The 115,637-nt window shown below is 51.2% G+C and overlaps 1 protein-coding gene across 4 annotated transcripts; it reads right to left on the bottom strand.

Moving 5' to 3' along the window:
* Window positions 1-11,748: 11,748 nt before the first annotated feature.
* LOC119957108 (cytochrome P450 4F22) lies at window positions 11,749-85,856 on the bottom strand. 4 transcript variants are annotated; one of them, XM_038784805.1, is made up of 13 exons: window positions 85,773-85,856; window positions 69,255-69,465; window positions 67,704-67,848; window positions 46,007-46,060; window positions 40,255-40,382; window positions 36,808-36,929; window positions 35,138-35,405; window positions 31,936-32,002; window positions 28,508-28,637; window positions 25,960-26,093; window positions 19,945-20,009; window positions 18,165-18,247; window positions 11,749-12,324 (listed from the first exon to the last, which is right to left on the bottom strand). In XM_038784805.1, exons 2-13 carry the CDS (start codon window positions 69,462-69,464, stop codon window positions 12,129-12,131), a joined length of 1,602 nt encoding a protein of 533 aa, XP_038640733.1. In that variant the 5' UTR covers window position 69,465; window positions 85,773-85,856; the 3' UTR covers window positions 11,749-12,128. The 4 variants fall into 4 exon arrangements, with proteins under 4 accessions (XP_038640733.1, XP_038640735.1, XP_038640736.1 ...); XM_038784807.1 differs by lacking the exon at window positions 67,704-67,848 and adding an exon at window positions 53,857-54,001; XM_038784808.1 differs by having other exon boundaries at window positions 85,777-85,853.
* Window positions 85,857-115,637: the final 29,781 nt, after the last annotated feature.

The following is a 115,637-nucleotide window of genomic DNA, read 5'->3' as shown; positions in this document are numbered from 1 at the left end:
TCATCTCCTCCCTCACCTCTCTTCCCCTCTCCTCTCTCCCCTCTTTCTTCTCCCCTCTTTCTTCTCCCTTCCGTCTTTCCACCCACCCCTCTTTCTCGCCTCCCCTTTCTCCTCCCTCCCCCTCCTTCCTCCCTCTTTTTCTGCCCTCTCCTCTTTCCCCTCCCTCTCCTCTTTCCCCTCCCCTCTTTCTTTCCTCTCTTCCCTCCCCTCCCCCTCTCTTCCCTACCCCTCCCCCCCCCCCCCCGCAGAGTTCCCAGGTTACTTCTGATCCTGATTGCTGTCAGTTTGTGACGCTCGTTCCAGGCTCTGTGATTGGCCGGTGAACGTGTCCCAAGGGGGGGGGGGTGAACCTGTTGGCTTGTCCCCCACTTACCCCTTCCTCACAACCGTGGCTTTGACACAGCTCTGGGGCGTCTGTCAGCTTGTTCGAAGCCCTGGACAGGGAGCAGTGCACAGCGCAGACCACCCCGGGGGGGGGGGGGGGGGGGGGGGGAACGCATCTGTGGTCCAAGCACCGACGAGCCAGTAGTTTAAAGAGAAAGTGTTGTAACGGCCCAGGAAAGACTGCCACATAAACTCTGCTGCTGCTGGTGATTTAAATGCTGGAAACTAGCGGGATGTTCAGTGAATCCTGGGGTTTGGGTGGCCCTGAATTCTGAGCTCTTCCTGTGATGGGATTGGAACCCCACAAGGCAATGAGACTTTGCGGAATGAGATCCACATCCCTTCTGGCACTGTTTATGTTTAATTTTGATAATTTATTGCTTTGTAGCTCTTTAATCACCTGCACTGCCGTTAACCTGTGACTTTAAGCGGTCTCCGTTGACTTTTCCGAGGTTCTGCTTTCTTTGGTTTGAGGAGCGAGTGATGTCCCGTTTATCGGATTGAGAGTGAAGTGTTTTTACTGGATTTTATTTGGCGAGGCAGGTTCCTGGTGCAGGGTTCACGTGGTTTGCGATCTGGTTGCCTGCCCTCCGGTCCACACCGCTCACACGCTGACGGGGCTGAACTGGTTAGATTCTCCCGTCTAACTGGCAGGTAGTGCCAACCTTGCCACCTCCAGCAGCTCCGCTCAAACGCCAGCAGGATAAAGGAGATAACCCATGGCTGGCCCGCTGTGCGCCAACCTGAACCGATCGGGGAGGGGGAGCAGTGGGCAACGTCCAACAAAAACTGACTTGTGTGTTGGAGCAAGTGGCAGCTGCCAGCCTCCATCTGTCAGATCAGCTATCACCACATACACTGAGTCCTTTTTGTATGGCTTGGAACTGTAATGAACAATACAAGGTGCCCCTTAACATCAAGAAATTCATGTCTGAGGTTGGTAAAGCTGCCAGTGTGAATCTCTGAAAAGGGCCTGATTCAGGGCTGGGGTGAAAGCATGTTGTTGGAACAGAGTGAGGAAAGTTAATTCTGTATGTCGCGTGTGTTCGAGGGCTAGATACTGTTAGAGGGGCTCAAAAAGGGTAGGACGGTCCTTCACAGTAAGGGAATTCACCCCGAGCATCAACCAGTTGAAATCTTTAGGGCAGGAGTGGGCGTGGAGGCGAGGGGAGTGGGCAGGGAAGAAGGGGTGAAGCGAGTGGATGGGGCGGGGGGGTGAGGTGAGGGGGCGGGGAGGAGGGGGGCGAGGGGAGTGGGCAGAGAGGAGGGGAGTGGGCGGGATGGGGCGAGGGGAGTGGGCGGGATGGGGCGAGGGGAGTGGGTGGAGAGGAGGGGAGTGGGCGGAGAGGAGGAGTGGGCGGGATGGGGCGAGGGGAGTGGGCGGAGAGGAGGGGAGTGGGCGGAGGGGAGTGGGTAGTGGGTGGGCAGGAAGGGGCATGATGGAGGGTTAACAGGAATGGGTAATGGGGAGGAGGGGGTGGGGCGGGGGGCTGAGGTGAGTGGGCGGGGAGGAGGGGGGCGAGGGGAGTGGGCAGAGAGGAGGGGAGTGGGCGGGATGGGGCGAGGGGAGTGGGCGGAGAGGAGGAGTGGGCGGGATGGGGCGAGGGGAGTGGGCAGAGGAGAGGGGAGTGGGCGGAGGGGAGTGGGTAGTGGGTGGGCAGGAAGGGGCGTGATGGAGGGTTAACAGGAATGGGTAATGGGGAGGAGGGGGTGGCTAGTGGGATGGGGAGGAGGGGCATGAATGGGATCAGGCAGGAGTGGTAATGGGACAGGGCAGGAATGGGGAAGGGAAGAGTGATATTGGTGATGCGGGAATGGTCAGGGCTATAACTCCCCACTCTGCCTGATTTCAGCCGCACTGCAGATGTTGTTTGATTAAATTTCCTCTCCAGCTCCTGCCAGCCATCTACCTTTAACCTTCCTACCTGACTCTTAGCCCAGAACAACGCGTGGCTTTTCTGCCATTGAGAGATGTCCAAGTAGCAAAGTCTTGGTCCTGCGCTGACACATTTATCATCCTCCCCAGCTCACCTGCCCCAAGATGTCGACCTGTATTCTGGCCGTAACTAGAACACATTCCCAGCTACCGGGACCTCGGATTGTCACGCTGCCTGACTGTGAATTGCGTCGACCGCACAGCTCAGACATAGGCGGGTAGCTGACACACTACTGTTCCAAATCACTCCAGGTCACCGCATCGCAGTGACCAGCCACTGCTGAATTACTCCAAGCCTGTCAGGCAGTGGCCACTGACGGTGGGGGGGGGGGGGGGGGGGGGGTGCTAAATTCTACTGAGCGACTGCTGCTTTCACTCTGAAGACTTAGCCAGAGCTTCAGCGAGGGTCAGATGTACAGAAACTGCTCTCGGATTTGTGGAGTCAGGTTTATAATTATGGCTGGCCGTCCCCAGTCAACACACTACCGTTTGAATGTTCAATCATTTCAATGGGTCGCTCCACGAGTAGGTTCCTGTTAGATTATTGTTCATACGCTTGGTGAAGTGTCTCTGAAGTGAGGACGTTGCAGACCCCCTGCGCACAAAAAAACAACCGTCAACTCCAAGTATTGGGGCATTCCTTACAGGGCCCCAGGCTCATCCTTACGGCTGGCACTGCCACGGTGGGAGGGTAGGGCTACCTGAGGCCTGTGCCATAGTCACGCTGGGGAGGGGTCCAGTGGCATGTGACACCCATGAGTGCTCCTCCCAATTCACTGGGTGGTTAGTGCAGGCTGCTGGCTGCCCCAGTCAGAGGCTGCTAGATTATACAGGGAGCACACGTGGATCGGAGGAGGGGGGGGGGGGGGGTGTTGGGCGATGGCTGGAGCCCGGATATAACCAATTAAATGGAAGTTCTCAGCAACATTGCACAGACATTTTTCAAAACCAGCCGGCCTGTTGAGCTTGTTGCACCTCCAACACTAGTGAACTAACAATGCAACTTCCCGTTGAACTTTGCTATTTGCACTCGTCAATCATGGATGTTAAATCGTTCTGTGCATTTTTGTAGATTTTTCATTTGCAACGATTAACATGAGATTTATTTCCAAAGTTAGTCGGCGGTTGTAACGAATCACTGACAAACAGGAGATGTCATGATATCATGTGAAGGTGTGAATATTTAAAGGAAGTAATTGTATTAAAATACTATGAATCTATTTACTGCAACCCCGCTCTGTCCTGTCCTCTGTGTGTGTGTGCGTGTGTCATTTTGCTGATGGTGTCTTTAACCCAAACCATGTTTCCGCCATCTCGCTGCCGTTTCAACAGCGTCGAACTCTCTCCCTCGCTGCCGGCGTTGTTGTCTATAACACAATGGGATGCATCCACCATTGAAAGCCCTCCTCCAGCCACTGCAACTTTTTGTATTTCTTTCTTGTCGCAAAGAGAAAAGATGTAGAGGTGCCCACATTCTGGGTTCATATAAAGCCCAAAGCCAGCGCGCACACTCTGCTGACGTTACTACACATCACGTGACGCTAAACCAGCGGATTGTATTGGCAGATACATATCATCCCTCCTCATCAAACACATCCATGGCGCCTGTATTTCCTGCCATTTTTTTGTACCGCGGCTCCTAGGGTCTACACATCTTCCCTTCTGACTGTTTTGGAATCAATCCCTGAACAAGCAACTAGGAAATCTTTCCCTTTTAGGCCCGAGTGTTTTGACTTTTCTACTGATTAGTGGCCCGTACAGGGTTGGGCACACGTGCAACTTCGCCACGTGCAGCCCACGCTCCACTCACTTCGACGCAAGTCTTCCTCGACTGTCGGGTTGTCTCACAATTTCTGTCAAGTCTTTGTTAAACTTTCACAGCGGAGACAGTGTGTCATCCAATGTCGGTGCGCACATGCGGGTCTGGTCCCGAGGATCTTCCATTGCTCCCGATACCGTCCCACAATTAGTCGCCAAAAATCTGATTTCTGGTGATTTTTCTGCCTCCATCCTCATCGCCTGTTTCGCTAACGTTGCAGCTCACTGTTGCTGCAAAGAGAAAAGGTATGGAGGTGCCCAAACTCTGGATTCTTGTAAAACACGGTGACAGCTTTACACATGAATAGGGATGGGACTAAAGGGATACGGACCCCGGAAGTGTAGAAGGTTTTAGGTCAGACGGGCAGCATGGCCGGCGCGGGCTTGGAGGGCTGAAGGGCCTGTTCCTGTGCTGTACTTTCCTTTGATCTGCTGAAAGCCCATATAAACACTCTGCTGATGTCACTGGACATCACGATGCATAACCAACAAGAATTGATTGCCCCGATACATAACAGGACTGTTCTCCTTGGAGAGGAGAAGACTAGGAGGAGATTTGATAGAGATGTTCAAATTCATGAGGGGACTGGGGAGAGTAGATGGGGGGGGGGGGGGGGGGGGGGGGACTGCTCCCGCTCATAATAGGATCAAGAACGAGACGGCGCAGATTTAAAGTGATTTGCAAAAGAAGCAAATGTGATTTGAGAAAAAGTGTTCTGCACAACAAGTGGTTGGGATGTGCTGCCGGTTGGAGGCAGGTTCAATCGAAGCGTGCAGGAGGGTATTGGGTGAATATTGTAGCCATCTGGGATGACCACCTGCAAAGGACCATGGGAATTATGGCCAACCCAGGACTCGGACAGATACAAAGCCTATGTGTATCTGAAACATAGGTAACCAGGCCTGATCGAAACCCCCGCTCGTTTGCATTTCAATGGCCCATTTTCTCAGGACAATAGAACTCCAATCAAGCAACCGGTACAGCCACAGACTGATCGGCGCCACTCCCCTTACTCAGAAAGCCCAATTGCTAAGGTCAAGGACCCACCAAGGCACCCGTCCCTTTATTGGCCGAAATCAAAGACAGTGATCAGAGCCCTTTTGAGCTATTGGGTCCAAGGTTAAGGACCGTCCCAAAGAGTGCGAAATTCAAGAGGGATAAAAGAGGACACAGCCATGTGTTCTGTCTCTTTTGGATCCAGCCTGTGTCAAACCAATTGCAGCAGGAACAGCCAGCCAAGTTCAAGATCGACGATCGCTACCTGACGGATGAGCCCAGTAGAGACACAGCCACTTTCTTCGAACCAGCCAATAGAAATCCAGATAAATGCCTTATCCATTTGCACAGTGCCAGTCGCCCTGAAGTTAAGTATGGGTTATTGTAGCTGATAGGTGTAGTTTGACTAGTAGTAGATATTGTGTTTGCATGTCGAGATATGCATGGGCAGCACGGGTAGCATTGTGGATAGCATAATTGCTTCACAGCTCCAGGGTCCCAGTTTCGATTCCGGCTTGGGTCACTGTGCGGAATCTGCACATCCTCCCCGTGTGTGCGTGGGTTTCCTCCGGGTGCTCCGGTTTCCTCCCACAATCCAAAGATGTGCAGGTTAGGTGGATTGGCCATGATAAATTGCCCTTAGTGTCCAAAATTGCCCTTAGTGTTGGGTGGGGGGTTACTGGGTTATGGGGACAGGGTGGAGGTGTTGACCTTGGGTAGGGTGCTCTTTCCAAGAGCTGGTGCAGACTCAATGGGCTGAATGGCCTCCTTCTGCGCTGTAAATTCTATGATAATCTATGATAACCATCTTTTGAACCAACTAACTGGCTGTGTGGCCATTTGATCAATATAAGGGAAGGCTCGTGGTTCACCAACATTATCATTAATATTAGGAACAGTATTGGCGACGCTGTTGGGATTGAAAATGGACAACAATATGCAGGGCTGTGGGGAAGAGGGAGGGGACTGGAGTAAGTCGCAATGCTCATTTGCAGAGTCAATGCCGAATGGCCACCTGTTGCTCCATAACAATTCTGTGAACAACTTTGTGAAGCAACCTGGTTGCGATACGTGAAGCGTCTCCCATCTGTAGTTCCCATTACTGCCTGTGATGCAATCCTGGCACAGGGGCCAGACCTTACCCCCACTGGAGGGGAAGAGTTGTTGGTGTAGGGGTAGCATTCCTACCTCCAGGGCAGATGTTATAGGGTCTGGCAGCCACTCCAAGCAGCCCCAATGAATGGGAGACGAAAGCCCCAGGTCGCTAGTCCGGGATGGCGGCCAGTGGGTCAGCCGGAGATATGAAAGCAGTGAAAATACAACCCTGTCAGTGTGCACTGCCTGTGAATCCCGCTCTGTGTGTACTGCCTGTGAATCCCGCCCTGTCAGTGTGTACTGCCTGTGAATCCCACCCCTCAGTGTGCACTGCCTGTGAATCCCGCCCTGTCAGTGTGCACTGCCTGTGAATCCCGCCCTGTCAGTGTGTACTGCCTGTGAATCGCACCCCTCAGTGTGCACTGCCTGTGAATCCCGCCCTGTCAGTGTGCACTGCCTGTGAATCCCGCCCTGTCAGTGTGTACTGCCTGTGAATCCCGCCCTGTCAGTGTGAACTGCCTGTGAATCCCGCCCTGTCAGTGTGCACTGCCTGTGAATCCCGCCCCGTCAGTGTGCACTGCCTGTGAATCCCGCCCTGTCAGTGTGCACTGCCTGTGAATCCCGCCCTGTCAGTGTGCACTGCCTGTGAATCCCGCTCTGTCAGTGTGCACTGCCTGTGAATCCCGCTCTGTCAGTGTGCACTGCCTGTGAATCCCGCCCTGTCAGTGTGCACTGCCTGTGAATCCCGCCCCGTCAGTGTGCACTGCCTGTGAATCCCGCTCTCAGTGTGCACTGCCTGTGAATCCCGTCCTGTCAGTGTGCACTGCCTGTGAATCCCGCCCTGTCAGTGTGTACTGCCTGTGAATCCCGCTCTCAGTGTGTACTGCCTGTGAATCCCACCCTGTCAGTGTGCACTGCCTGTGAATCCCGCCCCGTCAGTGTGCACTGCCTGTGAATCCCGCCCCGTCAGTGTGCACTGCCTGTGAATCCCGCCCTGTCAGTGTGATCTGCCTGTGAATCCCGCCCTGTCAGTGTGTACTGCCTGTGAATCCCGCTCTGTCAGTGTGCACTGCCTGTGAATCCCGCCCTGTCAGTGTGTACTGCCTGTGAATCCCGCCCTGTCAGTGTGCACTGCCTGTGAATCCTGCCCCGTCAGTGTGTACTGCCTGTGAATCCCGCTCTCAGTGTGCACTGCCTGTGAATCCCGCCCTGTCAGTGTGCACTGCCTGTGAATCCCGCCCTGTCAGTGTGCACTGCCTGTGAATCCCGCTCTCAGTGTGCACTGCCTGTGAATCCCGCCCTGTCAGTGTGCACTGCCTGTGAATCCCGCTCTCAGTGTGCACTGCCTGTGAATCCCGCCCTGTCAGTGTGCACTGCCTGTGAATCCCGCTCTCAGTGTGCACTGCCTGTGAATCCCATCCTGTCAGTGTGTACTGCCTGTGAATCCCATCCTGTCAGTGTGTACTGCCTGTGAATCCCGCCCCGTCAGTGTGCACTGCCTGTGAATCCCGTCCTGTCAGTGTGCACTGCCTGTGAATCCCGCCCTGTCAGTGTGCACTGCCTGTGAATCCCGCCCCGTCAGTGTGTACTGCCTGTGAATCCCACCCTGTCAGTGTGCACTGCCTGTGAATCCCGCCCTGTCAGTGTGTACTGCCTGTGAATCCCGCCCTGTCAGTGTACTGCCTGTGAATCCCGCCCCGTCAGTGTGTACTGCCTGTGAATCCCACCCTGTCAGTGTGCACTGCCTGTGAATCCCGCCCTGTCAGTGTGTACTGCCTGTGAATCCCGCCCTGTCAGTGTGCACTGCCTGTGAATCCCGCCCTGTCAGTGTGTACTGCCTGTGAATCCCGCCCCGTCAGTGTGCACTGCCTGTGAATCCCGCCCTGTCAGTGTGCACTGCCTGTGAATCCCGCCCTGTCAGTGTGTACTGCCTGTGAATCCCACCCCGTCAGTGTGCACTGCCTGTGAATCCCGCCCCGTCAGTGTGCACTGCCTGTGAATCCCACCCCGTCAGTGTGCACTGCCTGTGAATCCCGCCCTGTCAGTGTGTACTGCCTGTGAATCCTGCCCTGTCAGTGTGTACTGCCTGTGAATCCCGCCCTGTCAGTGTGCACTGCCTGTGAATCCCACCCCGTCAGTGTGAACTGCCTGTGAATCCCGCCCGTCAGTGTGCACTGCCTGTGAATCCCACCCCGTCAGTGTGCACTGCCTGTGAATCCCGCCCTGTCAGTGTGTACTGCCTGTGAATCCCGCCCTGTCAGTGTGTACTGCCTGTGAATCCCGCCCTGTCAGTGTGCACTGCCTGTGAATCCCGCCCTGTCAGTGTGCACTGCCTGTGAATCCCGCCCTGTCAGTGTGTACTGCCTGTGAATCCCGCCCTGTCAGTGTGTACTGCCTGTGAATCCCGCCCTGTCAGTGTGCACTGCCTGTGAATCCCGCCCCGTCAGTGTACACTGCCTGTGAATCCCGCCCTGTCAGTGTACTGCCTGTGAATCCCGCCCTGTCAGTGTACTGCCTGTGAATCCCGCGCTGTCAGTGTGCACTGCCTGTGAATCCCGCCCTGTCAGTGTGTACTGCCTGTGAATCCTCCCACTGCTTCTCAAGGGGAAAAACGTGGATGCCATAAAATTAAGGCAACCGGTTAGAGGAGTTAACTCTCGACCTAGCCCCTTCCCATAGCGCTTGGCTCTATTGTAGAGCAAATAGCTGTACTCTCTGCAGCCCTGTGGGATTTCCGCAGGATATCATGGATTGGTTGCGATGGCATTGCCCCTCGAGCAGATGCGGTGCCCGTTTACCGCTATGAACATCAGTTCGAGGGGGACTGTGCCTTGACCCCCCCCCCGTCGGATCTGCGTGTCAGAAGTTGCAGGGTTTGGAAAGATTGGCAGGAAAGGTGGAAGTATTCAAAGTTCTTGATCCAATAGCTGAGTTTATACTGCCTGATAAAAGAACAAGGAACAATTACAGCGCAGGAACAGGCCCTTCGGCCCTCCAAGCCTGCGCCGATCCAGATCCTCTATCTAAACCTGTTGCCTATTTTCTACGGGTAAACCTGGGGATGACTGGCCGTTTAATCACGGTATCTCTTAGTTTTGAGTGCGTTTTGCTTTCAAATTTAAACCACCCGGCAATAAATGAGTGTTGTAATCTGCGAGGCTGCAATTACTGTCCAACTGCTGACTCGTCACTCCGCAGCCCGTGTTATTGATGAGGGAATAAAATGCTCTCCGGATTCCATCCAGTGTTTTGCAGAAATGTGAGACTGCGGTTGGCCACAATATCCCGGGCCCTCGAGCTTCTGCAAGCCATTTGCGAATGCATCTGAGTCCCACAGTGCAGTGTCTTTCAAACCTTTTTTCGCCCAGGACCCACTTTTGACAACTGGCTGACCTTCGGGAGCCACGTCAGTCGACCTTTGCGCCCCCACCTCGGTCGACGTTCGTGACACACGCCACGTTTGCTGACCTTTAATGTAAATGGGAAGCCTGATTGGGTCCTCATGATCTCACTCCAATCGGGTTCACAGGAGGAGAGGGAAATGCAGATATCACGTGCAGACGTCAACCAGTTTGTACCATCTTCTAATTGGTGAGAGTGGAAACCTCGCACATAAAGGTCGCCATGAAGAACAATAATAACAAACTACTCATTTTACTCAGCACTGGGGAGATAGTACTCCCAGAACGCTAACAGCCTTTTGCCATGTTTTTAATGTGCTGTCACAGGTTGGGTACAGCAGCGTAGCCTTTTCATTGGGAGTCAGCTCTAAGTTAATAACTGACTCTGGAGTCTCAACCTCCAATTAGCAAATGTGACACCACTGTTTAAAAAAGGAGGTAGGCAGAGAGCAGGAAATTATAGGCCAGTGAGCTTAACTTCGGTAGTAGGGAAGATGCTGGAATCTATCATCAAGGAAGAAATAGCGAGGCATCTGGATAGAAATTGTCCCATTGGGCAGACGCAGCATGGGTTCATAAAGGGCAGGTCGTGCCTAACTAATTTAGTGGAATCTTTTGAGGACATTACCAGTGTAGTGGATAACGGGGAGCTAATGGATGTGGTATATCTGGATTTCCAGAAAGCTTTTGACAAGGTGCCACACAAAAGGTTGCTGCATAAGATAAAGATGCATGGCATTAAGGGTAAAGTAATAGCATGGATAGAGGATTGGTTAATTAATAGAAAGCAAAGAGTGGGGATTAATGGGTGCTTCTCTGGTTGGCGATCAGTAGATAGTGGTGTCCCTCAGGGATCCGTGTTGGGCCCACAATTGTTCACAATCTACATAGATGATTTGGAGTTGGGGACCAAGGGCAATGTGTCCAAGTTTGCAGATGACACTAAGATGAGTGGTAAAGCGAAAAGTGCAGAGGATACTGAAAGTCTGCAGAGGGATTTGGATAGGTTAAGTGAATGGGCTAGGGTCTGGCAAATGGAATACAATGTTGACAAATGTGAGGTTATCCATTTTGGTAGGAATAACAGCAAACGGGATTATTTAAACGATAAAATATTAAAGCATGCTGCTGTTCAGAGAGATTTGGGTGTGCTAGTGCATGAGTCACAGAAGGTTGGTTTACAAGTGCAACAGGTGATTAAGAAGGCAAATGGAATTTTGGCCTTCATTGCTAGAGGGATGGAGTTTAAGACTAGGGAGGTTATGCTGCAATTGTATAAGGTGTTAGTGAGGCCACACCTGGAGTATTGTGTTCAGTTTTGGTCTCCTTACTTGAGAAAGGACGTACTGGCGCTGGAGGGTGTGCAGAGGAGATTCACGAGGTTAATCCCAGAGTTGAAGGGGTTGGATTACGAGGAGAGGTTGAGTAGACTGGGACTGTACTTGTTGGAATTTAAAAGGATGAGGGGGGATCTTATAGAAACATTTAAAATTATGAAGGGAATAGATAGGATAGATGCGGGCAGGTTGTTTCCACTGGCGGGTGACAGCAGATCTAGGGGGCATAGCCTCAAAATAAGGGGAAGTAGATTTAGGACTGAGTTTAGGAGGAACTTCTTCACCCAAAAGGTTGTGAATCTATGGAATTCCTTGCCCAGTGAAGCAGTTGAGGCTCTTTCATTAAATGTTTTTAAGGTATAGATATTTCTTTGAAGAATAAAGGTATTAAGGGTTATGGTGTTCGGGCCGGAAAGTGGAGCTGAGTCCACAAAAGATCAGCCATGATCTCATTGAATGGTGGAGCAGGCTCGAGGGGCCAGATGGCCGACTCCTGCTCCTAGTTCTTATGTTCTTCACCCACCTTTCAAAATCTGAAACTTCAATCCATTTGCCAGCTCTTCCCTGCATATAACACACATGGACTTTGTATTGATGCACAAACTACACCTCAAGAAATGACCTTCACACAGCTTTGTTTCTTTTTTGTGGGTTGTTAACCAGAGGCCCTGGAGCTTTGCACAGAACTAATCCTACGCACAGCCTAATTTCCTTCTCATTTCAAAGTTAGCAGCTAAAGATGTAAATGAGAAAACTGGATAAATAATCGACGCAGGGGAGAGCATTTCATCATTTCCTATATTCAATGATATCCACATCATATTCAATTCGACAGGGTTTACAATTGGCAATTCGTATTAATTGTATTTAGTCCAATTACTGCACTTGAGGAGTAAGCTTTTGAAACAAGTGGCCGCACCGTTTAACCGGTTGCAGAAAGAGCTCCTGTGCTTTTAGCAAGTGTTTCAGTCCAAAGCTGCAAACACATCCTGGAAATCTGAGCATAAAACAAAAGCTCCCTCTGCTTCAGAATGCAGGCGATACCATTTCACAGCTGCACTGGTTGAGAGTTGGGTTTTTAAATAAAAACTATTTAATTCCCCACCCTCTCTCTCTCTCTCTCTCTCTCTCTCGGGTTTTCTCTCCTACTTTCCCTTCATCTACGGCGACCTTGGGCAGACCTGCCGCCCTGGCAGCGGCTCCAGCTTCAGCCAGATACCCTTCTCGGTCCGGAGTATCAGCTCGGGTTTCCGGCGCACCTCCTGCGACGTATCGAGCGATAACCTGTAGCGGTGCAGAGTTAGCGCCACTGTCACCTTCATCTCAGACAAGGCAAAGTTCTGTCCAATGCAATTCCTGAACAAAAGAGAGGGGAAGAAGAGTTGGTGACCATTCCAATCAACAGACATTCCGACGCCCACCCCCTTCCCATTTCCTCGTGTCATGACAATGTCACTTTACCATCCAAATTATACCAAACCATTCAAAGTAGTGGTTGATGCGAGTGATGTGGGTGTAGATGCGGTGCTTCTACAAGACGACGACGAAGGGCTAGAGCGGCCGATTGGTTATTTTTCAAAGCAATTGAATTCCCACCAGAGAAAGTATTCAACAATTGAGAAGGAGAGTTTGGTGCTGGCTTTGCAATATTTTCACATTTGTGACCAGCAATCCGCCTGACACCATTATATATACTGATCATAATCCGTTGACGTTCTTGGAGTGATTCCGGAATAACAATGCGATGCTGTTTCGCTGGAGTTTATTGTTACAGCCATTTCATTTAAAAATAGTACATGTGGCACGACGGGAGAACGTGATAGCCGACGCTTTGTCACGAATGTGATGAACAGAAGCAGGTTCAGTTGGAGGAAGAAAAATGGACTATATTATTATACCTGTTTGCGTGTGTTTTTTGAAACAAAAAAGTATATTTGCTGTGTGCATTTCTTTCAAAGGAAGGTGAAAAATGAAACCATCTTGAAGTTGATGGTTTATTTTTTTGTGGGGGGGAGGCGTCATGAGAATGTGACTTTAAGAAATGTTTGGCTGCTCATGTTACTGCAGTGATGTCAGAGTGTGGGCGGGGCTGAGCTCTGGCTCTGCTTTTTAGTTTCATTTTGAGAAAAGGTTGGAGCTGCAATCAGCCGCAGGAGGTCTAATGTTGTTCTCTCTGCCATGTAAAGACTATCTCTTGATCATCTGGGGAATTCAGAGGGCTAACTGTTCTCGGTAGTGAATTTAAACCTGATGTGCTTCTGTTAAAAGTTTTTTTTCTAATTCTTCTGGATGTTGTTTGGGAAGTTATTAAGGATTACTTAGTGTATTCTTTGGGGTTTGTATTTGAATTAATGGTTGCTAAGATGTTCACTGTATGTTTTAAAAAGGTTAACTTGAGTTCATAGAATAAACATTGTTTTGCTTTAACAAATACTGTTATATTTCTGCTGTAGAGTGGGCCGTGTGCTTCCCATACCTCAATCTATTAAAAGTTGTGGGTCAGGTGAACTCCCATAATACACTCTGGGGTTCTCTAAACCCTGGCCCATAACACTCGTACTTACCAATTGTAACTCGATCCACATTAAGAAACTAGATTAAATTAAGGGGGAAGGTGGCTTGTGGCAAAGATTACGCAGTGATCGGCCTGCGGCATTTTGTTCTTTATTCATTCATGGGATGTGGGCATTTCCCTCATTGCCCTTGAACTGAGTAGATTGTTTCAGAGGGGCAGTGAAGAGCCGACCTATTTTGCTGTGGAGCCTGGTAAGGACGGCAGACTTCCTTCCGTAAAGGCAGGCCGTTGCTGAACCAGATGGGTTTTTACGCCAGTCTAATGATGATCAGATCAGACTGTTAATTCCAGATTTTTATTGAATTCAAATTTCACCATTTTCTGAGGTAGGATTCAAAAACGGTGGCGCAGTGGTTAGCACTGTTGCTTCACAGCGCCAGGGTCCCAGGCTCGATTCCCGGCTTGGGTCACTGCCTGTGCGGAGTCTGCACGTTCTCCCCGTGTCTGCGTGGGTTTCCTCCCACAAGTCCCGAAAGACGTGCTCGTTGGGTGAATCGGACATTCTGAATTCTCCCTCTCTGTACCTGAACAGGCGCCGGAATGTGGCGACTAGGGGCTTTTCGCAGTAACTTCATTTCAAGCCCACTTGTGACGAGAAGCAATTTTCATTTCATTTCAGTGTTAATGTGAGCCGTTTTGTGACAATAATAAAGATTATTATTTTAAAAGACCAGGTCCCCAAAGCATTACCTGGATCACTAATCCAGTGACAATACCCCTATACCACCCCCTCCCCATTTTAAGATGTTTAAAATGGTTGACAAGTGTGGATAGAGAGATTATATTTTCTCTAGTGGGAGGGTCTGGGATGAATGGGAATAACCTAGAAAATTAGAGCTGGATTGTTCAAGGGTGATTTTTTTTTAAAAAATGAATTGATGCAACGTGGACATCGATGGCTCGACCAGCATTCATTGTCGAACCCCAATTGCCCTCGAGAAGGTGGTGGTGAGCTGTCGCCAATGTTATGAAGCACTACCTCACAAACGGGTGTTGGCTGCAGCACTCGACCCCCTGAAGGAAGCGGAGCACCCGCCGGGCAAGTGGGAGTTTTAAAAGTTGGAATTGAGAGATTATCGTCGGGTAAAGGTGGGTTAAGGATGCACGGCCGCCAGATGGATTTAAGTCGCAGATCGGCCGTGTGCAATTGGTGGGAGAGGCTCGAGGGGCTGAATGGCTACAGGGCTGCTGGAATTCGGTCTCACACTCCAGTACGTTCCCTCCCTGCGGTAGACTAGCCACTCCACCCGCGCCAGATTAAATTCAACCACATTTTAATCCTGAGTTCAGTGTGTGTTAATGTCAAGCTGTAATCTGCACGTCTCAGCAAGGTTGCTAGGACTAACCTAGCATCAGAGTACTACGTAGAGCTAAAGGAAGCCAGGGGCTGTTGGCAGCAAGAGTACCTCTCCTCCCCCCCACATTCTATAGAATGCACTGCAGCAACTGACCGAGGCTCCTTCGTCAGCACCTTCCAAACCCATGATCTCTACCTCCTAGAGCGACAAACACCTTGGGACACGCCCACCTGGAAGTCCCCCTCCAAGTCACTCACCGTCCTGATTTCCTTCACTCTCGCTGAGGCTCCCTCCCTAAATACATGGTGGGTGTACCTACACTCTTATGCAGTGCAACAAGGCATCTCACCACCACCTTCTCAAGGGGCAATTAGGCTTGGGCAATACATGCTGGGCCTGGCTAGTGAGGCCCACATCCGGTGCACGAATAAAAAGAAAGATTTTGCATTCTTCCCGTAATGTTCACCACCTCAAAACATTGCAAAGCGCTCCGTGGCCAATCGAGTACTTTTTTAAAAAATGCTGGTCACTGTTATAAGGTAGGAAATGCGACAATGGACGTGTCAGCTTGTGCTGACGTGGGACTTGAACCCGTACACGTCTGTCGCCGAGATAGGAGTGAGGAACAGCCAGAATTGAGGTCTGTGGAACCTCACCAGTTCCGTGTTTGTGTCCTGCACAGTGACTGGTTTGTGTCGTGTGGTTTACACATTTACTGGAAGTATTTGGTACAGGACTGTATGAAGGGTTCTCTCCTTCCCCCTACTGCGGTGGTACCAGGGCGGGTTACAGGGGAATGCTGGGCTCAGGCTGTGCCTATCGTGTTTACATCGCTCAAGCTCTGTTCCATGTTCTTGTTTACGTTGCAATAAATGCCAGAGAGCTCCAGCTGAACTTGTCTTCCATTCAGTCACCAGGCCCCACCCCAGCACAGCTGTTATTAGTCAGACTGAACAACACTTGGGCGTTGGGCTGCTTGTGCTGCTGTTACGTCATCTCTCTCACAAACAGGTCCGATTAGATGATCTTTTATTAGCGTCACAAGTGGGCTTACATTAACACTGCAATGAAGTCTGCACGGGGCTGGTTTAGCACACTGGGCTAAATCGCCGGCTTTGAAAGCAGACCAAGGCAGGCCAGCAGCACGGGTTCAATTCCCGTACCAGCCGCCCCGAACAGGCGCCGGAATGTGGCGACTAGGGGCTTTTCACAGTAACTTCATTTGAAGCCTACTCGTGATAATCAATTTTCATTTCATTTCATTTCAAGTCACTGAAAAGCCCCTAGTCGCCACACTCCGGCATCCTGTGGATTGCAATGTGTGTGCCAAACTAGACCAGCGGTTCCCAACAAGTGTGCAGTGAAGGCTCCGCAAGTGTGCCGCAAAACAAGATTCAAAATGATGAAACGTTAATGAAAGGAAAGTCAATCTAACCTTGGTTTGCAGCTCTGTAATTGGAATCTGCCGGGCTGCCCATGCATGCTCCGGCTGGGAATAGGCCACGGAATGATCAACGTTGATTACGCGCAGGGGCCTAACCGATGTAAATAATCAGAACTGCGCCTGCTTGGCCCATTCCCGGCCAGCGCATGCACACAGTTCAGATTGCCAACCATAAAACATTCCGAACCGTGCTCACGCATCCCCCTCCTGGCTGACACAGGAGATGACACAGGGCAGCACGGTAGCATTGTGGATAGCATAATTGCTTCACAGCTCCAGGGTCCCAGGTTCGATTCCGGCTTGGGTCACTGTCTGTGCGGAGTCTGCACATCCTCCCCGTGTGCGCGTGGGTTTCCTCCGGGTGCTCCGGTTTCCTCCCACAGTCCAAAGACGTGCAGGTTAGGTGGATTAGCCATGCTAAATTGCCCTTAATGTCCAAAATTGCCCTTAGTATTGGGTGGAGTTATGGGGATAGGATGGAGGTGTTGACCTTGGGTAGGGTGCTCTTTCCAAGAGCCGGTGCAGACTTGATGGGCCAAATGGCCTCCTTCTGCACTGTTAATTCTATGATAATCCCGGGATCTTTGGGAACTGGAGATGCCGACCACGGAGATGAAGACAAAAGGCCCAGCGCGATGCGGAAAAACGGCAAAAGGGCGGAAAAGCCCAGGAGAAGCGGAGAGGTTGACAAACAAATAGGAGGGAGGACAGGGAGGAATAAAAAAATACCCAAGTTCCCAGCAAGGGAAGAAGACAGAGAGGTAAGAAACGGGAAACAATAAAGCTCAGTAAAAAGGAGAAACTGGCTCCAATATTGTGTTTGACGTGGGTGTTTCATTGTAATCTTTACTGAAAGCTGCATTCAATGGTGGGCTGACATGTTTTTAGGAGGTTTTAGAGATAAAGGGTTTTTGCAAGAGGGCAGTGGAGAAAATGGGAGGCGTGTCTCGACATTTTTCTAGTATAAAGGTGTTCCTTGACGTAAAGAACATTAGGAACCAGTGAACCGCAGCCCTCTGCGTCCACATTAAACAGAAGGTCCGCAATCAGGAATCCAGGTCGGATGGCAGGTTGTGAGGAAAGGAACCTCCAATGTCACTGATCGTCGCGCGGCTAGGTGTTGCACTGGCTTGGCTCTGTGGGACTGGTGCTGATTCCTCTGTTCCCCACCCCCTGTCTTGTGTCAGTTCCCAGGGTGTCGGGGCGCAGGACTGAACACGCTGTCACTGACCGAACACCAGAAGCAGCTCCTGGCCAATGTTCAGGCAAGTGCCGCCATGTACGCGCCATGCTGGTCAGGGTATGTTCTGGACGGGGTGATTTCTTGCTGCTGTGGTGTGTTGTGGGTGGGGTGCAATTCCAGTCAAACCTTCAACTGCATCCCTTCAACAAGGGCGGCACGGTGGCACAGCGGTTAGCACTGCTGCCTCACAGGACCAGGGATCCGGGTTCGATTCCGACCTCGGGCGACTGTCTGTGCGGAGTCTGCACGTTCTCCCCGTGTGTGCGTGGGTTTCCTCCGGGTGCTCCGCTTTCCTCCCACAGTCCAGTTGGGTGGGGTTACGGGGATAGGGCGGGGGAGTGGGCCTGGGTGGGGTGCTCTTGCAGAGGATCAGTGCAGATGCGGTGGGCTGAATGGCCTCCTTCTGCACGGTAGAGATTCCAACAGAAGGCAAATCGGTTTCAATCTGTCTCCGGTGGGAAATGTAACCCAACACGGCGGGCCCCGTGTGAAACAGATTGTGAGATTCCGCTGTCGGGGGGGCGAGGGGGGGGAGGGAGGGGGGGGGGGGGGTGTTCAGGAAAGCCAATTATTCTCTGCTATAAAAGTTTTCCTGGAACAGAGGAGGAGAAAATCTCTCTCGAGAACTGAGCTCACCTTGGGCCAGCTGAGAACGGGATGTAGGCGTGCGATGCTCTCTTCTCTGTGCCTGCCGAATCGAAGCGATACGGGTTGTACACCTGCAAAAGAGAACGGTGGGGACGGTGAGCAGGGGCAAACGTGTCCTTCATTTCGCCAACAGGAAGCTCCACAGGAGACCAATCACAGGCAGCCCCCACCCCCCCCCCCCCCCCCCGGGCCAACCCGAGTGAAGCTGGGAGGTTCACTGGAGAATGGGAATGATGCCCAGCCACCACAGCACAGAGCTATTTACCAGCCTCGGCCACCACTCGGAAAGTGGTGGGTTCAACTCTCACTCCAGACACATGCTGGCAGCCTCTTTAACATTGTTAGGGTTCCCGAGGGTGTAACGAGGGTCGGGGGATCGGCAGCATGGTTAGATGTGGGAACGGGAAGATCAAACCTGCTCATCCCAGCTCTGCAGTCCAGCAAAGGTACTTCCCTTCCTCGACTATGATTTCGGATAGTTCCTCAGGTAACTTCTCACTGTGCAACTCTCTCTCTCCCCTAGAACACCCCTGTGGTAGTATGACTAGGGGTATTACGGTACCTGGGAGTGTGAGCTGCCATTGGTGCAGAGGGCTCGCTGCCCATTGGCCCAAGTATGGTGTTCTCTGTATTCTCATTGGTTGAGAGGAAGGTAGCTCCGCCTATGAGGCGGGGTATAAGAACCCGTGTTCCCCAGCAGCCAGGTCATTTCTGTACTCCTGCTGCTGGGCACACTTCTTGCTGATTAAAGCCTTCGATTCGGACTATTCCTTCGTTTTCGTGTCCATTGATTGCGCATCAACCCCTTCTCTGACAGTCTCCTTCCTACCTTTTATTCTTTGAGTTTCCCAGCTCTTACAATCGAGTGAACATTTGCCTAACTCCATTAACTGCGATGTTAAACTCCCCAATGCCAATATCCCATTGGTGGGGGAGGGTGATGGTTTTAGTGGTTAATTCAGGGCAGGAGAGGGTACTAAGAAGTTTAATGTTGGGGGGGGGGGGAAGGGGGTGGCGGCAGCTGCAGGGTTTCTACAAAAGGATCTGAATGCCGACCTTCTCGCAGGACTTTTATTTTTTTGGAAGCAGCGGTCAGGCCTCAGAGAGAGGTCCATCAGACTAGGCCCAACACTGGAAGAACACGCAAGGATTTAAAGGACTCTCACCGCTGGTCAGAAATCAGCCCGCGCTCGGATCGGTCACCCGGAATCTCATCTCCTCACCCCAATGGGGGTGGAGACCCACAGTTTGGGAAACCCGGTTTTGAAGTAACTTTAATCCTGCTTTTAGCCCTCCCCCCCCCACACGCCGAACTGCTGCACCTGGGCGGAGCCGGGGGAGGGCCGCAGCCTCACTCCCCTGGTCTGAAGGAAATTCCTCCACAGCTTCTGGGCAATCTGCTGACCTCCAACTCCCTTACTGGTTTTCTACCCCCCCATTGCGATCTTCATTCTCACAGAAGGACCTCTGTCAGTGCCCGCTCCCATGAGACCCACATCCTGCTGCATTCCCGGCGGCTATTCGAAGACCTTAGTCGTCTGTGTGGTGCCTGAAAAACGCTTGCAATTTCTAGGCCACAGATTCCGACACTCCCTCAACTCCCCCCTCGGTAGTTCCGCTGAATCAGTTGAGCGGCAGCCAGTTCAACTCTATGAGGGGTGGGCACAGTAAGAAGTCCCACAGCACCAGGTTAAAGTCCAACATGTCTGTTTCAAACACTAGCTTTCGGAGCGCAGCTCCTTCCTCAGGTGAGGGGTGGGGTCCGTACCTCAGGATCTGGCCAGACTGCAGGGTTGTGGTGAGTTCCGTATATACTGATCAGACAGGTATTCCCTGCAAAACAAACAAATGCTCACAATTACTGCCTGAGCCACGCGTTGGAGGGAGAAGGAAAATAACCGTTGATGCGGATTAGCCCAACGTTTGTCCCGCGGGAGAGGGAGAGGATGTGCGATTAAGGGGAGAAGGCAGGACGTTCGCAGCCCATCAGGGAGGGAGAGAGGGCCGGGGCGGGATTCTCCCGGTCCCCCCAGCTCGGTTTCCTCGGCACCGCGCCGTCCGCTGGCGGCAGGCTTCTCTACTCCCCGCCCCTGGCCAATGGGGTTCCCCATTGAAGCCACCCCCCACGGCGCTGGGAAAGCCACTGGCGAGGGCCCACTGTCGGCGGGGCCAGGAATCCTGGCGGCTGGAGAATTCCGGCCTAGGCTTCCGAACTGCGCTTCAATCCTGGGTTTAGATTGAAGGTTCTGTCTCCTCCCGCGCCATTCCCTCGCCTCAGAATTGTTCCAGCGCAGAAGCAGACCATTCAGCCCCTCCTGTCGTGCTGGCTCTCTGATTGAACAATTCACCCAAGTGTCAAATTGCCCACCTTCTCCCCCTAACCCTGCACATTCTTCCTTTTCAGACACCAGTCTAATTGCCTTTCCGAATGCGGTGATTGAACCTCCGGGCAGCAGGCTCCAGATTCTCACCACTCGCTGCGTCAAAAGGTTTCTCCTCCTGTCATCTTTGCCTCGATCCTTTCACGCATGGGAACAGTTCAGAACCACAGAAAAATTAAGGCACACAAAGAGGCCATTCAGCCCATCGTGCTGGCGCTGACCGAAGGAGAAATACATTTTTTGAACGAGCCGCCCTGTTCTAAACCTATCTCCCAGCCTGGCAGGTTAGAGCACCTTCAGACTGCTGGAACCAACAATTCTACGGACACGTGCTTGTAGGATTAGAATAGCGGTTTTAATATACTCACAACAGAGCCAGCCTGTTAGCCATTGAACTTTCGGTGAACTGGCCGGCTGACCATGTGGCACTGATCTTTATACAGCAGCTTCCGGAGGAGGAGTCCTGGGCAGAGCCAAGGGAGAAGCCCCGTACAACACGAGCATTCCCAGAGCTACTCCCCCTGGAGGACAGGTAGTGCAACTGCACTTACAATATAGACACATGTATATACAGATTATAATCCGGTGTGAATCACATTCACCACACAGACACATGTCCAGGTCACTTTTAAATGAGTTGAGAGTTTCTGCCCTCAACCACCAAACCCTGCAGCGATTCCAAACGCCCATCGCCCTCTGGGCGAAGAACATTTTCTTTATGTCCCTCTAATCCTTCCGCCAATCAGCCAACGCCCCCTGGGTAACTGACCCCTCAGCTCGGGGGTAGAACAGGTGTTTCCTGTCTCCCTTGTCTAGGCCCCTCATAATTCTGTGCACCTCAGTTAGGTCATCCCTTAGCCTCCTCTGTTCAAAGGAAAACAACTTCAGCCCCTTCGATCTCTCCTCGTAGCTGCAATTTATAGAGAAATACAGCACAGAACAGGCCCTTCGGCCCACGATGTTGCGCCGAACATTTGTCCTAGGTTAATCATAGAATTTTGGACAATTTTCCATGGCCAATCCACCCAACCTGCACATCTTTGGACTGTGGGAGGAAACCGGAGTACCCGGAGGAAACCCACGCAGTCACGGGGAGGATGTGCAGACTCCACACAGACAGTGACCCAAGTCGAAATCGAACTTGGGACCCTGGAGCTGTGAAGCAATTGTGCTATCCACAATGCTACCGTGCTGCCCTTAAGAAGTTAACCTACACTCCCTTATTCTACCCTAATCCAAGTACCTATCCAATAGCCGCTTGAAGGTCCCTAACTTTTCTGACTCAACTACTACCACAGGCAGTGCATTCCATGCCCCCACTACTCTCTGGGTAAAGAACCTACCTCTGACATCCCCTCTATATCGTCCACCATTTATCTTAAATTTATGTCCCCTTGTAATGGTGTGTTCCACCCGGGGAAAAAGTCTCTGACTGTCTACTCTATCTATTCCCCTGATCATCTTATAAACCTCTATCAAGTCGCCCCTCATCCTTCTCCGTTCTAATGAGAAAAGGCCTAGCACCCTCAACCTTTCCTCGTATGACCTACTCTCCATTCCAGGCAACATCCTGGTAAATCTCCTTTACACCTTTTCCAAAGCTTCCACATCCTTCCTAAAATGAGGTGACCAGAACTGTACACAGTACTCCAAATGTGGCCTGACCAAGGTTTTGTACAGCTGCATCATCACCTCACGGCTCTTAAATTCAATCCCTCTGCTAATGAACGCTAGCACACCATAGGCCTTCTTCACAGCTCTATCCACTTGAGTGGCAACTTTCAAAGAACTATGAACATAGACCCCAAGATCTCTCTGCTCCTCCACATTGCCAAGAACCCTACCATTAACCCTGTATTCCGCATTCAGATTTGTCCTTCCAAAATGGACAACCTCACACTTGTCAGGGTTAAACTCCATCTGCCACTTCTCAGCCCAGCTCTGCATTCTATCTATGTCTCTTTGAAGCCGACAACAGCCCTCCTCACTATCCACAACTCCACCAATTTTCGTATCATCTGCAAATTTACTGACCCACCCTTCAACTCCCTCATCCAAGTCGTTAATGAAAATCACAAACAGCAGAGGACCCAGAACTGATCCCTGCGGTACGCCACTGATAACTGGGCTCCAGGCTGAATATTTGCCATCCACCACCACTCTCTGTCTTCTATCGGTTAGCCAGTTTGTTATCCAACTGGCCAAATTTCCCACTATCCCATGCCTCCTTACTTTCTGCATAAGCCTACCATGGGGAACCTTATCAAATGCCTTACTAAAATCCATGTACACTACATCCACTGCTTTACCTTCATCCACATGCTTGGTCACCTCCTCAAAGAATTCAATAAGACTTGTAAGGCAAGACCTACCCCTCACAAATCCGTGCTGACTATCCCTAATCAATCAATGCCTTTCCAGATGCTCAGAAATCCTATCCCTCAGTACCCTTTCCATTACTTTGCCTACCACCGAAGTAAGACTAACTGGCCTGTAATTCCCAGGGTTATCCCTATTCCCTTTTTTGAACAGGGGCACGACATTCGCCACTCTCCAATCCTCTGGTACCACCCCTGTTGACAGCGAGGACGAAAAGATCATTGCCAACGGCTCTGCAATTTCATTTCTTGCTTCCCATAGAATCCTTGGATATATCCCGTCAGGCCCGGGGGACTTGTCTATCCTCAAGTTTTTCAAAACGCGCAACACATCTTCCTTCCTGACAAGTATCTCCTCAAGCTTATCAGTCTGCTTCACACTGTCCTCTCCAACAATATGGCCCCTCTCGTTTGTAAATACTGAAGAAAAATACTTGTTCAAGACCTCTCCTATCTCTTCAGACTCAATACACAATCTCCCGCTACTGTCCTTAATCGGACCTACCCTCGCTCTAGTCATTCTCATATTTCTCACATATGTGTAAAAGGCCTTGGGGTTTTCCTTGATCCTACCCGCCAAAGATTTTTCATGCCCTCTCTTAGCTCTCCTAATCCCTTTCTTCAGTTCCCTCCTGGCTATCTTGTATCCCTCCAGCGCCCTGTCTGAACCTTGTTTCTTCAGCCTTACATAAGTCTCCTTCTTCCTCTTAACAAGACATTCAACCTCTCTTGTCAACCATGGTTCCCTCACTCGACCATCTCTTCCCTGCCTGACAGGGACATACATATCAAAGAAACGCAGTACCTGTTCCTTGAACAAGTTCCACATTTCACTTGTGTCATAGAACATAGAACAGTACAGCACAGAACAGGCCCTTCGGCCCTCAATGTCCTTCCCTGACAGCCTATGTTCCCAACTTCTGCACTTCAATTCTTGTCTGACAGCATTGTATTTACCCTTCCCCCAATTATAAACCTTGCCCTGTTGCATGCACCTATCCCTCTCCATTACTAAAGTGAAAGTCACAGAATTGTGGTCACTACCTCCAAAATGCTCCCCCACTAACAAATCTATCACCTGCCCTGGTTCATTACCAAGTACTAAATCCAATATGGCCTCCCCTCTGGTCGGACAATCTACATACGGTGTTAGAAAAGCTTCCTGGACACACTGCACAAACACTACCCCATCCAAACTATTTGATCTAAAGAGTTTCCACTCAGTGTTTGGGAAGTTGAAGTCGCCCATGACTACTACCCTGTGACTTCTGCACCTTTCCAAAATCTGTTTCCCAATCTGTTCCTCCACATCTCTGCTGCTATTGGGGGGCCTATAGAAAACTCCCAACAAGGTGACTGCTCCTTTCCTATTTCTAACTTCAACCCATATTACCTCAGTAGGCAGATCCCCCTCGAACTGCCTTTCTGCAGCTGTTATACTATCTCTAATTAACAATGCCACCCCCCCCCCACCTCTTTTACCATCCTCCCTAATCTTGTTGAAACATCTATAACCAGGGACCTCCAACAACCATTTCTGCCCCTCTTCTATCCAAGTTTCCGTGATGGCCACCACATCGTAGTCCCAAGTACAGATCCATGCCTTAAGTTCACCCACCTTATTCCTGATGCTTCTTGCATTAAAGTATACACACTTCAACCCATCTCCTTGCCTGCAAGTACTCTCCTTTGTCAGTGTTACCTTCCCCACTGCATCACTACGTGCTTTGGCGTCCTGACTATCGTCTACCTTAGTTGCTGGACTACAGATCCGGTTCCCATACCCCTGCCAAATTAGTTTAAACCCTCCCGAAGAGTACTAGAAAACCTCCCCCCCAGGATATTGGTGCCCCTCTGGTTCAGATGCAACCCGTCCTGCTTGTACAGGTCCCACCTTCCCCAGAATGCGCTCCAATTATCCAAATGCAGCCCTGGCAATATTCTTGTGAATCTCCTCTGCCCTCCCTCCAGGGCAATGATGTCTGATCGGCAATGTGGGAATCAGAACTGTACACAACTCCAGTTGTGGGCTCAGCAGCATTTTATAACAGTTCCATCATTACATCCCTGCTTTTATATTCAACATCTCGCTCAGTGAAGGAAAGCATTCCATCTGCTTTCTTGACCACCTCATCTCCCTGTTCTGCCGCTTTCAGAGACATGTGCACATTCACCCCAAGGTCTCGGACTTCCTCTACCCCCTCTCAATATCTTCCCGTTTTATTGAGCATTCCCTTGCTTCGATTTTCCTTCCCAAATGAATTGCCCCACACACTGCTTTGCATTGAATTCCATTTGCCACTTCTCCGCCCACATAACAAAACCACTGATAACATTCTGGATCGCCAGTTATCCTCTTCACTGTCAGCTTCACGGCCAATTGTTTGCATCACCCGCAAATGTCCCAAACTGCCTCCCACATTTAAGTCCAAGTCATTTATGGCACGGTGGCACAGTGGTTAGCCCTGCTGCCTCACAGCGCCTGGGACCTGGGTTCAATTCCGACCTCGGGTGACTGTGCGGAGCCTGCACGCTCTCCCCGTGTCTGCGTGGGTTTCCTCCGGGTGCTCCGGTTTCCTCCCACGGTCCAAAGACGTGCGGGTTAGGTGGATTGGCCGTGATCCATTGCCCCTCTTAAGTGTCCAAAAGGTTAGCGGGGTGACTGGGAAAGAACCTGGGTGGGTTGCTCTTTCAGAGGGTCGGTGCGGACCCGATGGGCCGAATGGCCCCCCTTCTGCACTGTAGGGATTCAAGGATATACGTCAAACTACAACAGCCCAACACGCCCTGTGGATCACCACTGGAAACCCCTTTCCATTCAAGTTTCTCCCCAATCCCCTCTGTCCAGACTCCTCAGGAGTTTGAATACCTCACTCAAACGCCTCGCTTCCTGAGGCAATGGCTTCTCTAAACCCTACCGAGTGCCTTTATCACCTCAGTTACATCACCCCCCAACCTTCAGGCACAAGGGATCGCAAGCCTGACCTGGCTTTTTTTTTTAAACTCTCCGAGCCCCCGTCTGACCTTTCGGAATGACTCTGCCATCAGGGAGCTTGATGTCCTCCGTACAGCACCGAGCGATGGTGGTAACTGCTGGGTGCAGCCGCAGGCTCTCCTTGATACACATGGTGGTGAAGGGCATCTGGGAGAGATCGTCCCTGTGGGGGGGGGGAAAGGACACACACACAGTAACTGAGTCTAGGGGTCACAAGGTGGTTAGCACTGCTGCCTCACAGCTCTAGGGTCCCGGGTTCGATTCCGGCCTCGGGTGACTGTGCGGAGTCTGCCGTGACTGCGTGGGTTTCCTCCGGGTGCTCCGGTTTCCTCCCACAGTCCACAGATGTGCAGGTTAGGTGGTGTTACGGGGATAAGGGGCCCCCCCTTATCCCCTTGATGGGCCTGGGTAACGGTGCTCTTTCGGAGGGTGGGCGCAAACCCGATGGGCTGAATGGCCTCGTTCTGCACTGTCGGGATTCAATGGAATAGCAATCCGACTCGCCCCCAAAGGGCTCGGAAACAAAGGGAAAATCATACCGGTCACAAAAGAGGTTTCAAACTCCGCGGTTTGGACAACTTGGGGCCAAGGCACATTAGTCAAGATGTTTTTGAAAAAGCCTTCTGCAGCTTCCAGCAGGGTTTTCCCAGTCCACCAGAATTGCCCCGGGGGTCTCCAGGAATTGACTGGTTCCTGCGACGAAGGGATTACTTTATGAGGAAAAGTTGAACAGGTTGGGCCTTAGCAGGATGAGAGGAGATCTTATTGAAACTTGGGAAGATTCTGAGGGGACATTTACAGGGTGGAATGCGGGAGAACGTTTCCACTTGTAGGAGACTCTACCACAATTTCAAAATGAAGGGGCTCCCTTTTAAGATGGAGATGAGAATATCTCCCCAAGGAGCAGTAGTCTGTGCAAATCACTTCCTCAGGGAGCAGTGGAGGCTGGGTCATTGAATATTAAGACGATGATTGGGACAGATTTTTTTGATCGACAAGGGATGCAAAGGTTACGGGAGGGCAGTTAGGAAGGTGGAGTCGAGACAAAAATCGGAACAGCCATGATTTCTTTGTGATGAAAATGTTATTGGTTTAATATTTTGTCGATATTGTGTTGGTCGGTGGAAAAGCTGTCTTTGTGTGACGCATTTAATTAAACTGAAGACTGTAGGGTTACAAGGTTGAGAAAACATCAAAGGAGATTGGCGTAAAAGCAGGAGGTTGAAGAGAAGATGACATGGGTAGAAATTTGCATGAGGAGATACGGATGGTTTGTTTGTGTTTCAACTTTCAATGGGAATTTAAAAAGGTTTTACATCCAACGAAAAGGTCATAAGTAAACTTGGGGAAGGTTACTGAGCTTTATTTGGCCCAAGAGTGGGGCAATAGAGAACACCAAAGATCTTTATATTAAGATGATTACCCAAACAATGGTTTTAAAGACGAAAGAGGGAAAAACATCTTTAAAGAATGGTTGGAGTCAATGCTGAGCGTGGCCAGGTAAGATCCTGAAGAGAGTTCTGAGCTGGCTCAGAACTGTGAAAGAAGAAAAGTGAAGTAGCCTTCAGCCACCCTGGATAGGTGTTTGTTCGAGAAAGCAGAGATTTTCACCGTTGTGAGATAGAGAGAGAAGCCCTGAATTACCCCCCCCCCACCCCCCCCCCCTCCCCCCACCCCCCCCTCCCCCACCCCACCCCCCCCCCCTCCCCCACCCCACCCCCCCCCCCCCTCCCCCACCCCCCCCCCAGCAACAATGGGCTGTGGCCTGTGGTAAGATTATTAGAATTTTATAGATTAAATATCTAGGAGGACAGTTTGTAAATGTAATCTTGTGTGCTCAAGTTTAACCTGTTTAATCTGCGGCCTCAGTCCCTCTGCTCTCAGTCCCTCTGCTCTCAGTCCCTCTGCCCTCAGTCCCTCTGCCCTCAGTCCCTCTGCCCTCAGTCCCTCTGCCCTCAGTCCCTCTGCCCTCAGTCCCTCTGCCCTCAGTCCCTCTGCTCTCAGTCCCTCTGCTCTCAGTCCCTCTGCCTCAAACTACTTAGCCTCAGTTCCTTATCTCACTGCCTCAGTCCCTCTGCCTCAGTCCCTCTGCTCTCAGTCCCTCTGCTCTCAGTCCCTCTGCTCTCAGTCCCTCTGCCCTCAGTCCCTCTGCCCTCAGTCCCTCTGCCTCAAACTACTTAGCCTCAGTTCCTTATCTCACTGCCTCAGTCCCTCAGCACTACTGCCACAACCCTTCTACCTCAATCCCTATGCCTCAGCCGCAGTCCCTCGGGCTCAGCCCCTCGGCCTGTGCCAGTCTCAGCACCGAAGCCTCACTCAAACGATTGGGAATCTTTGGAATTCTCCACCCCGGAGGATTGTGGGTGCTCCATCGTTGAATATATTTAAGGCTGGATTGGGGAATTCAGCGATACCGGGAAAGGGCGGCAAAACGGAGTTGAAGTCCAAACTCAACCATGATCGTATTGAATGGCGGAGCAGGCTCGATGGGCTGAATGGCCTCCTCCTGTTCCTTGTCTTTAGCCTCTAAAGTAAGACAACTTGAAGACATTTGAACAAAGGGATTCAGTCACTCACCACTCCAGTTCAGCTTCATCTTTCATCTTCATTAACCCCTCGATCTCCTCTCTGCACTTGGTCTGGTATTCTGGGTGCCTGGCAAGATTATACAACACCCACGAGATCCCACTGGCTGTGGTGTCGTGACCTGAGGGCGAAACAGGAGGAATTCATGAAAGCCGCAGCAATTTCCAAACACCGTATGGCAAACATCAGTTTTCCAGATATCCCATCCGGATATTCCAGGCCTTAGGGAAAAGCCCAGGAAGGGTTTAATGATTCTTTAGTGGGCAGAGAGAGATGGGGGTAATCCTGGACACCCCCCACCCCCCAACTCTGTTGTCAGCGAGTCCAAACCTCGCCCTCCCCCGCACCATTGCCCCGGCCCTCAACATTCAATCCGGGTTAGGGGGAGGGTCGAACCATTTTCCCACCGCCACAGTAGGTGGGACAATGGGGAGTTCCATTCTTCCCTGGTGCTGCTGGGTCCGACTTGTCCGAGCCCATTCGCAGCGCAGAAGGAGGCCATTCGGCCCATCTGGCCTGTGTCAGCTCGTGCCATCACCCCCCCCCCCCCCCCCAACCCCGGTCTAACCCCGCACATTCATTTCCTTCAGGAATCCATCCAATATCCGATCATTGATCAACTCTGCTTCGTTGGAGGGCAATGAATTTCAGGACATTGGCACCCGTGGGGTTCTTTTGTCACATTGGCGCCCACTTCTCTGATCCAAAAGCTCTAATCAGTGTCCCCTAATCCTTTAGCACTGTTAGTGTGTTTCCCTGTCTACCATACCATCGACGGCACACTACGTCATTCTGCTCACTTGTGCCTTTACAGCCACAAATTCCACCTTCTTAAGTGAATAGGGACTCCCAATTTCCCTTAGCTCCGAGGGAGAATGTGGGGGGGGTTTGAATCTTGACCCGAAAAGTTAACTCCGTTTCTCTCCCTTCACAGACACCGCCAGTCCGGCTGAGTATTTTTTGCCGCTTTGGTGTCACCAAAGCCGATCGCTGGGTGTGGCACCTTGCGGTGCGGAATTGGCCACAGCAGTTCCCCCCTTACACCGCTGGTTTAGTATTCCGGAGTCCCAGGCTCGCGCTCTGGGGGCGCGGGTTCAAATCCCACCACGGCAGCTGGTGGAATTTAAATTCAATTCATAAACTCTGGAATTGAGAAAACTAACCTCCCGTGTTGGCGACCCAATAAAACCTTCATCGATTGTTGTAAAAAACCCATCTGGTTCGCTAATGACCTTCGGGGAAGGAAACCTGCCGTCCTTACCTGGTCTGACCTATATGTGACTCCAGACCCACTTCAATCATAGAATTTACAGTGCAGAAGGAGGCCATTCGGCCCATTGAGCCTGCACCGACCCACTTAAGCCCTCACTTCCACCCTATCCCCATAATCCAATTACCCATCCGTACCTTTTTGGTCACAAAGGGCAATTTATCATGGCCAATCCACCAAGGCTGCACATCTTTGGACTGTGGGAGGAAACCGGAGCACCCGGAGGAAACCCACGCAGACACGGGGAGAACATGCAGACTCCGCACAGACAGTGACACAGCGGGGAATTGAACCTGGGACCCTGGCGCTGTGAAGCCACAGTCCTATCCACTTGTGCTACCGTGCTGCCCTGCAGTCTCCACTCTATCCCCATAACCCCACTCAACTTTTTTCTTTGGACACGAAGGGCAATTTAACACAGCTAATCTACCTAACCTGCACATCTTTGGACTGTGGGAGGAAACCGGAGCACCTGGAGGAAACCCACGGGGAGAACGTGCAGACTGCGCACAAACTGTGGCCCAAGCCAGGAATCAAACCTGGAACCGTGAAGCAACTGTGCTAACCACTGTGCGACCGTGCTGTTAATGTGGTTGACTCTTTAATGCCTCTCTGAAATGTTCTGAAATTTCCCTTCCCCTGTCACGAAGGCAGACCGGCGTGGGTCCTGAATGTCAGCCAGTTGGCAAAGGTGGGTTCTGGGAAAAGAACGTTTACTGCATTTGGACATAGTATTATATTGTCTCCTTGTTTGAGATGTAAACGCACTGGAAGTAGTTTACTAGACTAAACAAGGAATGGCCAGGTTGTCTGATGAGGAAAGGTCGGGGAGGTTGGGTTTGTATCCACTGGAGTTTGGAAGAGTAAGAGGCAACTTGATCGAAACCTTTAAGATCCTGAATCTGGCCTAAATGTGAATCCAATGTGGTTGACTTTGACTTGCCTTTGCGTCAGATTTGAGATGGGCCTTGCCAGCGAGGCTCACACACCGAGTAATCTTTCTTTTTAAAGTGAGCAAGAAGTCTTACAACACCAGGTTAAAGTCCAAGTTTGTTTCAAACACTAGCTTTCAGAGCACTGCTCCTTCCTCAGGTGAATGAAGAGGTGGGTTCCACAAACATTTATATAGACAAAGTCAAAGATGCCAGACAATGCTTTGAATGAGAGTCTTTGCAGGTAATTAAGTCTTTACAGGTCCAGGAGCAATGGAGGGAGGAATAATCACAGGTTAAAGAGGTGTGAATTGTCTCAAGCCAGGACAGTTGGTTGGATTTTGCAAGCCCAGGCCAGATGGTGGGGGGTGAATGTAATGCGACATGAATCCCAGGTCCCGGTTGAGGCCGCCCTCATGTGTGCTGAACCTGGCTATAAGTTTCTGCTTGGCGATTCTGCGTTGTAACGCGTCCTGAAGGCTGCCTTGGAGAAGGCTTACGTTGTCTACCTCATACGCTGCAGGAAAGGATATCCCGAAGCGTGGTACATTGGAGAGACCATGCAGACGCTGCGACAACAGATGAACAGACATCGCGCGACAATCGCCAGGCAGGAATGTTCCCTTCCAGTTGGGGAACACTTCAGCAGTCGAGGGCATTCAGCCTCTGATCTTCGGGTAAGCGTTCTCCAAGGCGGCCTTCAGGACACGCGACAATGCAGAATCGGCGAGCAGAAACTTATAGCCAAGTTCCGCACACATGAGTACGGCCTCAACCGGGACCTTGGATTCATGTCGCATTACATTCACCCCCCCACCATCTGGCCTGGGCTTGCGAAATCCTACCAACTGTCCTGGCTTGAGACAATTCACACCTCTTTAACCTGGGATTACCTCTCTCCAGTTATTCCGTCTGGACCTGTAAAGACTTAATTACCTGCAAAGACTCACATTGAAAGTATCGTCTTGCATCTTTGACTCTATACGTGTTTCTGGAACCCACCTCTCCACTCACCTGAGGAAGGAGCACTGCTCCAAAAGCTAGTGATTCAAAACAAACCTGTTAGACTTCAACCTTGTGTTGCAAGACTTCTTACTGTGCCCACCCCAGCTCAACGCCGGCATCTCCACATTGTGGCTTTTCAAAGTAGCGCATCAGGACAAAACAAGCGTGCCAGATATGCTCACAACCAATAGGAATTCCAATGCCACACTTACCCTCAAACATGAAGGTGTCAGCTTCTGACTGGACCGCTTCATCTGACAGGCCGTTGCCATCTTCATCCTGGGGACAAGAGAGCAACAGATGCATATCCCATCAGCCTTTCCACTTGGTTAGCGGTGTGTATATATGGACGAATAGCAATCCGCCATCTGAACCCTTCTCACCGTGACCCCCCACTCACTGCTTGATCTCACCCATCCACTTAACGACCAACAGCTGTGTCGGGGAGTCAGCAGTCTCGGGTCACTGAGGTATAAACGGAAAACACTGGATAAACTCAGCAGGTCTGGCAGCATCCGAGGAGTTCTGTCGCAGGATTATACGGACTCGAGACGTTAACTCTGGTCTTCTCTCCAACTGATGCTGCCAGACCTGCTGAGCGTTTCCAGCATTTTCTGTTTTTATTTCGGATTTCCAGCATCTGCAGTATTTTGCTTTTGTTCCAGATAACCCGGAGGCCCCAGGCCATAAAGCCAAGGGAGACAAGGGTTCAAATCCCACAACAGAAGCTGGCGGAATTTCAACTCAAATCAATCAAATTTGGAATTAAAAGGGAGTCTCATTCATGGCTGGTTACCGTGACAACCATCATCGATTGTCGTAAAAAAAAACCCATCTGGTTCACTCGCAAATGCCCCTTTAGGAAAGGAAATCGGCCACCCTTACCCGGTCTGGCCTACATAGAATCATACAGTGCAGGAACAGGCCATTCGGCCCATCGAGTCTTCATCTGGCCTAGCAAGCTCCTCAGCTCAAGGGCAAGATGAAAGAACTTTCAAAAGTGCGAACACTGGCATGGCATAACGGAAACGGGGCTGCTAATGTTCAACAATTTGTTTACAAAATAAAACTCCATGTTTCCTGCGACTGTGATAGGGGACTTGGAGCATCCCTTCCCCCAACACTTCGGGAAAACGAGACTGTTTCCAGGATTCACGGGCGGGATTCTGCGGGGGGGGGGGGCAACTCCAGCGCCGAGGAGAGGCGTGAACCACTCGGGCGTCGGGCCGCCCCAAAGGTGCGGAATCCTCCACACGTTCGGGGGCTAGGCCGGCGCCGGAGTGGTTTGCCCCGCGCCGGCCGGCGGGGAAGGGGCTTGACGCCACGCCAAAGGGCCTCCGCCAGCCGGCGCGAGTTGGCGCAGATGCAGGGGGGGGGGGGAATCATCTCTGCGTCGGCCATCGCTGAGGACCACAGCAACCGGCGCAGAGGAATAGAGTGCCCCCACGGCACAGGGTGGGCCCCGATCGCGGGCCAGGTCACCGTGGGGGCACCTCCCGGGCCCGATCCCCCCCCCCCCCCCCCGGACCCCGGAGGCCGTCCGCGCAGCCAGGTCCCGCCGGCATATACCTGGTGTAAATTACGCCGACGGGACTGGCCGAAAACAGGCGGCCACTCGGCCCATCGCGGACCGGGGAATCGCAGGGGGATGGGGGGGGGGGGGGGGGGGGGCTGCCAGCTGCTGCCGTCCGGCGCGGCGTGATTCCCGCCCCTGCCAAATCCCCGGCGCCGGAGAATTCGGCAGCCGGCGGGGGCGGGATTGACGCCGCCCCCTCAGCCATTCCCTGACCCGATGGGGGGGGGGGGGGGGGGGGGGGGGGGGGGGGGGGGGGGTCGGAGAATCCCGCCCCACTGTTAATTCCAGCCTCGGCTATTCCATCTCTTTCCCACCTCCGACTGAAGCTCATCCAAAACCCCGCTGACGGCCTTGAAATCAGACCAAATGCCTCCCGCCCGCCTCTGCTGTGTTCAGTGAGCTATACTCAACCTCGGTTCAGCAAAGCCTCCCTTTTTCAAAATTCCCAGCCTTCCGAATGTATTCCTTAGCGGCATGGGAGTGCCGCTGGGAACACCATTCGCTGCGCATTCCTAGTTGCCCTTGAACCAGGTTAAAAACCTGGCATCGCAGCAATTTCCGATTATTTTACCATATGGACTCTTTCTGTTCATGCCACAGGGACAGAAATTGGTGCCGGCCCGAGATCATTCAGGGGAAGATAGAAAGAAGTTAGGGCAGTGAGCCCCACCCACACAGGAAGCACACCTCAGCTGTCAATGTCCCCTTTCGTGACTAATCTCTCTGTTACTGGATTAATAATTGACGAATTGCCATTTGGTAGATGAGTCACGCCGAACCTGATCATCTTGTGCTCACCGGGTCAGATTGGCAAGAAATGCCAAACCTCCTCTCCTGGAGGACCTCGAGACGAGAAACAACCCGCGGCATCGCAAATTAAAACACCCTTTTCCTGCGTCCGCTTGCAGACTCACTGTGCTGGTACAAGTACGTCTGTTAACTCGAAGTGAGCAAAAGGTCCACATTGCAATTTCACAACACGACAACACCGCCTCCTCCTCTCCGGACGGCGCTAACTCCCCCCTGGGGCAGTCTTTCGGATAGTTCAGCTACCAGCTCAGGGTTTAGATAGTAAGTTAGGTGGCAGAGCGACTCGTTTAGATGGGGGCAGGAAGTTGCAAAGAGACTGGGGAAAAACGGACGTAATCCAACGTATGAAACTGTGAGACCACCCAGTTTGGACCTTGGAATGATAGATCAGAATTTTGTTACATGGCAAAAAGACGAGGAGCTACGAATGAGCCGTGACATTTAAGGTGGGACCCAGTTCTTGATACAAATCCAAGAAACAGGAGCAGGAGGCAGCAATTCAGGCCCTGTTCCACCATTCGATACAGTCATGACTGATCTTCCAGCTCCACCTCCCCGCACAATCCTATCCTCCACTTGCCCCCCGCCCGCCCGTGCTTTAAGGGTCCTGTTGAGCGTTTCCCAGGATGTTCTATATTTCTCTCCCACATCCAAAAAAAACCCCCAACATGTTATCCGGTCATTATCACATTGCTGTGTTTGTGGGATCTTGCTGTGCATAAGCTGGCTGCCGCGCTTCCCGCATCGCAACAGCGACCACCCCTCGATTAGTGGCGGCGAAGAGCTCCGGGGTGGTCGGAGGTTGCGAACGGCGCTAGCGGAATGCAGGTCTTTGTTACAATACCCGGTGTTATAACGGGCGGGAGGCTCGGGGTCGATGCACCGACTTCAACCCCAGCCCAGGAGAAACCCGGGGAGAGTCCGAAAGTAATAGGGAGAACGTGGGGAGATGCCGCTCGCTGTGTGGAAGCAGCGGGGCTCTGCCGGCGCCGGATCACAGATGGCGTCTGCGGTGATGAAAGCCTGACCTTTGACAGCAGCAGGATGTCCAGGAAGTCCATGACTTTGCCCCGTTTGGACTGGAGCCAGGTCTCTGTCCCCTGCTCCTTCAGGACCTCCCGTCGATGCTGCACCACGTCCAGCGAGTAGGCGTGCACCAGGTGACATGCCCTCTCGAATCGCTTCCCGTTGTTTGAGAGCTTGTAAATTAAGTCAAAGTGATGAGGCAAATATCGTTCCCTCTTCACCACCAGTGTGCTCAACTCATATATCGCAGCGATATAGTCACTGGACTTCCTATAGAGAGACAGAGAGACAAGAGGTGATGTGGCTGTGTTAGTGTTGGAACATGTCGAAAGGTGGAGCAGACAGATAGAATCCATCTCCCACCAGAGAACAGACACGGTAGCATGGTGGTTAGCATAAATGCTTCACAGCTCCAGGGTCCCAGGTTCGGTTCCCGGCTGGGTCACTGTCTGTGCGGAGTCTGCACGTCCTCCCCGTGTGTGCGTGGGTTTCCTCCGGGTGCTCCGGTTTCCTCCCACAGTCCAAAGATGTGCGGGTTAGGTGGGTTGGCCATGCTAAATTGCCCGTAGTGTCCTAAAAAGTAAGGTTAAGGGGGGGTTGTTGGATTACGGGTACAGGGTGGATACGTGGGTTTGAGTAGGGTGATCATGGCTCGGCACAACATCGAGGGCCGAAGGGCCTGTTCTGTGCTGTACTGTTCTATGTTCTACTAGAAACATGGAGTCCCTATAGTGCAGAAGGAGGCCATTCGGCCCACAGTCTGAAGGAGCACCCAACCTAGGCCCACTCCCCCCCACCCCCCACACCCCCCCCCCCCCCCCCCCCCCCCCCCCCCCGCCTTTCCCTCAACACCACCTAACCTGCACATCTTTGGACACCAAGGGGCAATTTTAGCACGGCCAATCCACCTAACCTGCACGTCCCACCAGACGGTGAGTTCCCCATCAATGCTGCTGGGAGAGGGGTCCTTGAGCAGTTGCTGGGAGGGAGTTTTCAGGATGCTGGACTGCACTGGATTCAACATGGAGGGTGTGAGACTTTTTTTTAAAAAAAGAATCGTGTGACAAAGGCACCTTGGAGATTCTCAAAGCGAGCTGGATTTCCCGTCAGCTGGGCTCAGGCGGCAACACACTTCCCCTCGGGAGTCAGAAAGTTCGTGGGTTCAAACCCCGCCACCCAAGGCTTGAGCACTGCATCCGGGCGACAATCCAGTGTGTCACTGAGGGAGCGCCGGGCTGAGGGAGTGCGGCACTGAGGGAGCGCCGGGCTGAGGGAGTGCGGCACTGAGGGAGCGCCGCACGGATGAAGCGCTACACGGAGGGAGCGCCGCACGGAGGGGGTGCCATGCCGAGGGGGTGCCGCATGGAGGGGGTGCCATGCCGAGGGGGTGCCGCATGGAGGGGGTGCCATGCCGAGGGGGTGCCGCATGGAGGGGGTGCCGCGCTGAAGGAGCGCCGGGCCGAGGGAGTTTGTGGGATCACGCTGTGCACACATTTCGTATTTGCAGCGGACTTCGAAACAAAACTATTTCATTGACCATAAAGCACTTTGTCACATCTTGGGGTTGTGAAAGGCGCCAGATGAATGCAAATCTCCCTTGTTTCTATCAGTCGAGCCCCCCACTGAACCACCCAATCCCCCCACCTCCCCGCCCCAAGCCCGGGTTACTCACAGCTGACAGTTGCTGTCGTGGCTGAAGGTGCATTTCAACAGACTGTCCAGGGTCATCAGACTGATGTGTTCAAACATCTCCAGAGAGGCCGTTCCCTCTGTAACCAGCCTGCACCACTTTCCCTGCGAGGAAACACACACAAAACATTCTCAGTTGGCGACGGTGCAGAGCGGAGGCTGGACCGGAGAACGCCGGCCCACCGGATCCTCCCAATATTTAACTGGCGGGATCTCCTGCTCATCCGGTGCCGGGTGGCGGATAGCAGTCGGAGAATTCGGAGCAGTCGGAACTTGTGGATGGGCGGCTCTGTAGCACAGTGGTTAGCACTGTTGCTTCACAGCTCTAGGGTCCCGGGTTCAGTTCCTGGCTTGGGTCACTCTCTGTGCGGAGTCTGCACGCTCTCCCCGTGTCTGCGTGGGTTTCCTCCGGGCGCTCCGGTTTCCTCCCACAAGTCCCGAAAGACGTGCCTGTTAGGTGAATTGGACATTCTGAATTCTCCCTCTGTGTACCCGAACAGGCGCCGGAATGTGGCGACTAGGGGCTTTTCACAGTAACTACATTGCAGTGTTAATGTAAGCCTCCTTGTGACAATAAAGATTATTTCTATTATAAGGAGGCTTTGTTTCCAGATTATGTCATTGACGGGCAATGTGCAGATGAGAAACACGAGTCGGTCGGTTGGGGGGGGGGGTGTTATTGAGCCTTGGGAGACACCAGACGGAACGGTATGGGGTCAGCAAGATTGTAGTACGAGGGTCTAGTAAGGGTTAGTTAGCATTGGACAGAGCCGTGTGTAGAAATAAGCACGGAGACAACTCCTAGCTTGGACCCTTTACTGTACCAATGTATAGACTTCAGGAATTAACAAATACTTACTGTCAAACTATTTAAGACTACGTATACCTGAATTTGGCTGACTGAACTATACCCAACACCTTGCAACGTAGACAAGTTGTTGCTGGGAGAATGGGGAGCAGTCATACCCAGATGGATGGATGGCAGTGGACAGGGGTTTGGTGGGCAGTTTACTTTGGGCAACATAGAGGCTGACAAAAGGTGGAGGAATATTCTGTCGCCATTGTGCAGGGTCTGTTAATCAAAGAGGTAACCATCCCGAGCAGTGTGAGCTCACACTCACTCACACCCTGACACTTTCCCGAGCAGTGTGAGCTCACACTCACTCACACCCTGACACTATCCCGAGATGTGCCAGCTCACACTCACTCACACCCTGACACCATCCCAAGCAGCGCCAGCACACACTCACTCACACCCTGACACTATCCCGAGCAGTGAGCTCACACTCACTCACACCCTGACACTATCCCGAGCAGCACCAGCTCACACTCACTCACACCCTGACACTATCCCGAGCAGTGCCAGCTCGCACTCACTCACACCCTGACACTATCCCGAGCAGTGTGAGCTCACACTCACTCACACCCTGACACTAGCCAAACAGTGCCAGCTCACACTCACTCACACCCTGACACTATCCCGAGCAGTGCCAGCTCACACTCATTCACACCCTGACACTATCCCGAGCAGTGCCAGCTCACACTCACTCACACCCTGACACTATCCCGAGATGTGCCAGCTCACACTCACTCACACCCTGACACTATCCCGAGCAGTGCCAGCTCACACTCACACAGTGACACTATACCGAGCAGCGCCAGCTCACACTCACTCACACCCTGACACTATCCCGAGCAGTCTCAGCTCACACTCACTCACACCCTGACACTATCCCGAGCAGCACAAGCTCACACTCACCCCCTGACACTGTCCCGAGCAGTGTCAGCTCACACTCACTCGCACGGTGACACTATCCAAGCAGTGTCAGCTCACACTCACTCACACCCTGACACTATCCTGAGTGGTGCCAGCTCACACTCACTCACACCCTGGCACTATCCCGAGCAGTATCAGCTCACACTCACTCACACCCTGACACTATCCCGAGCAGTGTAAGCTCACACTCACTCACACCCTGACACTATCCCGAGCAGTGCCAGCTCACACTCACTCACACCCTGACACTATCCCGAGATGTGCCAGCTCACACTCACTCACAGTGACACTACCCCGAGCAGCGCCTGCTCACACTCACTCACGCCCTGATACTATCCCGAGATGTGCCAGCTCACACTCACTCACACCCTGACACTATCCGAGCAGTGCCGGCTCACACTCACTCACACCCTGACACTATCCCGAGCAGTGCCAACTCACACTCACTCACACCCTGACACTATCCCGAGCAGTGTGAGCTCACACTCACTCACACCGTGACACTATCCCGAGATGTGCCAACTCACACTCACACACACCCTGACACTATCCTGAGCGGTGCCAGCTCACACTCACTCACACCCTGACACTATCCCGAGCAGTCGGAGCTCACACTCACACAGTGACACTATACCGAGCAGTGCCAGCTCACACTCACTCACACCCTGACACTATCCCGAGATGTGCCAGCTCACACTCACTCACAGTGACACTACCCCGAGCAGCGCCTGCTCACACTCACTTACACCCTGACACTATCCCGAGATGTGCCAGCTCACACTCACTCACACCCTGACACTATCCGAGCAGTGCCAGCTCACACTCACTCACACCCTGACACTATCCGAGCAGTGCCAGCTCACACTCACTCACACCCTGACACTATCCCGAGCAGTGTGAGCCCATACTCACTCACACCCTGACACTATCCCGAGCAGTGTGAGCTCACACTCACTCACACCCTGACACTATCCCGAGGTGTGCCAGCTCACACTCACTCACACCCTGACACTATCCCGAGATGTGCCAGCTCACACTCACTCACACCCTGACGCTATCCCGAGATGTGCCAGCACACACTCACTGACACCCTGACACTATCCCGAGCAGTGTGAGCTCACACTCACTCACACCCTGACACTATCCCGAGATGTTCCAGCTCACACTCGCTCACACCCTGACACTATCCCGAGATGTGCCAGCTCACACTCACTCACACCCTGACACTATCCCGAGATGTGCCAGTTCACACTCACTCACACCCTGACACTATCCCGAGAAGTGCCAGCTCACACTCACTCACACCCTGACGCTATCCCGAGATTTGCCAGCTCACACTCACTCACACCCTGACGCTATCCCGAGCAGTGCCAGCTCACTCACTCACACCCTGACACTATCCCGAGATTTGCCAGCTCACACTCACTCACACCCTGACACTATCCCGAGATGTGCCAGCTCACACTCACTCACACCCTGACACTATCCCGAGATGTGCCAGCTCACACTCACTCACACCCTGACACTATCCCGAGCAGTGCCAGCTCACACTCACTCACAGCCTGACGCTATCCCGAGATGTGCCAGCTCACACTCACTCACACCCTTACACTATCCCGAGATTTGCCAGCTCACACTCACTCTGCTACTCACATGAAGGATGTTGGTGGACTGATTGAAGATTTTCACGTACGGTTTTAAAATGTCAAAGTGGAAGGCGGGGGTCAGGAGTCGTCGGTGGCGAGCCCACCGCTCCCCTTTACTGATCAGCAGACCATCGCCTGATAGGAGGAAGAGGAAAGGTCAGGGGTCAGGTAAGCCAATGGCAGGAGTTCAAAGTGAACCGCGGGGCATTGTGGGTGGGGCCAACAGTGCGCATTCAGAACTCGGGGCGTTGGGGGCGGGGCGCTGTAACTCACTGGGTAGCCCGCTCGCCTCGGGGCATTCTGAAAGCTGTGGGTTCAAGTCTCACTCACGGTGCAGAACTGCCAACGTCACGACATAAATATCCCGACACGCCCTGACAAAAACGATCTTAAATCCTCCACAAAATATCGGAGGGCCATATCGAGCTTTCAGTGGGCGAGTAACAATAAATTAATGTCGGTAACGCAAGGGCAGGATGGCTAGAGTCCTGACGGAGGCCATTTGGCCCATCGTACCGGTGCTGGCTGAAGGAGTAATGACCCTGGTCGCATTCCCCCGCCTGCTCCCCGTAACCCTAAACATTCTCCCTTTGCAGTTCATGATCCAATTCCTTTTTGAAGGTCTTGATTGACCTTCCCTCCCCCATACTCTTAGACGGAACATTCCAGACCCTAACCACTCGCTGTGTGACCCTCCCTCCCTCACACTCTCAGACGGAACATTCCAGACCCTAACCACTCGCTGTGTGACCCTCCCTCCCTCACACTCTCAGACCCTAACCACTCGCTGTGTGACCCTCCCTCCCCCACACTCTCAGACCCTAACCACTCGCTGTGTGACCCTCCCTCCCTCACACTCTCAGACGGAACATTCCAGACCCTAACCACTCGCTGTGTGACCCTCCCTCCCTCACACTCTCAGACGGAACATTCCAGACCCTAACTGATGTGTTGGGCTGGCTCGGTCGCTGTGGACTGCACTTGATGCAGTGTAGCTAGAGACAGACTTCCAACACTTGATGAGATGCAACACGATTTCATATACCCAATACCGACCTGGCTCGCATCTGTGGATATTTTGGTCTCCTTGGTCGGATCGAAGAACGCCAGAACCGGGGCTGTGGTGAGTTTTGCCCTCGGCTCACGCCATTGTTTCTCATGAGCGGGCAGCCATTGGAATTCCGTCGACTTTCTGACGAGGTGGCGGAGGGCTGTGGTGTGGGACGCCATGTTGGGAATGAACTTCCCGAGGAAGTTGACCATCCCTAGAAAGCGGAGGACCGCCTTCTTGTCCTCTGGGGTCTTCATGGCGTTGATCGCCGAAATCTTGTCAGCACCTGGCCGCACGCCTTGGCCCTGTTGAGTCGGAGGCCATGCTCGTAGATTCTGTGGAATACCTGCTTGAGGCGATCGATGTGTTCTTGAGGAGTTGTGGACCAGATTATGACATCGTCAACATACACACGCACCCCCTCCATCATCTGTTCCATGATGCGGTGAAATACCTCTGAGACAGAGATGATGCCAAAAGGCATCCGGTTGTAGCAGTAGCGACTAAACGGGGTGTTGAACTGCACAGCTTGCGACTGGATGGGTCCAGCTGTATTTGCCAGAACCCCTTGGAGGCGTCCAGCTTCGTAAAGAATTTGGCATGAGCCATCTCGCTGGTCAACTCTTCTCGTTTTGGTATCGGGTAATGTTCCCTCATGATGTTGCGGTTTAGATCTTTGGGGTCGATGCAGATTCGAAGCTCCCCTGACGGTTTCTTGACGCAGACCATGGAGCTTACCCAGTCCGTGGGTTCCGTGACCTTTGACATGATGCCCTGGTCCTGGAGGTCCTGTTTGAGGCGGTCCTTGAGGGGTGCTGGCACCCGACACGGTGCGTGAACCACAGGGGTGGCGTTTGGTTTGAGCAGGATTTTGTATCGGTATGGGAGTGTGCCCATTCCGTCGAACACGTTGTGATACTGTGCGAAGATGTCATTAATTTCAGCCTGGAAGTTTTCATCAGGTGAGGCAGTTGCCTGTGAGGATGACCTGGTGTGGACTCGCTGATCCAGGTTCAGGAGTTGTCAGGCCCGAGCACCGAGTAGGGATGCTCTGTCAGGCCCGAGCACCGAGCAGGGATGGTCTGTCAGGCCCGAGCAGGGAAGCTCTGTCAGGCCCGAGCACCGAGTAGGGAAGCTCTGTCAGGCCCGAGCATCGAGCAGGGAAGCTCTGTCAGGCCCGAGCACCGAGCAGGGAAGCTCTGTCAGGCCCGAGCACCGAGTAGGGAAGCTCTGTCAGGGTCGAGCACCGAGCAGGGAAGCTCTGTCAGGCCCGAGCACCGAGTAGGGAAGCTCTGTCAGGGTCGAGCACCGAGCAGGGAAGCTCTGTCAGGTCCGACAAACTCAAATCGCAGCGTCGCTTTAAATGATTTATTGGAAACTACGAGTTGGCATGAGCCACTGGCAGCTATGGCATTGCCATTGTATTCAAGGAGCTGGCAGGCTGGTGGAAGAATGCTTGGTCTGACGCGGATGGTGTCAAGATCGGATTTCGAGGTGAGGTTCACCAATGCGCCGGTGTCCAGTTTGAACCGGATGTGAGCCTTGTTAACTGTGAGGACAGCACATCACTCGTCGTCGGGATCCACGCTGAGGATCGGAAGGTGCTTTACTATCTTGGAGAGAGGCAGCACATGCTTCGTAATGATGCCCACCCGGAATGGGGATTTGAGGCACTCAGCATCAGGGTCTGTTGGGGTCAGAGTCTCGCATGGCCTTGCTGTATGGAACGGCCGCTTCTGCGCCGTGGCTGGGATCGCTGGATGCTGGGCAGTGGAGCAGATCTGCAAAGGGCTGCGTAGTGGCCAAGCTTGCCACACTGTAGACACCGCCGTGATTTTGCCGGACATTGCCGCTTTAAATGGGCGGAGCCACAATTGGGACACATCATGACGCCAACGTCAGCGCGTTCTGTGCGCCAACGCGCATGCGCAGTGCGGTCCAATGACGTGCACACCTGCGCAGGCTGATCTTCTGCCTCGCCGTCCCCTCGGTCGTGGCGCGCATGCGCAGGGGCCCGGGAAAAGCGCGCAAAATGGCCACGCTCATCGATCTGTAGGCCCTGCATTTGTGCAATAGCCTGCACCCGTTCTGCCTCGTGGGGGTTTAGCTTTGCCGTTTCTGCCGCCCTGATGTGGGAGTACCGGTTGTTAGCGTGCTCGTGGAGAACGCACGTTTCGATGGAGATGGTGAGGGTGAGCTGCTTGATTTTCAGGAGCTGCTGGTGAAGGGAATCGGAGTGGACCCCGAAAACGATCTGATCCCGGATGATGGAATTAGTTGCCGAGTCATAGTTACATGGCTGCGCGAGGATGCGGAGATGGGTCAACAAGGACTGAAAAGGTTCATCCTTACCCTGAAGCCTCTGCTGGAAAATGTATCGTTCAAAGCTCTCATTCACCTCAATGTCGCAGTGGCTGTCGAACTTCAGCAAGACTGTTTTAAATTTCGTCTTGTCTTCGCCTTCAGTGAATGTGAGGGAGTTGTAGATGTGGATGGCGTGGTCCCCGGCTGTAGAAAGGAAGAGTGCGATCTTCCTGGCATCCGATTCGGCCTCGAGGTCGGTGGCTTCGAGATAGAGTTGGAACTTCTGTTTGAAAACCTTCCAATTCGCACCGAGTTTGCCGGCGATGCAGAGCTGCGGAGGGCGGACGTTTCCATGTCACCGGATGGCTGTTTGCTGGTCAACGCTGATTCACTCAAGGTAGGTCCATCAATTTACAGCATCCAAACCTGGTACCATGATGTGTTGGGCAGGCTGGGTCGATGTGGACTGCGTTTGATGCAGTGTAGCCAGAGACAGACCTCCAACACTTGATGAGGTGCAACACGATTTTATTTAACATCTAAACTATTATACATGTTTAACTGTGGGTTGACACTATGCTGACTTGACTGGAGACCTGATACTAGCCTAACCAGACTTACTACCTACCACATGGTGTTTGCACTGGCCAGCTCACGGGCTCTGACTGCCTCAGAGGCTGGATCCCGAGAGAGCGGGAAACCTGGTGCCCTCTGGCTTTATAGTGGTCGTGTCCTGTCTGGTGATTGGCTGCTGTGTTCTGTGTGCTCACTGGTCATCCTGTGTGTCAATCACTGCCTGTCTGCACTCCATCATATACATGGATGGATATTATGACACTAACCACTCACTGTGTGACCCTCCCTCCCCCACACTCTCAGACCCTAACTACTCACTGTTTGCCCTCATATCTCCATTGCTTCTTTCACCAATCTGCTCTCTGGTTCCCAATCCATCCACCATTAGAAACAGTTTATTCACCTGTGCAGGCCCTCCCGTGATTTTGTACACCCCTAGCAAGGATGCTCGGAGAGTTAAGAGTCTAAATGGGGTGCAGGAATCTGTGGATACAGACGCAGATTATGACCGTCACAACGTACAAACCGAGCATTCACTTTTGGAGGGATAGAATTGAAAAGTGGAGATCTTCAATTTATCTCGAGACCTATTTAGAACAGAGCCCATAGGGGCTGGTTTAGCACACTGGGCTAAATCGCTGGCTTTTAAAGCAGACCAAGCAGGCCGGCAGCACGGTTCGATTCCCGTACCAGCCTCCCCGAACAGGCGCCGGAATGTGGCGACTAGGGGCTTTGCACAGTAACTTCATCGAAGCCTACTCGTGGCAATAAGGGATTTTCATTTCATTTCATTTTCATGAGGGATTTGCTGGTGGGCTTCGGTGAAGGGGCGGGGGGGGAGGATGGGAGGGAACTCGGGTGTGAAGCACCAGTTGGGCCGAATGGTCGGGACCGGTCTAAATTCTATGTACAGGTCAAGCATTCTTTGTCCCAAACACTTAGGGCCGACCGACTGGATTTCAGATTTTGGATAACTTTTCAGATACCACGTTCAACTTATAGTACAATTAGGCTAACTATTCCAATCCCAATTCTCTTCCCTCACATAGTGGTCACTAAGGCAGACGTTCATAGTGAGTAATTCCTGGAACAGGCCACTAGGGGCTGGTAGCTTGAGGGGGGCGCCGCTCCACATCAAACAGGGCTGAGCAGGAGTCGCGCCCGCTCTTACCGCCAGCCATTCGTGTGTTGGGACCGACGTTGCAGGTTGGCATCTACAACCTGTCTGGCCGCGTTACGGACGCGCACCTTCTTCGGCCGTCAAGTCCTGGGGCGGGACTCGAACCTGGAGCGCCCGGCTCAGAGGCAGGGACACTGCCCCACAGGACCTCCAGGGGCGAGTCTAAATAAAATGGCCGGAGAAGGAAGATCCGTCACTGAACGGCAAATACAGGGTTTATTTTTTCCCCCCCCAAGTTCACAAAAATCACAAGGTAAACAATGCAGACAAACAACCAGACTTGGGGGCGCTAAAAGGACAACGAGGTTCAGAAAACAGAAGGGACAGTTTTTAAATATGTTCGATTTTGGGATTTACGAATACTCGACCGGTCAGCGGGTGAAGTACTTCAGAGGATTTGTTGTGAGGAAGGCTCTGGGTGGTGACATCAGGATGTCTTGACAGGAAATCGAGGCTTTTTTTTTGAGGAATTTTTCTCCCAACCACACAAAAAACAACCAGTGATCCCCCCCCCACCCTCACAAAGCTCCCTTCTTGCACCATCTGAATCGCTGCCCACGTTACCCACGGGCACTGGCGCCATCGCGGATGGGCGCCACCTGCTGGAGGAAGACAAAAGAGACGAGATACAAAATGGCCGCTGCTTACCCAACCAAGGCTTGAGGAAGCCGTAGAATAGATTGTCCTTCGGGGCAATAGGAGCTGGAACAGAGGGGGGTTGAAACCAAGTTTTAGGAGCTCGAACTGCAAAATAACTCAAATAAAGGAAGAACGCTGCACGGCCAAGGAAATTAGAGCGATACAATTAGAAACAGTAAATGCTATTCATCTCGGCTGGGGTTAGTTTGAATCAGCGCGGAGGTAAATTGCACGCCCGGAAGTCCCTGCTGTTAATATGTCGCCCAGTTTTACCGTGGTCGCCACTGGTCCTGTCCCCCACTGCGGAGTCAGTCGCTGACCTGGTGTCTGCAGCATGCAGAGGGGAACTCAATAAAACATTTTGGGAATGAAGAACACTGGGAATGGTGGCCCGAGGGGGGGGGGGGGGGGGGGCGGCAGCACTCCAGCGTCTCCCGCCTTCACGCCAACGCGGTCACCCCGCGTGCTCCCTCAAAGGACCCCCTTGTCGTCTCTGTTACCCCATGAATAATTAGGCAGCGCTCAGTGAGGCAAGGTCAGCTTATACAGGCGAAGGAAAACGGGGCCTGGAGACCTGCCGGGCGTCCTGTTTGGCGTCACGATAGAATTCGCCCGTCACGGCAAAGGGCTGGACCCGGTGAAAGTCCGTCCACCGAGACGGGAGAGGCGATCCCACGAGAGCGCAGGCAGCCCCCTTGGGGGATCCCAGCAAATGGGGTCTTTTTCAGGATGGCAGCCGGTGACTAGCGGTGTGCCTCAGGGGTCTCTGCTGGGACCACAACTTTTCACCATATACATTAATGATCTGGAGGAAGGAACTGAAGGCACTGTTGCTAAGTTTGCAGATGATACAAAGATCTGTACAGGGACAGGTAGTATTGAGGGACAGGTAGCATTGAGGGACAGGGAGCATTGAGGGACAGGGAGCATTGAGGGACAGGTAGCATTGAGTGACAGGTAGCATTGAGTGACAGGTAGCATTGAGTGACAGGTAGCATTGAGGGACAGGTAGCATTGAGGGACAGGTAGCATTGAGGGACAGGTAGCATTGAGGGACAGGTAGCATTGAGTGACAGGTAGCATTGAGGGACAGGTAGCATTGAGGGACAGGTAGCATTGAGGGACAGGTAGCATTGAGGGACAGGTAGCATTGAGGGACAGGTAGCATTGAGGGAGCAAGGGGGCTGCAGAAAGACTTGGCCAGATTAGAAGATTGGCAAAGAAGTGGCAGATGGAATACAATGTGAAAAGTGTGAGGTTATGCACTTTGGAAGGAGGAATGGAGGCACAGACTGTTTTCTAAATGGGAAGATGCTTAGGAAATCAGAAGCACAAAGGGCCTTGGGAGTCCTTGTTCAAGATTCTCTTCAGGTTAACGCGCAGGCTCAGGCGGCAGTTAGGAAGGCAAATGCAATGTTAGCATTCATGTCGAGAGGGCTAGAATCCAAGAGCAGGGATGTACTTCTGAGGCTGTATAAGGCTCTGGTCAGACCGCATTTGGAGTATTGTGAGCCGTTTTGGGCCCCGTAAGGATGTGCTGGGGCCTTGGAAAAGGTCCAGAGGAGGTTCACAAAAATGATCCCTGGAATGAAGAGCTTGTTGTATGAGGAACGGTTGAGAACTCTGGGTCCGTACTCATTGGAGTTTAGAAGGATGAGGGGGGATCTTATTGAAACTTACAGGATACTGCGAGGCCTGGATATAGTGGACGTGGAGAGGGTGTTTCCACTTGGAGGAAAAACTAGAACCAGAGGACACAATCTCACACTAAAGGGACGATCCTTTAAAACGGAGATGAGGAGGAATTTCCTCAGCCAGAGGGTGGTGAATCTGTGGAACTCTTTGCCGCAGAAGGCTGTGGAGGCCAAATCACTGAGTGTCTTTAAGACAGCGATAGATAGGTCTTGATTTTGTTTTATAAATATAGTGTACCCAATTAATTTTTTCCAATTAAGGGGCAATTTGGCGTGGCCAATCCACCTACCCTGCACATCTTTGGGTTGTGGGGGCGAAACCCATGCAGACACGGGGAGAATGTGCAAACTCCACACGGACAGTGACCCAGAGCCGGGATCAAACCTGGGACCTCGGCGCCGTGGGGCAGCAGTGCTAACCACTGCGCCATCGTGCTGCCCCCCCAGATAGGTTCTTGATTAATGAGGGGATCGGGGGTTATGGGGAGAAGGCAGAAGAATCGGCATGATTGAATGGCAGGGCAGACTCGATGGGCCGAGTGGCCTAATTCTGCTCCTATGTCTTATGGTCTATGGTGGGGGGGGGGGGGGGGGGGGGGGGAGGTGAGAGCCCATCTGGGGGAGCCTTCCACCCTCAAACAGGCTACAGGAGAAATGTTATTGCCTGGTAGGTGGCTGGGTTGGAGGTTCCTACGCTCTCCATCCACCACCATCTTTCTTTAATCAGTTGCCGTCTCCGAAGGTCAAATCTCACTGCCTTATTCTGCTTCTAGGCATTAAAAACATTTTTTATGAATGTCCCGGGCTCACCCAGCTTTTGTTGCCCACCCCTAATTTCCCCCCGAGAAGGTGGTGGTGAGCTGCCTTCTTTCTGGTGGTGTAAGTACATCCACAGCGCTGTTAGGGAGGGAGCTCCAGGGTTTTGACCCACCAACAGTGAATCGAATCGCCCAAAAGGTAACCCCTTCATTCTGATGGCCTCCAACCTTCGAAGTACGGCTTTTCCTGTGGAACTGAAGGTTCTTGTGGTTTCTGATTCCTTATGACTCACAGGGAGAGGTAGCTGCCTGATCAGGTTGTTGGGAGCGCAACTTGTGTTCACAGAATCCAAGCTAGTTGGTAAAGCGAAAACCAAGGCTTTTCTTTGTTGGGTGAGTTTATTGACTTGTTCAGTTTCACAACTCTCCTCCCACTCAATCCAGTGTCTCACCCGTCCCCTATTCATATGCACTCAAAGACAATTCACATCAATCACCAGTTTCTCGTCACCATAATGCAATTGACAGAAACAAGCCTTGACAATTTAATTAACAACTACAAGATTGGGAGGCACGGTAGCACAGTGGTTAGCTCTGTTGCTTTACAGCACCAGGGTCCCAAGTTCGATTCCCGGCTTGGGTCACTGTCTGTGCGGAGTCTGCACGTTATCCCCGTGTCTGCGTAGAGAGTGTCCCACCACCTCACAGCGTGTATACAATATAGAGAGTGTCCCACCACCTCACAGCGTGTACACAATGTAGAGAGTGTCCCACCACCTCACAGCGTGTACACAATATAGAGAGTGTCCCACCACCTCACAGCGTGTACACAATATAGAGAGTGTCCCACCACCACCTCACAGCGTGTACACAATATAGAGAGTGTCCCACCACCTCACAGTGTGTACACAATATAGAGAGTGTCCCACCACCTCACAGTGTGTACACAATATAGAGAGTGTCCCACCACCTCACAGTGTGTACACAATGTAGAGAGTGTCCCACCACCTCACAGCGTGTACACAATATAGAGAGTGTCCCACCACCTCACAGCGTGTACACAATATAGAGAGTGTCTCACCACCTCACAGCGTGTACACAATGTAGAGAATGTCCCACCACCTCACAGCGTGTACACAATGTAGAGAATGTCCCACCACCTCACAGCGTGTACACAATGTAGAGAGTGTCCCACCACCTCACAGTGTGTACACAATATAGAGAGTGTCCCACCACCTCACAGCGTGTACACAATGTAGAGAGTGTCCCTCACCACCTCACAGCGTGTACACAATGTAGACAGTGTCTCACCACCTCACAGCGTGTACACAATATAGAGAGTGTCCCACCACCTCACAGCGTGTACACAATGTACAGTATCTCACCACCTCACAGTGTGTACACAATATAGAGAGTGTCCCACCACCTCACAGCGTGTACACAGTATAGAGAGTGTCCCACCACCTCACAGCGTGTACACAATGTAGAGAGTGTCCCACCACCTCACAGCGTGTACACAGTATAGAGAGTGTCCCACCACCTCACAGCGTGTACACAATGTAGAGAGTGTCTCACCACCTCACAGTGTGTACACAATATAGAGAGAGTGTCCGACCACCTCACAGCGTGTACACAATGTACAGTATCTCACCACCTCACAGTGTGTACACAATGTACAGTGTCCCACCACCTCACAGCGTGTACACAATATAGAGAGTGTCTCACCACCTCACAGCGTGTACACAATATAGAGAGTGTCTCACCACCTCACAGCGTGTACACAATGTAGAGAGTGTCTCACCACCTCAGTGTGTACACAATATAGAGAATGTCCCACCACCTCACAGCGTGTACACAATGTAGAGAGTGTCTCACCACCTCAGTGTGTACACAATGTAGAGAGTGTCCCACCACCTCACAGCGTGTACACAATATAGAGAGTGTCCCACCACCTCAGTGTGTACACAATGTAGAGAGTGTCCCACCACCTCACAGCGTGTACACAATGTAGAGAGTGTCTCACCACCTCACAGCGTGTACACAATATAGAGAGTGTCCCACCACCTCACAGTGTGTACACAATATAGAGTGTGTCCCACCACCTCACAGCGTGTACACAATATAGAGAGTGTCCCACCACCTCACAGCGTGTACACAATGTAGAGAGTGTCTCACCACCTCAGCGTGTACACAATATAGTGTCCCACCACCTCACAGCGTGTACACAATATAGTGTCCCACCACCTCACAGCGTGTATACAATGTAGATGAAGCCGGAACACCCGGAGGAAACCCACGCAGACACGGGGAGAAAGTGTAAACTCCACACAGACAGACAGTCGCCCAAGGCTGGAATCGAACCCGGGTCCCTGGCGCTGTGAGACAATAGTGCTAACCACTATGCCACCGTGCCGCCCCCCCCCCCCCCCCCCCCAACGAGCTTCAGAGTCTGCATTTGAATTAGGAAATGCTCCTCGAACACTTTCGCTTGCACTCAGCCAGTGAACCAAAGTGCACATGCGTTAAACATTAAACCATGTGTGTCAACAAAGGTCAGTTCATCATTGATCATTAACCTCCCCTCCGTAAGACAAAAACATTCTACCAACTTGTCCAAGTAGCTGTGGGAGGGAAATTATTGGACGCTCCAACCTGTGCCATTTATTGCCGGGCTTCATCCAACCCCAGTTGAGGATTTGGTGAACTTTGACCCAGGGGCTTGGAGGTGCGCTGGGCACCAACACTGGGAACCGACAGGCGAAGAGTTCCTCATCCGACGGTGGGCAGGGGTAGTTGCCCAGAGGTTGTGAGGGGGCGGCTGGGGCCAGGGGCTGGAATCCAGATGAATATTCCCTCACACCTCCAAGTGGTCATCTCAGGACTGGCATTGCGGGGGGGGGGGGGGGGGGGGGGGGGGGGGAAGAGGGTGGTCACGTAATCGCAGCGGTAATTGAGAGGCCCGGGCTAAAGCTCCGAGGGATGGGAATTCAATTTGCAATTGAAAGTTAGTCTCAGTAACGGTGACCAATGATCTGGTTCACTAATGCCCCTTTCGGGAAGGGAATCTGCCATCCTTACCCGGTCTGGCCTACGAATGGCTCCAGACCCACAGCCAATGTGGCTGCCTCTCAAGTCCCCTCTGAAATGGCCAAGGAAGTCCCTCTGTTGCACCAAACTGCAGCAAAAGTCAAAAAGGAGCTGAATGAGGATCAGGAGCGGGCAGCACGGTAGCATTGTGGATAGCACAATCGCTTCACAGCTCCAGGGTCCCAGGTTCGATTCCGGCTTGGGTCACTGTCTGTGCGGAGTCTGCACATCCTCCCCGTGTGTGCGTGGGTTTCCTCCGGGTGCTCCGGTTTCCTCCCACAGTCCAAAGATCTGCAGGTTAGGAGGATTGGCCATGCTAAATTGCCCTTAGTGTCCAAATTGCCCTTCATGTTGGGTGGGGTTACTGGGTTATGGGGCTAGGGTGGAGATAGGGTGGACCTTGGGTAGGGTGCGCTTTCCACGAGCCGGTGCAGACTCGATGGGCCAAATGGCCTCCTTCTGCACTGTAAATTCTATAAGGAGGAGGCCACTCGGTCCCTTGAACCTACTACCCCAGTCAAATAAGATCATGGCTGATCGGACTGTACCCGGAACCCCACATTCTTGCTGACCCCCAATAACTTTTTTTCTTAGGATTGGGTTTTACGTTGGCCTTGAAAGGGGCAGGGCTTGCATTCGCTGAAACGTCCCACCCTTCAGAGGTCGCCCTGATCCCATAATAATTTTTCAGCGCCCCCCCCCCTCCCCCCAAGTAGAATTGCTGGCAAGGCCCCCCCGATCCCCCCCACCTCCTGAATCGCTGGCAAAGGCACCACCTCCTCCCAAGTGAGCAACAGCCTGTTATGAGCTCGCCAAATGCCCCTCCACTTCAGACGCAGCCTCCTTGGCAGTGCCAAGTTGGCCTCTAGAGGAGGGGGCAAGGGGGTGAGTACTCTTCCTACACTTGCCTCCAGGGTGCCGAGGGGGATCCTTCAAGGGAGGTGGGGGTGGTTGGTGCTTGGGCTGGGATGGGGAGGGGGGCACTCAGGTGCGGGGTTTTACCAAGGAGTCTTCCATTTAACTTGGTGGAAACCTTTAACATGCTTTTTTCATAGTCAATGTCATTGCCCTTCATCTTTTGCAAGCCGCTGTGCATGCTTAGAAGGTTAAAAGCTTTGAACTGCATGGTTTACATTCAATTTTACAGTCCATTGCCTTTTGTAACCTCTAGATTAGATCGTCAGGTCCAGGATACTTCGATGGAAGGATTACTGCTTGTTTATATAATTCTACAGGGTCCATTAACTCTGAAGTACTTAATCGTTTGAGCACATATTCTTTCCAAGCACAATTTTTGTTTAAAAAGAGGCGGTGTCTTTGCTGTGAAGATCCTTCGTAGAAAGACCAGGCACGGAGACAGCACTCAGACACCCGGAATCATTCCCGTTTTTGTCCTCGCGTCCGATTCAACAGGCCGTCGCGATTCCTGCACAGGGCTAGTGGTCGTGGAGAACCCCCCCCCCCCCCCCCGCCCCCACCCCCCCCCCCCTGAGCCACGTGGTCTCACCAGTGCTCTTTGTACCTGAACGCCCGCCTTTTGTGAATCATGCACTAGGACACCCAGATCCCTCTGAGCTCTGCCACCTCGCACCATTCAGATAATATGTAGCAACACCGAGAGGGACTGCAGCAGTTCAAGGGGGCGGCTCACCACCACCTTCCTCAAGAGCAATTAGGGAAGGACAATGAACGATGGCCTAGTCAGCGATGCCAACATCCTGTGAACGGATTCTTTTCTTTTTTTTTTACAGAAGAGACCAGAAGGTAGATTGTCAATGCTCTCGGGCTGAGAATATAGTGGGCGCGGAGCAGGAGGAATTGGAAACAAAGCAGGCTAAACAAAGGGCTGGTCTGAAGCAGCTACTGGAATCAGGAGGAAGGCTCGAGCCCACCTTTTTCTCAAGGTGCCCACAGGGGGACTCGGGTCACATCGTGACTCCTTACTCCCTGGGAAGCTGTGGCTTAATTCCGTGAATCTCCCGAAAGAATCGTTCGCTTCCTTTCGTGAAGTCTCAGAGAAATCGGAGGTCAGTGAGGGTAGGTGGCATGGAGGTTATCCCCTGGTGCTATGCAGAGGAAGCTGTTCGGCCCATCAACCGCCGCGCTGGCTCTTCCCGAGCGTTGTCCGATTAGTCCCGCTCTTTCCCCATTGCCCGGCGAGTTTCACCCTTCCCCTATTCACCCGACGCCCGTTTGAACGCGAACTCCCTCGATCCCAAACAGAGGAAACACTCGAGCTCAGGTGACGCAGAAGATGTTGCTAAATGGAACCCCACCCCTGAACCAGCTCGACAGTTCTTCAGGGTTGTCGCTCCTCTACCTGATGCCAAGAGCACACATTTGATGTATGCTGGATGGAAGAGCCTCACTATTGGGTAGATGGGTCCGAACCATGTGAGACAGCAGTGTACATAGCGTGTGACGATTCCATTAACCACGATTAGCCCCTCCTCTGTACTGCGAATCTGAGGAGCAAAGACCAAGTCGGAAGCAAGAGACAAGGACAATTAACCAGAGAATCACGGGAGGTGCTCAATCAATCCACAATCACAGTTTGACCCCCAAACACGACCGATTGGAGCGGAGTTAAAAGGGGCAGAAAGGGAACTTGGGGTCACGGCAGTCAGTCAATCTTCACAGGCAAGGTACGACACAAAGGGGTGTCACAGCGTTACATGGCATTTGGTAGAGGTGTTCAGGATGGGGGGGGGAAAGGAGAGATTGGGACCGGATCAATAATACAGTAAGCCACAGGTTTCAGGATGAACATTCTTCCAGGAAACTTTGGAATAATCAGTGGGAAAACTGGATTCAGAATATATTCCAGCCCAGCGCACGCTGAAAGGGTCGATCACCACGGGGAAAAAAGTATCCAAGACTGGAATAAATTGAGGAAGCTTTAGAGAAAGGAGTATTGACGGTGTTTGTGAAGGTTCCAATTAAGGAAAATTGATCAAAAACTCATTTTGAGCCCGGCAGAATATTCCCAAATGGTGCAATCTCACAACGTCACTTCCCACCTTCAAAGTGAACTATCTTCCTCATACAGTCACAGTGCTAATTTCATCCCCATCTCGCCTCAACCCCTGAAAGTAGCAAGTATTTGGGAGAGAGAGAGGGAGCGAGAGAGATAGAGAGAGAGATTGCTGGAACGTGGGATGGAAAGAGAGCGAGAGAGAGAGGGCGAGTTGCACATATATGGGAGGGAATGTATGCTAATTGTACTTAACTATAGGCAGGTGTGGGTATTAACATGAATCCCCATTAAATAGTGCTAGTAAGGTTAGGACTAGGTTTCCAATGTATAACAATGAATGGGATTAGATTGGGATCGATACAGGGCTACGGGGAGAGAGCAGGGCAGTGGGATGAGTTTGGGATCGATACAGGGCTATGGGGAGAGAGCGGGGCAATGGGATGAGTTTGGGATCGAAACAGGGCTATGGGGAGAGAGCGGGGCAGTGGGATTAGTTTGAGATTGATACAGGGATATGGGGAGAGAGCGGGGCAGTGGGATTAGGTTGGGATCGAAACAGGGCTATGGGGAGAGAGCGGGGCAGTGGGATTAGTTTGTGATTGATACAGGGCTATAGGGAGACAGCGGGGCAGTGGGATTAGTTTGGGGATTGATACAGGGCTATGGGGAGAAAGTGGGGCAGTGGGATTAGATTGGGATTGATACAGGGCTATGGGGAGAGAGCGGGGCAGTGGGATTAGTTTGGAATTGATACAGGGCTATGGGGAGAGAGCAGGGCAGTGGGATTAGTTTGGGATTGATACAGGGCTATGGGGAGAGAGCGGGGCAGTGGGATTGATACAGGGCTGTGGGGAGAGAGCGGGGCAGTGGGATTAGTTTGGGATTGATACAGAGCTATGGGGAGAGAGCGGGGCAGTGGGATTGATACAGGTCTATGGAGAGAGAGAGCGGGGCAGTGGGATTAGTTTGGGATTGATACAGGGCTATGGGGAGAGAGCGGGGCAGTGGGATCGATACAGGGCTATAGGGAGAGAGCGGGGCAGTGGGATTAGATTGGGATTGATACAGGGCTATGGGGAGAGAGCGGGGCAGTGGCATTAGTTTGGGATTGATACAGAGCTATGGGGAGAGAGCGGGGCAGTGGGATTGATACAGGGCTATGGAGAGAGAGAGCGGGGCAGTGGGATTAGTTTGGGATTGATACAGGGCTATGGGGAGAGAGCGGGGCAGTGGGATCGATACAGGGCTATGGGGAGAGAGCAGGGCAGTGGGATTAGTTTGGGATTGATACAGGGCTATGGGGAGAGAGCGGGGCAGTGGGATTGATACAGGGCTGTGGAGAGAGAGCGGGGCAGTGGGATTGATACAGGGCTATGGGGAGAGAGCGGGGCAGTAGGATGAGTTTGGGATCGATACAGGGCTATGGGGAGAGAGCGGGGCAGTGGGATCGATACAGGGCTATGGGGAGAGAGCCGGGCAGTGGGATCAATACAGGGCTATGGGGAGAGAGCAGGGCAGTGGGATCGATACAGGGCTATGGGGAGAGAGCGGGGCAGTGGGATCGATACAGGGCTATGGGGAGAGAGCGGGTCAGTGAGATTGATACAGGGCTATGGGGAGAGAGCAGGGCAGTGGGATCGATACAGGGCTATGGGGAGAGAGCAGGGCAGTGGGATCGATACAGGGCTATGGGGAGAGAGCGGACCAGTGGGATCGATACAGGGCTATGGGGAGAGAGCGGGGCAGTGGGATCGATACAGGGCTATGGGGAGAGAGCGGGGCAGTGGGATCGATACAGGGCTATGGGGAGAGAGCGGGTCAGTGAGATTGATACAGGGCTATGGGGGGAGAGCGGGGCAGTGGGATCAATACAGGGCTATGGGGAGAGAGCGCGGCAGTGGGATCGATACAGGGCTATGGGGAGAGAGCGCGGCAGTGGGATCGATACAGGGCTATGGGGAGAGAGTGGGGCAGTGAGATCGATACAGGGCTATGGGGAGAGAGCGGGGCAGTGGGATCGATACAGGGCTATGGGGAGAGAGTGGGGCAGTGGGATCGATACAGGGCTATGGGGAGAGAGCGGGACAGTGGGATCGATACGGGGCTATGGGGAGAGAGCGGGGCAGTGGGATCGATACAGGGCTATGGGGAGAGAGCAGGGCAGTGAGATTTCGTAACTCACAAAGGGGTGACACAGACATGTTGGGCAAAGTGCCCTCCTGTGTTTTAAATTTACATGGTTTAAAAACAAGTAGGGGTTTTGCAAGTTCCTCAAACATTGGCTATTAATAGAGTGTCAACACCTACATCGTGCACAGTGTAAATGGTAAACATGAGAGATCCTGTGTCAACTGATATTTTGTTCAGCTATTGCATCTCGAGGTGTAAATCTTAGATCTCGGTTGGGTTTGTGCCAACTACCTTACATACATTTTCGAAAAATGGAAATTGAACAAGTGCTCCAGGCGAGGGAAAATAGAACAACCAGTCCCTCCCCGCCCAGGACCTTTCCTTCCATTTCCATTTCAGCAGAGACCTCCAGCAACGGTCTCAGTCAGCTAGTTAGGTTGGGGGCGGGGGGTTGCTCATAAAGCCTGCGCTGTAGGCCCAAGCGGGAGTGAGGTAAGTCAATGTTACTCATATAAAAGGAAAAGTTGTTTAAAAGCACCAAGCACATCCAATAACAAAATATCATGGAAGGTATTTCCAACACCAATAGGGCAGCCCGGTAGCATTGTGGATAGCACAATTGCTTCACAGCTCCAGGGTCCCAGGTTCGATTCCCGGATTGGGTCACCGTCTGTGCGGAATCTGCACATCCTCCCCGTGTGTGCGTGGGTTTCCTCCGGGTGCTCCGGTTTCCTCCCACAGTCCAAAGATGTGCAGTTTGGGTGGATTAGACCATAAGACATAGGAGTGGAAGTAAGGCCATTCGGCCCATCGAGTCCACTCCGCCATTCAATCATGGCTGATGGGCATTTCAACTCCACCTACCAGCATTCTCCCCGTAGCCCTTAATTGGCCATGATAAATTGCCCTTAGTGTCCAAAATTGCCCTGAGTGTTGGGTGGGGGTATTGGGTTATGGGGATAGGGTGGAGGTGTTGACCTTGGGTAGGGTGCTCTTTCCAAGAGCCGGTGCAGACTCGATGGGCCGAATGGCCTCCTTCTGCCCTGTATATTCTATGATTTCCCTTCCCTCAAAATATGTTTGGAACTTTGGCTCCATTTTGAAAACAAACTCATTTATTCACCTCTCGGCATGTGAATAGGCTTGGGGGGGGGGGGGGGGGGGGGGGTCTACCCTTGAGGTGCTCAGTTTAAGCTTTTATTCTGAAGCTCCATCTCTTTTAAGCATTGGACCGGGATGGAGAGAGCGCAGAATATTCCAAATACAGAAAAAAAGGCAGTTAAAATAAATTAAAGAGAATTTGGTGGACTTCTTTTAAAAAAAAAGGGAAACAACTTGTATTTAAAATGAATCTACAGCCGGTGAACACGGGCTGTGGGAAGCTTCCTGCGGCACGTGGGGGAAACTCATTCGACAATCTAGCACTGCGATCAGGTGTTAGGATCTGTGGTAAATCAGCCTCTAAATAAATATCTTAACTCAGCAGGGAGAGAGACCGAGCAAGTGTCCCTGCAGAATGGGATTACGGTGTGGTTCAAAGTTGACTAGTAAGAGATACATGCAGCAGTGTTGATGAGGTGGTGATGTGAGGGACCGGGGGGGGGGGGGGGGGAATAGGGTTCAGAGTAACTTCACCCATTCCCCCCCCCCCCCCCCCCCCCCCCCCCCAGAGTGCAGAGGGGGAGAGAAAATTAAGGAGAGAGAGAGGGAAAGAGAAAGAGGGGAAAGAAAGAGAGAGGGAGAGGCAGAGAAAATGGAGGGGACAAAAGAAGACGAAATAAAAAGGATGTTCGTGATTCAGAAAGAGGCGATGGAGAGAGGCAGAGAGAAAAGACGAAGAGAGAAAGTGGAGGAGAAAAAAAAAGGAGAACAAAAGACACAAAATAAAGTGAGTCAATTAAAAAAAGAGACAGCAAGAGGAGAGAAAGATATGATGATAATAATAACAACAACAACAACTTATTGTCACAAGTAGGCTTCAATGAAGTTACTGTGAAAAGTCCCGAGTCGCCACATTCCGGCGCGGGGAGGCTGGTACGGGAATTGAACCCGCGTTGCTGGCCTTGTTCTGCATTACAAACCAGCTGTTTAGCCCACTTGCGAAACCAGCCTCTGGACAGGCAGAGAGGAAAGGGGGGGGGGGTGAGAGGCAGAGAGAAAAAGAGAAAGAGACACAGAGAGAGAGCGAGGCAGAAAGATAGTGAGGACAGAGAGGGGGAGAGGGAACAGAGACGGGGGGGGGGGGGGGGTTGGGGGTGGGGGTAAACAGAGAGAGAGAGAGAGAGGGGGAGAGGGGCATGCACTGACAGCAATCAGGAACCGAGAGCCAAGGTACAGAGTAGTGCGACTCGATGTGCTCCTGGGTTCAACCATGTTGAATCGAGAACTGCGCCAAAGATCAAAGTTCCAAGGTCAACACCAGCTAAAGGCCCCGACATCAAACTACTGCAACACACTCAGGAGAGGCCATTAGCGGCTGACCATTCACAAGATATTTTGTCACAAGAAGCCAGAGCAGGGGAAACATTTAACAGCGAACCAAGGCAGCAGGTGTAACAAGAACACTCATTAACACAGAGGCAAAGGATCTGTGGCCACAACACGAGGAAGTTTAGCATCACTGGAGTGACTGCAGCATCTGAGCTTTTCTCGTGCTACATGATGTACGCTGGATGGAAGAGCCTCACTATTGGGTAGATGGGTCCGAACCATGCGAGACAGCAGTGTACAAAGCGTGTGACGATTCCATTAACCACGATTAGCCCCTCCTCTGTACTGTGACTCTAAGGAGCAAAGACCAAGTCGGAAGCAAGAGTAGGAGAGGGTCTCTTGGCCTCTCGAGCCCATTCAATAAGATCACGGCTGATCTGTCTAGTGTCGAGTTCCGCATTCCCACCTACCCCCGACAACCTGTGACCGCCCTTGCCTGACAAGAATGTGTCTACCTTTGTCTTAAAGATATTGAATGAACATCCTGCCCACCCCCTTCTGAGGTAGAGTTCCGAAGACATACCACTTGTGAGGAATGGGGGGGGGGGGGAGGCGGGTATATGTCCATGGTAATGGTGGGGTGGGGGGGGGGGGGGGGGGGAGGGAGAGAGCAGCCGGCAGTGTCAATTTCAGCGGCCGGCTCACTTTGATCCGGAGAGGGAAGCTGCTCTCTCACTGAAACAATCAGCCGGCCGCTGAAATTGACACTGCCGGCTGCTCTCTCCCTCCAATCCAACTTTTAAGTTGTTAAAAATGCAGCAGTGCTTGTTTTAATTAGATCCACGATGGGGGTTTTAAATTTATTTAAAAATCTATGCATGCGCTTCCCATTGTGAGTCTACGGGGGTCTGACCTCCCCCCCGCCCCCCCGTAGACTCACAATGGGAAGCGCATGCATAGATTTAAAAATAAATTTAAAACCCCCATCGTGGATATCCACGGCTCGGATGCAACGGTGGCTGTCTTGGACCCCAACACCCGCGTTATAAAGGGGGACTACTGTAATATGTAGAATTCAGGGTGAGAGGAGTTATATAAGGTAAGGTTGGAAAGTCCAGTGAAGAGTGGTGAAGTGGTAGTAGGATAGAGAAACTATCTTGTCCAGGAATACAGTTTATCTTGGGTAATGATATAGCCGGATCGCATGTGGGAGTGATGCCTACTGTGGTTGATAAGCCAGTGGAAAATCAGACAACTGAAGTGTTGAAGGACGAATATCCTGGGATTCTTACGGATTGTGTAATAACAAGGTCGCAAAGTCACAGGTTAAGACAAGAGGAGAAATCAAAGAGTGAAGATGAAGTTGAAGTGCAATTATCAGAAACGATTTTTGATCAGATGGTTGAAAAAGAACCAAAACAAAAAGGAGGATGAGTCAGATATTTTTAGTTCAGGAGAACTGGCGGAGTTACAACAGAGAGATGTAGAAATAAACTGGATGTATCAGAAAGCATACACAGAAGAGGAATCTGAGTGTATATCAGAGTGTTATTACCGTAGAAGTGATGTCTTGATGAGAAAATGGAGACCTTTACATATGCAGGCGGATGAAAAGTGGGCAGAAGTTCATCAAGTAGTATTGCCAGTAGGGTATAGAAAGGAGATGTGGCGAGTTGCACATGAGGTGCCAGTGGGAGATCATTTGGGCATAAGAAAACTCAAGCTAAAATCTAGAAACATTTTTATTGGCCTGGACTACATAAAAGATGCAGTTAAATTTTGTCAATCATGTCACACATGTCAAGTAATAGGGAAATCTCAAGCAGTGATAAAACCAGCGCCCTTAATACCCATTCCAGCATTTGAGGGACTTTTTAACAAGGGTCCTAATTGATTGCGTAGGACCGCTTCCTAAAACAAAAAGTGGGAATCAATATCTTTTGACGATAATGGATGTGTCTACTAGGTTTCTGAGGCTATTCTAGTACGTAACATTACACCTAAAAAGATTGTGGAGGAGTGACATAAATTCTTTACTCGATATGGACGACCACAGAAATACAATTGGATCAAGGATCAAATTTTACCTCAAGGTTATTCAAAGAAATTCTGGATATCAAGAATAAAACAATTTAAATCAACTGTGTACCATCCAGAATCGCAGGGAGTGTTAGAAAGATGGCATCAGACATTAAAGACAATGTTGAGGGCTTATTGTCAAGATTATTCAGAGGATTGGGATACAGGAATTCCATTCGTACTGTTTGCAATTAGGGATGCACCTAATGACTCAACCAAATTCAGTCCTTTTGAACTAATTTTTGGTCATGAGGTAAGAGGACCACTTAAATTGATTAAGGAAAAATTGGTGGGTGAGAAATCGGAAATTACATTATTGGATTAAGTGTCAAATTTTAGTGAACGATTAAATAGAGCAGGTGAATTGGCTAGACAACATTTAAAAGTTGCACAAATGTGATGAAATGGGTAACGGACAAGAAATCCAAAGTTCGTAGTTTTGCCAGTGGGGATAAAGTTTTAGTAATGCTACCGGTGGTAGGGGAGCCTTTAAAAGCAAGGTCTTGTGGACCGTATCAGATTGAAAGGAATAAGAAGTCTTACAACACCAGGTTAAAGTCCAACAGGTTTGTTTCCAAACACTAGCTTTCGGAGCACTGCTCCTTCCTCAGGTGAATGGGGAGGTAGGTTCCAGAAACGTAGGGGCTGGTTTAGCTCACTGGGCTAAATCGCTGGCTTTTAAAGCAGGCCGGCAGCACGGTTCGATTCCCGTACCAGCCTCCCCGGACAGGCGCCGGAATGTGGCGACTAGGGGCTTTTCACAGTAACTTCATTGAAGCCTACTCGTGACAATAAGCGATTTTCATTTCATACAGATCCAGAGATAGAACATAGAACAGTACAGCACAGAACAGGCCCTTCGGCCCTCGATGTTGTGCCGAGCAATGATCACCCTACTCAAACCCACGTATCCACCCTATACCCGTAACGCAACAACTCCCCCCCCTTAACCTTACTATTAGGACACTACGGGCAATTTAGCATGGCCAATTCACCTAACCCGCACATCTTTGGACTGTGGGAGGAAACCGGAGCACCCGGAGGAAACCCACGCACACACGGGGAGGACGTGCAGACTCCACACAGACAGCGACCCAGCCGGGAATCGAACCTGGGACCCTGGAGCTGTGAAGCATTTATGCTGACCACCATGCTAGGGGTAACCCCAGGTTAAAGAGGTGTGAATTGTCTCAAGCCAGGACAGTTGGTTGGATTTCGCAAACCCAGGCCAGATGGTGGGGGGTGAATGTAATGCGACATGAATCCCAGGTCCCGGTTGAGGCCGTACTCATGTGTGCGGAACTTGGCTATAAGTTTCTGTTTGGCTATTCTGCGTTGTCGCGTGTCCTGAAGGCCGCCTTGGAGAACGCTTACCCAGAGATCAGAGGCTGAATGCCCTCGACTGCTGAAGTGTTCCCCGACTGGAAGGGAACATTCCTGCCTGGTGATTGTCGCGCGATGCCAGTTCATTAGTTGTCGCAGCGTCTACATGGTCTCGCCAATGTACCACGCTTCAGGACATCCTTTCCTGCAGCGAATGAGGTAGACAACGTTGGCCGAGTCGCACGAGTATGTACCGCGTACCAGGTGGGTAGTTTGCAGCGACCACGACACCACACAACCCTGCCATGGCAATTTCTGCAAGACGTGCCAGATCATCGACATGGGTCCCACCATTACACGCAAGAACACCACCGCACACTAGTGTGGCCTCAACCGGGACCTGGGATTCATGTCGCATTACATTCATCCCCCAGCATTTGGCATGGACTTGCAAAATCCTGGCTAGAGACAATTCACATCTCTTTAACTTGGGGTTACCCCTATCTTGGCATCTGTAAAGATTTAATTACCTGCAAATACTCGCATTCCAAGCATTGTCTGGCATATTTGACTTTGTTTATATATATATATATGTTTCTGGAACATACATCTTCATTCACCTGAGGAAGGAGCAGCGCTCCGAAAGCTAGTGTTTCAAACAAACATGTTGGACTTTAACCTGGTGTTGTCAGACTTCTTACTGTGCCCACCCCAGTCCAACACCGACATCTCCACAAATTGAAAGGAAAATTAAAGGAGGTGAATTATGTGGTAAAAACAACAGATAGAAGGAAAACTAGTGCGTCATGCGAATATGCTTAAAAGGTACTTTGAAAGGGAAGGAGAGATAAAGGAAGAGGTTTTAATGATTCTAACTCAAAGTGACAAACCAAATCCAGATGACTGTGAATTTGACATACCTCAAATTAAATTGGAAAACGAGGATGTTTTTAAAAAATTGGATAAATTGTTGAGTTACCTTCCAGAGGAAAAACAAACTGACCTGAAAGAGGTATTGATATCACATGGGCAAGTTTGTAGAGATAAATTGGGAAGTACTAAAATGGCTATGCATGATGTTGATGTGGAAAATGCTGTTCCAATCAAACAACATCCATACAGACTTAACCCGTTTAAATTGGCACAGGTCAACAAAGAGATTGAGAGTATGCTTAAAAATGACATAAATGAAGTGGGTTGGAGCTCACCCATAGTGATGGTGCCTAAACCAGACGGTATCCAACGGTTGTGTGTGGACTATAGAAAGGTTAATGCAGTTACAAGAACGGACTCTTATCCTATCCCACGTTTGGAGGATTGCATTGAGAAAGTGGACCAATCAGCTTTTATTTCCAAACTGGATTTACTTAAAGCTTACTGGCAGGTACCTTTATCCGAAAGGGCGAAGGATATTTCAGCTTTTGTGACTCCAGATGGTATATACCAATTCAAAGTTATGCCATTTGGCATGAAAAGCGCCCCAGCCACATTTCAACGGTTAACTAACAAACTCGTTTCAGGATTACCCAATTGTGCGGTATACATCGACGATCTGGTAATTTTCAGCCAGACATGGAAAGAACATTTAAAACATCTGATAGAGTTATTCGATCAATTTCAGGAGGCAGGTTTGGTAATAAACCTCGCCAAAAGTGAATTTGGAAAAGTCCAAGTCACTTTCCTTGAGGGGTTTCCGATACCCTCGACATGACGGGAAATATTGCGATTCCTTGGCATGAGTGGATTTGATCGAACATTTGTGAAACATTTTTGTGGCATGGTTGCTCCACTGCTGGACTTGCTGAAGAAACATTGAAAATTTCAGTGGACAGCAGACTTTCAACAGGCATTTGACTGCCTGAAAGCTGTGATAACCAATGCTCCTGTGTGGGAGAATTACAAGGGACTCTGTGATCAGATTGAACTAAAGTATCTGACTTTAAAGAGAAATGCTGAGGCGTAGAGAAATGGATGGATCGTGCAGAGACCTTCTTGTTCATAGAGACTGTCAATCGAAAAGGATTTCAGTTGGAGGAAGAAGAACGAAAAACAAATGGACTATATTGTTGTACCTGTTAGTGGGTGTTTTTTTTTTAAACGAAAAAGTATATTTACTGTGTGCATTTCTTAAAGGATAGTGAAAAGTTGAAAAATGAAACCATCTTGATGTTGATGGGTTTTTTTTTTCTTGGGGGAGGTGTCATGTGAGAGTACCTTTAAGAAATGGGTGTGTATCAGTGATGGCAGAGCATGGGTAGAGCTGGGCTGTCTGTCGGCTTTTTACTTTCGTTTTAGGCTGTTTGCTGCAGGGTGCGTTTTAGTTTCATTTTCAAAGCTGGATAGCTGCAGTCGCAGCCAGAAGGGTATTAGATCCCTCTCTCTAATCTAAAAACTGTAAATCGATCCATTCGTGATTTAAAACTAATGACTGCTCTCAGTAGTGACTTTAACCTGATGTGCTTCTGTTGAAAAGTTTTTAAAAATTCTTATGGATGTTAAAAGGACAGCTTAAGGATTACTTAGTGTTGTATTTTGGGGTTATATTTGAATTAATGGTTGCTAAGATGTTCACTGTATGTTTTAAAAAGGCTAACTTGAGTTCATAGAATAAACATTATTTTTTTTAAATCAAAACACTTTACCATTTCTGCTGTACCACACCTGTAGAGTGGGCCGTGTGCTCCCCATACCATAATCTAGTAAAAGTTGTGGATCAGGTGAACTCCATGATACACTTTGGGGTTCTCTAAACCCTGGCCCATAACACTGTATAACTGATGCATAAATTCCTTACTTTTATGTGCAATTCCTCTCGGAATAAAGGATAATATTACATTAGCCTAACATTGTGACTCAGGCACGAGAATACCTAAATCCCTCTGCCCCTTGTCATTTTGTATTTGTTCTCCATTTAAGTAATGCTCTGCTTTTTTATTCTTCCTGCCAAAGTAAACAACTTCACATTTTCCCAGTTATGCTACATCTGCCAGATTTTTGTCCACTATCATGTGAGAGTACCTTTAAGAAATGGGTGTGTATATAAATATCTGTAATGAGAGTACCTTTAATAAATGGGTGTTCACTACTGCAGTGATGTCAGAGAATGGGTGGAGTTGGGCTGTGTCAGCTTTTTACTTTTGTTTTAGGCTGTTTGCTGCAGGGTGTGTTTTAGTTTCGTTTTCAGTGTTGGAGCTGAAGCCAGACAGAGGTGTACAGTTGATCTCTCTGCCATGAAAAGACTATCTCTTGATCATTTGGTGAATTCAGGATTATAAATGTTCTCAGTAGTGAATGTAAATCTCATGTGCTTCTGTTAAAAAGGGGTTTCTTTTGTCTTTTGGATGTTGTTTGGGAAGTTATTAAGGATTACTTAGTGTTGTATTCTTTGGCGGTTGTATTTGAATTGACGGTTGCTAAGGTGTTCACTGTATGTTTTAAAAGGGTTGAGTCCATAGAATAAACATTGTTTTGTTTTAAAAAAATACTTTTCCACTTCTGCTCTACCACACCTGTCGAGTGGGCCGTGTGCTCCCCATACCACAATCTATTAAACGTTGTGGGTCAGGTGAACTCCATGATACACTCTGGGGTTCTCTGAACCCTGGCCCATAACACCACTCAGACCTATCTATACCCAACATATCGGAGGCCAAATTGAGTGTCTTTAAACAGAGATAGATAGGTTTTTCATTAATAAGGAGATCAGGGGTTATGGGGAGAAGGCAGAAGAATGGGGATCAGAAAAATATCAGCTATTATTGAATGGCGGAGCAGACTGGATGGGCCGAGTGGCCTAATTCTGCTCCTATGTCTTGTGGTGACGTACTTTTCTACCTGTCTTTGCGTCGTCTGTAAGTTTCACTACTCTGCCTTCGCTCTCCTCATCTAAAGAATTGATACAAATTGTAAAAACTTGAGACCTCAGCAGATACCCTTGCGGGACTCCACCCACGACATCCAACCAATCAGACAAAACCCATTCATGCACACTCTCGGTTTTCTGCCAACTAGCTAATCTTCAATCCAGGCTAATGTGTTACCCTCTGCAACAGGGCATTTTAATTTTTTTGCAATAACCTTTGGCGCGACACCTCATCACTTCCTTCTCGGGTCCTCCGTCTTGGTCTGTATGTCCTGTTTCCCCCCCACCCACCCCCCACTCTCAATCATTCCTCTACTCTTTATACCAGGGGTGGGCAAACTTTTCCGTGCAAGGGCCACATTCAGAAATTCACAATTTTAAAGGGCCGCATAGTATATTAAGTAAAATAATTAATATTTTAAATAGCCAAAATAAAAGGTCTTTAAAGAAAAAAAAAGCACATTTATTTGAAAAACAAAGTAACTCAGTAAGTGACAGAACAATGTCAATGAGAATGATGCATCTGACTGCAGTCATTTACCAGTTTGTTGAAATCAGGTGTCAAGTTGCTTGTGCTGATCCTTAACACTGACAGAAGCACAGCCAGGCCGAGTCAACGGTAAAAACGCGCGTAGTGGGGTGGATGAGTGGGGCTGCCTTATTGGTCGGTTTAGTTGGGTGTGCGACCAATAGGAGTCCAGGTTACAAACAATAATAAGGCTTATTGTTTGTAACCTGGACTCCTATTGGTCGCACACCCAACTAAACCGACCAATGAGACAGCCCCACTCATCCACCCCGCTAGGCGCGTTTTTATGCGGCCCGCCAATGAGGTGCCCGGAATCATAACCGGCATTTTTGAAAAGCCGCCGGGGAAAAGCCGCTGAAGTAAATGCGCTTATTCAGTAAGCGCATTTACTTCAGCGGCTTTTCCCCGGCGGCTTTTCAAAAATGCCGGTTATGATTCCGGGCACCTCATTGGCGGGCCGCATAAAAACCTTTGTCGGGCCGCATGCGGCCCGCGGGCCGTAGTTTGCCCACCCCTGCTTTATACTGACTAAAGCTGGGTTGAGACCCAATTGGACTGTGCTTCTCGGACACGCTGAAGTACCATTTGAGCACGGTGTGTTCAATATCCCTGCGGGAAGAATTTGGGCCGGATTCTTGGCTCGCTGGCGGCGGGATTTTCCCGTTGAAGCCGCCCCACCCGTGGGCGAGGGGGGTGGGGGGTTGGGGGGGTGTGCACTGCTGGCAGGAAAAGACAATCCCAACTGCGGGAGAATTCGGGCCTATACCGCCTCACGTCACTACGTACACCAGAAAAAGGGCTCCCTTATGATTCAATGGCCCAGATTTGACTTAATACCTGAAGCCAGGAGGACGGGCTTAATGTACTCGGGGTGAAACAGCGAGATTAAGGGCAAAGCGGGTCCCAGCCACGTCTTCATGGTGAGCGGGAACGTTAAAACCAGCTCCGTGATCTTCCGCATCCCTTCCTCGTCCGGATTGATCTACCTCATGGACGGAGCGGAGAAACAAAGGGGGCAGGTTACACACAAAGCCACAGGTGGAGCAAGGCATCAACCAACAAAAACAGTCAAGCAGCAGCGACCCAGGCCGGGGTCATAGGTCAGCATAAACCAGATACGCACACACACACACACACACAAGCTCCGGGAGCAGGAACTGCGAAGGATTTACAGGAATCTCCGCCCCTCTCCCCACCCTCACCCGCAGTCGCTACACCCCAGCAACGAGACGAGATGTTTCGGACAGACGTACCTTTCCGTTCGATCCACCAACACCTGAAAATGTCACATACCTGTAAGTCCTCAGTAATCTGAATAAAATAAAACATGTCAGAGGAAAGGGAGCGCTGAACCAATTTAATTGAGCAAATTCGGCACGGGGTTGATGATGAACTAACTTCAGGATGTGGCATCTCACGGCTCGACACAGAATGGTTCAGTGTGCGAGAGAGGAAGCACATTCCTCAGCCCTGGATTTAATCAGTCCCCAAATCCTCTCTATCCACATGCGTCTCATGCCCATTCCCAGCATTTGCGTTTAAGTTCCTTTGGTCTCTTTAATTTGAACAGGGACCATCTCGGCCCTCTTGATGGGCCCAATCGCCGCTCATTGAGGGACTGATGAGCCCAACTCCCGACTGGCGGAGCGGGCTCGAAGGGCCGAATGGCCTCCGCCTGCTCCTATTTTCTATGTTTCTAACTTGGACGGTGAAGCCAGCGGTCGCGTTACGAGGGCCGAGGACCTCGTGAGGGGCTGTGGATCCATAAGAAGACCACAAGGTGTAGGAGTAGGCCATTAGGCCCATCGAGTCTACTCCGCCATTCAATGAGATCCTGACGGATCTGATGTGATAATCCTCAACTCCTCTTTCCCCCCTTTACCCCCATAACCCTCGATTCCCTCACTGATTAAAACTCTGTCTATCTCAGCCTTGAACATACTTAACGACCCGGCCTCTACAGCTCTCCGTGGTAAAGAATTCCACAGATTCACTGCCCTCTGAGAGAAGAAATTCCCCCTCATCTCTGTCTGAAATAGGCGACCCCCCCCTTACTCTGAGATTCTGCCCTCTGGTCCTAGACTCTCCCACAAGGGGAAACAACCTCTCAGCATCGACCCTGTCAAACCCCCTGAGAATCCGATATGTCTCAATAAGGTCGCCTCTCTCATTCTAAACTCCACAATGAGTACAGGCCCCAACCTACTCAACCTCTCCTCATAAGGATCCCAGTGCCTAACCACATGGGAGTCAGGTTATGTTCGGTCATTCCCTCTCCCAGGGCTCCAGGTTACTTTTGGGTTCTGCCACGTGACGGGGAGGGGGGGGCGAGGGGAACGGACGGACAGCACAACCTTTCTGTGGGGGTCGGGGAAGCGTGGCACCTACCATCCCCAGGTGTCCCATCAGCCAACTCCGCCTCGGGGGGCCGTCGAAACACTTCAGCCTCCTGGAATTCTCCCGGAAGCTCCTCAGGAGCTCGAAGACGTGAAGAGCGGACCTGACGAAGGTGCTCAGGGCCAGGACGATGATGATACACCGCAGGTACGTCCACATCGAGCCCTGGCTCAGGGATAGCTGGTCCAGCGTTGGCAACATCCTGTCAGGGGAAGGAGGAGAAGGCTTTAAGAGAGGATGCAGAGAAGATAGAGTGGTCAAGAAGGCATACGGCATGCTTGCCTTCATCGGAAGGGGTATTGAGTACAAGAGTCGGCAGGTCATGTTACAGTTGTATCGGACTTTGGTTAGGCCACATTTGGAATACTGCGTGCAGTTCTGGTCGCCACATTACCAGAAGGATGTGGATGCCTTGGAGAGGGTGCAGAGGAGGTTCACCAGGATGTTGCCTGGTATGGAGGGTGCTAGCTATGAAGAAAGGTTGAGTAGATTAGGATTGTCTTCGTTGGAAAGACGGAGGTTGAGGGGGGACCTGATTGTGGTCTACAAAATTATGAGAGGTACGGATAGGGTGGACAGCAACAAGCTTTTCCCAAGAGTGGGGGTGTCAGTTTCAAGGGGTCACGATTTCAAGGTGAGAGGGGGAAAGTTTAAGGGAGATGTGCGTGGAAAGTTTTTTACGCAGACGGTGGTGGGTGCCTGGAATGCTTTACCAGCGGAGGTGGTAGAGGCGGGCACGATAGCATAATTTAAGAGGCATCTAGACAGTATATGAACGGGCGGGAAGTAGACCTTGGAAAATAGGAGACAGGTTTAGATAAAGGATCTGGATCGGCGCAGGCTGGGCGGGCCAAAGGGCCTGTTCCTGTGCTGTAATTTTCAAAAAAATAAAAATAAATTTACGAGATGGGTTCCATGGATGAGGGACCGCCGTTACACGGATAGTCTGGAGGAGCCAAATTTTTGATGGAAGTGTTCAAAATCATGAAGGGTCTGGACAGAGTTGAGAGGGAGAGATTTTTCCTGTTGGTGGAAGGATCGGAAACCAGAGGGCGGAGATTTACAAGGATTGGCATGTCTCGGCACCATGAGGGGACACACACACACACACACACACACACACACACGTCAGCCTTGCTCCTATTTCCTATGTCCCGACACCATAACCTGTATGTTTCCCTCCAAGACACCCACCATTCTGACTTGTAAATATATTGCGATCCCTCGGAGACATAGTCACAGAGTCATAAAGCTTAACAGAACAGAATGAGACCCTTCAGCCTCTGCGCTGAAATAGACTGGGCAGCACGGTAGCACAGTGGGCAGCACTGTGGCTTCACAGCGCCAGGGTCCCAGGTTCGATTCCGGCTTGGGTCACTGTCTGTGCGGAGTCTGCACGTCCTCCCCGTGTCTGCGTGGGTTTCCTCCGGGTGCTCCGGTTTCCTCCCACAGTCCAAAGATGTGCAGGTTAGGTGGATTGGCCATGATCAATTGCCCTTAGTGAACAAAAAAGGTTAGGAGAGGCTGTTGGGTTACGGGGATAGGGTGGAAGTGATGGCTTAAGTGGGTCGGTGCAGACTCGATGGGCCGAATGGCCTGCTTCTGCACTGTATGTTCTCTGTTCTAGCCCATTGTGTCTGTGCCAGCCATCAAGCACCCATCTATCCTAATCCCATTTTCCAACAGTTTGTCTATCGCCTTATCTGCTTTGGGATTTCAAATGCTCTTCTAAATACTTCTTAAATGTGGTGGGGGTTCCTGCTTCGACCACCCTTCCAGCCAGCGAGTTCCAGATTCCCAGCACCCTCTGGGTGAACAGGTCTTTCCTCAAGCCCCCTCCCAATCTCCTGCCCCTTACCTTAAATCTACGCCCGCTGGTGACTGATCTCTACCAAGGAGAAAGTTTACTTCCTAACTACCCTATCTACAGGGCGGCGCAGTGGTTAGCACTGCTGCCTCACGGAGCCGAGTACCCGGGTTCGATCCCAACCCCGGGTCACTGTCCGTGTGGAGATTGCACATTCTCCCCGTGTCTGCGTGGGTCTCACCTCTACAACCCAAAGATGTGCAGGGCAGGTGGAGTGGCCACACTAAATTGCCCCTTAATTGGAAAAATAAAATATAAAAATTCTACGTTCCTCATAATTTGATACACCTAAATTACGTCCCCCCCCTCAGCCTTCTCCAAGGAAAACAACCCCAGCCTCTCTTCACAGCTGAAACGCTCCAGCCCAGGCAACATCCTGGTGAATCTCCTCTGCACCCTCTCTAGTCCAATCACATCCTTCCTATAGTGTGGCGACCAGAACTTCACCCAGTACTCCAGCTGTAGCCCAATGAGTGTTTTGTACAGCTCCATCATAACCTCCCTGCTCATTCCTTGGCCAATCAAGCCGATTTATCCCGTAAATGGCTGGGACAAAATCCTGCAACTCCCTCCCTAACAGCACCGTGGGTGTACCTACGCCGCTTGGCCTGCAGCGGTTGGAGAAGCCGGCTCGCCACCCCGTCCTCGAGGGGCAATTAGGGGACGGAAAGAAAACTGAATGACAGCGACGCCCACACGCCATGAAAGAATGAAAACAAGTCTGACCTGAGGGCAGTGAGAATCACAAGAGATCAGAGGGTCAAAGAATAGATTCTTACTGTCAGGAGTGGGACATTGGGCCGAAAAGCAGAACCAACCCACGCATTAAGTGCAATTTAACAGACGGTGCCTCTGTAAGCTGATTGGAGGGTGCTGGCAGAGTCATTGTCACAACACTTCCTCACCCTGTGAAATTCTCTTTTAAAATGAGGTCAAAATAAAGTTAGGCGCAGTTCCTCATTTGTAGAATATAATCAAACAGGATAATTGCACAATTATACACACACACACAGCACTGTGCAGAGTCCATGTTACGCAATGACAGTGTGGTGCTGGCTATGGTGCAAATGGGAAGATTAATAATAATAATCTTGATTGTCACAAGTAGGCTGACATTAACACTGCCACGGGGTTACTGTGAAAAGCCCCTAGTCGCCACACTCCCGGCGCCCGTTCGGGTACGCAGAGGGAGAATTCAGAGTGTCCAATTCACCTAACAAGCACGTCTTTCGGGGCTTGTGGGAGGAAAGCGGAGCACCCGGAGGAAACCCACGCAGACACGGGGAGGACGTGCAGACTCCGCACGGGCAGTGACCCAAGCCGGGAATCGAACCCGGGACCCTGGAGCTGTGAGGCAACAGTGCTAACCACTGTGCTACCGTGCCGCCCTACTAACAGATGCGATATCAGATCTGAGCTGTTCTAACCAGCAGGGAAAGTTGTAAGAGGCTGGTGGTGACCGGCCTTTGTGAAGGGGTTGGGCAGAAAGAAAATAAAGATCGAGTTCCACAGCGCAGAAAGAGGCCGCTCGGTCCATCATGTCTGTACCGGCCATCGGGCACTTATCCATTCTAATCCTATTTTCCAGCACTTGATCCGTAGCCCTGTCTGCTTTGGTGTTTTCAAATGCTCATCTAAATACGTCTTAAATGTTGAGAGGGTTCCCACCTCTACCACCCTTTCAGGCAGCAAGTACCAGATTCCCAGCACCCTCTGGGTGAACAGGTCTTTCCTCAAACCCCCTCTTGCCCCTTACCTTAAATCCAGCCTCCTGGTTATTAACCTCTCTACTAAAAGGGGAAAAGATTCTTCCTATCCACCCTATCTATGTCCCTCATAATCTTGTAAATCTCGATGAAGTCTCCCCCCCCTTTAGCCTCTCTGCTCCAAGGAAAACAACCCCAGCCTAACCAGCCTCTCTCCATAGCTGAAACGCTCCAGCCCAGGCAGAATCCTGGTGAGCCTCCTCTGCACCCGCTCCAGTGTAAATACATCCTTCCTATCGTGTGGCGACGAGAACTGCACACAGTACTCTAGCTGTGGCCCAACGAGCATTTCATGCAGCTCCATCATAACCTCCCTGCTCTTATATTCTATTCATAGAACAAACAGTGCAGAAGGAGGCCATTCGGCCCATCGAGTCTGCACCGACCCACTTAAGCCCTCACTTCCACCCTCTGCGTGTAACCCAATATCCCCCCTCCCTAACCTTTTTGGACACTAAGGGCATGGCCAATCCACCTAACCTGCACATCTTTGGACTGTGGGAGGAAACCGGAGGACCCGGAGGAAACCCACGCAGACACGGGGAGAACGTGCAGACTCCGCACTGACAGTGACCCAGCGGGGAATCGAACTTGGGACCCTGGCGCTGTGAAGCCATTGTGCTATCCACTTGTGCTGCCGTGCTGTCCTCGGCTAATAAAGGCAAGTATCCCAGATACCTTCTCAAACACCTTATCTCCGTGTCCTGCTGCCTGGTCCTCTGTACTTCCGAGCAGTCTACTGTTCATTGTGTATTCCCTTATCTTGTTATTCCTGCCAAAATGCATCACCTCACACTTTTCAGGGTTAAATTGCATTTGCCACTGTTCTGCCCCCCCCCCCCCCCCCCCCCCTGACCAGCCCGTCTATATCGTCCTATAATCCAAGGCCTTCCTCCTCGCTAGTTACCACACAACCAATTTTTGTGTCTTCTGCAAACTTACTACTCACACCACCCGCATCCAACTCAGATCATTAATGTATTAAGGGGAGCCAGCACTGATCCCTGTGGAGCAACACTAGACACAGGCTTCATCCAGTCACAGAAATAACCTTCAACCATTACCCTCCAGCCAGTTTTGGCTCGAATTTGCTAAGTTGCCCTGGATCCTGTGGGCTCTTACCTCCTTGGTCAGTTTCGCATTTGGGAACTTGTCAGAAGCCTTACCGAAGGCCATGTAGATTACATCGACTGCACTACCCTCATCTATACTCCTGGTCACCCCCTCAAAAAATTCAATCAATTGTATTCAGACATGATCTCCCCCTGCAAAGCCATGCTGGCTATCCTTGATTCTCTCCGAGGGGAGATTAATTCTGTCCCCCTGAATTGTTCCCACTAATACCCCATCACCGATGTGGGTCTGGTTTATCCCTACTTCCCTTCTTGAATGACGGTGCCACATTAGCCGTCCTCCAGTCCTCTGCCACCTCTCCAGTGGCCAGCGAGAGTCAGGGCCCCTGTAATCTCCTCCCTCGCCTCCCACAGCAGCCTAGGATACATCTCATCCGGAGATGGGTCCACTTTTAAACCCGCTAAAACTCCCTCCCTCTCAACGCTAAGCTGTTCATAATATCATTCCCTGCTTTCTATACCTACACCATCTCTCCATCTTGAGCAAAGATGCAAAATACTCATTTAATATCTAACCTACATCTTTTGGCTCCATGCACAGATTGCCACTTTGGTACCCAAAGGGCCCTAATCTCTCCCTGGTTTCCCTCTTGCCCCTAATATACTTAGAAAACACTTGGGATTTTCCCTAATTTTTCCCACCGGTGTTTTTCTTATGCCCTCTCTTTGCTCTCCCAATCTATTTTTTAAATAGATTACATTTACTATACTCATGGACTTACTATACTCCTTTAGGACATCCACTGCTTTTAAGCCCTGTATCGGTCATGAACCTCCCATTTCTTTCCTTATCCAAACCTGTGTATCGCTTATAACAGGTATTTTCCCATTTTAGGGGTGGCACAGTGGTTAGCACTGCTGCCTCAGGGCGCCAGGGATCCGGGGTCAATTCCAGTCTTGGGGGACTGTGTGGAGTTCGCACGTTCTCCCTGTATCTGTTTCCTCCGGGTGCTCTGGTTTCCTCCCATAGTCCAAAGATGTGCAGGATAGGTTAGGTGAATTGGCCATGATCAATGCGCGGGGTTATGGGGATAGGGCGGGGGAAGTGGGTCTAGGTAGAGCGCTCTTTCAGAAATTCGGTGCCGATTTGATGGGCCGAATGGTATCCTTCTGCACTGTAGGAAATCTACTTGACGTCCAGGGTTCTATGAACGATTTGGTCCCGCCCTTTACCCTTACGGGGAAAATGTTGAACTTGTACTCTCCAGTTCCTTTTATAAATTTAGAGTACCCAATTAATTTCTTTCCAATTAAGGGGCAATTTAGCTTGGCCAATCTGCCTAGCCTGCACATCTCTTGGGTTGTGGGGGTGAAACCCACGCAAACACGGGACGAATGTGCAAACTCCACACGGACAGTGACCCAGAGCCGGGATCAAACCTGGGACTCCGGTGCCGTGAGGCGGCAGTGCTAACCACTATGCCACCGTGTCGCCTCTCCATTTCCTTTTTGAATGACTCTGATGGGAATTTTCCAACAAGTTGCTATTCCCAGCCCACTTTGGCTGGATCAAGCCCTATCCTATTAAAATTGACCTTCCCCCAATTCAGAACCATATTTCAGGTCTATCTTAATCCTTTTCCATAACTACCTTAAATCTTACTGAGTTATGGTCACTATCACCGAAATGCTCCCCAACTGACACCTCTACCATCTCCCTGGCTTCATTCCCTAAAATTAAGTCAAGCATCAGCCCCTCTCCTGTAGGACTTTCTGCATGCTGGCTCAAAAAGCTCTCCTGGATGCACTTTCTGAGAAGTGGCCTCAGTAAACCTCTCACACTTTGCCTATGCAAATTAATATTGGGAAGTTGAAATCACCGATTCTTATCACCCTATTATTTTTACACTTCTCTGAGATTTGCCTACATGTCTGCTCTTCCATCTCTCCCTGGCTGTTTGGGGCCTTCCAGTAATGTGACTGCCCCCTTTTTTTCCAATCATCATAGAATTTACAGTGCAGAAGGAGGCCATTCGGCCCATCAAGTCTGCACCAGCCCTTGGAAAGAGCTCCCTACTTAAGCCCACGCCTCCACCCTATCCCCGCAACCCAGTAACCCCACCTAACCTTTGGACACTAAGGGGCAATTTAGCATGGCCAATCCACCCAACCTGCACGTCTTTGGACTGTGGGAGGAAACCGGAGCACCCGGAGGAAACCCACGCACGCACGGGGAGGACGTGCAGACTCCACACAGACAGACAGTCACCCAAGGCCGGAATTGAACCCGAGACCCTGGAGCTGTGAGGCAGCAGTGCTAACCACTGTGCCACCGTGCCGTTCATTACTCAGAAAAGGTTAGAGTCAGCAGTGAGCGAAACATAGCCGGTTAACCCCCTCGTGTCTTGATCCGCCACCTAATGATATCAGGGCTGGTCCAGATCCAATTCCATATACCCACCTTTGCTCGATATTCCGCGATACCTTTGGTTACTGGTTAACAAAAATCTATTCATCTCAGGTTTAAAATTAATAATTGACGCACAAGAGATTTCTCATTTCGCTTCTGAAAACTCTGGCTCGCTCCGCAAGGCAGCGCGGCAACAGTTAAAAAGCAAATTACTGCAGTTGCTAGAAACCGAGACAAAACTAGAAAATGCTGGACCCATGACTACGGAAATGGTTTCAGTCTGCCAATTCTGTCCATTCCCCTCCTCGTCTTGAAAGCTCCGATCAATTCATTCCTCAAACGTCTAAATTCCAGGGAATGCGCCGATAGCGTGTGCAAAATCTTCCCTGGAATTTGACCCCCTGCAGTCCAGGTATCATCCTGATAAATGTACACCTGTGCAAAAGGCCAATATGTCTCTCATATTCCATCTTCACCTGCCCACAGGTCCCAGAGGCCAAGCAGCGTAGCGAATGCCCATCATCAGCAACTTCCACCTCATAGTAAGGACAGTTTCAAAAAGCTGTATTCCCCCAATCCCGTGCACATTTGGGCGGACACGAGTTGAAGGGTCAATAACGAGGGGGGCATAATTTTAAGGAGAGGGCAGGAGGTTTAGAGGGAATTTGAGGAAAGGTTTTTTTCACCTGGGGGGGGGGGGGAGGAAACAGTGTCTGGCGCACACTGCCTGGGTTGGAGGGAGGGGGCTAGTGGAGGCAGGAAACCTCACAGCCTTCAAAAAGTACGTGGATGAGCACTTGAAATTCAAGGCTATGGTCCGAGTGTCCAAAGTGGGATTAGTATCAATTTACCGTTGTTTTGTCAGTACAGGCTCGATGGGCCAAAAGGCCTCTTCTGTACTGTGAGACTCTATGACTCTAACAAGGATATCTCTGTCATTTCTGCCAGAGTTAAACTCTCTGTACAGAGCTCCTGAAAGGGGCTAGAGTTAGAGCCCTGAAGGATGCCCTTCAGCCCTTCGAGTCTATCGTGATGGCCCTCTCAATCTTCCGCCAACGGGAACGGTTCCTCCCTCTCTTCTCTGTCCAGACCCCTCATGACCTTGAGCACCTCAAATCGAATTCCCCCTCACCCTCTCGGAGGACAAACAGTTCCCCCCCCCCCCCCGCCCTGCCACCTCTGATCTATCCACATGGCCTGGAGTCCCTTCATCTCCAAAAACCATTCTCGGGGATCTTTCCCGAATGTCTCCCCATTCACATCGGTACGTAAAGTGTGGCTTATACATTTATATGCCCAGGTCTCTCTGTTCCTGTGCCCCCTTTAGAATTTGTATTCTGTATTTCATGTCGTCTCTCTTTGTCCTCCCTACAGAATGGATCATGTCACACATTTTGCCATAAATCCAAAGGTGTGCAGATGAGGTGGATTGGCGGCGCTGAATCGCCCCTTAGTATCAAAAAGGGTAGGTTGAGTTACTGGGTTATGGGGATAGGGTGGAGGCGTGAGCTTAAGTAGGGTGCTCTTTCCAAGAGCTGGTGCAGACTCGATGGGCCGAATGGCCTCCTTTTGCACTGTAAATTCTATGATTCTATGATAATTCTCTCCGCTCCCTGTCTATGACCGCTTCGAGTCAGTGCCTTAGTAACATTACTGCAAAGGAGGTAATTTAGCCCCCAGTAACTTCATTTGAAGCCGGCTTGTGACAATAAGCGATTTTCATTTCAGCTCCATGTTTAGCACGCTGGGCTAAATCGCTGGCTTTGAAAGCAGACCAAGGCAGGCCAGCAGCACGGTTCGATTCCCGTAACAGCCTCCCCGAACAGGCGCCGGAATGTGGCGACTAGGGGCTTTTCACAGTAACTTCGTTGAAGCCTACTCGTGACAATAAGCAATTTTCATTTCAGCTCCATGTTAGCCCTCTAAGCATCCCAGCCAGTCCCATTCCCCATTCAATCCCCCCTGGTAACCACAGAGGGTTTGGTTCTCTCCAGTGCCCCACCCAATTACCTTTTGAAATCATTCATCCGCTTGCACCAGCCTCGTGGACAACGAGACCAGATCATTACTCACTGCGCGCCAGCACCCCCCATCCACCCAACCCCCCCCCCCCCCCCAACCCCCAACCCCCAACGTCAGCCATTGGGAACACCTTTACTTTGTGTCCTCATCATAACCATGTACACCCTCTGTCCAATCCAATCCCCCCCCTCAATCTCCTGGGATGTTTTCAGGCTACAAATTGATGGGCAGCACGGTAGCACAGTGGTTAGCCCTGTTGCTTCACAGCGCCAGGGACCTGGGTTCGATTCCTGGCTTGAGTCACCGTCTATGCGGAGTCTGCACGTTCGCCCCGTGTCTGCGTGGGTTTCCTCCGGGTGCTCCGGTTTCCTCTCGCAAGTCCCGAAAGACGTGCTATTAGGTGAATTGGACATTCTGAATTCTCCCTCCGTGTACCCGAACAGGCGCCGGAATGTGGCGACTGGGGGCTTTTCACAGTAACTTTATTGCAGCGTTAATGTCAGCCTACTTGTGACAATAATAAAGATTATAAATTTGGGGAAAACCGAGTGGTCTCCCCACTAGAATCGGGGTTGGGAAGAGGGTTGTCTCGGCCATTTATGGGAGGACTTTGGAGGAGGACGGGGTGTCCATGGAGGGGGGTGAAGGTGAAGTGGGGGGAAGTTGGGGGTGACGCAAGAGGACAGACTGTGGTGCGAGGTGCTACGGAGGGTAAATGCCTTCAACCCATTACTAATTAAAAATCTCTCCAACTCCTCCTTAAATTTACTCAATACCCCGGCAACCACCGCACTCTGGGGTAGTGAATTCCACAGATTCACAATCTTTTCAGAGAAGTAATGTCTCCCCATCCCGGTTTTAAATCTGCTACCCTTTATTCCAGAACTCTGACCTCTCGTTCCAGAATATCCTACAAGGGGAAACACGTGCTCTGCGTCTACCCTGTCAATCCCCTTTAGTGGCAAAGATCAATGCACGGGATCCTCCAGCTCCCTTTGTGGCTGACGTTTTTGACGCTCTGTCATTCGGACTATATGAAAATCGCTTATTGTCACGAGTAGACTTCAATGAAGTTACTGTGAAAAGCCCCTAGTCGCCACATTCCGGCGCCTGTTCGGGGAGGCTGGTACGGGAATCGAACCGTGCTGCTGGCCTGCTTGGTCTGCTTTCAAAGCCAGAGATTTAGCCCAGTGTGCTAAACCACCCCTCCATATTGCCTCTCCATCACCTTCTGCCAAAATGCATCAGCTTACATGTTGCTATATTAAACTTCATCTGCCACTTATCTGCCCACCTGGCTCGCCCATCTAGGTCACCAAACTGGTAATGCAGGTGGAGCAGATAGTCAAGGAAGTAGTAAAGCATGCTTGCCTTCATTGGCCGGGGCATTGAGTATAAAAATTGGCAAGTCATACTGCAACTGTATAGAAACTTAGTTAGGCCACACTTGGAGTATAGTGTTCAGTTCTGGTCGCCACACTACCAGAAGGATGTGGAGGCTTTAGAGAGGGTGCAGAAGAGATTTACCAGGATGTTGCCTGGTATGGAGGGCATTAGCTCTGAGGAGAGATTGGATAAACTCGATTTGCTCTCACTGGAACGACGGAGGTTGAGGGGCGACCTGACAGTGGTCTTCAAGATTATGAGGGGCACAGACAGAGTGGATCGTCAGAGGCTTTTTCCCAGGGTAGAGGGGTCAATTACTAGGGGACATAAATTTAAGGTGCGAGGGGCAAGGTTTAGAGGAGATGTGCGAGGTAGGTTTTTTACACAGAGGGTAGTGGGTGCCTGGAACTCGCTGCCGGAGGAGGTGGTGGAAGCAGGGACGATAGTGACATTTCAGGGGCAACTTGACAAATACATGAATAGGATGGGAATAGAGGGATACGGACCCCGGAAGTGTAGAAGGTTTTAGGTTAGATGGGCAGTCTGACAAGCAGCCATTTATTACAACTCAGGGAGATGGTGGCGCTGCGGCCATGTCAATGGACTGCAGTCACATGCCCTGGGGACTCTGGTTCAAATCCCACCACGGCAGCTGGTGACATTTACATCCAATTAAATCAAATCAGGAATTGAAAAGCTGGTCTGAACTATAGTGAGCATGAAACTATCATCGATTGCTGTTAAAAAAGAAAACATATGGTTCACTAACATCCTTTAGGGAAGGAAACTGCCTTCCTTACCCGGTCTGGCCTGCATGTGACTCCAGACCCACAGCAATGCGGTTGACTGTCTTTCTGCCCAATGGGATGGCCGAGCGAGACACGCAGTTCAATTAGGGATGGGCAACAAATGCTGGCCAAGTTAGCAACACCCACATCCCATGAGAGAATCTAAAATACTCACTGTTCTCTGCTGAACTTTTCCCTCATTTAATTAAAACCTCAATTTTGTTGACCAGTATTTGTGTAGTACTTTGTCTAAACACTTTTTTAAAAAAAAATCTACACAAGCAACCTCTGTCGCATGGATTGTTATTTCATCAAGGATTTCAATTGGATCACCTTCATTAAATCAAATCTTCCTTCGTGTCTTTGATCTTCCTTTCCTTGACTTTTGTTTCTAAGCCCTTACCTACCACTCGCCTGTCGTTACTAGAAATGCCCAGACTCTTCTCCAGGAACAAAGATGTCACATTTGCCACTCCAACCTGCTGAAACATCCCCAGTTTCTGGAAGTCTATCGCTGTCCTTCTTGCGATTCACACTATTCCACCTTTTGTGTCATCTGCAAATTTTTTATATGTACAAATATATTTATTGTACACCTTCCTTTAATCAAAAAATACACCCCTTCACCATTGCACCCTGCTTCCAATTGCTCGACGAATTTTCACACCCACACAGCCCCTGGGCTTCAGGACCTTCGGAGGAGGAGGTACAATCATACAAGGATCGGTTACAACAGAGTTAGATTCCCAGCACAGACACAGCTCCCCACAGAGCTACAGAGGCAGATATCAGCACAGAGACTCAAGAGTTGCAAAGACAGATCCCGAACAGAGTTAGCGACAGCTGCCAGTACAATCCCACAGATCCCAGCAGAGTCACAGAGACGGAGAAGAACAGAATTAAACAGAGAGAGGCCAAATCCACTCGCCAGCTACAGAGAGTGTCAGAGACAGAGTGAGGGTCAGAGACACAGTGAGGGACTGAGTAGGGACAAAGTCAGAGTGTGGGTTAGAGTGAGCGAGGAGACACAGCGAGGGGGGCACGGTGAGGGACTGGGATCTGTACCTGTTTGTGGGACAGAGTGAGGGGACAGAGTGGATCAGAGTGAGTGAGGGACAGAGTGGGGGGAACCGGGATCTGTACCTGCCTGTGGGACAGACTGAGGGGGCACAGTGGGTGAGGGAGGCTCAGTAAGTGAGGGAGGCTCAGTAAATGAGGGAGGCTCAGTGAGTGAGGGGGCTCATTGAGTGAGGGAGGCTCAGTGAGGGAGGGAGGCTCAGTGAGGGAGGGAGGCTCAGTGAGGGAGGGAGGCTCAGTGAGGGAGGGAGGCTCAGTGAGGGAGGGAGGCTCAGTGAGGGAGGGAGGCTCAGTGAGGGAGGGAGGCTCAGTGAGGGAGGGAGGCTCAGTGAGGGAGGGAGGCTCAGTAAGTGAGGGCGGCTCAGTAAGTGAGGGAGGCTCAGTAAGTGAGGGAGGCTCAGTAAGTGAGGGAGGCTCAGTAAGTGAGGGAGGCTCAGTAAGTGAGGGCGGCTCAGTGAGGGAGGGAGGCTCAGTGAGGGAGGGAGGCTCAGTGAGGGGAGGCTCAGTGAGTGAGGGGGGGCTCAGTGAGTGAGGGGGCACAGTGAGTGAGGGGGCACAGTGGGTGAGGGCGGCTCAGTAAGTGAGGGCGGCTCAGTGAGGGAGGGAGGGAGGCTCAGTGAGGGAGGGAGGCTCAGTGAGGGAGGGAGGCTCAGTGAGGGAGGGAGGCTCAGTGAGGGAGGGAGGCTCAGTGAGGGAGGGAGGCTCAGTGAGGGAGGGAGGCTCAGTGAGGGAGGGAGGCTCAGTGAGGGGGCTCAGTGGGTGAGGGGGCACAGTCAGTGAGGGGGCACAGTGGGTGAGGGGGCACAGTGGGTGAGGGGGAACAGTGGGTGAGGGGGCACAGTGGGTGAGGGGGCACAGTGGGTGAGGGGGCACAGTGGGTGAGGGGGCACAGTGGGTGAGGGGGCACAGTGGGTGAGGGGGCACAGTGGGTGAGGGGGCACAGTGGGTGAGGGGGCACAGTGGGTGAGGGGGCACAGTGGGTGAGGGAGGCTCAGTGGGTGAGGGAGGCTCAGTGGGTGAGGGAGGCTCAGTGGGTGAGGGAGGCTCAGTGGGTGAGGGAGGCTCAGTGGGTGAGGGGGCACAGTGGGTGAGGGGGCACAGTGGGTGAGGGGGCACAGTGGGTGAGGGGGCACAGTGGGTGAGGGGGCACAGTGGGTGAGGGGGCACAGTGGGTGAGGGAGGCTCAGTGGGTGAGGGAGGCTCAGTGGGTGAGGGAGGCTCAGTGGGTGAGGGAGGCTCAGTGGGTGAGGGAGGCTCAGTGGGTGAGGGAGGCTCAGTGGGTGAGGGAGGCTCAGTGAGGGAGGGAGGCTCAGTGAGGGAGGGAGGCTCAGTGAGGGAGGGGGCACAGTAAGTGAGGGAGGGAGGCTCAGTGAGGGAGGGAGGCTCAGTGAGGGAGGGAGGCTCAGTGAGGGAAGGGGCACAGTAAGTGAGGGAGGGAGGCTCAGTGAGGGAGGGAGGGAGGCTCAGTGAGGGAGGGAGGGAGGCTCAGTGAGGGAGGGAGGCTCAGTGACGGAGGGAGGCTCAGTGAGGGAGGGAGGCTCAGTGAGGGAGGGAGGCTCAGTGAGTGAGGGGGAACAGTGGGTGAGGGGGCACAGTGGGTGAGGGGGCACAGTGGGTGAGGGGGCACAGTGGGTGAGGGAGGCTCAGTGGGTGAGGGAGGCTCAGTGGGTGAGGGGGCACAGTGGGTGAGGGGGCACAGTCAGTGAGGGAGGCTCAGTGGGTGAGGGGGCACAGTGGGTGAGGGGGCACAGTCAGTGAGGGGGCACAGTCAGTGAGGGGGCACAGTCAGTGAGGGGGCACAGTCAGTGAGGGGGCACAGAGTGAGGGGGCACAGTCAGTGAGGGGGCACAGTCAGTGAGGGGGCACAGTCAGTGAGGGGGCACAGTCAGTGAGGGGGCACAGTCAGTGAGGGGGCACAGTCAGTGAGGGGGCACAGTGGGTGAGGGGGCACAGTGGGTGAGGGGGCACAGTGGGTGAGGGGGCACAGTCAGTGAGGGGGCACAGTCAGTGAGGGGGCACAGTCAGTGAGGGGGCACAGTCAGTGAGGGGGCACAGTCAGTGAGGGGGCACAGTCAGTGAGGGGGCACAGTCAGTGAGGGGGCACAGTCAGTGAGGGGGCACAGTCAGTGAGGGGGCACAGTGGGTGAGGGGGCACAGTGGGTGAGGGAGGCTCAGTGGGTGAGGGGGCACAGTGGGTGAGGGGGCACAGTGGGTGAGGGGGCACAGTGGGTGAGGGGGCACAGTGGGTGAGGGGGCACAGTGGGTGAGGGGGCACAGTGGGTGAGGGAGGCTCAGTGGGTGAGGGAGGCTCAGTGGGTGAGGGAGGCTCAGTGGGTGAGGGAGGCTCAGTGGGTGAGGGAGGCTCAGTGGGTGAGGGAGGCTCAGTGGGTGAGGGAGGCTCAGTGAGGGAGGGAGGCTCAGTGAGGGAGGGAGGCTCAGTGAGGGAGGGGGCACAGTAAGTGAGGGAGGGAGGCTCAGTGAGGGAGGGAGGCTCAGTGAGGGAGGGAGGCTCAGTGAGGGAAGGGGCACAGTAAGTGAGGGAGGGAGGCTCAGTGAGGGAGGGAGGGAGGCTCAGTGAGGGAGGGAGGGAGGCTCAGTGAGGGAGGGAGGCTCAGTGACGGAGGGAGGCTCAGTGAGGGAGGGAGGCTCAGTGAGGGAGGGAGGCTCAGTGAGTGAGGGGGAACAGTGGGTGAGGGGGCACAGTGGGTGAGGGGGCACAGTGGGTGAGGGGGCACAGTGGGTGAGGGAGGCTCAGTGGGTGAGGGAGGCTCAGTGGGTGAGGGGGCACAGTGGGTGAGGGGGCACAGTCAGTGAGGGAGGCTCAGTGGGTGAGGGGGCACAGTGGGTGAGGGGGCACAGTCAGTGAGGGGGCACAGTCAGTGAGGGGGCACAGTCAGTGAGGGGGCACAGTCAGTGAGGGGGCACAGAGTGAGGGGGCACAGTCAGTGAGGGGGCACAGTCAGTGAGGGGGCACAGTCAGTGAGGGGGCACAGTCAGTGAGGGGGCACAGTCAGTGAGGGGGCACAGTCAGTGAGGGGGCACAGTGGGTGAGGGGGCACAGTGGGTGAGGGGGCACAGTGGGTGAGGGGGCACAGTCAGTGAGGGGGCACAGTCAGTGAGGGGGCACAGTCAGTGAGGGGGCACAGTCAGTGAGGGGGCACAGTCAGTGAGGGGGCACAGTCAGTGAGGGGGCACAGTCAGTGAGGGGGCACAGTCAGTGAGGGGGCACAGTGGGTGAGGGGGCACAGTGGGTGAGGGGGCACAGTGGGTGAGGGGGCACAGTGGGTGAGGGGGCACAGTGGGTGAGGGGGCACAGTGGGTGAGGGGGCACAGTCAGTGAGGGGGCACAGTCAGTGAGGGGGCACAGTGGGTGAGGGGGCACAGTGGGTGAGGGGGCACAGTGGGTGAGGGGGCACAGTGGGTGAGGGGGCACAGTGGGTGAGGGGGCACAGTGGGTGAGGGGGCACAGTGGGTGAGGGGGCACAGTGGGTGAGGGGGCACAGTGGGTGAGGGGGCACAGTGGGTGAGGGAGGCTCAGAGCGTGAGGGAGGCTCAGAGGGTGAGGGAGGCTCAGTGGGTGAGGGAGGCTCAGTGGGTGAGGGAGGCTCAGTGGGTGAGGGAGGCTCAGTGGGTGAGGGAGGCTCAGTGGGTGAGGGAGGCTCAGTGGGTGAGGGAGGCTCAGTGGGTGAGGGAGGCTCAGTGGGTGGAGGAGGCTCAGTGGGTGAGGGAGGCTCAGTGAGTGAGGGGGCACAGAGTGAGGGGGCACAGTGAGTGAGGGGGCACAGTGAGTGAGGGGGCACAGTGAGTGAGGGGGCACAGTGAGTGAGGGGGCACAGTGAGTGAGGGGGCACAGAGTGAGGGGGCACAGTGAGTGAGGGGGCACAGAGTGAGGGGGCACAGTGGGTGAGGGAGGCTCAGTGGGTGAGGGAGGCTCAGTGGGTGAGGGAGGCTCAGTGGGTGAGGGAGGCTCAGTGGGTGAGGGAGGCTCAGTGGGTGAGGGAGGCTCAGTGGGTGGAGGAGGCTCAGCGGGGGACCGGGATCTGTACCTGCCTGTGGGACAGACTGAGGGGGCACAGTGAGTCAGAGTGGGGGACAGAGTGGGGGGGACCGGGATCTGTACCTGCCTGTGCTCCGGCTCCGGGACTCGAACCCGCTCCCTCCAGCCCCAGCCGCAGCTGCCGCTGTCCAGGTGAGTCTGGCCCCGCCTCCCGGATGCCCATTGGCTAAATGACAGAGACCGCTCCGCCCCATAGCCTCGGTGGAACGTCTATTGGCTGGAGCTGTGATTGACAGCTGGGCTGCCCAATAAGAGAACGGCAGGTGTACCCCAGCTGTTGTTTACGGAACAGGACGAGCAGCAGGAGTGGGAGGGGGAGTGAAGAGAAAGAGAAAGAGAAGGAGGAGGAGGAGGAGGAGAATGAGAAGGAGGAGGATGAGAGTGAGAAGAAGGAGGAGGAGGAGGAGGAGAGTGAGAAGAAGGAGGAGGAGGAGGAGGAGAGTGAGAAGGAGGAGGAGAGTGAGAAGGAGGAGGAGGAGAGTGAGAAGGAGGAGGAGGAGGAGGAGGAGAGTGAGAAGGAGGAGGAGGAGGAGGAGGAGAGTGAGAAGGAGGAGGAGAGTGAGAAGGAGGAGGAGGAGAGTGAGAAGGAGGAGGAGAGGTGAGGTGAGGGTGGGAAGGGGAGAAGAGCGAGGAGGAGGTGGAAGAGAGTGAGAAGGAGGATGGGGTGGGGTGAGGAGGAGGAGGAGAATGAGAAGGAGGAGGATGAGAGTGAGAAGAAGGAGGAGGAGGAGGAGGAGAGTGAGAAGAAGGAGGAGGAGGAGGAGGAGAGTGAGAAGGAGGAGGAGAGTGAGAAGGAGGAGGAGGAGAGTGAGAAGGAGGAGGAGGAGGAGGAGGAGAGTGAGAAGGAGGAGGAGGAGGAGGAGGAGAGTGAGAAGGAGGAGGAGAGTGAGAAGGAGGAGGAGGAGAGTGAGAAGGAGGAGGAGAGGTGAGGTGAGGGTGGGAAGGGGAGAAGAGCGAGGAGGAGGTGGAAGAGAGTGAGAAGGAGGATGGGGTGGGGTGAGGAGGAGGAGGAGGTGGAAGAGAGTGAGAAGGAGGTGAGGTGAGGGTGAGGGCAGGAGGGGGTGGAAGAGAGGGAGGTGGGGTGAGGTGAGGTGAGGGGGGAGGGGGGAGGAGGAGGTGGAAGAGAGTGAGAAGGAGGATGGGGTGGGGTGAGGTGAGGTCGGGAGGGGGAGTAGAGCGAGGAGGAGGTGGAAGAGAGTGAGAAGGAGGTGGGGTGAGGTGACGGTGAGAGCAGGAGGTGGTGTGAGGTGAGGGTGAGGGCAGGAGGGGGGAGGAGGAGGTGGAAGAGAGTGAGGAGGAGGTGGGGTGAGGTGAGGGCGGGAGGGGGAGAAGGAGGTGGAAGAGAGTGAGGAGGGGGTGGGGTGAGGTGAGGGTGAGGGCGGGAGGGGCAGGAGGAGGTGGAAGAGAGTGAGAAGGAGGGTGGGGTGGGGTGAGGTGAGGGTGAGGGCGGGAGGTAGAAGAGAGTGAGAAGGAGGTGGGGTGAGGTGAGGGGGGGGAGGAGGAGGTGGAAGAGAATGATGAGGAGGTGAGGGTGAGGGCGGGAGGGGGAGGAGTAGGTGGAAGAGAGTGAGGTGAGGTGAGGGTGGGAGGTGGAGGTGGAAGAGAGTGAGGAGGAGGTGGAAGAGAGTGAGGAGGAGGTGGAAGAGAGTGGGATGAGGTGGGGTGGGAAGGGGAGGAGAGTGAGGAGGTGGGGTGAGGGCGGGAGGGGGAGGAGAGTGAGGGGAGAGGGAGGAGAGTGAGGAGGAGGTGGAAGAGAGTGAGGAGGTGGAAGAGAGTGAGAAGGGGGAGGAGGTGGGGTGAGGGTGAGGGTGGGAGGGGAGGAGAGTGAGAAAGAGGAGGAGGTAGGGTGAGATGAGAGGGAGGGGGAGGAGGGTGAGGGCGGGAGGTGAGGAGGAGGTGGAAGAGGGTGAGGTGAGGTAAGGGCGGGACGGGGAGGAGAGTGTGGAGGAGGTGGAAGAGAGTGAGGAGGAGGTGGGGTGGGGTGAGGGCGGAAGGGGGGAGGAGGAGGTGGAAGAGAGGGAGGAGGTAGGGTGGGAGGGGGAGGAGAGTGAGGAGGAGATGGAAGAGAGTGAGGAGGAGGAGGTGGGGTGAGGTGAGGGCGGGAGGGGGAGGAGAGTGAGGAGGAGGAGGTGGGGTGGGGTGAGGTGGGATGAGGTGAGGGCAGGAGGGGGAGGAGAGTGAGGTGGGGTGAGATGAGGTGAGGTGGAGTGCGGTGAGGTGAGGGCGGGAGGGGAGGAGAGTGAGGAGGAGGAGGTGGGGTGAAGTGAGGGCGGGAGGGGGAGGAGAGTGAGGAGGAGGTGGGGTGGAGTGCGGTGAGGGCGGGAGGGGGAGGAGAGTGAGGAGGAGGAGGTGGGGTGGGGTGAAGTGAGGGTGGGAGGGGGAGGAGAGTGAGGTGGGATGAGGTGAGGTGGAGTGCGGTGAGGTGTGGATGAGGGCGGGAGGGGTAGGAGAGTGCGGAGGAGGTGGAAGAGAGTGAGAAGGGGTTGAGGTGGAGTGCGGTGAGGTGTGGGTGAGGGCGGGAGGGGGAGGAGAGTGAGGAGGAGGTGGAAGAGAGTGAGAAGGGGTTGAGGTGGAGTGCGGTGAGGTGTGGGTGAGGGCGGGAGGGGGAGGAGAGTGAGGAGGAGGTGGAAGAGAGTGAGAAGGAGGAGGAGGGTGTAAAAGAGGAGGGCGAGGAGTAGGGGAGGGTGAAAAAGGCTAGAAATGGAAAGGGGTCTTCAGGAATACTGCTGCCAATTGTTCCCCACTTGCCGCAGGGATTCTCGCTGTCCCACTCTAAATCACCCACTGCAACACTTCACTCACTATTCGTTCAATATGATCAGTGAAAGCCAGCGGCTCCCCTTGCTGGATGTAAAGAGTGGTGCAGCAGAAAGTTCAATCAAAGATAGAAGTGGATGTACTGGGGTATAACACTGAACTGATATTGATTCATCAGCAGTGTCTGGCTAAGCGTTTAATCAGCCAGGAAGGTATAACGTATTAATGAGGGAATGGGAAACGTGTGACAGTGAGGGTATGGGGTGAGTGTGTAATGTGTTACAGTGAGGGGATGGGGTGAGTGTGTAATGTGTTACAGTGAGGGGATGGAGGATGGGGTGAGTGTGTAATGTGTTACAGTGAGGGGATGGGGTGAGTGTGTAATGTGTTACAGTGAGGGGATGGGGATGGGGTGAGTGTGTAATGTGTTACAGTGAGGGGATGGGGATGGGGCGAGTGTGTAATGTGTTACAGTGAGGGGATGGGGATGGGGTGAGTGTGTAATGTGTTACAGTGAGGGGATGGGGTGAGTGTGTAATGTGTCACAGTTGGGGGATGGGGTGAGTGTGTAATGTGTTCCAGTGAGGGGATGGGGTGAGTGTGTAATGTGTTACAGTGAGGGGATGGGGTGAGTGTGTAATGTGTTACAGCGAGGGGATGGGGTGAGTGTGTAATGTGTTACAGTGAGGGGATGGGGTGAGTGTGTAATGTGTTACAGTGAGGGGATGGGGATGGGGTGAGTGTGTAATGTGTCACAGTTGGGGGATGGGGATGGGGTGAGTGTGTAATGTGTTCCAGTGAGGGGATGGGGTGAGTGTGTAATGTGTTACAGTGAGGGGATGGGGTGAGTGTGTAATGTGTTACAGCGAGGGGATGGGGTGAGTGTGTAATGTGTTACAGTGAGGGGATGGGGATGGGGTGAGTGTGTAATGTGTTACAGTGAGGGGATGGGGTGAGTGTGTAATGTGTTACAGTGAGGGGATGGGGTGAGTGTGTAATGTGTTACAGTGAGGGGATGGGGATGGGGTGAGTGTGTAACGTGTTACAGTGAGGGGATGGGGTGAGTGTGTAATGTGTTACAGTGAGGGGATGGGGTGAGTGTGTAATGTGTTACAGCGAGGGGATGGGGTGAGTGTGTAATGTGTTACAGTGAGGGGATGGGGATGGGGTGAGTGTGTAATGTGTTACAGTGAGGGGATGGGATGAGTGTGTAATGTGTTACAGTGAGGGGATGGGGTGAGTGTGTAATGTGTTACAGTGAGGGGATGGGGATGGGGTGAGTGTGTAACGTGTTACAGTGAGGGGATGGGGTGAGTGTGTAATGTGTTACAGTGAGGGGATGGGGTGAGTGTGTAATGTGTTACAGTGAGGGGATGGGGTGAGTGTGTAATGTGTTACAGTGAGGGGATGGGGTGAGTGTGTAATGTGTTACAGTGAGGGGATGGGGTGAGTGTGTAATGTGTTACAGTGAGGGGATGGAGTGAGTGTGTAATGTGTTACAGTGAGGGGATGGGGTGAGTGTGTAACGTGTTACAGTGAGGGGATGGGGATGGGGTGAGTGTGTAATGTGTTACAGTGGGGATGGGGTGAGTGTGTAATGTGTTACAGTGAGGGGATGGGGATGGGGTGAGTGTGTAATGTGTTACAGTGAGGGGATGGGGTGAGTGTGTAATGTGTTACAGTGAGGGGATGGGGTGAGTGTGTAATGTGTTACAGTGAGGGGATGGGGATGGGGCGAGTGTGTAATGTGTTACAGTGAGGGGATGGGGATGGGGTGAATGTGTAATGTGTTACAGTGAGGGGATGGGGTGAGTGTGTAATGTGTTACAGTGAGGGGATGGGGATGGGGTGAGTGTGTAATGTGTTACAGTGAGGGGATGGGGTGAGTGTGTAATGTGTCACAGTGAGGGGATGGGGATAGGGTGAGTGTGTAATGTGTTACAGTGAGGGGATGGGGTGAGTGTGTAATGTGTTACAGTGAGGGGATGGGGATGGGGTGAGTGTGTAATGTGTTGCAGTGAGGGGATGGGGTGAGTGTGTAATGTGTTACAGTGAGGGGATGGGGATGGGGTGAGTGTGTAATGTGTTACAGTGAGGGGATTGGGGTGAGTGTGTAATGTGTTACAGTGAGGGGATGGGGTGAGTGTGTAATGTGTTACAGTGAGGGGATGGGGATGGGGTGAGTGTGTAATGTGTTACAGTGAGGGGATGGGGTGAGTGTGTAATGTGTTACAGTGAGGGGATGGGGCGAGTGTGTAATGTGTTACAGTGAGGGGATGGGGATGGGGTGAGTGTGTAATGTGTTACAGTGAGGGGATGGGGTGAGTGTGTAATGTGTCACAGTGAGGGGATGGGGTGAGTGTGTAATGTGTTACAGTGAGGGGATGGGGTGAGTGTGTAATGTGTCACAGTGAGGTGATGGGGTGAGTGTGTAATGTGTTACAGTGAGGGGATGGGGTGAGTGTGTAACGTGTTACAGTGAGGGGATGGGGTGAGTGTGTAATGTGTTACAGTGAGGGGATGGGCTGAGTGTGTGATGTGTTACAGTGAGGGGATGGGGATGGGGTGAGTGTGTGATGTGTTACAGTGAGGGGATAGGGTGAGTGTGTAATGTGTTACAGTGAGGGGATGGGGATGGGGTGAGTGTGTAATGTGTTACAGTGAGGGGATGGGGTGAGTGTGTAATGTGTTACAGTGAGGGGGTGGGGCGAGTGTGTAATGTGTTACAGTGAGGGGATGGGGCGAGTGTGTAATGTGTTACAGTGAGGGGATGGGGTGAGTGTGTAATGTGTTACAGTGAGGGGATGGGGTGAGTGTGTAATGTGTTACAGTGAGGGGATGGGGTGAGTGTGTAATGTTTTACAGTGAGGGGATGGGGTGAGTGTGTAATGTGTTACAGTGAGGGGATGGGGATGGGGTGAGTGTGTAACGTGTTACAATGAGGGGATGGGGTGAGTGTGTAATGTGTTACAGTGAGGGGATGGGGATGGGGTGAGTGTGTAACGTGTTACAATGAGGGGATGGGGTGAGTGTGTAATGTGTTACAATGAGGGGATGGGGATGGGGTGAGTGTGTGATGTGTTACAGTGAGGGGATGGGGATGGGGTGAGTGTGTAACGTGTTACAATGAGGGGATGGGGTGAGTGTGTAACGTGTTACAGTGAGGGGATTGGGGTGAGTGTGTAATGTGTTACAGTGAGGGGATGGGGTGAGTGTGTAATGTGTTACAGTGAGGGGATTGGGGTGAGTGTGTAATGTGTTACAGTGAGGGGATGGGGATGGGGTGAGTGTGTAATGCGTTACAGTGAGGGGATGGGGATGGGGTGAGTGTGTAATGTGTTACAGTGAGGGGATGGGGTGAGTGTGTAATGTGTTACAATGAGGGGATGGGGTGAGTGTGTAATGTGTTACAGTGAGGGGATGGGGGTGAGTGTGTAATGTGTTACAGTGAGGGGATGGGGTGAGTGTGTAATGTGTTACAGTGAGGGGATGGGGATGGGGCGAGTGTGTAATGTGTTACAGTGAGGGGATGGGGTGAGTGTGTAATGTGTTACAGTGAGGGGATGGAGGATGGGGTGAGTGTGTAATGTGTTACAGTGAGGGGATGGGGGTGAGTGTGTGATGTGTTACAGTGAGGGGATGGGGATGGGGTGAGTGTGTAATGTGTTACAGTGTGGGGATGGGGTGAGTGTGTAATGTGTTACAGTGAGGGGATGGGGTGAGTGTGTAATGTGTCACAGTGAGGGGATGGGGATGGGGTGAGTGTGTAATGTGTTACAGTGAGGGGATGGGGTGAGTGTGTAATGTGTTCCAATGAGGGGATGGGGTGAGTGTGTAATGTGTTACAGTGAGGGGATGGGGTGAGTGTGTAATGTGTCACAGTGAGGGGATGGGGATGGGGTGAGTGTGTAATGTGTTACAGTGAGGGGATGGGGTGAGTGTGTAATGTGTCACAGTGAGGGGATGGGGATGGGGTGAGTGTGTAATGTGTTACAGTGAGGGGATGGGGTGAGTGTGTAATGTGTTACAGTGAGGAGATGGGGTGAGTGTGTAATGTGTCACAGTGAGGGGATGGGGATGGGGTGAGTGTGTAATGTGTTACAGTGAGGGGATGGGGTGAGTGTGTAATGTGTTCCAATGAGGGGATGGGGTGAGTGTGTAATGTGTTACAGTGAGGGGATGGGGATGGGGTGAGTGTGTAATGTGTTACAGTGAGGGGATGGGGATGGGGTGAGTGTGTAATGTGTTACAATGAGGGGATGGGTTGAGTGTGTAATGTGTTACAGTGAGGGGATGGGGATGGGGTGAGTGTGTAATGTGTTACAATGAGGGGATGGGGTGAGTGTGTAATGTGTTACAGTGAGGGGATGGGCTGAGTGTGTAATGTGTCACAGTGAGAGGATGGGGTGAGTGTGTAACGTGTTACAGTGAGGGGATGGAGGATGGGGTGAGTGTGTAATGTGTTACAGTGAGGGGATGGGGTGAGTGTGTAATGTGTTACAGTGAGGGGATGGAGGATGGGGTGAGTGTGTAATGTGTTACAGTGAGGGATGGGGTGAGTGTGTAATGTGTTACAGTGAGGGGATGGGGTGAGTGTGTAATGTGTTACAGTTGGGGGATGGGGATGGGGTGAGTGTGTAATGTGTTACAGTGAGGGATGGGGTGAGTGTGTAATGTGTTACAGTGAGGGGGTGGGGATGGGGTGAGTGTGTAATGTGTTACAGTGAGGGATGGGGTGAGTGTGTAATGTGTTACAGTGAGGGATGGGGTGAGTGTGTGATGTGTTACAGTGAGGGGATGGGGATGGGGTGAGTGTGTAATGTGTTACAGTGAGGGGATGGGGATGGGTGAGTGTGTAATGTGTTACAGTGAGGGGATGGAGTGAGTGTGTAATGTGTTACAGTGAGGGGATGGGGATGGGGTGAGTGTGTAATGTGTTACAGTGAGGGGATGGAGTAAGTTGGATGAGTTACAGTGAGGGGATGGGGTTGGAGTGAGTGTTTAATGTGTGTAATGGGCGGCACGGTAGCACATTGGGTAGCACTGTTGCTTCATAGCGCCAAGGACCCCGGTTCGATTCCCCGCTGGGTCACTGTCTGTGTGGAGGGTGCACGTTCTCCCCGTGTCTGCGTGGTTTCCTCCGGGGAGCCCCTAGGTCCTGAAAGATGTGCTGTTACGTGAATCGGACATTCTGAATTCTCCCTCCGTGTACCCCAACAGGCGGCGGAATGTGGCGACGAGGGGATTTTCACAATAACTTCATTGCAGTGTTAATGTCAGCCTACTTGTGAGACTAATAAAGATTGTATATAATATTATTGTTCCAGTGAGTTGATAGTGTTACAGCATGTCTCCACTGTCCCGTGCCTAACCACAACATTGTCTGAGACAATTGGAGTTCCATTAACCAATGCTGGAGCAATGGACATCAGAATACTCCAGAGGACAGTATCGGCTGAGCACGGAGATCTCGGAGAGTGGCCAAACTTTTGTTTTTTTTAATGTGCACCTATTGTTCGCTTCCGACGGGAGTTGTTTAAAAGTGTTTCTTTTACTGACTGTGACCTCTGATCTCGCTGTTGGTTCAATGTGATGGGTGTAAGTCGAACAGCTCCCCTTGCTGGACGCAAGGGGAGCTGCAGCCACAAGTTCAGTCAAGAAATCCCCTCCCAAGAAAGTACAACAAAGTCAGACCAAATCTCAGCGGCAGGCCAGACACACTGAGGTGTTTGCACTGAACTGCGATCCAGCTATAAACTAACCCCACAGGAGGTTCTGGCCAAGCAGTCAATCAGGAATGAAGATCCTGGTGTGCATTTGGATTTGATGAAATGAAAAATGAAAATCGCTTATTGTCACGAGTAGGCTTCAAATGAAGTTACTGTGAAAAGCCCCTAGTCGCCACAATCCGGCACCTGTTCGGGGAGGCTGTTACGGTGGGATTTGTTTATTGTCACGTGTACCGAGGTACAGTGAAAAGTATTTTTCTGCGAGCAGCTCAAACAGGTCATTAAGTACATGAAAAGAAAATAAAATAAAAAGAAATGACATAATAGAAATGACACAAGGTACACAATGTAAATACATAGACACCGGCATCGGGTGAAGCATACAGGAGTGTAGTATTAATCTGGTCAGTCCATAAGAGGGTCATTTAGGAATCTGGTAACAGCGGGGAAGAAGCTGTTTTTGAGTCTGTTCGTGCGTGTTCTCAGACTTCTGTATCTCCTGCCCGATGGAAGAAGTTGGAAGAGTGAGTAAGCCTGGTGGGAGGGGTCTTTGATTATGCTGCCCGCTTTCCCCCGGCAGCGGGAGGTGTAGATGGAGTCAATGGATGGGAGGCAGGTTCGTGTGACGGACTGGGCGGTATTCACGACTCTCTGAAGTTCCTTACGGCCCTGGGCCGAGCAGTTGCCATACCCAGGCTGTGATGCAGTCAGATAGGATGCTTTCTATGGTGCATCTGTAAAAGATGGTAAGAGTTAATATGGACGTGCCGAATTTCCTTCGTTTCCTGAGAAAGTATAGGCGCTGTTGTGCTTTCTTGATGGTAGCGTTGACGTGGGTGGATCAGGACAGATTTTTGGTGATGTGCTCCCCTAGGAATTTGAATCTGTCAACCATCTCCACCTCCCTCGGCCCCGTTGATGCTCCGCTTTCCCTTGTGGAGCTATGCTGGGATGGCAGCAGTCGCTTATATTGCAACAGCTTTTATTTACAGTGCTTCCTTGCTCTACTCCTTGTTTCCAGCTCTTTGTACGGTCCATTTGCTTTCCTCGGAGTCCACGTCCAGACTTAACCAATAGAGGACCTTGAGAATCAATCATAAACAGACACATGTAGCCACAGTGCAATGAAACTCGACAGACTGGCAGCTGTACTTACTGTGTACTTACTGCCTTAGGGCAGATTCTTGTGACTGAATAAAGCAGCAGTCACCCTTCCGCTCGTCTTCCTGCCCCTTAATACAGGCGACGAGGTAAAATCATAGAATCTACGACACAGAGACAAGCCCTTCGGCCCAAACTAGTCAATGCCAACCAAAAAGCCCATCTAAGCCAACCCCATTTGCCTGCATTTGGCCCATATCCCTCTACACCTTTCCTATCCACGTATCTGTCCAAATGCCTTTCTAATGTTGTCAATGTCCCTGCCTCAACCATTTATATGGACAAAGTCAAAGATGCAAGACAATGCTTTGAATGCGAGCATTTGCAGGTAATTAAGTCTTTACAGATCCAGAGGACGTGAAGACTTAATTAGCTGCAAATGCTCGCATTCAAAGCATTGGCTTGCATCTTTGACTTTGTCGATATAAATGTTTCTGGAACCTACCTATTCATTCACCTGAGAAAGGAGCAGTGCTCCGAAAGCTAGTGATTCGAAACAAACCTGTTGGCCTTTAACCTGGTGCGGTAAGACTTCTTACTGTGCTCACCCCAGTCCAACGCCGGCATCTCCACATCATGGGAAAAGAGACGACGGGAATGTAAAAATGGTGAGAATGATTAAGAAGGGTGCTGATCGTAGCACAGTCCAGACTGTGTTAACGGCAGAACAAAGATAAGCAGTGTGTCGAAGGACAACTTGGAACAGGGAACAGATGGTCCAGATGGGGTGGGGTGAGGTGAGGGGAGACAATGGAGGTGGGAAAACGGATCGATAGAAGAAACAAAAATAAATGGATAGAAATAAACATGGGGTGAAGCAGGAGGAGAGAGTTCACAGCCTGAAGTTGTTGAACTCAGTGTTAAGTCCGGGAGGCTGTAATGTGTCTAATCGGAAGATGAGATTCTGATCCTCCAGTTTGCTCTGGGCTTCACTGGAACATTGCTGCAGGCCAGGGACGGACATGTGGACGTGAGGGCAGGACGGTGACTTGAAATGGCAGTGACAGAGAGGACTGGGTCCTGCTTGCGAACAGACCGGAGGTGTTCAGCAAAGTGGTCCCCCAGTCTGTGTTTAGTCTCTCCAATGTAGAGTCGACCACATTGGGAGCAGTGAATACAATAGACCAGATTGAAGGAGGTGTAGATGAAGAACTGCCTCACTTGGAAAGAGTGTTCAGGCCCTGGGATGGTGAGCAGGGAGGAGGTAACGGGACAGGTTTTACACCTTCTGTGATTGCATGGGAAGGTGCCGTGGGAAGTGGGTGAGGTGTTGGGGGTGACGGAGGAGTGGACCAGGGTATCCCAGAGGGATCGGTCCCTGTGGAATGCTGACAGGAGGAGTGAGGGGAAGATGCGTTTGGTGGTGGCATCACGGTGGAGTTGGCCTCTCTGGCGGGAGGATGATCCTTTGGATGCAGAGGCTGGTGGGGTGAAAAGTGAGGACAAAGAGGGACCTTTTCCTGGTCCTGGGAGGGAGGGGAAAGGGTCAGAGCAGAGGTGCAGGAGGTGGATCGGTCACGATTGGGAGCCGGTCAACCCCAATGGATGGGAAGCCATGATTAAGGAAGAAGAAAGACATATCAACATTGTGGGTGTCCCTAAATCACAGTGACTGCAACAGTTCAAGAAGTTGGTCACCACCCTCCCAAGGGCAATTAGGGGTGAGTAATAAATGCTGCCCTAGCCAGCAATGCTCACATCCCATGAATTAATAAAAAGAAAGATTTGGATCTACCTTCTCTGGAGTTGAGAAGAACGAGATGCGACCTCATTGAAACCTACATTATTCTGAACAGGTTTGATGGAATGGACAAAAATAAAGTCCAAAGTGACAGGAAAACAGATAAGTGGTGGGTATTTTGCTAGGTTAACTCATGTGATCCAGTAATTGTAAATGGAATTAATATTAGTAAGGGTTCCCGGCACTAGTAAAGCTTATTGGGATTAGTAGGGTTTATGAACTCAAAATTAATTTAAAAAATGAATTCATGCATATTAAAGATGGCGTGGCAGGTGATGTGTTGGAACTGCGGAAAGTGGGAGTTCCAGGAGACTAATGTGATCCGGGGCAAACGTATATACAGTAAGTGTCTGCAGTGTAAGGAAGTTTGTCTCAGTCTCATTGAGATGGAGGCCGAGCTGCAGACACTGTGATGCATCAAGGAGGGGGAAAAGATTGCTGGATGCTTTGGGGGAGGTCATACCCCTCAGGCTAGGGTCATCGGATTTGGTCAGTGGTCAGGGGCAGGAGGATGGGAGGTAGGTAAGGGGACCCATCAGGTAGCATTACGATCCATGACCAGACCCCCACAGTGGTTAGGATACGGGACAGAAATCCCAATATTTTATTTTAATTTTGTAAGACTATGAGGAAAGGACACCTTGCTCCAGGAGAATTAGAGATATGGCTCATTAAAACAAACGTTATCACTAACAAGGTATTAAAATCTTTAACATCGCATTAGAAAATAACTTCCAATTACCTCTTTAAATAATACTAATCAATACAGTGAATACAATACCTTTAACTGCTATCTTTATTCCCACTTAAATGACAAGGAAACATCATCTCAGCTCTCAATCCACTTTAACTACCATTGGCACACAGGAAAACCTGGTTTACAGAGATGTTGTTTAAGAAAGAGAGATCTCCTGATACTGCTTTAAAGATAAGATCTGACTCCTGTCAGACCCATGCAGACCCATGAAGGTGAGGCGTAAAGTTTCAGTTGGGGCGCTTGATAGTTACAAGGAAGCGAGGAAGGATCTAAAGAGAGAGCTGAGACGAGCAAGGAGGGGACATGAGAAGTCTTTGGCAGGTTGGATCAAGGAAAACCCAAAAGCTTTCTATAGGTATGTCAGGAATAAAAGAATGACTAGGGTAAGAGTAGGGCCAGTCAAGGACAGTGGTGGGAAGTTGTGTGTGGAGGCTGAGGAGATAAGCGAGATACTAAATGAATACTTTTCGTCAGTATTCACTCAAGAAAAAGATAATATTGTGGAGGAGAATGCTGAGACCCAGGCTATTAGAATAGATGGCATTGAGGTGCGTAGGGAAGAAGTGTTGGCAATTCTGGACAAGGTGAAAATAGATAAGTCCCCGGGGCCTGATGGGATTTATCCTAGGATTCTCTGGGAAGCCAGGGAAGAGATTTCTGAGCCTTTGGCTTTCATTTTTAGGTCATCATTGGCTACAGGAATAGTGCCAGAGGACTGGAGGATAGCAAATGTGGTCCCTTTGTTCAAGAAGGGGAGTAGAGATAACCCCGGTAACTATAGGCCGGTGAGCCTAACGTCTGTGGTGGGTAAAGTCTTGGAGAGGATTATAAAAGATACGATTTATAATCATCTAGATAGGAATAATATGATTAGGGACAGTCAGCATGGTTTTGTGAAGGGTAGGTCATGCCTCACAAACCTTATCGAGTTCTTTGAGAAGGTGACTGAACAGGTAGACGAGGGTAGAGCAGTTGATGTGGTGTATATGGATTTCAGTAAAGCGTTTGATAAGGTTCCCCACGGTTGGCTATTGCAGAAAATACGGAGGCTGGGGATTGAGGGTGATTTAGAGATGTGGATCAGAAATTGGCTAGTTGAAAGAAGACAGAGAGTGGTAGTTGATGGGAAATGTTCAGAATGGAGTTCAGTTACGAGTGGCGTACCACAAGGATCTGTTCTGGGGCCGTTGCTGTTTGTCATTTTTATAAATCATTATTTATAAAATTTTTATAAATGACCTAGAGGAGGGCGCAGAAGGATGGGTGAGTAAATTTGCAGACGACACTAAAGTCGGTGGAGTTGTAGACAGTGCGGAAGGATGTTGCAGGTTACAGAGGGACATAGATAAGCTGCAGAGCTGGGCTGAGAGGTGGCAAATGGAGTTTAATGTGGAGAAGTGTGAGGTGATTCACTTTGGAAAGAATAACAGAAATGCGGAATATTTGGCTAATGGTAAAATTCTTGGTAGTGTGGATGAGCAGAGGGATCTCGGTGTCCATGTACATAGATCCCTGAAAGTTGCCACCCAGGTTGATAGGGTTGTGAAGAAGGCCTATGGTGTGTTGGCCTTTATTGGTAGAGGGATTGAGTTCCGGAGCCATGAGGTCATGTTGCAGTTGTACAAAACTCTAGTACGGCCGCATTTGGAGTATTGCGTACAGTTCTGGTCGCCTCATTATAGGAAGGACGTGGAAGCTTTGGAACGGGTGCAGAGGAGATTTACCAGGATGTTGCCTGGTATGGAGGGAAAATCTTATGAGGAAAGGCTGATGGACTTGAGGTTGTTTTCGTTAGAGAGAAGAAGGTTAAGAGGTGACTTAATAGAGGCATACAAAATGATCAGAGGGTTAGATAGGGTGGACAGCGAGAGCCTTCTCCCGCGGATGGAGGTGGCTAGCACGAGGGGACATAGCCTTAAATTGAGGGGTAATAGATATAGGACAGAGGTCAGAGGTGGGTTTTTTACGCAAAGAGTGGTGAGGCCGTGGAATGCCCTACCTGCAACAGTAGTGAACACGCCAACATTGAGGGCATTTAAAAATTTATTGGATAAGCATATGGATGATAATGGCATAGTGTAGGTTAGATGGCCTTTAGATTTTTTCCATGTCGGTGCAACATCGAGGGCCGAAGGGCCTGTACTGCGCTGTATCGTTCTATGTTCTATGAAACTCTGGTTGTATTTCTTCAGAAGCTGTTTCTCAGCTTGTTTCAGCTCCAGATTGCCTCTGACAACTCTGCACTGCTGTAAAGACTGTTAATCTCTTTTTAACTTGTTATGTGCCAGGGTTTAGAGAACCCCAAAGTGTATCATGGAGTTCGCCTGACCCACAACTTTTAATAGATTGTGGTGTGGGGAGCACACGGCCCATTCTACAGGTGTGGTACAGCAGAAATGGAAAAGTATTTTTTAAAGCGAAACAATGTTTATTCTATGAACTCAAGTTAACCTTTTTAAAACATACAGTGAACATCTTAGCAACCATTAATTCAAATACAAGCCCCAAAGAATACAACACTAAGTAATCCTTGAGCTGTCCTTTTAACATCCATAAGACTTTTAAAAAAAAACCTTTAAACAGAAGCACATCAGGTTAAAGTCACTACTGAAAACATTTATAATTCTGAATTCACCAAATGATCAAGAGATAGTCTTTTGATGGCAGAGAGAACAGCAGAACGCCTACTTGGTCTGGCTTCAGCTCCAACACTGAAAACGAAACTAAAACACACCCTGCAGCCTGCTCAAAAACGAAAGTAAAAAGCTGACAGACAGTCCAGCTCCACCCATTCTCTGACATCACTGCAGTAGTAAACACCTATTTCTTAAAGGTACTCTACCTACAGATATTTATATACGCACCCATTTATAAACACCCATTTCTTAAAGGTACTCTCCCATGCCAAACTGAACTGCAGAGGGCAAACTGACTGACCTGTGGTCACAGTTTCATCCAGAACTGCCCTGACCTGCTTTTCCTATAAAATCCCTGACGCCATGGCTGCACCCAGCAATGACATCACCTTTCCAAGCTGAAATCTGATTAACAATCTTTCTTGGCAATGTGGAGGAGCAAACAGATCTTAGGGTCTATGTTCATAGATCTTTGAAAGTTGCCACTCAAGTGGATAGAGCTGTGAAGAAGGCCTATGGTGTGCTAGCGTTCATTAGCAGAGGGATTGAATTTAAGAGCCGTGAGGTGATGATGCAGCTGTACAAAACCTTGGAAAGGCCACATTTGGAGTACTGTGTGCAGTTCTGGTCGCCTCATTTTAGGAAGGATGTGGAAGCTTTGGAAAAGGTGCAAAGGAGATTTACCAGGATGTTGCCTGGAATGGAGAGTAGGTCATACGAGGAAAGGTTGAGGGTGCTAGGCCTTTTCTCATTAGAACGGAGAAGGATGAGGGGCGACTTGATAGAGGTTTATAAGATGATCAGGGGAATAGATAGAGTAGACAGTCAGAGACTTTTTCCCCGGGTGAAACACACCATTACAAGAGGACATAAATTTAAGATAAATGGTGGAAGATATAGGGGGATGTCAGAGGTAGGTTCTTTACCCAGAGAGTAGTGGGGGCATGGAATGCACTGCCTGTGGAAGTAGTTGAGTCGGAAACGTTAGGGACCTTCAAGCGGCTACTGGATAGGTACATGGATTAGGGTAGAATAATGGAGTGTAGGTTAACTTCTTAAGGGCAGCATGGTAGCATTGTGGATAGCACAATTGCTTCACAGCGCCAGGGTCCCAAGTTCGATTTCGACTTGGGTCACTGTCTGTGTGGAGTCTGCACATCCTCCCCGTGACTGCGTGTGCTTCCTCCGGATACTCCGGTTTCCTCCCACAGTCCAAAGATGTGCAGGTTGGGTGGATTGGCCATGAAAAATTGTCCAAAATTCTTTGTTTAACCTAGGACAAAAGTTCAGCGCAACATCGTGGGCTGAAGGGCCTGTTCTGTGCTGTATTTCTCTATCTATCTAACTCCACAGGGAATCCCCTTAATCCAAACAACATTCCATTAGCCCAAGCTTTTCATGATGCTTTAATTGCACCCCGTGTTCCCAACCTTACAAACCAGGATATTTAAAAACATGACTGCAGCAGTCAAACACACTCTAACCCAGGTTTTTAACCCTTTACTGCACCAAGTACCTGTAATACAATACATATGAAGTTCCTGCATTCAACATAGTTGAAGTGGAGGAGATTTAGCCCTTGCCAAGTGTCCAACATGTTCAATGTCCATGCGACCTGTATTGATGACAGAGAGATCAGTAGGTGGTACATGTGAACAGACCTTGGGTGAGATTCTCCCTTCCCCCAATGCCGATTTCATCATCGGCGATTGGGAGGAGAATCCCTTTTTACGGTGGAATCGCGGATGCACCGCCCCCCCCCCCTCCAAAATGGCGTAATCAAGGAGCGCGCCGCACACCGTCGGGAGGGCCTGGGGGTGTTACCTGAAGGGCCTCCCCCGATGGTCCGAGTTCCCGACCACGCGGTTGACGTGCGGTCCGAGCGGACGGGAATCCGGTGTGGCGGCTGCGGACCCTGTCCAGTGCCGCCAACAGGAGGTCGGGAGCAGTGCTGCTGGCCGGGGTGGTCTTCACCTGAACCTTACTGCTCCAGTGTTCTGGCAAGTCGCATAACAAGTGTGGTAGAGAGAGATTTAACCTAAATAGTCTGAGGGAAAGGATCATGAGAGGAGATAAAGCAAAGGGAAACGATGATGTAAAAGAGCAGGGTGGTGATTGAAAAAAAAATTTAGAGTGCCCAATTCAATTTTTCCAATTAAGGGGCAATTTAGCGTGGCCAATTCACCTACCCTGCACACGAATGAAAAATGAAATGAAAATGAAAATCGCTTATTGTCACGAGTAGGCTTCAAATGAAGTTACTGTGAAAAACCCCTAGTCGCCACATTCCGGCGCCTGTTCGGGGAGGCCGGTACGGGAATTGAACCCGTGCTGCTGGCCTGCCTTGGTCTGCTTTCAAAGCCAGCGATTTAGCCCAGTGTGCTAAACCAGCCCCTGGGTTTGGGGGGCCGAAGCCCACGCGGACACGGGGAAAATGTGCAAACTCCACACGGACAGTGACCCAGAGCCGGGATCGAACCTGGGACCTCGGCGCCGTGAGGCAGCAGGGCTAACCACTGTGCCACTGTGCTGGAGCAGGGTGGTGATTTAGGCAATAATAGTCAGAGTGGAGCAGGAAGAGACAGAGAGTGCAAACTGGGCTAAATCGCTGGCTTTGAAAGCAGACCAAGCAGGCCAGCAGAACGGTTCGATTCCCGCACCAGCCTCCCCGAACAGGCGCCGGAATGTGGCGACTAGGGGCTTTTCACAGTAACTTCATTGAAGTATACTCGTGACAATAAGCCATTTTCATTTCATTTCATTTTCAATTTAAGATTACACCATCACATAATGCCAGAGATTACAAAAATGGTTTAAGGGCTCTGTGTCTGAATGTATGCAGCATTTGTAACAAAATGAGCACAGCTATAAATGAATATGTATCACCTGATAGCCATGACAGGGACATGGTGGCAGGGTGACTCAGGCTGGGACCTGAACATTGACGGGTGTTTAAACATTTTGAACTGATAGGAAGCTAAGTGACGCGGCAGCTCTATACATCAAAGATGCTATTGGTACTGTTGTGAGAGATCACCTTGGCTCAGAAGTGCAAGTTGTAGAATTAGTTTGGATAGATTTAAGAAATAGAAAAAGTAAGAGGTCACATGTAGGAGTAGTTTATAGGGCCCCCTAACAGTAGTTACACTGTAGAACAGAGCGTACAGCAACAAATACATCAGGTGTGTAAGAAAGGTACCATGATGATCACGGGTGACTTTAATCTACATGTAGATTGGACAAATCAGATTGGCAATGATAGCAAGGAGCTTGAGGTCAGATTGTCTATTTGGGACAATTTCTTTGAGCAGTGCGTTCTAAAGCCAACCAGGAGCAGGTCATTCTAGACTTGGCCATGAGCAATGAGCCAGCATTAATCAATAGCCTCATCGTAAAGGATTCACTAGGTAATCATAACATGATAGAATTTCATGTTCAGTTTGAAGGTGACAAATGTGGATCTAAGACTAGATGTTAAACCAAAATAAACGTAATTATCACTGCTTCTCATGAACGATGTGACCCCTGGCTTGGAGGAGAAATTTGGGCTGGTAAGGGGAAATGACTTTAGGTACTTACAGATGCGGGACTTTGTCCGCAGACAGGTCCCATCCTTCCCATGCCTCCCACCAATCGGGATCCAGGACAGAATAGTCTCTAGAGGAGAAGGAGTAGAGGGTAGAGTCTCAGATATTTATAAGGTGCTCATGAAGGGGGAAGAGTCCCAGACGGAGGAACTGAAACTCAAATGGGAGGAGGAGCTTGGCGGGGAGATGGAGGACGGGCTGTGTAGGGTAAACTCAGCCGCAACATGTGCCAGGCTCGGCCTGATTCAATTTAAGGTCGTTCATCGGGCCCACATGACGGTAGCTCGGATGAGCAAATTCTTTGGGGTAGAGGATAAGTGCGCTAGATGCGTGGTGGTGATGAGTCCAGGGGTGGCAATTTTTGGGGTTTCGGAAGACCTGGGAGTCCAGGGGGAGAAAGAGGCTGATGTTTTGGCCTTTGCTTCCCTAATAGCCCGGCGGCGAATACTGCTGGCATGGAGGGACTCGAAACCCCCGAAGACCGGGCTATGGTTGTCGGACATGTCAAGTTTTCTGGGTATGAAAAAATTAAGTTCACCTTGAGGGGATCTGTATTGGGGTTCGCCCGAAGGTGGCATCCATTCATTAACTTCTTCGCGGGAGAGTGAACGTCAGTGGGAGGGGGGGGGGGGGGGGAGGAGGGGGGAGAATAGAGTACAGTAGGAGTGATAAATAGGCGGGTAGTGTCGATGGGAGAGGAGCGGGCTTGTGCAGTATGGTTTGATTGAAGTATTGATTTTACGTTGATGTTTGCACATTTTTGCCTTTTTTTTGTTGTTGTTATCTGTAACTGTTTACAATGCCGAAAAATACCTCAATAAAATTGTTTGATAAAAGAAAAATGAATGATGTGACCCGCCCAGCAGAGCTGATCGAGTGTGGACAGTGCTTCGAAGCCTAGGATATTGGCCTGAGCAGGGACCCTGACATTGGTATATCTATCCTGCCGAAGGATTGGAAGGATCTTGAGGAGGCAGTACTGGTGGTACTTCTCCAGGGTTTTGAGGTGTCTTCAGTATATAGTCCACGTCTCTGAGCCTTATAGGAGGGCGGGTGTCAGAGCCTGGTGCTGGTCCTCAAACACTCTCTACCTCGGGTGATGGAAGGCTGTGCTGGCCGACTGAAGGCAGTATGAACCTCGCCGTCGATGTCCGCCATCAATGATTACAGGCTCCCGAGATATGGAAAGTGGTCCACGTTGTACAAGGCCTCGTTGTGGATTTTGATAGCCAGGGGGCAGTGCGGTCTGGTGGGGCCAAGTTGGTAGAGGACTTTTGTCTTACGGCTGTTTTGTATAATCGCTATGCTCTCATACACCTTGGTGAAGATGTTGACGATGGCTTGGAGCTCGGCCTCCGAGTGTGCGCAGGCACAAGCACCATCTGCATCCCGTTCAACGACTGAAGCTGGGACAATCTTGGGTCTGGCCTGCAGGTGGCAGCAGTTGAAGAGATTCCTGTTTGTTCTGTAGTCCAGCTGCCTTCCAGCGGGGAGTTTGCTGAAGATGAGATGGAGAATTGCAGCAAGGGAGGTTGAGAGTAGCGTCGGTGCGATGACACACCCCCAGTATGAACATGAATCGGGTCTGTGGCGGATCCGTTGCTCAGGATCACGGCTTGTATCTCATTGTGGAACAGGCAGAGAGGGGGGTGACAAACCTTTGGGGGCAGCCGGGACGGAGGAGGACGCTCCATGATTAATTCCGGTTCTCAGTGTCAGAGGTCTTTGTGGGGCCAAAGAAGATCGTGTAGAAGGGTCGGTGCTGTTCCCTGCATTCCTTTTGTAGTTGACGAGCGGTGAAGCTCATGTCCATTGTGCCCCCTAGTGGGTGGAAACGGCGTTGCGACTCTGGGGGGGGGTACTCTTCAGCCACAGGGAGAAGGCGATTAAGGAGGACATAGAACATAGAACAGTACAGCACAGAACAGGCCCTTCGGCCCTCGATGTTGTGCCGAGCAATGATCACCCTACTCAAACCCACGTATCCACCCTATACCCGTAACCCAACAACCCCCACCTTAACCTTACTTTTTTAGGACACTATGGGCAATTTAGCATGGCCAATCCACCTAACCCGCACATCTTTGGACTGTGGGAGGAATCCGGAGCACCCGGAGGAAACCCACGCACACACGGGGAGGACGTGCAGACTCCGCACAGACAGTGACCCAGCCGGGAATCGAACCTGGGACCCTGGAGCTGTGAAGCATTTATGCTAACCACCATGCTACCGTGCTGCCCCTAAGGACTCTAGCAATGTGGCCAACAGCAGCCAAATTCCTCTGCAGTTACTGCAACTGGACATGTCACCTTTCTTCAAGATGGATCACAGCATCTCTGACATCTGGAATGTTCCCTTCCTTCCAGTTAAGGGAAATTACCTCATGGCCAGCAGGTTGGGGGTGGGGCCTTGGGCTGTCGCTGGTCTTGGCTGCGCTAAAGAAACCTCACCCGGCAGGGCTGTCGGGCAAACTGCTGGACCTCCTGCGCTTTCTCCACCTACCATCTGCTCTTGAGGTCGCAGGGTTTTGTTTTTGCTGGACATCAGTCTTCAGCCGTCTGTCGAGCTCCTCTGACGTTGCGTCGCCGTTTCAGGCTCAGGAAAGCCTCGCGCTTGCAGCTTAGCAGCTCCTGGACCTCCTGGTCATTCCCATCGAAGCATGGTCAGCGGTTCCTGTTCGAGTGACCAATCACCGGGGTTGGGCAGGTTGGCAGTGAGGCGCTGGCTGAATAGGGCTGTATTCTACTATAAGGGTATGAAGGCAGAACAAAAAACAGGAACAGGCCCTTCAGCCCTCCAAACCTGCGCTGGCCACGTTGCACGTCTAACCTAAAACCTTCTACACATCCGGGGTCCATATCCTTCTATTCCCATCCTGTTCATGTATTTGTCAAGATGCCCCTTAAATGTCACTATCGTCCCTGCTTCCACCACCTCCTCCGGCAGCGAGTTCCAGACCCCCACTACCCTCTGTGTAAAAACACTTGCCTCACACATCTCCTCTAAACCTTGCCCCTCGCGCCTTAAACGTATGTCCTCTGGGGCTGGTTTAGCACAGGGATAAAGAGCAAGCTTTTAAAGCAGACCAAGGCAGGCCAGCAGCACGCTTCAATTCCCGTACCAGCCTCCCTGAACAGGTGCCAGAATGTGGCCACTAGGGGCTTTTCACAGTAACTTCATTCGAAGCCTACTTGTGACAATAAGCGATTTTCATTTTTTCTCAGTAATTGACTCTTCCACCCTGGGAAAAAGCTTCTGCCTATCCACTCTGTCCATGCCTCTCATCATTTTGTAGACTTTTATCAAGTCACGGATCTAGTTAGGGTGAAATAGGCAGCCAGGTTAAAGGGTAGGGCAGTGGAGATGCAGTGGCAGACCTTTGAGGAGATATTTGTTAAGTCTCAGCAAAGATTCATCTCAGTGGGAAAGAAAGGCTGTTTGAGAATGATGCATCATCCACAGGTCAATCAGGAAGTTATAGAAAGAAGTATCTGTACAGATCGGCTGGGGTTAGTGATAGGTCATAGGATTGGTCAGATTTAAAGAACCTGAAAATAATGATTAAAAAAATTAAGAGGGCGAAATTAGAGTATGAGAGAAAGCTAGTAATATAAAAGTAATAATTTCTACAAGTGTTTAAATAGGAACTAAAACTAGCCTTGGTTCTCCAGAGTGTCAAGAAGTTTGAATAAAGTAGAGATATCATAGCATTTACAGTGCAGAAGGAGGCCATTCGGCCCATCGAGTCTGCATCGAGTCGAGCATCCTACCCAAGGTCAACACCTCCACCCTATCCCCATAACCCAGTAACCCCACCCAACACTAAGGGCAATTTTGGACACTAAGGGCAATTTATCATGGCCAATCCACCTAACCTGCACATCTTTGGACTGTGGGAGGAAACCGGAGCACCCGGAGGAAGCCCACGCAGAATAGGGGAGGATGTGCAGACTCCGCACAGACAGTGACCCAAGCCGGAATCGAACCTGGGACCCTGGAGCTGTGAAGCGATTGTGCTATCCACAATGCTACCGTGCTGCCAGACTTGGATCAAATAAAGTTTGAAGAATGAGATGAAAGAGGAATTGATCAGTGCAGCTGCCTGAAGGGGGGGTTTAAAATGCAAATGAGCTTAGAAACAGGGGCCGGGATTCTCTCGGGCAGCCCGCTAACCATGGGATTCGCGATGGCCCGCTAAGTCCGAAGATGTGTGGATTAGGTGTATTGACCACGCTAAATTGCCCCTTAGTGTCCAGCGGTGTACAGGTTAGGTTATGAGGTTATGGTAATAGGGCAGGGTGGTTGGGGGAGTGGACCTGGGTAGGGTGCTCTTTTGGAGGGTCGGTGCAGAGTCGATGGGTCGAATGGCCTCCTTCTGCACTGCAGCATCTCATTGACGGGCAGGATGCCCGATTCACCTGCCAGCTGTGACGCTTCAGGCCCCCCCCCCCCCCCCCGCCTGCCCCCAGCCCTAGAATTCCGCTGGCATGAATTGGTGCAAGTCCTGAGGAGCGTGGCTGGGGCCTCAACTAGTTACAAGCTGCACCGCGATTTGGATGAAGGGACCGGCCGTACGTCTCTCCATTTGCCGACAGCACCGAGATAGGTTGGTACGTAAGTTGCCGAGAGGCGGGGGAGAGTTCGCAACGGGACACATGCAGATTAAGTGAGTGGGCAAAACTTTAGCAGATGGAGTATTTGGCGCCAAATGTGAACTTGTCCATTTTGGCTGGGAGAGTAGAAAAGTAGCAAACTGTTTAAATGTAGCGAGATCGCAGAACTCGGCGGTGCAGAGGGATCTGGGTGTCCTGGTACAAGAATCACAAAAGGTCAGTATGCAAGTACAGAGCGAATCAGAAAGTAATTTTAAGAAAATAATAATTTATAGGATGTTGATGTCGCTGGTTAGGCCCAGCATTTATTGCCCATCCCTAGTTGTCCTTCAAAAGGTGGTGGTGAGCTGCCTTCTTGAGCCGCTGCAGTTCTTGAGGTGTAGGTACACCCACTGTGCTGTTAGGGAGGGAGTTCCAGGATTTTTACCCAGAGACAGTGAAGTCAGGATGGGGACCCGCCAGGTGGTGCTGTTCCCATGTATCTGCTGCCCATGTCCTTCGAGATGGTCGCGGTTGTGGGTTTGCAAGGAGTAGTCTAAGGAACCTTGGTGAGTTGCTGCAGTTGACATGGAATGTTGACATTTAGTGCAAGGGAAATGGAATAAGGAAGTTTTACTGTTGCTGTACAAAGAGGTGAGGCCACATCTGGAGCACCGTGTACAGTTTCGGACTCCATGTTTGCAAAAATATAGAATTGTGCTTCAAGCAGTTCAAAGCAGCTTCACTCAACTCCTCCCTGGGACGAAGGAGTTATCTTATGAAGAGAGGTTGGACAGGTTGGGCCGATACCAATTGGACGTTAAAAGAATGAGAGACGACCTGAGTGAAGATGATCCTGAGAGAACTTGACAGGGTAGATACCGGGAGGACGTTTCTTCTTGTGGGGAGACAGGAACCAGAGGACACAGTTTAAAAATGGAAGGCCTACCTTGCTGGCAATGGAGGCTGGGTCATTGAATTTATTCAAGGACGAGTTGACAGATTTTTGATTTACAAGGGAGCCAAGGGTTATGGGATGAACTGGGAAGGAGTATTCCCGGTCCCTGTCTTCCATTCCCAGTTCCTGGCTTCCATTCCCGGTCTCCGTCTTCCATTCCCGGTCCCTGTCTTCCATTCGCGGTCCCAGTCTTCCATTCCCAGTTCCTATCTTCCATTCCCGGTCCCTGTCTTCCATTCCCGGTCCCTGTCTTCCATTCCCAGTTCCTGACTTCCATTCCCAGTCCCTGTCTTCCATTCCTAGTCCCTGACTTCCATTCCAGTCCCTGTGTTCCATTCCTAGTCCCTGTCTTCCAGTCCCAGTCCCTGTCTTCCATTCCCAGACCCTGTCTTCCATTCCTAGTCCCTGTTCCATTCCCAGTCCCTGTCTTCCATTTCCGGTCCCTGTCTTCCATTCCCGGTCCCTGTCTTCCATTCCCAGTTCCTGGCTTCCATTCCAGTCCATGTCTTCCATTCCCAGTTCCTGGCTTCCATTCCCGCTCCCTGTCTTCCATTCCCAGTCCCTGTCTTCCATTCCCAGTTCCTTGCTTCCATTCCCAGTCCCAGTCTTCCATTCCCTGTCCCTGTCTTCCATTCCCAGTCCCTGTCTTCCATTCCTAGTCCCTGTCTTCCATTCCCTGTCCCTGTCTTCCATTCCCAGTCCCTGTCTTCCATTCCTAGTCCCTGTCTTCCATTCCCAGTCCCTGTCTTCCATTCCTAGTCCCTGTCTTCCATTCCCAGTCCCAGTCCTCCATTCCCAGTCCCTGTCTTCCATTCCCAATCCCTGTCTTCCATTCCTAGTCCCTGTCTTCCTTTCCCAGTCCCAGTCTTCCATTCCTGGTTCCTATTTTCCATTTCCGGTCCCTGTCTTCCATTCCCGGTCCCTGTCTTCCATTCCCAGTCCCTGTCTTCCATTCCCAGTTCCTGGCTTCCATTCCAGTCCATGTCTTCCATTCCCAGTTCCTGGCTTCCATTCCCACACCCTGTCTTCCATTCCCACACCCTGTCTTCCATTCCAAGTCCCTGTATTCCATTCCCAGTCCCTGTCTTCCATTCCCAGTCCCTTGCTTCCATTCCCAGTCCCAGTCTTCCATTCCCAGTCCCTGTCTTCCATTCCCAGTTCCTGTCTTCCATTCCCAGTCCCTGTCTTCCATTCTCAGTCTTCCATTCCCAGTCCCTGTCCTCCATTCCCAGTCCCAGTCCCTGTCTTCCATTCCCAGTCCCAGTCTTCCATTCCCAGTCCCTGCCCTCCATTCCCGGTCCCTGTCTTCCATTCCCAGTTCATGTCTTCCATTCCCAGTCCCTGTCTTCCATTCCTAGTCCCTGTCTTCCATTCCCAGTTCCTGGCTTCCATTCTCGGTCCCTGTCTTCCTGTCCTTCATTCCCAGTTCCTGGCTTCCATTCCCAGTCCCTATCTTCCATTCCCAGGTCTGTCTTCCATTCTTAATCCATGTCTTCCAATCCCAGTCCCTGTCTTCCATTCCCAGTCCCAGTCTTCCATTCCCAGTTCTTGGCTTCCATTCCCACTCCCTGTCTTCCATTCCCACTCCCTGTCCCCCATTCCGAGTCCCACATTCCCTTTCCCAGAGCCTGGCCCTGATTTCCAGTCCATGTCTTCCATCCCGAGAACTATCCTCATTCCCAGACCTTGACCTCCATTCCCAATACCCATTCCCAGACCTTGCCCTCCATTCATGGGTCCCTAGGGTCCCAGGTTCGATTCCCGGCTGGGTCACTGTCTGTGCGGAGTCTGCACGTCCTCCCCGTGCGTGCGTGGGTTTCCTCCGGATGCTCCGGTTTCCTCCCACAGTCCAAAGATGTGCGGGTTAGGTGGATTGGCCATGCTAAATTGCCCGTAGTGTCCTAAAAAGTAAGGTTAAGGGGGGGTTGTTGGGTTACGGGTATAGGGTGGATACGTGGGTTTGAGTAGGGTGATCGTTGCTCGGCACAACATCGAGGGCCGGAGGGCCTGTTCTGTGCTGTACTGTTCTATGTTCTATTCCCAGTCCCCATTCCCAGACCCTGTCCCTTATTCCCAAACCCTCATTCGTATCTACTGTTTCCCATTTCCTTGTCACTCATTCCCAGTTCCTGTTTCTCATTCCCGGACCCAGACCCTCATTCCCAGTCTGTCTCTCATTCCCAGTCCACCCCTTCCATTCCCAGATCCTGCTCCTCATTTCTAGCCCCTTTCCTTCATTTACATTCCAGGTCCCGCACTCCCATTCCCAGTACTTCATTCCCAGTCCCTCATTAACAGTCCCTCTATCCCATTCCCAGTACTTCATTCCCAGTCCCTCATTAACAGTCCCTGCCTCGCATTCCCAGTCCCTCAGTCCCAGTTCCTGTCTGCCATTCCCAAACTCATTCCTAGTTGTCTCTCCCAGTCCCTGTCTCCCATTGGGGTCCGTCCGTGTTGGGGAAGGTTTAAACTAATGTGGCAGGTGGATGGGAACCGATGCAGGAAGCTGGAAGGTAGTAAAACAGGGACAGAAGCAAAAGGAAGTAAGGGGAAAAGTGCAAGGCAGAGAAGCCATAGTCAAAAATCAAAATGGGCGACAGTACAAGGTACAGTGACTGAGGGGAGCTCGGTGAATAGGCCCAGTAATACTAAAAGGAATAAAACGGGAAGTAAAAACATAAATGGTAAGCGATACGGCAGGTTGTTACATGAAGATATGGGTTCAACGACAAGAAAAATGAGGAGAAAAGTTAAGAGGAAATATAACTTAGGAAAGGTTACTGATCGAGGTGTTAAGATTCAAAACAGAGGTATAAAAGCCAACATAAGTGTACTTTACCTGAATGCTCGTAGTGTTCGGAATAAAGTAAATGAGTTGATGGCGCAAATCATCGTGAATGACTATGATTTAGTGGCCATTACTGAAACATGGTTAAAGGATGGTCACGACTGGGAGTTAAATATCCGAGGGTATCAAACTATTCGGAAGGACAGAGTGGATGGTAAGGGAGGTGGTGTAGCTCTGTTATTTAAGGATGACATCCGGGCAATAGTAAGGGATGACATTGGTGCTATGGAGGATAAGGTTGAATCCATTTGGGTGGAAATCAGGAATAGTAAGGCGAAAAAGTCACTGATAGGAGTAGTCTATAGGCCACCAAATAGTAACATTATGGAGGGGCAGGCAATAAACAAAGAAATAACTGATGCATGTAGAAATAGTACAACAGTTATCATGGGGGATTTTAATCTGCATGTCGATTGGTTTAACCAGGTCGGTCAAGGCAGCCTTGAGTAGGAGTTTATAGAATGTATCCACGATAGATTCCTAGAACAGTATGTAATGGAACCTACGAGGGAACAAGCGGTCCTAGATCTGGTCTTATGTAATGAGACAGGATTGATTAATAATCTCATAGTTAGGGATCCTCTCGGAAGGAGCGATCACAATATGGTGGAATTTAAAATGCAGATTGAGGGTGAGAAGGTAAAATCAAACACTAGTGTTTTGTGCTTAAACAAAAGAGGTTACAATGGGATGAGAGAAGAACTAGTTAAGGTAGACTGGGAGCAAAGACTTTATGGTGAAACAGTTGAGGAACAGTGGAGAACCTTCCAAGCAATTTTTCACAGTGCTCAGCAAAGGTTTATACCAACATAAAGGAAGGACGGAAGAATGAGGGAAAATCGACCGTGGATATCTAAGGAAATAAGGGAGAGTATCAAATTGAAGGAAAAAGCATACAAAGTGGCAAAAATTAGTGGGAGACAAGAGGACTGGGAAATCTTTAGGAGGCAACAGAAATCTACTAAAAAAGCTATAAAGAGTAAGATAGATTATGAGAGTAAACTTGCTCAGAATATAAAAACAGATAGTAAAAGTTTCTACAAATATATGAAACAAAAAAGAGTGGCTAAGGTAAATATTGGTCCTTTAGAGGATGTGAAGGGAGACTTAATAATGGGAGATGAGGAAATGGCTGAGGAACTGAACAGGTTTTGTGGGTCGGTCTTCACAGTGGAAGACACAAATAACATGCCAGTGACTGATAGGAATGAGGCTATGACAGGTGAGGACCTTGAGGTGATTGTTATCACTAAGGAGGTAGTGATGGGCAAGCTAATGGGGCTAAAGATAGACAAGTCTCCAGGCCCTGATGGAATGCATCCCAGAGTGCTAAAAGAGATGGCTAGGGAAATTGCAAATGCACTCGTGATAATTTACCGAAATTTACTAGACTCTGAGGTGGTCCCGGTGGATTGGAAATTAGCAAACATGCCACCACAGTTTAAAAAAACGAGGTAGGCAGAAAGCGGGTAATTATAGGCCTGTGAGCTTAACTTCGGTAGTAGGGAAGATGCTGGAATCTATCACAAGGAAGAAATAGCGAGGCATCTGGATGGAAATTGTCCCATTGGGCAGATGCAGCATGGGTTCATAAAGGGCAGGTCGTGCCTAACTAATTTAGTGGAATATTTTGAGGACATTACCAGTGCGGTAGATAACAGGGAGCCAACGGATGTGGTATATCTGGATTTCCAGAAAGCCTTTGACAAGGTGCCACACAAAAGGTTGCTGCATAAGATAAAGATGCATGGCATTAAGGGTAAAGTAGTAGCATGGATAGAGGATTGGTTAATTAATAGAAAGCAAAGAGTTGGGATAAATGGGTGTACCTCAGGGATCAGTGTTGGGCCCACAATTATTCACAATTTACATAGATGATTTGGAGTTGGGGACCAAGGGCAATGTGTCCAGGTTTGCAGACGACACTAAGGTGAGTGGTAAAGCAAAAATTGCAGAGGATACTGAAAGTCTGCAGAGGGATTTGAATACGTTAAGTGAATGGGCTAGGGTCTGGCAGATGGAATACAATGTTGACAAATGTGAGGTTATCCATTTTGATAGGAATAACAACAAAAGAGATTATTATTTAAATGATAAAATATTAAAACATGCTGCTGTGCAGAGAGACCTGGGTGTGCTAGTGCATGAGTCACAAAAAGTTGGTTTACAGGTGGTTAAAAAGGCAAATTGAATTTTGTTCTTCGTTGCTAGAGGGATGGAGTTTCAGACTAGGGAGGCTGTGCTGCAATTGTATAAGGTGTTAGTGAGGCCACACTTGGAGTATTGTGTTCAGTTTTGGTCTCCTTACCTGAGAAAGAACGTACTGGCACTGGAGGGTGTGCAGAGGAGATTCACGAGGTTAATCCCAGAGCTGAAGGGGTTGGATTACGAGGATAGGTTGAGTAGACTGGGACTGTATTCGTTGGAATTTAGAAGGATGAGGGGGGATCTTATAGAAACACATAAAATTATAAAGGGGATAGATGTGGGCAGGTTGTTTCCACAGGTTGTGGGCGGGTGAAAGCAGAACTAGGGGGCATAGACTCAAAATAAGGGGAAGTAGATTTAGGACTGAGTTTAGGAGGAACTTCTTCACCCAAAGGGTTGTGAATCTATGGAATTCCTTGCCCAGTGAAGCAGTTGAGGCTCCTTCATTAAATGTTTTTAAGGTAAAGATAGATAGTTTTTTGAAGAACGAAAGGATTAAGGGTTATGGTGTTCGGGCCGGAAAATGGAGCTGAGTCCACAAAAGATCAGCCATGATCTCATTGAATGGCGGAGCAGGCTCGATGGGCCAGATAGCCTACTCCTGCTCCTAGTTCTTATGTTCTTATTCCCTAATCTCATTCCCAATCCCTAATTCCCTTTTTCTGGCCTTCAGTCCCAGTTCCCCATTTACAATCCCTCATTCCTGGTTCCTCATTCCCATTCCCTCATTTTCTGTCCCTCATTCCGAGTCCTTCAATCACAGTCCTCATTTAGAGTCCCTTATTTCCTTCCCCTCATTCCCAGCCCGATTCCCAATCCCCCATTCCCAGTTATCATTCCCATTCCCAGTCCTCATTCCCATTCCCTATTCCCAGACCCCATTCCCAGTTCCTGTCTTCCATTCCCAGTCCCTGTCTTCCATTCCCACTCCCTGTCCCCCATTCCGAGTCCCA

This window comes from Scyliorhinus canicula, chromosome 25 (genome assembly GCF_902713615.1).
Source record: "Scyliorhinus canicula chromosome 25, sScyCan1.1, whole genome shotgun sequence".
In the NCBI taxonomy this organism is placed as follows: Eukaryota; Metazoa; Chordata; class Chondrichthyes; order Carcharhiniformes; family Scyliorhinidae; genus Scyliorhinus; species Scyliorhinus canicula.
The sequence above is the reverse complement of the archived record's forward strand: the minus strand, read 5'-3'. Positions and strand labels throughout refer to the sequence as shown.

Coding starts and splice junctions, on each gene's coding strand:
- LOC119957108 (XM_038784805.1), bottom strand. CDS start 69,464: ATGTTGCCAACGCTGGACCAGCTATCCCTGAGCCAGGGCTCGATGTGG. Junction 36,930..40,254: donor AGTCCACCAACATCCTTCAT/GTGAGTAGCAGA, acceptor GTTTCCTCGCAG/GGAAAGTGGTGCAGGCTGGT. Junction 28,638..31,935: donor TGACACCTTCATGTTTGAGG/GTAAGTGTGGCA, acceptor TTTCGCCCTCAG/GTCACGACACCACAGCCAGT.